The sequence below is a fragment of the Alosa pseudoharengus genome, unplaced genomic scaffold (assembly GCF_046254945.1).
Source record: "Alosa pseudoharengus isolate Yale_2024_CS ecotype anadromous, Long Island Sound unplaced genomic scaffold, YU_APseudo_1.1 YU_APseudo_1.1_scf_22, whole genome shotgun sequence".
Classification (NCBI taxonomy): Eukaryota; Metazoa; Chordata; class Actinopteri; order Clupeiformes; family Clupeidae; genus Alosa; species Alosa pseudoharengus.
The window spans coordinates 24687572-24831750 of NW_027468680.1; the positions used below are offsets into that span (position 1 = coordinate 24687572).

General features: G+C 41.6%; 6 protein-coding genes and 1 long non-coding RNA gene across 11 annotated transcripts; 4 read left to right on the forward strand and 3 right to left on the reverse strand.

Annotated features, from left to right (window-relative positions):
• Positions 1–7036: 7036 nt before the first annotated feature.
• Positions 7037–13923, forward strand: slc39a9 (solute carrier family 39 member 9). Its single transcript, XM_076299436.1, has 7 exons — positions 7037–7992; positions 8684–8792; positions 9293–9487; positions 9620–9688; positions 9879–9964; positions 10415–10549; positions 11048–13923. The coding sequence occupies exons 1-7, from the start codon at positions 7897–7899 to the stop codon at positions 11279–11281; spliced, it is 924 nt and encodes a 307-aa protein (XP_076155551.1). The 5' UTR covers positions 7037–7896; the 3' UTR covers positions 11282–13923.
• Positions 13924–14846: 923 nt separating this feature from the next.
• plekhd1 (pleckstrin homology domain containing, family D (with coiled-coil domains) member 1) lies at positions 14847–22452 on the forward strand. Its single transcript, XM_076299992.1, has 13 exons — positions 14847–15001; positions 15959–16052; positions 16304–16393; positions 16539–16615; positions 17008–17099; positions 17206–17258; positions 17675–17769; positions 18080–18173; positions 18644–18873; positions 19787–19919; positions 20366–20510; positions 21342–21485; positions 22313–22452. Exons 1-13 carry the CDS (start codon positions 14847–14849, stop codon positions 22450–22452), a joined length of 1542 nt encoding a protein of 513 aa, XP_076156107.1.
• Positions 22453–25302: 2850 nt separating this feature from the next.
• ccdc177 (coiled-coil domain containing 177) lies at positions 25303–27855 on the reverse strand. The gene is made up of 2 exons (XM_076299795.1): positions 27201–27855; positions 25303–27161 (listed from the first exon to the last, which is right to left on the reverse strand). The coding sequence occupies exons 1-2, from the start codon at positions 27853–27855 to the stop codon at positions 25303–25305; spliced, it is 2514 nt and encodes an 837-aa protein (XP_076155910.1).
• Positions 27856–35032: 7177 nt separating this feature from the next.
• smoc1 (SPARC related modular calcium binding 1) lies at positions 35033–89484 on the forward strand. 4 transcript variants are annotated; one of them, XM_076299437.1, is made up of 15 exons: positions 35033–35393; positions 48686–48851; positions 49002–49082; positions 51543–51655; positions 51743–51842; positions 53473–53523; positions 54210–54257; positions 57129–57218; positions 57541–57621; positions 65405–65597; positions 67289–67371; positions 69649–69754; positions 69972–70219; positions 70787–70859; positions 87621–89484. In XM_076299437.1, the coding sequence occupies exons 1-15, from the start codon at positions 35292–35294 to the stop codon at positions 87655–87657; spliced, it is 1572 nt and encodes a 523-aa protein (XP_076155552.1). In that variant the 5' UTR covers positions 35033–35291; the 3' UTR covers positions 87658–89484. The 4 variants fall into 4 exon arrangements, with proteins under 4 accessions (XP_076155552.1, XP_076155553.1, XP_076155554.1 ...); XM_076299438.1 differs by having other exon boundaries at positions 57162–57218; XM_076299439.1 differs by lacking the exon at positions 53473–53523.
• LOC143139391 (uncharacterized) lies at positions 77620–80108 on the reverse strand. Its single transcript, XR_012990394.1, has 5 exons — positions 79840–80108; positions 79225–79299; positions 78442–78569; positions 78005–78188; positions 77620–77716 (listed from the first exon to the last, which is right to left on the reverse strand). It is a non-coding gene; the product is annotated as an uncharacterized LOC143139391 (long non-coding RNA).
• An 8146-nt stretch (positions 89485–97630) lies between the features above and the next one.
• slc2a1c (solute carrier family 2 member 1c) lies at positions 97631–101608 on the forward strand. The gene is made up of 9 exons (XM_076299796.1): positions 97631–97747; positions 98439–98599; positions 98748–98988; positions 99121–99283; positions 99648–99832; positions 100248–100352; positions 100466–100567; positions 100705–100908; positions 101426–101608. Exons 1-9 carry the CDS (start codon positions 97631–97633, stop codon positions 101606–101608), a joined length of 1461 nt encoding a protein of 486 aa, XP_076155911.1.
• A 5267-nt stretch (positions 101609–106875) lies between these two features.
• tmem177 (transmembrane protein 177) lies at positions 106876–112317 on the reverse strand. Of its 2 annotated transcripts, none has more exons than XM_076299442.1 (2): positions 112231–112317; positions 106876–108272 (listed from the first exon to the last, which is right to left on the reverse strand). In XM_076299442.1, exon 2 carries the CDS (start codon positions 108238–108240, stop codon positions 107308–107310), a length of 933 nt encoding a protein of 310 aa, XP_076155557.1. In that variant the 5' UTR covers positions 108241–108272; positions 112231–112317; the 3' UTR covers positions 106876–107307. The 2 variants fall into 2 exon arrangements, with proteins under 2 accessions (XP_076155557.1, XP_076155558.1); XM_076299443.1 differs by lacking the exon at positions 112231–112317 and adding an exon at positions 109327–110129.
• Between the last annotated feature and the right edge of the window lie 31862 nt (positions 112318–144179).

Here is a 144179-nt window from a genome sequence, read left to right on the forward strand (position 1 = left end):
TGTGCATGGACGTTCTTTCCACTACCTGCGGAGAATGTATGTGTGGAGTATCATTGCGTGTACAGTATCTACCGTTCCTGCCACTAGTCTTCAATGGCATCTGTTGTAATTTTGGTTCTATTTGCCATGTTGATTCTTTGCATATTAATTTTGTGTCACAGAAAATAAATTATCTGCAAGCCAGTGTATTCAATTCCCAAAAACTCATTTGAAACAAACAGTGCCCCACAGTTCTGAATATTGAAGATCATTTTTCAATGTTCAATTTAAATGCTCAATCGTCTGCAGATGATGCATAGTTGTGTTGGACTGTTCTCTTTCACAAATGTGAAAATCAGAGTTGAACTGCAGTCCATTGGAGGTAGATGCTTCTTCTGTCACATGCAAACAGTGAATAATGACTAACATGGTATATGACCAATTATGACTAACCCTAGCCATTAACGCAGGGACTTGAGGACACCACCGGTCTCATGAACCAACTAAAATGCTTAGTACTTACCTGACTTTGACAGACAGATGATGAAGGAGGCAATTATCAATGTCATAAGACTGCATGTTAGGCCTCTGATAACCACTGTTGCACAAGAAACTTTCCTTTCTTTCTTAATCCACTGAAGCGTATAGATTTGATCATATCAAGTCTCTGAAGACTGAGGAAGGGAACAGCACAAGCTGAGATGAACCCGCTGTCTTAGGAAACTTTTCATTTTCAAAGATGGATCTTTGACAGTTCAGGACACCTAGATGTAACTTCCATTATTGTTTTTATTGATGGATCAATTTAATCACTGATACTTATCTTTAATATCCTTAGGAGAGGCCGTTTCAGCCCAAAAAAATGAGTTTGGGAAATTTGTTGTAGAAATGTTGCTATCCCTCTTCACAACAGTGTTGATTGGTGATCTTCCCAGAGGCTAAAGGTATTTTATTACGAAAATTTGTCCTCTTCTCCCAAACTCCAAAGTTGTCCTGCGAGTGGCATGGAAGAAGAAATGTTATCTGAACGTTTAATAAAAACTGAGCCTGATTTGTTGGGGTCTGTCCTTTAACTCTTACAGGAGGAATTTAGTCCATATAAATCATGAGAGGCAGGAGATGTATAAATCACTAGCAGGATATCCCAGTTGCATAATTTAGTGCTGGTGTTACCAGTTCACATGGCAGGTTTGTGTCTTTGACATTATTGTGTCTAACAATAGACTATAAGCACTAGTGAACAGAATCATTCCTAGTCCAGGTAATCCTATCAGGTAATCCTTGGGTGATACCAAGCCTCTGGCTTTATATTTGAGCATGGCATTGTGGTCTTAGATGCATTTTATAACATGGGTTAGAATCTTTGGCACTTATATAGAGATTGTAAAGTAGTGTTTTAGATCATTGCATTATCGGCTTTTATGACAGAAAAGATCAGTGGTTCTGAAAAGCTGGCCTGATACTGCAACTATGAAACAATTCTTATTTTCTCAGACCTTATACCCTTGACAAATCAAACTAAAGCCCTTCTGGTAAATGGCAATGCAATTCTTTGACAGTTTTAAACTGAAACCATTCTCTAAGTGCCTATGGTTGAGAGCTTCATTCATTCAGACTCTGTGACAACAGGTAAAAGAAGAAAGTCAATTTGAACAATTGCTCTACAAGCCTCATGGGTAAGGCACTAGACAATAGACCTCTGGTGTGGTGAAAAATGTTCCAGAGGTCAAAAAACACAAAATGTTTTTTTTTTTTTTTTTGAAATACCAACAAATAGTACTTTGGAGATGTAATGTATCAGTTCCAGACATCAGATCACAGGCTGTCCTTTTAAATTATATTGATGCCTGAAATAGAAACACCTCTATGCCTTGAATAGCATAGTATTATGTATTTAAAATACATATTTAGAATATTTTTTGAGTAATACTGCTCATCCCTGACCTCAACTTGACTCTTTACTGTTCCAGTTAACTGTCATTAACACCTTGCGATTTATAGCCTTCTCCTGCTTTGGGGACATCAGTTATGTTAATCTTTTGAGTACTAGGCAGCTCCTTAGAGGAGCTCGGGGCTGCTGACTGGTGGGACAATGTTTGAGAAGTCAGAGTATTTATAAAGCTTTGAAATAACATTTTTCTTCAGATATTGTATCTTTTTTATTGCATTAACTTATCCATGACTCTTTCAGTCCATTGATATGGACTTGTCTGATTTGGTTCAGTTCAATCAACATCTCATGCAAAATCGTGGGGACTTCTAAATATCCACCAGGTGGTGTAAGTGTACTTGGCACAATTATACAGCATAGACCTAAAGAGTTGGTTTCCATTGTGGTTGTCATCATGATTCAGGTCACATTCAACTGTTCAGGTCACAGTCAACTCTTCATTATTTAAGATGGTTAAGACTTTCCTTGTTCATGCTTGCCTCCATGTCTTACAATGTGTATCCCATTGTTTTTCAGACTGCACTATAGCCTAGGTTAGCATGTCAGAGATCACAGAGTATAGTTCTGAATGAACCCCATACTGTATAGGGTTATACTGGTTGCAATGATGCAGCTATTATTGCACTTGAGGTAACTGAAGTATCCAATTTTCCTTTTAAGACATGATAGGGTAGCATAGAAAACGCATTACATCGGTTTCATGTAATTGTGCACAATTGTCATAACTACAAGCTAAGAATTATAATCCGCTTATATTTAGCATTGGTATTTACAGTATTAGTGATCTAAACAAGGCATTATATGGTTTTGTAAGTGCATTCTGTCTGTCTGTTAAACTTGGTGCCTCATATTTAATTGATATTTTATTGTTTATTTATTGTACTTACAATACATTATGCCAGGATTGGGCAAATATGAAATCTGTCAAGGTTAAAATGGCGAATAATATGTAATCTTAAACTGCATTAAAAACAATCTGCTTCTTGGAAGATCCTGTGATGTGCAATATGTCTTCCAATAAGCGTATTTAATTGTTTGGTGTGCTATCCAAAATGTACTGCAAAATAACAAGCCCCTCTTTGAGCAAAATATATGCTTTTTAATTTCCATTACTTATGCATGGCAACACACCACACTGCATCACAACTCTAATTTCCCCTCAAGCAGAATATAGCAACCTACAAACAAGACCCTTGAATTGACTAGCACAGTAGCACTTACAGTTGGCACTGCAGTGCCATGCTCATCCAAACTAAAGCAATTACCACTTGACAGTTAGAGGTGGGTTTCACAGAGATATCCTTGAGGGTAAACTTTAATCCTGGTTCTTGGTTAATCCTGTCATGATCATTCAGGATATGCATATTACAAGTCATTTCAAGGCAGTCAAGGATCTATGTCCATACATATTTAGGGTGATGACTAACTTGTCTATACTTTATGTTGTATATTCTCTCTGAAAAAGCCTTTCTGTTCCACATATTTGCATTCATTAAACTTCCATAGCATTACTGTTCTTTTGCACCTCATCTTAAAATGGAAACTGGCATTATGTAATTTTGTGCAGTGTATTTGCACCCCATCTTCAAATGCAACATGACATAAGGTACACATTGAAGACATACATTGAAGGGGGCTTTACAGTGTAAGGGGATACAGGTAATTGTAGGTCTGTAGGCATGATTCCAAGTGAAATCTAGATATAGGGGTACCAAATGATTTTATTTGGCTGGAGAATCTGGGTAGTAAGATTTGAGGCAAGTGTGCTGACAGGGCTATTTCTAGGTTGTCATCTTCAATAGTCCCAGGCTGTCCTGTCACTGATCACAAACTTTCAGACATATATACCTTTATCTGTTGTTGTTGTTGTTGAATGTTCTTAAAACAGAAGTCATTCATAGGTTTGTGAATATGCCAAAATGGTTAAAATACTTTTCTGTTACACTCACATCAACATGGGTGTCTGTTGTTTCTGGGTATGGTGAATGGTTACATTTCAGAAATATCATTAATTAAAATAACATGATGATGATGATGATGATGGTGATTGTGATGGTAATGATGATGATCAAATGTGAATAGATAAAGTATTCAATGATTACTGATTCATTACAAATAAAAGAGTTCCAAAATATATGAACAATGTTCAGGACACCAGCTTGAGATTGCACAGTTGGGTGAATTGACAGAATTCCTAATTTAGCTGGTACAGAAGAGTGGGGAGAAAGATATGGGTCCTACTTCTGCTTCATCCTCCTTTTCTTCTCAGTTGTTTGCACAACCATATGGAGACCAGACCAGACAGGAGTAAAGTATTGGAGGAGGAAAATTTAATCCAACAGCATTTATTTTAAAGATGTTTTTTAAAGTAGGTTAGGTGAATGTTATCATGGACAATTAATATGGTTTAAAGGCTTTGGTGTGGCTACTCCGACAATGCAGTAGGTTCTATTAGCAAGTTTTATAGCTATTTTATGCACGCAAAATTACAATCTAAATCTCCCAAAAACATCCAAAAGAGCATTGGCTTGTGTTGACACATGGAGGAACATTGTTGGATTCATTCGGTCCTCTTAATGAGAAAAGGTTTCTATACAACATGCCCTCTGGATCCCATTCCACTTACTCTTCTGCAGTCTATCAGACCTTGCTGTCACCCATGTTATTAATGCAGAACTCAGATCAAGAGACTTTACTTTATTATTTCAAACAGGCCACACCTTTGCTAAGAAAACCTCGCTCAATCCAACTGTGTGACGAATTACAGTACCAGCCTTCTCCCTCATTCCCTTCTTGGCAAAAGTGCTGGAGAAAGTTGTGTTCAAGCATGATTAAAGATCTTGAAGCATGAAGAAGCAAGATCTAAAAAAACTAGACTCTAATCAGTCTGGTTTTAAGAGTGCTTTCTCTGAAACTGCTCTTATCTGTGACTAAAGTATTGACAGCTAAAGCCTCTGCTCTGTCATCAGTTTTGATTTTACCTGACTTGTCAGCAGCCTTTGACACAGTGAACCATGACATCCTCCTTTTTATTTTATCTGAGCTAGGAATTTCTGGAATAGCAGTTAATTGGTTTAAATCCTACATCATGAGAGTTCATTCAGTATGTCTTGTGGTATGGGTATCTAAATATCATTACCTCACTAGTGGTGTATCAGGGATACGTAATTGGGCCTCTTTTATTTTCCATTTAAACCATTCCTTGATGAGATCATTCATTCCCACAAATTGTCCTTTCAGTTAATGCAGATCATACTCAACAATTGGATTGGTTGGATTTCTGCATGCCTCTATGATATTTCAGTTTGGATCCAGGAATTCCCCAGCATATCAATATCCAGCTTGGATGATATTCGTTGACCCAAGCTAAAACGGCACATAACTTTGGTGTTATAATTGATGACCAAATTAATTTCTCAGAGCATGTGCCATGTGGCTTTATAAGGTCACATTAATTATTCATGCTCTATATTCGGAAGATCAGACCTTCTTTCACACAGTATATCCTAACATCTTACAGGCATGGTTATTTCCAAACTGGACTATAATTGCAAGGCAAAGTTAGTTACCTGTGACTGTGAGACCATTACAGATGATTCAAAATACAGCAGCACATTAGTCCTTTAATCAGTGAAAGAAGATACATGTATATCCTCTTTTAGTGTATACTCTTCATTGGCTTCCTAGAATTAAATTAAAATCCCTCACTCTGGCCTGCAAGACATACTGGATCTGTGCATTCTTAGCATATGATTCAGCTTTCATCCCCTTCTCGACCACTGCAGTGCTCTGATGAGCATGTGTTGTGCCGGCCTCCCATCAACAGAGATCACAATCAAGACACAAGACAGTTTTGGGATTTTCAAGAAGCATTTAAAAAACATATCTTTTTACCATTCATCTAACTCATTAGTTATATTGTAATTACTCCATTTGTAGTTACTCCAAGTGTTTATGGTTATTGAAGCCTTGCTATTATTGTTGTTATTGTTGTTGTTGTTATTGTTAAATGTATTTACTTTTGCTTTAATCAGGTACTTTTGATGCTAATATTTATTGTTATTCTATGTTAATCACTTTGGTCACAAGTGACTGCAAAGTGAACATAAATATACTCCAATTCTCCAAATGTCCTGAATGGAATGTTGGCCAGACAAGACATATCCTACAACAAAAAAATAGCAAAATAAAGATTGAATATGAAAGCAAAGGTGCAATTTGCAATTCGATTCCTGTACACTTTTTTGTCAAAGTCAACAAATTGCTCCTCATGTTTTTGGGGAGAGAAATCTTGCTGAATCAACACCGATGACCCTCATGTTGCAGGGACAAAAATATTGCTGACTCATCGACTATTCTCAATTTTGAGAATAGGCTTGGCATGTTTTTTTCCCCATACAACATGAAATGAATGCTTCTGTTAACCTAAATTGATTTTTGTTTTTAGACATTTAGTGAATGTTGGGCCTCTTCTGCCCTCTAGCTTGCATCAACCGTACTTGCTCCTTCTGTCAATGTTGACACATCCTGGATTCAAATACAGAGGTGTAGCCTACAAACATCCACAAACATACATTTCCACAGACCCATTTCTGAACTAAGCTATAGCCTGAATGTGTTACAGATAGTTCTGCCTTTAATGGCCATATTGGAATTAAAAAGGAATCAATTTGAACATTGGCTCATTTTACCCTATTCCTTTGAGCCATGTCATTCAGGCTACTGATTTTCAGCACATTCTACTTTTTGGTCACACTTAGCATTAAGACTTTAATATAAAGTAAATGAAGTAGGCCTAGGCTAGTGGTATTTGTCCAGGCTAAATTAAAAGAAAGCCGTAAAGATTATTGGCATACATAGGAATATACCTACATGAATGAGTATAGGCTAGTCCCAAATATCTGCTAATTGTGAACAGTCCATTTAATTATGTAGGTCTTCTTGAGAAGTAAGGATGGGTGCAGTTTTGCCTCTTTGCTGTGATTAAATCAGACAGGCCTACTTTATAAAGGACTTTGATACACTAGACCTTTATTTTGACAAAATACTTCTAAACTTCCCGTGAAACGGAAGTATCCCAGAGTTCATAACAAGTGCTCCGGTGTAAACTGCTACCAGACATTCTCTGCTACTTAGCCAGTTAACAAGATTCAGTACAACCAGAGCCCGTTTTCTGGTACAACTCTTTGCCTGCTCAGGCGCGCTATTTATTGTTTGTCGGCGGCGTTAACGTTACCTCTGAAATTATTTAAACACAATAAGGCTATCAGTGAAATTGCGTAATGGCTCATTACCAGTACATTTATGATCGCGTCTTCATCATAAGTGGCATCAGTAGCAAGTGCTAACTAGGCAGGCTAGCTAATGTTATCGGTCGTATTTCCCTACTGTCTATGGTATTTTCTGCCACTGTGGCAAGGGACCATTGAACGTGGCTAGGTAGGTAGGCGATGTTAGCAAACAACGAGTTAAAGAGGATGGGTTTCCGTGTTTGTGGACGGTATCATTTTTAAAAACGAATATACATATTTAGCACACATTTGGATATACACTGATTTCGAATGTTGTTTGCATAATTTATCCAAATCACGTTACAATATTGTTGACACGGTTTTCCTGATTGGAGTGCTAACGAGAGCAAGTTGTGATAACGTTAACGTTAGTTTGCACACGAAGCTAGGTTAACGATAGCTTCTAGCTAGCTAGCGCCCGGATCATAACAAACCTGAATGAACTTGCTAGTTTACGTTGATTGATATTGACTGCCCTGTTAATGTGATATATTCTTTGATCGCTACTTGTCAGGATCATTCCAGGGTCATATTGCTCTTTTAATTTGAATTTATCTTTACAGTTCACTTATAATTATCCTAGCTGGTAACAGGTAACGATTAACATTAGTATAACTTTAGCACTGCTGTTTGGATTAGCTTTGGTAACGTTAACGTTAAATTACTAAACGCAATATGGATGACTTCAGCTCAATCAGCCTGCTATCATTGGCAATGTTAGTGGGGTGTTATGTTGCCGGAACTATTCCTTTGGCTGTGAATTTTTCTGAGGTGAGTATCTTAATGTAAGGCAACGTTATCAGGTCTTGTCAGTAAACATTACTGTATGCAAGTGCCAATAAACTAACGTGAACATCCTGCATTTCGGATTTGAGAGCCAATTGGCTAACGTTAACATACAGGCTAACGTTACACAAGTGTACAATTGAATGCAAATTAACGTTTGTGAAATTCTACATTCTAGAGAAAAATACAAGTAACGTTAACAAGCAGCATGTCTGATTCGCCACTCTCAAATGAAGTGGTCAGTTTTTACCTGAACGGTTAAGGTGAACATTTCACCAAGAAGCTTTGTGGGTGATGGCAAATAGCACCCATTTGGTAGCGGACCACCTGATTCATGTCATGCCATTGGTGTTGGGCAGTTTAGTTGCTCATGCTCCAGGCTGTTAATCCAGCAAATGAAGAAGCACACTTGGGACCACTTTTGATAAACTGTTTTCAGTCTTAGCATAATTTACCAAGTCCTGCATAGTTGTAGTGGAAAGTAACTATGCAGGACGTGGTGATTAGTTGTGTTAAGATTGAAAGCAGTTTACCTAAAGTGGTCCCGTGTGTGCTTCTTCAAGAGCCAGTGATGTTGATTCTACATTGGTACAGTTTTGTGCACTGCCTAATAGATTTGGACCAAATATTAACATGGACTTTGTGAAGTAAATAGGCCTACTTATTTGTCCCTCAGGAAAAATTGAAGCTAGTGACAGTCCTGGGAGCAGGACTGTTATGTGGAACTGCACTTGCTGTCATCATCCCAGAGGGAGTCCACGCACTATACGAAGAAGTTCTGGAGGGTGAGTTTATAGACAAATCGTGCAGTTACACTATGGATAATGGCACACTTGAATTATGCAATCATATCCTTTTCCCATTATAAGAGTAACTAATACTAGCCACAAGCTTACAGTTGCGTTGCCTACATTGCTATTTAAATGTGAGGTATATGAGAGGTGAAGGATACATCTATACAGCTTGTGACTAGCACAATAATAAGGAGTTCTCCTTTTCTTCGCCTTAAAGGAAAACTCTGGTAATTTGATCTCTGTTTATCGAGGTCACTGAGTACAGTCTGTACGCAAAATGATAAGAAGCTAGATCAGCCAGGCAGCTACAGTGCTCTGGGGGCATGATTTAAAAAATGTCATATTGAAAAGTTCTTCTTAAAAAGGCATGTTTTTTTCTTTATTGTATTTTATTATAGTAGTTCCTGCTTAAAGGTGACTTGTCTTGAGGCCTCCTGATAATTGTAAACTAGTAATTAATAATTGGGATGACCTTCTCTTCCTGCTTCTAGCTGGGCATCATGGACATGCGGAACTAGAGTCAGGGGTGTCAGAGCCCAAGGTGGCAGCGGAACCAGTTGCAGGTACTCACAGTGAACATGGGCATGAACACCTTCATGCCTACATTGGAGTCTCCCTGGTCCTGGGCTTTGTCTTTATGCTGCTGGTGGACCAGATTGGTTCCTCGCACATGCATAGCAGTGATGGTAAGTTTGTTCAACACAACCTTTGAACTCTCAACCTTTGCCTTTAAAGTCAATTCTGAGGATAATGCCCTAGCTTCAGTGACCGGGCCTCTGATTGATCAGTTCATCTGAAAGTGCTTTTGTTGTTTCCAGATCCTGAATCTGCGAGAGTAGCTAGCTCAAAAATCACCACAACCCTGGGTCTTGTAGTCCATGCTGCAGGTAGGTTGAGAACTGGAGTTTTCTAGTTAACACAGTGCTTTGTGTTCCCCAGAAGCTTTTGCTTCTCAGTATAGCTGTAGTACAGACATCTGATATAAGATAAGAACACAATGGCATAATGAGTCCTTCAGCAAGACTGTACTACTTGCTTACTACTTTGTTTGTTTGTTTGTTTGTTTGTTGGATTCAGCTGATGGTGTAGCTCTGGGTGCTGCTGCCTCCACATCTCAGACCAGTGTTCAGCTCATTGTGTTTGTGGCCATCATGCTGCATAAGGTAGCCACATACATCTTGCTGTCAGTTTATTACATGCTGCACAAGGTAGCCACATACATCTTGCTGTCAGTTTATTACATGCTGCACAAGTTAGCCACATACATCTTGCTGTCAGATTATTACATGCTGCACACGGTAACCACATACATCTTACTGTCAGTTTATTGCATTTTGCACTTCCCTCATTTTTTCCCCTATATAGTGGTAAATAGCTGTGGGGAATGCACTATGAAAAGTTTTGTGTGATCAACTCCACGTGGTGGTCTGTGTACTCGAGTTTTGAGGAGTACCTTAACCAGTTTAGTATTTTGATGATGTATTCACATAACCAGCTGTGAGATTTGCAATAACATGATTTACTTTTACTTGTCACAGTTAGCTTCTTAATCATTTCTAGTCAGTTGGCATTAAGTTGTCGCTAAGTGGATTCCCTCCTGTTTCCTGTGACAGGCTCCGGCTGCGTTTGGCCTGGTCTCCTTCCTGATGCACGCAGGCCTAGAAAGGAATCGCATTCGCAAGCACCTGCTGGTGTTTGCCTTGGCAGCACCGGCCCTGGCCATGCTCACGTTTCTGGGCCTCAGCCAGGTACAGCTCTCTCCTCTTCCTCCTCCTCCTCCTCCTTTTCCCCCCTCATCTTCCTCATCATTACCCCCCTTTCCTCCTCGCACCAGTTGGACACTGCAGCACAGATCCCAGTGCCACAGACCAGACTGTGGAGGAGACTCTGAATGCAGGAGTGTGCCAGTACTTGATTGAACAATTTACCACAGTTTTATGAAAACTTTTAATGGTCAAGGCATTTACATTTCATTACACTTATTATTATACACGGGTCAGTCTTTATCTGTCCAAACAGCCTTGACTCAATTTTCAGTCCTGTAGAACTTGACTACCTGACAATTAAAGCTCCTGAAGTTAGTTATTTTTTAATCACATGGTGGACTGTTTGAATAAAAAGTGAAAAAGTTTTTGAATTGATATGGAACAACCATACACCAAATTATTTCCCTGCCTTTTATATAACTGTCTTTTCTGTTAGGCTGCTGGTTTAACAAAATCTCTTTTTTTATTTCTCCCATCCAGAGCAGTAAGGAGGCCTTGTCAGATGTTAATGCCACTGGTGTAGCCATGCTCTTCTCCGCTGGAACCTTCCTCTATGTGGCCACTGTGCACGTCCTGCCAGAGGTGGGTGGCACTGGCCACAGCCACGGGCCCAGTGCGGGCAACAACGGGAAGGGACTGAGTAAAGTGGAGGTCGGTGCCCTGGTGCTCGGATGCCTCATTCCCTTGGTGCTGTCCATTGGACATCAGCACTAGATGGGGCCGTCGGAAAAGCCAGGCAGCGGATGGAGGGACGGACAGATGGATTGGTGGATGGATGGATGGATGGATGGATGTAATGGTGTGGAGAAGAGGAGAAGAAAAAGACTGAGTTTTAGTGTTTCAGGCCATACACACTTCTCATGTTGCCATTTCTGGGCCCCATGGATGGCTAAGATGGTGTTCCTGGAATCAGGTCACTGTGCCGGAACCGAGTAAAGGTGACAGACAGCATGGGAAGGGCTGGAGGGAGAGGGACTGAGGGTCCAATCACGGTACTGACCCACCTGGGTACCCACCAGATACCACGATGTCGACCTTCCCTCCGAAGAGCTCCTCGTACATGACATGTGAACATGCTGTGTGGTGGAATGCTGACGTGTTCCATTTCATCTTTCTTTCTTAGGCCTTTTCCCCCCTGTGTAAACGGGGCTTTGTAGTTGGACTTTGTAAAGAATGTCATTGGGTATTTGGAAATGTTGCATCAGAGATAAGTCAACAAACTCGACAGTCAAGTGTTAAAAAGGAAGGGCAGTGAGCAATCAAGGAGCCAATGTGGGTCCAAGTGTCGCATCATGTTTGCATTACTGAACTATCTCACGTCTTGCTTTTAACATTTTAAGCTTTTTCTTTTGCCTTGCACCTTCATTTTAGTCACTCGATCAAACATTACAAAATAAACAAGTGCAGGGATCCCAAGGAATTTGGTTGATTTCACAGTAATAATGTCTAAACCTAGACAGATTATTGTCTTGGTGTGTGAATGGGCTTTTCACATGGTCTGACAGTCTTAAGCACTTCAAATGCTAACTGAAGGTGAACTACCCCACATTGTAGATGTATGTAGCAACCAGTCTGTTGAGAAATTACACAACAGACACCTAAGACCACATTTGGCACACAGAATAGTTACATATAAATTGGGAATTTCTCATGCATCTGTTGTAAGTACTGTCTCGAGCATGAAAGATTGGCCCAAAAACACACATTAATATTTAAATACAATTTGATTTAAACTTTTGATGCAAAACAAGACCAGTGTGCTAATGTAAGATGGGAGATTCAATGCAGAGATTATGCCTGGTGATGTTCTCCAAGCAAACTGTCATATCTATTGTCTGATAATACCCTCTCCGAAAGGCCTCTCCAGTTTCGTTGTAGATCACTTAGGCAGATATGGTTGTTCTCATTAAAGTTAAATTTGCTCACATTGAGTGGCTGACAAATTATGCGCTCAGCACCACCCGGCTGAAGTAGACTAGTAGATCAACCGACCTACTGTGTCTGTAATCTGTTCATAGACACTTCTCAACATGTTTTATATGTATTCAGAACCTCTACAAACAACACAAAAATCAGACTATATCCACAAGTGACTGCCATTACCCACAGACTTGCACCCTGTTTCCCAGAGCTTATTTCAGTTTTCCTCATCTGTCCTAAAGCTGCTGTAAGCTATGTTAGCTGTTCTTGCTAACATAGGCCAGACAGACCAGATCTCCCTACCATGTGCTGAGCACACTCAAAATAACAAGCAGGCAGGAATACCCATCCAGACAAGTTTTCCGGTTATTTAATACATTTTAATTGTTCTGATTATTGCTTTCTTTTTTTCTTTTCTCAGAGTATCCATTTTAATGATGGCCATCATGTGAAGATGGCTTGTATGTTGTTTAACAACTTTCAGGTGAACCATATAATATGTATTTGTCAAATGGAAGGTAGGCAAAGTTCTCCTTTGCTCACTGGTTGGGTTCTATGTGTCTGCAGACCTCTGAGTACAGCAAGGGCAAAGCAGTTGTATATATGTAATATCTTATACTGTACAAACAAGCGGTGTGTTTTATTCACGAGACCGGGTGCTCACCATTGGAGACCAGAACCACTCACACTCTTATTCTTAGATGGTGAGGAAGAGAAAAAAAAATGAAGTGCTATATCTTAAATTGTGTGTAACATTTTGTCAGTCACAGACATAACCAATGTGTTACGTTTTCTTTCTGAGGTGTGAATAGTGGTGTAATCCACTTCTAAACAAAACTCACTGTGTATCCACAAAGACACACCGACAAATTGGCCTTTCAGGTGAGGGTGTGCCTATTGAGTGTACTGAGGGTGTGCGTATTGGACACTGATGTTGTAAAGGATACCGAATGGGTTATTCCCACAACACTGCAACCATACAGTATGTTTTTGGAGTGGTGTCCTCTGGACAGCCTTGGCTATGTAGCCCCACCGCCTGGCTGTTGGAGGCAACAGCACAGCCTCCTCTGTAATGACTGTAGAGGGAGGGAATCACTCACCTGTATGTAGAATTGGGGTCAGGAAAAAGGTGATGGGATCAGAAATCAGCTGAGTGCTTTGTGTATACCATACCTGTAGATAATCTATATTTTCAAAAGTTTTTTTTTTTTTAAAGAAAAATAAGTGTGTTTTAAAGGGAATTGCCCTCATTTGGTGACTGAATGATGGTGGTGAGGAACAGGTTTGGCTTACTGTCAAGCCAACAGCGTTATGTGATCATTCCACAGGGAGTCTGCCTTATTTCTTTATCTTGATTGTGCAACTTCAGCTGAAAAAGTATGTGTTAATGATAATGAATAAAGTTTTTTAAGGTTCTGTAAGGAACATACTAGTCATTTTTTGTGTGTTTTTTTTAAATACCTCATTCTACCTCCTACTGTTTTTGTTTTTCCCATAAAGCATAGCATGCTTCTTCATCTTTCTGTTTTGAAAGAAAGTCGGCCTTAGCCACTGATTATGCAGTCGTTCATTATTATGACTGACACTGTGAAGAGAGATGACTGCGCTGTCTTCTGGTGTTTTGTCCTTTATCTTTGTGTGTTATTAAAGATAAATCCACCAGGCCCAGTTAAGTGGTCCCAAGAGTTCAATCCCAGATGTAAGCATACCATTGCCATTGCAGACCATCTGGAAAAAAAGACTGAACTCGTCTAGTGTAAGAAGTGTTTCACACGCCATCAGTGTGATAACCATGAAATATCGTCTGGACCACCACGTGTGCACTTACGTAGGAAGTGATGTCAGCACATTAAGCTGAATGTGGGATTAGTTCGAGAATGTGAGGACTGCTCTTTCACATGTGTGTCTGGACTTCAAGCCTGCAATATCAGAGCTTTTGAGTTTAAAGCGATCCCCACAGCTTGAAGTGCAGTAATCTCAGTGATGGCGTTTTACTGGCAGTGCGCATCACTGAGAGGTATTGACCTCTCAGATTTAGAAACTCTACAAAAGCCTCTATTACATCCTGACCCAGCTCATCTTTCTTTCTCTCTCTCTCTCTCTCTCCATATCCCTGCTTTATTTCCACCTACCCTTCCGCCAGCTGATGTAGTTATTGGCAGCCACATTATTCCACCTCACTGAGTTATTGGGGATTTTTCTGTTTGTGTTTTTGTACGTCCGCTTGTGTGTGTGTGTGTGTGTGTTTACATGTGAATGTGTGTGTGTGTGTACACCGATGTGTGCATTTCTATTTTTACTTCATTGATATTTTGCTCCATCACTCCACCCACCCCACCCCTGGCTCAGACTGGGGACCATGTTCTCCTCTTCCTCCAAAGCCTCACTTGCCTCCCCCTGGAGTTCCATGGAGCAGACCGACACGGACGTGCTGGACATCAGCACCAAGGTGCAGCTGTATGGGGTGTTGTGGAAGAGGCCGTTTGGACGTCCCTCTGCCAAGTGGTCTCGCAGGTATGTACGGGAGTCTCCATGTCATACGAATGGAGCATAGTTAGTAGTTAGTACAGATCTGACGTATGCATATCTTTGGGTCTGATAAGGTGTGTGTTTATTTTTGCTGAGTTCAACCATAACATTGAAGGCTCAAGGAAAGGAGCGTGCAATGCAGGGCTATGCAGGAGCGTGCAATGCAGGGTTTGACAATGTATATGGTGAATACTGATATTTGGCAGACAATCACCTTGTAAGCTGACCATGTTTACACTTTTTTATTAGTAAACAAACAATAGGTATTTTTGAATATAGTATTACTTTTGTCATGACAGGGCTTAAATATGTTTTTGATGGTGCAACATAAATTTGTGTTAACAGTTTAATGACAATAAAAAAAAATGGTAAATTTTGTATTGAGGTGTGTATGGCAGTTGTGGATTATCGTTTTATTGTTGCATATACTTTGCTATACAGCGAAATTCTTATGCCACAGTTGCAGTAGTGCAAGGATAAAAGGGGTAAATAAACACAGGGGGGAATTAGGGGGGGGGGGGGGCATAAATAAGGGGAGTTGAAGCCTTGAGTGAACTTCTGTTTTGACTGGTCCATTTCATGGTAAATCAAACTGTGGCTTAGATACGTATTGAGCTTACTGTTAACTGTCATCTGATCTTGCATCTTACAGTTAAAAGAACTATGATCTTTTTTTATATCAACTTATGATCAGTTTATTTTTTATTGTACAACCTTGTGTGCAGAATTTTACCACTTCTTCAAGAAAAAGAAAAGTCAATACTTTAAGAGAAAATCCATTCACTATACCATTTTGGCAAACAACACAATTACCTTGTACTGTATGAAAAGCAGAGTACACAATGCTCTACATGTGTAGCTATATAATAAGTTATGATAACAGAGCTGACTGTGCCAGTCTTTTCAGTTCAATATATGAGGATAAATGTAACATCTTCTCAGGTTTTTCATGATCAAGGACAGCTTCCTGCTGTACTATGCTGAAAATGAAAAAAGGAACTTTGAGACAAACAAATACTTCAACATCCATCCCAAAGTAAGAGCTTCTATATCTTCTGTCCTTCAACCCATCAGTTAAATGTCTGTCTGATTTAGAGTGCACAGTGGTAACGAGGAGCCCCATGCTGATGGTGTCAGTATATTTGACCCATATCCCATAATTAATCAAACCCAATTGCATTTGGACAAATGCACTCAGTGGGCCATTGTAGCTATCCCAGTAATTAATGAGTTCATTCATCTGGCTGTGACTCTGTCTCTCGTTCTGTCTCCTGGTGCTTCACCAAGGGAGTGATTCCGCTAGGAGGATGTGTAGTAACCGGAAGGGAAGACCAGGGAATGCCTTTTGCCTTGGTGATTAACCATGAGGATTTCACGGTGAGATGTTTGGGTTTTACTCTGAGCCTTTTTGTCCACTTTATTTTCATAAAGTTTAGCACAAAATGGTGTGAATAACTCTGGTTCAGTGTATTGCTTGTGAGTAGAATCTACAGTCCTGAGACGGTGGTGTTTTTTTCCACAGGGTAACATCGTCCTGGCGGCAGAGTCTGAGGCTGAGCAGAACCAATGGCTGGAGATGCTGCAGGAGTCTGGCAAAGTGTAAGTGGCTCAGCAACCATTCACCTCTAAGAGCACTACCAGTACTTACAGAAATAGCACCATCTATATTATTATGTGCAGATACTGGCAAGCCATCTTATTACATGCAGATACTGCCAAAATAACTTAATGGCTCACTTAAAATACCATTACACAACAAAGACATTTAGACGACAGAACTGACCTGACCATAGTGTTGTTTATGAATTCACACACACCGCGGCTGTCAAATGTGTGCCAGTCACTTTGACACAATAATGTCTGACTTCTTTATGCTTTGTTGAAGGATTCTGTTTTGTACCCTTTGTGTGTTGCTTTTGAATGGGTAACTCAACGTTCTTTCTTTGGTTCCATTATTTCACAAAGTATTGCTCTTTTCTCCTCCCCTGCAGTACCTGGAAGAATGCCCAGCTGGGTGAAGCCATGATTGAGAGTCTGGAGGCCCAAGGGCTCCAGCTGGCCAAGGAGAAACAAGAGTACTTGGGTAAGAAGGGGTACAGGTGGGGTGAACAGGGGCAGACACGTCGATAGAGATGTGTAGTAGTTGTGCAGAATAATAACCATTTTTGTATATTGGATGTCTCACTCAGATAAACTAATGGAGGAGACAGAAGAACTTAGCCTGCAAAGGGAGCAGAAGGAGGTGAGTCATGCCTTGGCATCATGTGGGCAGCAGTGTGTACTCAGCTCACAGCAAACACACAGAGATATAAACATGCATTAGCAGCATACTGAAAGACCCACTGGATTAGAGGATCTCTTAAATGCCTAGATATATGTAAACACACAGACATTTGTCCATTTACTACAATTTGTCCTGTTGCTCCACAGTGTCTTATGGGTATAATGATATTGTATGTTTGCATGTTAATGCTATTTTGAAAGACTTTGACTTATTTTATTTGATAAGATTATTTATTTATATCCATGACAGTGAATGTTTCAGTGTTTGTGTATATGAGGACTTCAGACAGTAATGGATGTATGTATATGCACTTATTAATGGATGGATGTATATGCACTTATATTTATCTTTTTCTGTGTTTCTGTTTGTCACAGGAGCTTGAGCGACTAAACCAGGTTCTAGAAGAGGAGAAGCAGAAGTTTGAAGAGGTTGTGCTAGAACTGAGAGCCGAGCAAGAACAGATCAAATTGTAAGATTGCAGAACTTAAACTTAGTGAAGTACACACTATTACGCAAAGATTTGTATGGTGTTTACTAATCAGTATAACAGACATTATTATTATTATTATTAATTATGTATGATGTGACCATGTAATGTATTTTGTAACTTTGTATTAAAAACCTGGGAATGAAAACAGTTTTCCGGGACAGTCTCTGACTGTCCCCTGTGTCACCAACATATATGCATCATGTCCATAATTATCAGTAAGCCCACAACCTCATAAAGTAGGTTTTACCTTTGCTTGATGTTGGCACCTTATTTTGCCATGTGTTGGCAGGGACTTGGATGGAACAGCTCAGTCCCTGAAGGGAGTAGAGAGTGAGAAGGAAGAACTCCATAGTCTGAGCACTCTCCTGCAACAGTCCCTTGAGGTAGAGTAACAGGGGAACCATATCGTCTGGGTCTGTGGGTTCAGGTTGTGTTGTGTTGTGTTGTGTTGTGTTGTGATGTGTTGTGTTGTGTTGTGTTGTGTTGTGCTGTGCTGTGCTGTGCTGTGCTGTGCAGTGTTGTGTTGTGTTGTATTGTGTTGTGTTGTGCAGTGTTGTGTGTTGTGAAGGAATGCACACCCAAACAGAGGTGCTGACTAAGGTCTACTCTAATGAGGGTGGCTACTCATTTTTTATTTATAACACTACACAGCAAACAACTGGGGGTTATGACGAGGAGCATAAAGCCCTGTCAAGTCAAGTCAAGTTTATTATATAGCACATTTATACACAGGGTTCATTCAATGTGCTTTACTTTAACAAAAGCAAAGATTAATAGTGAATGAAATCATAAAAGGGCAATAGTTAAAGAATAGTTTAAAAGGTACTGTGAAATAATCCTGTGTGTCCCTCAGGAACTGTCCCTGGAGAAACAGCGCACTCTGGAGCTCCTGCAGAAGCAAGAGGCTGGAGAGGAGGAGAAAGGGGGGAGGCCAGAAGATGAGGCCCAGAACGCCTCACCAGAGCCTGTGGGGGTGGACACGGGAGGGCTCCCCGAACACACAAGCCAGCTCCAGGCCAACCTGTGCCTGATCGAGGAGCAGATGAAAAGCCTGCAGAAAGAGAAGGAGCAAGCAGAGGACAGGTGATTGGCTCTGAGGGAACAGAAAGAACATATTCTAACCTTGTGAGAAGTTATTGATCTGTTTTTAAGTTTGTAGTCAGATTAAATCATTGTGCTTTAAGTTTGTAGTCAGATTAGATCATTGTGCTTAATATCGGCACACTGTACTTTGTACTGAAAATGCATTTGTGTATTACAATCTTGTGCATGTTATATTGTATAATGGACACAGATGCTGCAGAGATATTCTATAGATCTATGCGAGTCACATGATGATGTGTTGGCATGCAGGGATGTACTGTAGCGTGTCCTGGGGCTGACTAAGTGCTAATGGAGTTTAGCAATGGGGAGTACTAAAGTGGAAATGGACATTGATTCTAAAGCATGCCTACTCATCGACTAGACACCAGCGAGCATTGAGAAGCACTGGTTGAATTGATGGGGTTATATGACTGACCTCTGGGAGCGATTTGGGCCCAGGCATATTACAGGGCAGCTTATCAAATAAACTCTTTGTCTAGGTCCCTATATAGCATCAGTTCAACCCCAGACAATGGATAAACCAGCTCTTACTGAAATAGCACTGTATTATAAAGAGTAATGCATTTATATTTTGAAAATCCTGTTTGAGCAGTTACATTTTTCCATGATGAAGTTAAAAAAAAAAAACATCTATTGTTGAAGTCTTTCCCATTTTGTGTTTGATAATTAATCTCTGTTGACATTACCTTGCTTTAAGACTTATCAGTTAAATATCTTCAACACTAAACAGCTGGCATCTTACAATCATTATGCCATGTGATACCGTTGGAATATATTGAACAAACTGAAAAAGGCTGTGGAATCAGCCACTTTATACGAAGGCTATAATAATCTTTTCCTCTTCGTGCATGTTGTTTGTGTGCGTATAACTGATATCTGCTGCCCCCTGCAGACTAAAGGAGAACGAGCAACGTGCCTCAGTGCTGCAGGAGGAACGCGAGTACTACTCGACTCAGGCGCGGACACTGCAGCAGTCTTTGGCGCAGCTCACTGCAGACAAGCAGCAGACAGAGGCCGAGCTGAAGGTGAAACTCTACAACATTTAACTGTACAACTATACTGTACTGCACACTGAACAACCTAAACCTGTTAAACAAACGCTGCACAAACCACAAGGACCAAAATAACAGCCACAAACATCAGACTCATTTAGCCTACGGGAGGTTTGATCCATTTTGCTTGTAGGTCCATTTTTGGTAATGTTAGTTCAGTGAAGTACAACAGTTCTTATGATGAGGTATTCTGCTTTTGCCTACAGCAGATTTTACCAGTCCTACTAATAGACTTCAGCAAGGAATTAAATAGCAAAAAGAAGATCCATGATTTAGCATGGGACTCATTTTCCTTTTGCCCTTGAGTTGATCCCTAATGAAGTCAATGTAAGCAGTCGAGTAGATGTGGAACTAACTACCAGTGCACTACCTCCCTCACTATTCCTCCCTCTGTTTGCCTCTGTTTTGGTGGAGCTCAGGTGGAGATCGAGTCTCGCATGGAGCTGGAGCGCAGGCTGAAGCTGGCCGAGGAGGCGCTGCAGAGGCTGGAGCAGGGCCTGGGCTCCCTGGAGGCCACGCACGAGCGCAACGAGAGGATGCGAGGAGATGTCAGCCATCTGAAGAGTGAGTAAAGCCCAACCAGGAACCGCCACGCTCCAGTGCACTCTTTTATGCTCACACACACGCACAAACACACATATGCACACACACACACACACACACACACACACACATATGCACACATATGCACACACACACACACACGCACACACACACACACACACATATGCACACAAACACACACACAAACACACATATGCACACACACACACACACATATGCACACATATGCACACACACACACACACACAAACACACATATGCACACACACACACACATATGCACACACACACACGCACAAACACACATATGCACACACACACACACATATGCACACATATGCACACACACACACATGCACACACACACACACACATATGCACAGACACACACACACACACACACATGCACACAGACACACACACACACATGGACATGCACGCACACGCATCCTCCTATACATACACTTAACAAAGGCATCCCACTGCTCTTGTTTCTAATTCGAGGTTATGGCTGATGCTGAGTGTCCCTGAGGCATTAATAATTATATAGTAGATGCTGGGCTATTTTAAGAACTTAATGTGTTGCAGTAGCCATGCAGTTATATTGAGCTATGGGGGGACAGGATGTGGCTGAAGGTCCAGTTTTATGTGCGATCATCAGAGTGTCTATAGTTTGTCCATTAATATTTGTATATATGACTAGGATGTTATGTGCATTTAAGACATATAAATTGAATCCAGTGTTATAAATGAATGTACCCTATGCTTTATATTACACTAGGTTATATTGTTACTGTAAGTAAAAAGTGTGTGTTGGTCATTTACTTTCAGAGTTTTTTGAGGAGTGCATCTGTGCAGCAGAAATAGAGGCCAAGCTGCCGTCCATCATGAAGAACGCAGTGTATCTCCACAGAGCTGCTGCTCGCCGCATCAAGAGCTGTCGTGTGCAGAGGAGAGCCTCCAGACAACACTGGCGTGAGTCAACATCTGATTCATTAGGAAACACACACACATACACACACACACAAACACAAACACACGCAAACACACTCACACACATACAAAAATTCTCTCTCACACACGCACACACATACACCCACACACACATACACCCACACACACTCACACACATACACAAATTCACACACACACACACTCAGATATTTGCATACACACATGCACAGGCTCACCCTACACGCAAATTCTTACAAACTGCACTGGCATGAAAACACACCCGAAGGCCTATCCAGATGCACTCATGCATTCACATGGTCACAAACATACATTCATTAACAGTAAACAATCTCATAGTCACTAAAATACAGAAATGAAAAAATAACAATTTATCACCTTTTGTTTGGCATTTACATGTCTGTAAATATGTGTTTTTGTATGTGTATAAAGGCCAGACTCTTCATGGGTGACTGCTTTGCACAGATATTAGGCTTTACACTCCTTGGCAATGGCCATACTTAATGTGTGTCAAATGTGCAGCTGTGGCCTCCAGGCTTGTCAGATGGCAAGTATCACAACCATATTTACCACAGTTGTTTTATATAGGCTCTTTCAGCTTGTAGTAAAACCATTGCACTGAAAGCTGCATCCTCAGCGATACGATTATCAAAAGTCGTGGATTAAAAATTTATTTGAAAATCTCCAAGGGAATCTTTCACATAAGTAGACTTTTTCCAGGAATCCCGCTACATCAGATTAGATTAATGTGTACTCCTAGATTGGTTTATTAATCTTGTGAAAAAATATTGATACATTTCCTTTCCGTCTTTCCTATGTGTGGTCTGTAGTGAAGCACTCCCAGTCATTTGTCCATTCATCAGACCAGAGCCCAAGTATGGAGGACCTGCGAGAGACTGCCCGCCGTCTTACCTCCGACAGCTGCTTCAGACAGAAGGTCTACCAGATCATAGCTCGCCAAGACTCTTAAATCTGATGACTCACTCATAGGAGGAGACAGAAAGAGAGGGAGAGAGAGAGAGACAGAGAGAGAGAGAGAGAGGCAGGGAGATAAACAGTGGCTTATCTCCACTGATACTTGACTTTGGTGATGACTGGTGTGGTTTGATTTGAGTGGTATGGCTAGACTCCCTCTATCCATCAGATCCAAGAATGTAAGGAATATATTCAATAGAATGTGATAGCTAACAACTGAACTATGGATCTGGATTAAGATATAGTGGCTATAATGCACAGTGAATTCCACAATGACGGGGAGATATATTCATTTTTGACCCCATGAAATATTTGTATTAATTGTTTACCTTTTAAAATTAAAACAAATAATCTTGAAAGCACCTAATGCTCAAAACAATTAGACTGTCAAATAACAGTCTCTGAAATAATTCTCATTTATTTTTCTAGAACCCTGCTTGATTCAGAATGTGGATTGAAGTCATGGAGACATCAAAAATGTACAAAAATATCTAGCTTTATAACAAAAATCCTATTTGGAGACCTATGATTTAATTGTTTTGAGTGACTTCTCCTTATAGACACCAGACAGACACAACATTACCTCATGAAAGACAAGTCTCTTTATTTTGTTCGGCATTGTATATTAATATACTGTTCAGCATGTTCTACAAAATTGCATTTAAGTGTCGGTGCTGACTGAAATGGCAGCTTACCCTGCATATTCTTGGTTGTGAACTTTCCCTGTTCTCTAATATGTTGCTAAGGGACTGGTAGATGGTCAATTTTATGGCGAAATCAGTATGGATTTTACAGTATTCTCCTGTTGAAAACTCTTAGTGTTAAATATTAAACTGAAGGTATGACGGTGTGGTGATTTCTATTGTCATTGTACTGATTAACTTTTTCTCTAAGTGTTATTAAAGCTTTAGTCTAAACCACTCTGTACTTGATTACTGAAAAACAAGAGCGTTGTTCAGTGAGAATATTAATCAGGGAGGACTTTCTGGGATCAGTGGATGGTCATCTGTGCCACCTGTTGTCTTGTATCTGCAGGGGAGAGAGAGAGAGAGAGAGAATGGATGATTCAGTCATAAGGGGCTCACAGTTTATGTGCAATCATCAGAGCATGAGCTAGCCCAGCCAACTAGACGAAAACAGTGCTCTTGACACTTGAATTGATTCCTGGCTGTAATTCAGGACAGTTTGCACAAACACTAACCTTGCTTTACCTGTCCTGTCTGATAGAAAGTGTTGTGTAATAATCCCCACGCACAACCAGCCGCCAGCATTACTGGGCTTAAGCAAAAATAATTCGGCTGGGCTCAAATGTGTGTTTAGTCTGTTGGATATTTTTATTTCAACTCACTCTCTCTCTCTCTGTCTCTCTCTCCCTCTCTCTCTGTGTGTGTGTGTGTGTGTGTGTGTGTGTGTGTGTGTGTGTGTGTCCTGGTCTAATCACTGGCCATAAAAAACCTGAGCACAGATGGATGCATGAGTTGGCACGGTGCATGCTAAACCAACCCTGGGTCGTGGTCTAATGTCCAGGAATGTGCAGATAGCACCGCCATGTCTCCCTCATCAGGAATCGGTCTAGGTTACGCCGCCATATAGTGTGTGCCTCAGCAAGCAGGCGTGCAGGATGAGATGGCAGTTTCTTGTTGCCGTGAAAACGAACCCCACCATTACTGTTACAGTGCGAGGTCCACAGAAACCCCCGACTGTGTTCCCCCCCCCTTCCTCTGGCAGCCTCCACATTCCCTGGCTCACACACAGCACCATCCTCGTCCCTTATTACCATGGCAACTGTGACATGAGAAAGCACAACCCTGTCACACATACACACCAACACACCCACAGACTGTTTTTTTCCTTCCCTCTTTTTCCATTTAATCTGGAGATTTGAGGATTTGCATCCATCCTGTCTTTCGATAAATGCCAGTTGGCTATCACAGTGAGAGTGCTGAGGGGTTTATATATGGGTGAGGTGGGGGGTTGTGATGTTAGACAGTATCAGCTGCTCATCTGTTTGATGTACTTACATGGAGTAAAGAAAAAAAGCTTCTGGTCTTGTATATAAAGTTGTAGCCAGAAACGTTTGTGTTTGTCATTCATTCACAATGTGCGTACATGCATCTCTATTTTCAGTGGTGGAAAAAGACAGTGGTAAAAGCAGATCTAAAATGATAACTACCATGGGTACATACCCAGCTGAAGCAGGGGGCTGTCTGTGATGTGTTGCTGTTGAGACATCCAGCACTCTGAACCGCATGGGCAATGCTATCTCAGCAGCTCCATAGTGCTGATAGGACTCCTTGCGATGTCACTTTCAAAGGCTGCCTTGTCAGCTGTTTACAACATCACTGTTACATAGGCTCTCAGTCTGAACCCTTGTTTTGTTTTGTTTTGTTTTTTTACTTTAAGATCCCCCCCCCCCCCTGCCTTTACTGACACAGGAACACAAGCTTTAATCAAAAGCCAGTTCGGTTGTCATGGTGTCTGGTTTCCAAGTCAACAATCCTCTTTTTTATTTTCAGCACGTCTCCAAGTTGAGCAGTGGCTTTATGCCGAGCTTTAAAGGAAAAAGAAAAAAAATAGTCCTTTTCCCAAACAAATCCAGTGACGAACAAATGAGTCAGTCCTCTAAACAGCAACCAGCCAAATCCATCAAAAATAGGGGAATACATTTGTCTTTTTACAAGATGAAGATATCCCACTGGTGGAAAATAAATACATGAATTGTGATCATTTAGGACATGTCCAGCAAAGGTTTGGCGATGATGAGGCTTGCATGAAGGCTTGAGCTACAATAAGACCACTTCCAGCAACAGAGCAGTGGAAAGTCAATGTTTGACTGCAGGGTTGTTCACTTTTCACATTTTTCATCCAGACTGGCTTTGAATTGGGCCTCCAGGGCCATTTTGTCAAATGTGCGCATATTGGTTTCCTCCCGCACTTTGTCCCGCACGTGAAACGAGGCTCGTGCCACTGATCGAGCGCTTTCCAGGATGGCACGCTTCTCTTTAAAGATCTGCTCGCTCTTCTCCAGCTTCCTCTCGATGGACTGCAGGAGTTCCAGGCGCCTCTGCCGCTCCTCCTCCTCCACCCGCTGGCGGTTTAGTCTCTGGAGCTTCTCTTTTTCCTGGCGGGTCTGGACGGCGCGCTGAGCCTTCTCCTTCACCCGCTCCTCCGCCACCAGGGCCGCCTGCTGCGCCCGCTTCTCCGTCTCGCGCACGCGCGCCTGCAGCTGCTGTTTCTGCTGCCGCTCCTTCCGCTCGGCGGCCCTCCGCGCCTTCTGGATCTGCTGCTCCTCGCGCTTCGCCTTCTCCTTCAGCTCCCTCTCGCGCCTCTCCACCATCTGCTCGTAGTTCTCCAGCGAGCGGCTCAGCTTCTCCTCAGCCTGCCGGCGGGCCTCCTCGCGCTCCTCCTCCTCGCGCCGGGCGATCTCCTGGATGAGGGCGGCATGCCGCCGCCGTTCGGCGCGGTTCAGGCCCCGCCGCTCTTCCTGCACCTGGTGCTCGCGCTCCTGCCTCTTGAGCTCAGCGATGGTCAGCTTCTCCTTGAGCAGGAGCTGCTCCTGCTCCAAAATGGCGGCACGCTCCTCCTCCAGAGCGCGCAGGTTCTGCTCCTGCAGCGCCTTCTTCTGCTTCTCCTCGCGCGCCGCCTGCTGTAGCCGCTGGAGCCGGGTGCGCTCCTGCTGCTCAGCCTGCTCGCGCCAGCGCTCCTCGCTCTCCTCCGCCAGCCGAAGCTTGGCGGCGGCCGCGTCGCGCTCCTGCTGGCTGAGGCGCCGCTGGCGCGTTGACACCTGGGACTGCCACGCCCGCTGGCACTGCAGCATGGCACGCTGCTTCTCCCGCTCCTCGCGCTCGCGTCTCAACTCATCCAGGCGCCGCTCGCTGTCCCACTGCAGGTGAGCCACGTACCGCGTCTGGCTCATGATGTCCTCCTCCTGGTACCTGGCGAGCATCAGCGCGGCGATCTTGCGGTCGCGCTCGGGCACCGCTTTCAAGCCCCTGCGCTTCACCTCCTTGACGATGCGCTCCACCTTCTGGGTGGTCTGGGGAGAGTGGCTCAGGTCTCCTAGGCTCAAGCTGCGGCCCATCAGGGAGTTGAAGGTGGCTAGCGTACGTGCTCGAGGGCTGGAGGACTTGCCCCAGTGATCCCGTGGGCTGTCCCAGCTGTATGAGGACGAGGCTCCTGACTCTGACGAGCCGCACGTGGTTGTGGTGGTAGTGGTGGTAGTGGTAGAGTTGCACACTGCCTCTCGTCTTCTCTGCAAGGATTCCAGGGAGTGGCTTCTACCAGGTCCTTTAGATCGAGATAGGTGGTGTCCATTGTGCTGGGTGAAGGGACCACCACACGTGCCATTAGCGGCTGGGCTTTGTGCTGCAGACTTTGAGACAACGGGCGCCAGAGATGATGTTCTAGGCAAGGAGGTAGGTTTGGGAGTTGACCTTGGAAAAGTGTTTGAAGACTTGGGTGTGCTACCAGAGGTCTTTTTGGAGACCACGCCTGTAGATGACTGCTGTGTTTTTCCACCAGACACAGCACTTGCTTTTACAGTGGGCTCAGCTTTAGAGATGGGCTTGTTTGGCTTAGCAGGGTTTAGGCCTTTCGAGGCAGACATGGTGATCTTTGGGCTAAGTTTTGTGGACTGATCGGAGCATGTTGTAAAAGATTTACTGGACGAGCTTGAACTGGAGGGGATTGTTTTATCCAACTGACCTGAGCCTAACAGAGGTGTTTTGGATGTCAGTCCTGAACTGACTGGGGTGTTCATGGATGGCATTCCAGAATTCACAATGGAATTTTGGGGGGTTGTGTTGGAGCTTAAAGAGTTGCTTTTAGCAGACTGAGTGCCGTTGACTGTGCTCTCAGGCTTCTTGTCCGCTGTGCTGCTGCTGCTGTTTAGAGTTGCCTGCAAGATGCGTCTCTTCTCCTCCCTGATGATTCGCTCTCGTTCCTCCCTGCACTGCCGAAGTTTTGCGTGCCGCTCCTTCTCGTAGACCTCAAACATCCCAGTGGCCACACGCATGGAGCGTCCCGGTGCCTCGCGGGCAAAGTCGGACAGCGGTCGAGCCAGAAGCTCCACGGGCTTGACCCCGCACCGCGCACACGCCTCCAGCGAGTGAGGGCTTGTCAGCACGTAACGGCTCCCCTCCGCCACCGGTGAGTCAAAGTTAAAGAGGTCGAGGTGTAGCTTCGTCTCCGGCTCTGCGCTCGGCTGCTGGTTCTCCTCTGGACCAGTTTCTGGCTCCGGCAGGGACGGAGTGGCTGGGCCTGAGTCGCTCTTCGATGGTCCTGGGACCGCCGAGCCATTCTCTTCTGGAATTCTGGGAACATCAGCCTCGGCAGAGGGGGTCGCAATGTGTGGGTCACTGGTCTTACAGGGATCTTCTGGTTCCAGAGGATCAACCATGGTTTCCTGAGTGGAAATCGCAGTGGACAGAACATAAGAGAGGGATTAAGAGTAGCCTATGATGCACTGGGACACGTGGATGAGGAAAGAACAGACTGATGTGTAATGGCCGGTCCAGATCTTATTAATGATAAAATCTATCCACATCTTGAGCATAGGCCTGCATGTAGGCTATATTTTACGCTTTCTGATTATGCATGTCCTTTCTCCCTCTGTGCAATTACATAAGCAGGAGCTGGAAAAACAACCAATAGAAAATTATGTTTTACGGTCAGTTACTACGACGGACACATTTTTTGCCATTTATGTCATTTAAGTTCAGTCTAATTCATCACACATCATTCGGAGGCAATCCACATAGCACCTGTGGTCCAACCTATGTGTGCGTGCTTGCTTTACATAGGCTACATAGCATCCAACCCATCTTGTTTATACAAGCTTTTCGCTAGGCCAGTTCAGTCATATGGAAGATTTGATTAATCCACAACCAAATCAGCAATCTTACATTCTGTTTTACAATCGACACTCGTATTTTCTTAGTGTTGTTTACATTAATCATATTTACTCCTAGCATATCAATTACCTAAAATAAACGAATAAATAGGCCCTTGACGAAACAGCTGATACCATATTTCCTCACCTATAGCCTATAAGAAAGCGCTCACAGAACCCTTTCAAGTGTAGCCCTTTGCTACTTTCATGGTGACACGTAAGCTGCTCCTCTGAAAACAACCTCCAAATGGTTCTGTCTAAATCACAAACAACCAACTGACCTTCCAAATCGCCGAATATTTTCAGAATCGATGCTTTGTTCGAAGTAAGTAGGTATATTGCCTTCTGTTCCCCGCATAATATCAGGTTACAGAGGGAAAGCTTCTGTAGACAATTCGTACAAATCGGGCATAATTGCCCGACGCGACGCAGCACAGACGGTCCACTTCTCCTGCGGTTTGTCAAAACAGCCCTTGGTCGCTTATAAACTGCTGGCTCGATAGGCTACTGCATTTGGCCTTAATCGGTGTGACTGCGGTCTTTCATTTAATTTTCCTCCAGCAAGGGGAATGCTGTCGCTTCAGTCTCCACCTGCTGTTGGACGCTAGCATCCCTGATTCTCAAGCATCCAAGCCCCGCCTCCATGTGATGTGACAGTAGCTACAGTAGACTATGCTAAAAATATCAGTCACTTTCCCCTTTGTCCGGCCTTTTACACATATTTACGCCACGAATATAACTTATATCTGCCCTCAGATTCACACGCATAACGTCACACTGTAAAGAGAAACATTCCATAGCCCGTGCCATGAGAACAATAAGGGGCTGACATCAGGTTTGGATAGACTGTTGAATGTTGATTACCCTTATGACTCATTTTATCCTCTCAGAAATGTCTTTGTTAGTTAGATTGTTTTGTTATTGTCATATGTATTCACCTTTTCAATTAATTCAGTTAGTTATATTGAAAAAAATAAACAAATTATTTAGGCTATTGGTAGCCTAAATGTCAGTTTCGGTCCCTTTACAGGAACCGTAGGACCATGAACCTTCGCGGTGTTGGCTCCTGTGTGAGGGACATTAATGAGCAGGAAATAATCGAATACATTGCATTCATTTATTTTAAAAGATTTAATTGCGACAGCGGTAGTCTCAATGGCGGTGAGGTGAATTGGCCTTTGATTGCCTACATTTTCTCAGAACTGGTAATGAATTGAAGAAACCACTAGGATGTGCTAAATGCATAGTTTTTAGCTGTGGATGGTACAATTTCCTCACACTTTTTCATGCAGCCTAAGCCCAGTAGCCATAGCCTAAACCCACTTGATTCATCTTGGATGCCTGATATGCTTTGTCTTGAGAAAGTTTCTAGCACTCATTTGTGTTGTTCCCTTATAGGGAACATTGATACTTTGTGCATTAGGCCATAGTTCTGTAGGCCATATGGCTGTATCTGGCTAGGCCTATTACTGCATTTGCAAAGTTCTTGGTTGTTGTTCTTGAGCTATATTTCTATAAATATTATTATTACATCTGTTTGATTGACTGCTTGAACTGCATGTATGTATACTTCCTTAAGCATCATGTATTGTTATCCGAGCTCCAATGTCATTTTCCCTTGCACAACTAGCATTTTGAGTGTTTCCCCTCAGAGCTGCCTAAAACGTAAGACAGTAGGCTAAGGGTAAAACCAGGACATTTCCATCTTTACAAAAGGCACTTATAAAATTATTCCAGTAATGATGAAGAAGTATAAATATTTTTATAAACTAAGTATTTTTTCCAGAACACACAGAGCTGTTTATACAAAGGAAAACTTTCTCCACTTGGGATACCCTTGAGATTTGCTCAGAGTGCACGACGTAGGCCGTCTGAACATCTTACAGCCAATTATTTACAGTCTCTCCAGATATATTTTTCACTCATGTGAAATATAACCCAGCAGTAGCTGATTGTAAGCCACCAAAAAAAGAAGTCAATTGTTATTTTTCTTTGCAATGTGTATTTTGCAATGTTTAACTTTGTTCATAGAATATGGGAAATGGCATAATTATTATCAAGGTTACTTAGATTCTGTAGCTATTTTTGAGAACACTAAATTTAACCATTGTTGTCTGTATGGAGCCATCTCAGCTCATTGCTCATGTAGTGAGAGACGTTCAGAAGCGCACATGACAAATGGGATACCACCTCAAGTGGCACCCTAAAGGATCATGAGCAGGATGAGTGGGCAGAGCAGGATTAGATAACTCAACTACACAAGAATTTGCTGGGATGACCCACTAAACTCTTGACCTGCCCAAGGAACAGTCTGAGTTTAATTGGTCCCGCCCGTGGACCATATCAACAGAGCAATGGGTAAAAAGTGACAACAGGGAACGTGCTGGCTTGCTGGTAAAAAAAAAAAAAGAAAGAACGGGGGCATGGGATTTTGAAACAGGGGGCTGGGTGGCTCACTGCACAGTTCACTGGTGCATGGGTATGTTTCCCCAAAGCTGGACTAGGGGGTCATGGAGAGGTGAACGACATGGTGTTGTCTCTCAAAACCAGCAGCTTGACTATGGACTGCATTTGCAATGGCAAAAATGTCTTTTTCATTTGAATAGTACTCTGTTGAAGAGATCAAACAAGCACTACTCAAATCCAATTTAAAGTAGCAGGTGACTTGTTACTGCACTCAAGTGCTGCCATGATCGGTGTGTCTGTCTTCCATTTTCTACGCATACAACCTCATTTTCACAATATTTCACACTATACACTATATTTTCCCCTTTATTTAATGTTATTTCACTGGACATTAATTCTATGATGGAAATGTGGATCTACTTCAATAGTTTACCCTAAAGATTTTTGACTTGTATTGTCGCAACATTTGTTGGTCAAAATACTATTTTTTTCAGTCTCCAGACTAAAAACAAAATAACTGATTTGCACACGTGCAAGTCCCATGATATGGCCTATCAAAAATATGACTGGTTTTCCATAAACATTCCTATTATTCCTCCTACAATGTTTCCATTACCTCTGGTCTGCCATATACTTCCCTTGCCTTGGACAAAAAACACTTGCTGATGGAGACTGTGTGGAGGCGTCATCCTGGATCTATAATTGTATCTAGGGGACAATGTTCTCTACCTCTATTGTTTTTTAGTTGCTCCATTTAAACCTAACCGTTTATTTCTAAAAAAGCTGCCAGATTTACAAATGTGGGACTTCCAGGAAGGTCAGTGCAGTCGAGATAGGAACCTCTCATTGCCCCCAGTTCACATCTCTAGCAGTGGTTTGACAGTAAAAAAACGGGACATATTTTCTTGACAGTTTCAACAACTCTGCTCCCCTCACCCTTACTCTCTCAGCTCTCTATGTGTGATGATGGCACTCCAGTTCCATGCCACTGTGTGGAGGCATCCACCTCCCTCATAGCAGGGGAAAGGTCTCAGAGAGCAAGCTGTTAATTCAATCAGGAGGGGTAGTATGCTCAATTAGGCATCCATAAGGGCCCGGGATGGGTCCCAGGACCCTGAAGAGGACAGGCAACCCAGCCTCGGGAAGAGCATTAATTGTGGATGACAGTGTGTAAACAGTAGGGTGAATAGGCGTCGCAGGTGCGGGACACCCCAGGCCTGGCTCAATAGCCCTTTTCACACCCCGTTCTCCCTGACTCTCTGTCTCCCATTCTCTCTCTCTCTTTCCTTTTCTGTCACTTTCATGTCCGTGCATACTCACTTTGTATGAGGGGTGCTATAGCTAGAGGCACTGTTGTGGATTTCTATGGCTGTGTGGCTGCCACTTGTGTGCCTGTTTTTGTCAGTGTATGTGCATGTGCGTCCACATATATGTAGAGAGAAATAGAACAGAGAGCGTGGGGAGGGAGAGAGGAAGATCAAGTGTTTTTTTCTTTTTTAAAGTTTGTCTGAACAGCTGATATACTTCTGTCTGAAATGTCCTGTTTTGGAAGAAACTATTTAAAGAGCTTTACAGAACCAGCTGCACTTCCTGTCTATTTGTCTTTATTTCACACATTTACACTAAAAACATAAATTTGCGCGCGCGCGCACACACACACACACACACACACACACACAGGCTGTGTGTGTGTGTATGTGTGTTTGTGAGCATGTGCATGTTAGAGACAAAAGGAGGCTCAGCCCAGCCTCTGTTTCTGCTGGCCAGATCATTTGGCCCGCCATGCTGTTGTGTGGCTCCCCAGATTCAGGAGCTAGTGAAAATTGCAGCCAGTACATGTAAAAGATGTGGAATTTATCAAATGAAATCCAGATGAGGGACTTTAAAGGCAGAGGGCTTTCCATCTGACCTCACATTTTTCCGTTTGAAGTCCTTTTTCTGTCCGTCTCTCCCTCCTTCTTTCCACCTTCTCCTTGCACTGGTGTGCTCTTTTCCCAACAGGTCTGGTGTGGTTGGCCAGAGGGGCAAAGGATTGACATGGTTGACATAATTCATTCTGAGGAGAGTTCATTTATTTTTAAGGTATTCAAAGTTCAGATGAAAAATGCACCTTAAAACTCTGTTAAAGCCTTCTCACAATGTGTACATTATTATACCACATACATGTATATACTCTACAAAATATCAAAACTAAGTCACATACATGACAAAATAATTAAAACACTTTTCAAGCTGAGCAGTTTTCATAAGCTTCTTCTCAAGGTCAATTCCTCCATTTGCAAAAGTGATACAAAAAGGGAGAGTCTTTCTAATTGACAGATTTGTAATCATTTAGTGGCACAGAGTGCCTCCAGCTTTTCTTTGGTTTGGCCCAAATGACCAGGCTGCCTGCTGGCCCCAGCGGGCTGCTTCTGTCTACAGACACCTGCTAATTTTCCATCTGATGTGTTTGGTATAGGTTGGCAAAGGACGTCTATTGAGGATCTGTGGAACACCGCTTTGGTAATTGGTCGGCACAATCCTTTTCAGTTTGTTCATCTAGTCCATTTTGCTGTCCCTTCCTTGACAAGCAGGCGTTTCAAGCTTGGCCAAATGACGGCAGCCCTCTGTGTAGGCTACGTTTTGCCTACAACAGTTTTCACACCCCAGAAAGCGCTCTCTCTCTTTGTTGTGGGGGGTGGGACCGTAGCTGGAAAGAAGGGGGAGAAAATGGATACAAGACATTAAGTGATCTCGTTAACATTCCATTAGACTCTCCTGTCCCCCCCCCCCACTCCCCCCTCCCCGGCCCTTGTGGCCTTCTCCCCAGCACAGGGCCCACTACAGCTGGACCAGCTGGCTAGCAGTGGGTGAAGTGCTGGTGAGGGTTTCCGCTCCATGCAGATGCCATGTCAGTTTTCAAAGTCTGTCATCACCAGTGAGTTAACATTTGAGACCATTGTTGCATAGTCCAATACTCACATACAGTGCATATTCAAAAAACTCTCAGAGGAGGACATACTAAGATGCTGCAATATAAAGATTTCTCTTACTGCATAAAATGTTTTTTTTTTTAGATGTCCTTATCCCTTTTGTTAGTTCCTTTCTGTTGAGTGCTCTTTCTTTGTCCCCTTCTCTTTGACCCTCCCAACCCTCACGTCCCTCTTGAACCCCCCCCCCCCCACATCCCCCTTTTAGAAAAAAAGCTCCACTGTTGAAACGCAGGCACACACAGAAATCATTAATGCTGACCCTAATTGTGCCAATTCAAAGCTCTCAATAGCTCTAATTACAAGCCTCCACACTAGGGTACTCAAAAAGCCGCTGAACTGTCATAGCCAACAATTAAATAATATCCAAAGGGACAAAGGCAATGGTGTGGGGGGGTTATGGGGACGGTGTAGGGATGGTCACAAACTCAGCAAGACTGAGCACCTCATCTCAGATTTAATTTTTCTTAAATACCAGTACCCCGAGCAAGAAATGGTAAAATGTTGGCAGTGGGATAGAGGTTGAGATTAATATAGACATTGCCTAAGACTTAATGTTATCCCAATGTCACATTTTCCACAAGAAACCATTGCGCAGTTCACTGACATTAAGACAAAGTTATCACATATCGTATTAATGTGTGTTTACTACACACACAGATGAAGGGTAAACATAATTTTGGGTCATTGTCAGTTCTTGGTATTGTACTGACAGATATGACACAGTTGTGCTGATACTTTCTTCAAAGTGTATGTGGAGTTAAGCATCATAAATAGTTTATTGAGAGGTATACAGAAAGGCTTGTAATACAAGAAAAACACAATGTGACTTTAACTTAAATTTTAGGATGCCCTGCATGAGGAACTAAAGTGATATATGATCACCTGGAAGGCCTAATTCTGACTTGTTCATTTTTATTCAAAACGAAACAACCGTTTTATAATCTAACATCAATCTAACATCAATCTAAAATCAATCAATCTTACTCAATGTTGATAGATAGGCTAATTATGTTATTAGGTCTTTGTTACATTTTCTACACATTTGATAGTTTATGCAGTTGTGTTGCTAATTAATTTGTTCTTCCTAATACATGTCAATCCTAAATGTGTTAGTGATGGTGGGCTCTTTATCCACTCCTCTGCTGTTGTGGTTGCGTAGGTAGGTATTTAATAGACCAGTTTTGACGTTTTCCCCCTAGTGCGCCTGCTATTGGCCACTCCTGCTGTCAGACGCCTTGGGTTCACCCACCTCCACCGCTTTAAAATGTGTTCAAATGGAAGCTGAGCTATTCAACCTGTGGCTGTCTTCGGGCTCTGTGCGACGCACTAGTGGATAAAAAATTGTCACTATGTTCACCGTGAATTGACAGTCAAGCCTCCATTTGGCATTATGCGAATATATGTAGCCTAATTGAAATTCATGTAATTAAGGAGAAACTGGAGTGCTACGGAACTTTGTCATTACGAAATATTGGAATCAGAAATAATTAACTACTTCTTTTGAGGAGAGGCGATCAAACTGACCACACCTTATAACCACCGTTGAGTGTTAATTTTGAAGACAACATGTTTTCAAAAAACATTATCATTTTACTTACATATACTTTTACGTTGCTACTGATGTACCATCCGCCTCGGATCTCCGCTCAGAAGTCGACTGGTCCCAGGGTAAGTTTTGCACTTCTCCCTCTCTCTCTCTCTCTCTCTCTCTCTCTGGTATCCTATGCACCTCACGAGACTTAACGCATTTGTTTCCGATAACATCATCCAAAAAGTTAGTGCACTCGCTCTTTATCGTCGAGACGCTTAAAGTATATGCCATTTCACGTGTGACTCCAATGTTTATACTCGTGGTCATTGTATTTTGACACTGCTTTCATCAACGCCGGCAACATCGTCAGTGAAGCTGTCAGTAACGCAAGGTAGGCTATTAGTTGTTTGACTGCCAGGTGCATAGGTTGCACTTTTGACTTTAGTTTACAGGAGGAAAGCAACAGGGCAGATTTAACGTGTTGATTCATTGAAACATTGATACCTATTTCCTTGGCTAGTTTTGTCAGACCTCATTTGAAAAGTTCTGGATAACGTTACATCAAGGTTCTCTGGTGTTCTCCAAATGTAGTAGCCTCACTTCAACAGTAGCCTGTCTGAACAAATATTTTTCACTTTGATGCTTTTCATATCTTCTGTCATAAAGGCAGATGGCTTTTAAAAGGCTTTCAACTTTCTTTTCAGCCTCTCAAAACTGAACTAGACCTGACGTCTATGGATGAATATAGCCGGGTGTCTTGGGAAAATTAGATGAGCTTTCTTATTGTCCTTCAAGAGAGCCTGTCAGGGACGCTCCTATTGCCTTTTTTCCCCCCATAGCGCTCTTTGCTGTCCCACCCCCTCCCCATCTACCCCCTATGTTGAAATAAAAAGGAGAACCATTGCTTTACCAGAGCAGTTTGATAAGTTTTCAACAAAGACAACTTTGTCTTGTCTGTGTGCCCCCCTTCGGAATCGGTCTGAATGCAGGCTGAGTTGAATTTGTTGTCCCCGGGATAAGTGAGTCTGAAACTGTGGCTTTTGTTCCCTCGACCAAACGTCACGGAGTCCCTGCAGGGCAGCCCTCACTAGAAGAACTGAGTGTGTGTGTTTGAGAGTCTGTGTGTGTGTGTGTCAGTGTCTGTGGTGTCGATGATGAGCTTTCTCTTCATCTAGTTGCTTTCTTTCACTTGTCTTCCGTTCATTCTTGTCTTGATTTTATTAAATTGCCATTTTCCACTTGCAGAAAAAAAAAGTCTTGAGTAGGCTACCTGACAGAAAATTGGCCACAGCTATGATTTGGCTAAACATCTCTTTCAGTAAATGTCCATGTTGCTGGGAGAGGGGGGAATACAGTATGTGACTAAGGGAGAGAGAGTAAGAGAGTGGGAAAGAGAGGAAGAGAGAGAGAAAGAGAAAGAAAGAGAGAGAGAGAACTGAAACCACAGAACAACTGTCATATTTGTGGTCTTGAGGGGGTGGATGATTCAGTATAAGATGAATCACTGATGCTCACACACATTAAACCTATTACGAGTGACCACACTATGTGAGTATGTGAAAAAGCTGTTAGGCCGGCCACTCCACACTATAGTCTGAGCTGTTGTGAATGTACGGATATCTGTTTGACAAATCTGGTCAGTTAGTACTCCCAGTAATTTTTATAAAAATGTATGCCTACGTGTTGATAGGTATGTATAAGAGAGAAGGAACAAGTGTGTGTGTGTGTGTGTGTTGTTGAGAGAGAGAGAGAGAGTAAGAGATATATGTGTGACATCAGTTTTGGGTGTCCAACTTCCTGGTATGAAGACCCTCATTATCTCTTTACTTAAGGTCAGATAAATTTTCTATTCGCCTGTTTGCCAGAAAACGAATGGACAGAGTCTTTAGTAAATATGACCATATACAAATGCCAGTAGCCGCTGCAGAGTATGAAAGCTGCTTGCTGGCTACTGCTGAACCTTTTGAAATGAAATATAATGCAACAATATCCCACAGGGTTGCACCTGCTATCACTGTTTAAGATAGGATCAGAGTTACAGTTATTAAATTCCAGTAACAAGAAGGGAAATAGTAGAAGACGTGCCCCCTCTGGAATTTACTGGAGAAATATCCAGGAAAATCACAACCCTGATGAAGTGTTGCTAATTTGAAAAAGAAGACTATTATGAAATCACATTTCAGACATATGTCAAAATATCTAGGAAAATCACAACCCTCTGATGAAGTGCCGCTAATTTAAAAAAAGACCACTATGAAATCAAATCTCAGATAAATAAACGAAAAAGGCTTAATTTATCTTACATCAAACCTTAATATGCATATGATGTCATCATTTGTAATGGCAGGCTTGACAGTTAAAGAAAAAACGTTTGGGAGCATTAATAAGCAAGTGAGCTAGACAGTGGTCATAGCATTCACTTAGTGTTAGTACAACCTTTGCTCTTGTTTCTGAGCTGACTGCATGTGAACTAGACTTTCACATTTATTGACTTATTTTCACAACCACACAAACATAACCCTTGTGTTTGCACAATATCGCAGTGCCAAAAAAGAGACAACAATGAATGTGACCCATCTTATGGCTACTGTATATAAAATCTAACATAGAACTAAAGTTTGTTATCTGAACATACTCCTTTTATCTGAATGAAATCCTGAATGAAGTTTTGTGCTTAATACAAATAATAAACATTTATTATGAACATTTTGCAATGTACCAGAGAAAGAGTCTTAGTTTGCAGGAGACACTCCAATTCATCAGTCTCTGGGCCTCAGATAGTCAACATGGCTGTGTATGTATCAGTATGACAACTGTAATAGGGACTACAAAAGCACAGCATGTCCTTCTCCTAGTCAAAAATGTGACGGGATCCTGCTTCTCTCTGGACATAAATCCTGGATGTGCGATTTCCTAACCTTGTTATACCCAGAATGAGTCATCTGCTGTGTGGTAGCTATCCAGCTGTAAAATGAATAATACTAAGCTACTTTGCGCGGCCAAGATAAAGACATCTGAAAAATCCATTACACTCCTCCTCATGTCGCATGTCTACAGAGATGTATCAAGATATGTTTATGACACTTCCATATTCCAACATTAAAAGTCTGTGCTGAATTGATGCATCTGTTGATGAGTCTACAACATTAAAAATGCATCTTCTGCACGACATGGTTTCAGTAGCTTTGTTGTTGTTCCATGTTAACAAACAGTAATCCAGTTTATATACACAGTGGGTAGAGAAGGCATTGTGAAATCAGTTGAATGAGATGTTTGAGATGGCTGAAAGTAGGAATAATTGCTATTCGTCAATAAGGACTATAAGGTGTGGGAACATACGCTATTAAGAAGTGACGTGAGAATCTGAGGCCCTGGGAGCTGTAAAGTAATGCTAGTGTTTTAGACACTATTCTCATTAGTGTTTTGTTACATGGCTATTTGGAGGAAAGGGGAAAAACCATCAGATGAAATTTAGGGAATGCTTTAATATTTCCTGTCCTTTGAAGTTGTGCTTTGCTGGCGTGTGAAAGCTTTTAACATGACAAAGCATTGGGTAATCCATGTGTGGGGACTCATTTAAAGACTGAATAGAGGGCTGCACATTTCCTTATTTAATTATTTATTGTTCCAGAGTCCAGACATTACCCAAACGTTGTGGGTTATGTGTGCAGTGTGCCTCTATGTAACAAATAAACAATAATAGCCTAATAGCTAATGCAAATAAAATTACTTCACCATTATACATTGTTTATTAAATATTTGTAACATTATATAGCTTTATGGGCCTGTTAGGTACCTTTTGTAATGTGAAGTTATTAATTAATTTCCATTCAATCATTTTGCAATTACACACACTCTCTGTTTGTAGTGGCATGATGACGTATAGAGGTGGAAAGTTACTGTTGAACCTCTAAACCTCTCCTACTTGATCCCATTCATTAAATGTGTCTCTGTAGCGTGTGTGTGTGATGCTAGCGTTTGCGTTAGCGGTCGTGCAGAGGGGAGCTCCAGCACAGATGGGCAGAGAGAGGAGAGGAGTGCTGAGGGGGCTGGAACGTGCACCAGAACCCTGTGGTCTGGAGATGAGATCAGATGTGCAGCTTATGGCAGAGCTGGGTCCGGAGTATCACAGCAACCTCATAAAGCCATGTAAAACAGCAAACATGAGGACGCATGCCAAGCCTGCCATCTTACAGCCGCACATCTGAGCATCTCCCCTCTCGCTCTTTTATTAGCCTAGGCCTAGATCACACCCTACAGTACGTGCAGGTGTGAGAGATCTGTGTGTGTGTGTGTGTGTGTGTGTGTGTGTGTGTGTGTGTGTGTGTGTGTGTGTGTGTGTGTGTGTGTGTGTGTGTGTGTGTGTGAGTGTGTGTGTGTGTGTAAATGCGTATAAGAGTGATATTTTTCTCTCTTTCTCTTTCTCTCTCTCTCTGTGCGTATAACAGTGATCTCTCTCTCTCCCTCTCTTTGTGTGTGTGTGTGAGTGTGCGTATAAGACTGATCTTTCTCTCTCTCTCTCTCTCTCTCTCTGTCTCTCTGTGTGTGTGTGCATATAACAGTGATCTCTCCCTCTCTCTGTGTGTGGGGGTGTGTGAGTGTGAGTGTGTGCGTACAGTATAAGAGTGATCTCTCTCTCTCTCTCTGTGTTTGTGTGTGTGTGTGTGCGTATGAGTGACCCCCCCTCTCTCGCTCTCTCTCTCTCTCTCTGTATGTGTGTGTATGTGTGTGTGTGTGTGTGTTTACTCAGATGTGCTGTACAAGAGTGGTGTTCTTCATATGAGAATTGACTGCTATGTGTACTATCATGTTTGCATGTGTGTCTCTCTGTGCATTTGCATTAGATGAGAGTAGTGCTCGGAGCGTGCACTCTCGTGTGTGTCAGAGCGAGCGTTCCTCCAGTATCCAGACTTAATTGCAACATGGTGGTGAGAGCCGCGGCCCTGAGAGAGGCAGAGCGAAAAGAGCTCTGCATGTGTGGGCTGGGGAGAGCCTTGAGCGGGGCGCACTGGAAGACAGCTGGGATTTGGATAAGGGAGAGTTGTTTTACCCAGGGAATGTGTGCTGGGTCAGAACGAAAGCATTTGGGTGGAGAGAGATAGCACTGTGTATCAGCATCCAGTGATATCGCACATTCTGACAGAATAACATAGACTAGCAGACTACTAGGGTTTTCATTAAAATGTGATAAAAGAAGTACACCCATCTCATGTTAAGACATACTGACAATGTTTTTTGAGTTTGTGAGTACATGCACGCAGGCTTTTCTGAACAAGCTTTTAAAATTAGCACACAGTAACAATAAACTGAAGGCAAGGTGTCCACATTTAACCAACATTAACCCCTCAAATCTGACACTTGTACTCGTCTTCAAGGTGCAGCATTGCGGGAAGGAAATTGGTAGTTTGAGGTTCACTGCCTTAAGTGTTTCCAGAGTTTTAAATGAACCATTACCCTGAACTCTACCATGTGAGTCCTGGTCCTTCCGCTCTCACAAAAGAGTTTATCCATCAATGTTTGTATACTTGGGGGAATTCGATATTTATACAGGGAGTAGTAGGCTTTACCACTATACCACTATAGAGGCTTAGTATCAAACACACACACGCGCACACACACACACACACACAGACATACACACGTTACGTTACACACACACACACATGCATTTATTAGCATGCAAACATCACATAAACACACATACACATACAACTGTCTATACACACTCCCATGCCTAAGTACTCTCTTGTACATAGACAGAATATTCAGAGCGTGTAGGACATATGAATCCACATTCCACAGGCTGAGTTCATGTGGCCACAGCAATGCCCAATCAAAGTGGCTGCCATTATGATGTGATGGTTGCGCAGTCGAAACAGATGTATTTCATGGTGCATTTTGGCTTCTTTTAATCAGTGTAACTAAGTGCAGTTGAGAGCATTGGTATGGGGCCGCTGTCATTTGCAAGAACTATCTGCACAGTCTTATAGTCCTGTGCTGCAGATCCATATGACAGGCAAAGAGTCCCAATATTAGGCCTTTAGAGGACTACTTTCGTTCTGGTTTGGCTTACTTAAAAGCAATTTTTCAGCTATTTCTTTATTTCTCTCTTTTCTCTCTCTCTCTCTTTGAATGACTGATATTTTAGTGTCAGTATGAAACATATATATTTGAAGTAGAATGCTTGCACTGTTGTAGTTTACATTAAATATGACAAGCTCTACATTGACTTGTATTTCTCCGAATGGCAGTAGTTTATATTGATTCCAATGCTATCTAACTGGCCTTGTTGCTGGGAGGATGGGAAAATGGGTTTTGTGATAGTATGGGCAAGCAAAGATGACTGTTCCCTGGCCAGGATGGAGAATTAAAGACAAACCAGGAATGCCGATAATAAGATCTCCATTCTCAACGGAAGCGGTAGGAAGTTTTTTCTTCATTAATCCAGGAAAAGATTATGGAAACTTTGAAAGGGATTCTTTTCTCTCTCACCCTGTGATCTAACATTCTACAACTCACTTCATGTAACTATGCTTCATTTCACTACAGGTCACGTCTGTTCTTGTTGAGCCAGTGGCCCGCTTTTTTGATGTTAGTGAAGTACCATCTCAGCATCACTTTGTGCCTTTTCGCACCTTCTGTGTGAAACTTTTTGCATGGCCTGCGTTCTGATTTTAGAGGGACGCTTAGCATATAGATGCTAATTTTCAAAATGAACCCAATTATGTTGTTTAACCATTGGTAAAGAAGGGCGCTCAGCTCATTCAGGCATTTCTTTTTATGTTCTCTCGCTTTTTATAACAGACTTCAGTAAAGAGTGTTAATTGAAACAGTGGGAGGGCCAGTATTTACTTTATAGATTTCCTTAAACCTGAATGTTTATCGATGAACCAAAGTAATTAAACAGGCCTGTTAAAAACTACGTACTGTATACAATTAGAGTTGGCACCGAGAGACTGTTTCTGAAGTGTCCATAAGGGGAAAACGTGTTTCGTCTTGGCTCTCCTCTGCGCCGTTTAATTGTTTTCCTCTTTTTCCTTGTGGTAAAATCATGCCATGCCTGATTAGGGTGGACATTTTCCTTCCCGCTCATGAGGATTGCCAGTGACCTCTTTCATCTCGAGGTTGAACCGAAAAAAGCTGTTTGTGTTGTTGTTATTGTTTGTTTCCTGTCGTGGACATAGATAATAACTCCCTCACACGTTAGCACATTGCTGGCACCTGCTTTCCGCATGGTGAGGTTTTTGTTATGAACAGAGCGCTCTCTCCCCCTTTGGACGCTACCAGCCAGGCTTAAAAGAATGTTCCTGTATGTATATGAACCAGTGTGGATCACAGAAGCTACATTTAAGACAACACTTGGCTATGATAGAGAAGGTAGGATTAACTGAATTGTGCCTCCTTGTGAATGTTAACTGAATAGTTGATTAAGTTACATTACTTTGAGTGTACTGCACAGTGTATGATATCTTTGTGTAAGGTCATGGAAACATTTTTCCTTGAGTTGTTCTCTCTGACCTTTCCTTGTTTTATGCTTGCCCATACTTAACTGCCCCCCATTTACCATCAATATTAAGCTGGAACTCACATTTGGCAAAATCACCTATGCAGGCATATTAAAGTTGATACTAAAACCTTAATGGATGACTATATCATGGATGACCATTCTATAAAGGATTTCACATACTGTGAATTTTAACCGTAACCTTTTTTGAGGAAAGCTATCCAAATAAATTAACCTGGCTCAATGTGTTTAAAATCAATTCAAAAGCTCATTTCTACTGCTTTCAAACACCTATTACTCAGTCAAAGCCTGTGATGTGGTTTTGGACGCTTGCAGAAAGATTCATGTTTTTATTTATTTATTTATTTATTTGTTTGTTTTTAAAAAACCCTTTTGGGCAACATTTTAAGACAGACATAAGACATAAAACCAATTAGTTTTAAAGTGTTAGTCTCATATGAGTCATTGTTGAACTAAAGTGGGCCAAAATGTTAACCAAACTCCCTCCCAGTGATTATTGAAAAATAGCTGTTACTATGGTAATTGTTTTACAATTGGGTTGAATAACACACAGGTAATGAGTATTAATCAGCAGGAGGGTATCTGGCTACATGCTATAGCGTGGTTCCTTCCTGCTATTACCTTTTTGAAAAATATGCAGTTTTATTGAATATATGGTTAAATTCATTTATATATATATATATATATATATATATATATATATATATATATATATATATATATATATTTTTTTTTTTTTTTTTTATTATTATTTTTTTTTAATTATTATTTTTTTTATTTTGCATTTGAGCTACTCTTTTCATATTCTGACTGAGTTCTCCTGCAATCTTCAACAGTGTGCTAACAGAGAGGGAGCTCCTGCAATATTTCTCAGACCTTCTCGATCCCTGTTTAATGAGCGAGATGAGCAGAGCGAAAACAGGATTTGATGGTTCTATGATAAAAACCAGTACCACATGTGGCGGCCTAAGACATTTTGGGATTTCCCCGTGGTTGTTCTGGAGCTCGCTCAAACTGAATATCAATCTACACTATCTCCAGGCAATAGCGCTCTGCAGTCTCAAATGCAGCCTATGAAAAAAATCAAATAAAACTATCTTCAACCTGCACAAAGTTAACATTCTTTGGCTTTCATGTGTCAGTGGTCGGGCTCATCAGGTCAGGCGTTGTGGGTTTTTCCGTTCCGTTTTCCATGTAGGTGGCTGTTTTGGGCAATGCTGATTCCAAATGTTTGGTCTCTAGGGTATCTTATAACATCTTGTCACTGTTGATTAGTGGAGAGTTTCCCTGAGGCTATCCACTTTTTGCTACATGCAGCCTTGAGAAAATGGCACTGAAAATACATCATGCTTTCACACCATGTAATCTGCACTTAATTAGTCTAAAGGTTCATACAACTATGATGCCACACACACACACACACACACAGATCTCTCACACCTGCACCTAGGGTGTGATCCAGGCCTGGGCTAATAAAAGAGCCAGAGGGAAGACGCTCAGATGTGCAGCTGTAAGATGGCAGGCTTGGCATGCGTCCTCATGTTTGCTGTTTTACATGGCTTTATGAGGTTGCTGTGATACTCTTCAATCTTCACCTCGTGGTTCAAAAAGACAGAAGCAGACAGTGTTGTTGGTCTTGAGGAGCCTTTGGAGCACTTTAAATCACCTTTTAAAAAAGCTTGCTTTGGATTCTGTTTTTATTGCCCTGTTTAGACCATTTTTCTTTCGCCAAAGCCATTTGGCCGTTTGCTCCAAACTACCTTCTCACTTCTCAGGTTGCTTGTGTTTTTTCCTCAGCCAAAAAAAGGATGATATAAAAATGAAGAACTTTTGTCTGCACCATTTTCACCTTGCCTGTTTTGTTGGATTTGTATTCAGTAGACACTTTTACCTGTTAATTCCAGTCCATCGGACTCCCTTGTGTCATCAAGTATGTACTGAACAAAACGCTTATTAACACAGGCAATTCATGACTAGAAATTTAGCACATTGTACATAATATATCAATTTAACACATAGTATCAAATAGTATATGTAATGTAATGGGTATGATTTACATAATTATAGTGCTCAATCTGTGAAATTCTAGTAAGTATTAAGTGAATTATTCACTATTATTTTACCATCAGAAATGCTGAAACCCAACATGTTGGATTTTTGGAGAAAGGAGTCTCTCTAGAGAGAGGAAAAATACCCTGGACAGCTTTTAAAATGCGAATCAGATTTATATCGAATGGAACTGATCTCCTGCAAGGAACCTCATGGCCAGCTTCATCATTCACACAGGGAGTAAATCAGCATCAACAAGGAGGACTGGGTGCTTTGTTGGACAAATGTTGGAGTTGCATATCTTTCAAAATCATTTGTGCGTTCACTTGATTTTTATTGTTAGATCTGTGCCAAAGCCTTCAATCAATGGCCATTACTCATTATTGAGCTGAATTACTAGCAATGTTTGGCCTGCTCCACAAGAATTTACTGTGTGAAGAGAGGTTGACAAAAAAGATACACATTTGTTTTTTTTTTGGGCTACAATTGTAACTGGCAGCATGGTGTTATGTGTTTGGTGCGGATGTCATCACCGGGAGACATCCGAGTGTCAATGAACCAACATACAGTAGGCTCTTTTGACTGTGGTGAAAAGCCGTAATTGCATCCATATAGCATGGTGATTTCAGAGCCTGTGAAGAGGATTATTTTGAATTTGAGGGAAAATACAGCTGCCAAGGCATTTTGTCATCAGATAGTTGAAGAGGAATTTAATTCAAATTATACACAAAGTGTAATGCCGTTATTATGTTACATTCATACAACACCACAGATTATACTTTGCACAGCCCTATAACCAAAGCGGAAACCCAAGTAATTTTAAGCCAACCAACATGATGTGTTTTCCTCTGAGATTTTGGTCTGAAGATGTATGTAGGATATATGCTTCCAGTGTTCTTTCCATAGTGTCATCCATCTGACATGCAGAAAGGTGAATGCTGAGTGTCCTTGTGTCATCTGTGTTGTGTATTGCTTGGTGCATGCCTGCTGACACTCCTGGGATTCACCATAGGAAACTGCAGTGCTGCTCCGTATATCATGCTTCATACGTAGCTAAGCGAAGAAAAAGCAGCTTTAAAGGAACACGGCAACTTTTTGGGAAATTAGCTTATTTGCAATGTAGCCTACCCCAGAGTTAAATAAGAGGATACATACCCTTCTCTTCTCTGTGTGTGCAATAACCCAGTCTGACACTGTTCACCTAGCTTAGCATACTTCACTGGAAGTGGGTTAGACCAGTTAGCCTATAGCTAAAGAGAATTATTCTAGAGCATTGTTCCTCAAACTTTTTCAGACCAAGGACCACTTAACAAATAAAAAAACCTCATCACAGACCACCTAGCTAAAAACAAACGAGTAGATCTACTTCAACAGTATATTATTCAATAGGCCTACTTAATGAACAACATTGCTTATTGTCTTTGCTCCTTGCTTACTGTGTCAGATGAGTCATATGACTTAAACTGGTATAGCTTACATAGGCAGTGTTGCAGAACTGTTTGGATTTACATATAAGTTGGTTCATTATTGCAAACAACTCATCTATATTATATTTTTTATCACGTCTGCTGCTTGCGAACCACTTGGGGTAGCTTGCGGACCACCAGTGGTCCCCGGACCACACTTTGAGAAACACTGTTCTAGAGCTAGGCTTACTAAGTTAGCGTGTTCCTTTCAGGATTTGGTGCTATTCTGCTGTAGAGGGAAGAGGCAAATTTCCCTGATTTGTCAGTTTTCATTAATTGATTTAAAGTCAGCCTTTGCCTTTGGTGCGTCTCCTCAGGAGGTCCCCTTTCTCTCTTTTTGGCAGCTGTCTTGCTGAGGGTTAGCGCTCTCTCAGGCCATATGAATCGGCCATTGTTCACGTGTTGATTAAATAACTGAAGGTAGCAACACCCAGTGTGTTCTTGGGCAGTGCATTGAGGTCTGTAATGCTGACACATGATGTGATTTCCTGGGTCATTCAGCAGCACTCCGGAGCATTAGTGACATCATAGCTCTGGCACATAGCTGCACCACAAGGTGTCCGGCTGGGAGAATTAATTGCTGTGCCTTTTGCTTTCAGACCTCTTATTCACTAAGTAACTCTGTTGTACTCTTCAGTGTGTCTGTGTGTGTGTTTGTGTGTGTGTGTGTGTGTGTGTGCGGAGGGGGGGGGGGGGGCAGCTTGCCTAAAGAATGGTCAGGTCTGTGCTGCTGATAGGAGTTGGCTCTGGGAGGATGGAAATTGTGCCCCGTGCTTCTGGCTGACGCCTCGTCTCTTTCCAGGCCTCCTTCCCTCTGTAGAGTAACAGTTGCAAATGTATAGTACCTACCTGCTCTCCCTCTCCCCTGTCTCACAGAGGGGCCTTTTGCCCTGCTAACTACTGGATAGGCATTCTGGCAAAATTGCTCTAGTTCAGTTTCCCTGCCAGCCCGATGTGTTTGTGGAAACCAAAACAGTGTTTTATGTAGTTCTCTCTCCTTTATCTATTTTTCTCTTTCTCACTACACAATGTTTTTACTATCTCTGCCTCTCTCTTGTCTCTTGTGACATGTTGAATGTTTGGCCTCAGCTTAGGTTCGTGCCTTGCTTAAATCCTGGAGACTTATGTGCAATATAGTTGTGAAGCCAGTGATTGGGGGGTTAGAATGTGGCTGATTTGGGAGAGAGAGAGGGAGAGCTCAAAACAATTTAAAATCATTATGGCTGTCAGAGGGAAGCCACTCCAGGGAGATAAAGTCCAGCTATAACTTTGAGCTGAGGACAAGAACGGCCTATTGTGCATTTGCTTTGTCTGACAGTTGTTTTGAGGCCTAGCAGGCTGTCCAGTCTTTGTATCCTGCTGCTTCTGGTCTCTAGTGGTCTCCAACACAAGGACTGAGTTTTTCCTCATTCTTTGAGCGAGGCAGTGAACATTTGTTTCTAATCCCAAAGGAGTGATAGAATCTGAGCTGACTTGACTATTGTTCTCCTCTGTCCTCTGGGCACAGGCACACGCTCCTCATCTCTCTCTCTTGGCTCTGTTGAGGTGACAAATTAAACATCACATTAAACACCATACTGAAGGCCTGCGCTGAATTCTTCTACACAAAGTGTTGACAGTGCAGCATGTGGCTGCCTTTTGAAGATCTACCAGGCAGGCTACAGCAGGCACGTAACTGAAGCGTTCCGTTCCGCTCGTGGGGCGTACGCTGCAACAATCAGCTTCCACTATAATCAATGGAATAGGCTACACAAGACATGATAGTGGTGTGCACATTCGAAAAAATTAGTCCACTCCTCTAAAACTGATTTTACATCCCACAAACGGAGCGCTTCAATTTTGCACCTGGTGTAGCCCGGCTGTAAGCCTTTTCATTTGTAGTATATGGACTGAGGTATTTACGTCAGTGAAATGAAGTGCTCATAGAGTTAATACCACTGTTTTGAAGCATTTTCAATTACATTTATTTAATTTATTTATATAGCGTCAATAAAAATGGAAACTGTTCTTTCCAGAGCCAGAAGCCCTCTAGAGTAAGCTTTAAGGTTGTAGTTGGTAAGCTCATCAGGTTACTGTGATAAGCAGAACACTATAAATTATGGCATCTGTTTATAATACTGACAAATAGACTGGCACACAAAATGTAAATGCTGTCAAATCAATGTATCATAAACAGAGTAGAAATCATTCATAACAGCCTCTTGCAATAAATCTGAACTTCAGTGAATTAATGTATTTGAATTCCTGGTTGAAGGACTTGACAGCATCAGAGTAATTTGTTACTCAGTGAATAATGACTGTAATTGTTTTATTACCGTTGCAGTTTTTTGCATCCTAAAATCGCTCATGTCATGTCATGATGTGCAAGTTGTGCTTTGTCTTCATGCAGTGGCTAATCGGCGACAGGGAAAGCCATTGTGGCATCATCTGCTCTCGGAGTCATGGCAAGCCGGTGTGCGGCTCAGATGGGCGAAGCTATGAAACCAGCTGTGAGCTACAACGGGCAAAATGCAAGGACCGCACACTAACACTCGCGCACCGTGGCCGCTGCAAAGGTGAGGGGACTCCAGATCCCACTACTGCATTCTATGTACCACATGACAGGGAATATTAACAAATGCAAAAAGATTATAATAGCAATCTTATAAAAGCAAAATCAAAATGTTTTGTCTTTGTTTTCATTTTCTTTTTGATGTTCTGCACAGGCACAAAGAAGAGAATAATCCCACCCCCTCTGCTTCCTGTGCCAACACTAGCCTCTGAGGGCAAGGAGCTGGAGCTGAAAGGTATGGCATCCTAACACACACATAAGAATAAACTCTCCTGCAGTGTTTCAGAAAGGGAACTTGGCAATCAATCAGAATGTGTTCACTCAATTTGACAGAAAACCAGTATTTCTGTTCCATAAATCAAGGTCTGTGTGAGTGTGCATTAGTTATGTCGGTAAATTAAACTCTGATGCAAGCCTGACAGTTGGCAGGTTTAATTAAAGTAATCCTAATGATAAACTGGCAGCATTTAGCCTGAAAGATTAAGTGCTGAATCTTAGCAAAAATAACAAAGACAATCTGTGATTCCCTTAGGGGATCCCTGGGCGTGATCCCATTCTGGAATTAAGGTCCAATGTTTCCAATTGAAAACCTTTTTTGCAAGTGTGCATAGTGTAATTTGTTTTACCACAGTCAATTATTTTCAGAATCACTTTTATAAATGTTATTTCTTTATATCCATATTCCGTTTATTCCTGATATTTTACCTTAGTTTAAAATGCTATTAAATGAGGTTTAGATATATATTTGGAAGTTTGCTTCTGAGCCGTAGCCATATAGGCTTTGAAACAAAAATGTCCATTTTCACTCTGTCCTTGTCCTTACACACGTCATTAGAAATCTCAATGAGTCAGAATATTACAGAGGACTACTAAGGGCAGAGAGTCTGAGTATTACAGAGGGCTACTAAGGCCATAGAGTCCGAATATTACAGAGGGCTACTAAGGCCATAGAGTCCGAATATTACAGAGGGCTACTAAGGCCATAGAGTCCGAATTTTACAGAGGGCTACTAAGGCCATAGAGTCCGAATATTACAGAGGGCTACTAAGGCCATAGAGTCCGAATATTACAGAGGGCTACTAAGGCCATAGAGTCCGAATATTACAGAGGGCTACTAAGGCCATAGAGTCCAAATATTACAGAGGGCTACTAAGGCCATAGAGTCCGAATTTTACAGAGGGCTACTAAGGCCATAGAGTCCGAATATTACAGAGGGCTACTAAGGCCAGAGAGAAGATGTCTCATGTTCCGCCCACCGCTACGCATCTAAGCATTTACAGACGATGATTACACACTTGCACAGGCTTTGGATGCCAGCCATGCAACCTGAAAGATTAACTGGCCTCAAGTCAAGGTTGAAGGCTTCTTCCATGTGTCCTCTTCTCCCTCACTTACTTGGGACATTCATTGTGGTCTTATATTTGTATTTTAGTGGAGACCCACTCTCCCCCAGAACATTTGTGAATCACATACTATTTGTAACAAACCCTTATAGCAATACAATTAAATTGTATGTCAAACATCTTACAGCAACTTAACACATAATAATTGGTATTTACCCCTTGGCATCAGTTTTCAACATACAGGGTTGAGGGTTCCATGAAAGTCTGTCAAACTGGCAAAGTCTTCCAAACTGGCTCTGGAAAATGTCACATTCCTGCACGGAACACTAGAGATACATAGTGCAATGCCAGGCATTCCGTGCACAGTGTCAGTGGCATAGAGGCCATTCTCCCTATTATAAGTCAGAGCACCATCAGAATGAGATTGAGCTATACTTTATAGTAAACAAATGACATAATGTTTCTTTAACACATCCAGTGTCGTTTTAACGATGTAGGGAAATGTTAACAAACTTTTGGTTACTGTTAATTAGATGAGGAAATGTCTTTAGCTATAGTTTAGATAGCTATAAAACAGACATACGCATCTGAGACATCAACAAGTTATGAACAATCAGGGGCAGGCTCTTTGAAGATGTTATGCTCAGTGGGAAAATGCTGATGTGCCCCGCAAGTTCTTGACAACCCCATCACACTTAAAAATGGAATAAAAACATAGAAATGTACAAGAGAGTATATTATAAGCCTTCTTTCTCAGTAGCTGCCAGGCCCGGTGTACAGACAGGAGATTGAATAGGAGAGAGAGAATGAAAGAGAGAGGGAGACTGTTGTGTTAGGCCAGGTGCGCAGAATGCATAACAAATCAACATCAGAGTTCAAAGTGAGCTCTAATGGTCCACAGGTGGCTGAAGTGTAGAGAGGGAGTGAGTTAGTGAACCCCTCGATGGCGCTTCACATAGTTCAGGTGCTGTCGGTCTTTCTCTCTCTCTCTCTCTCTCTCTCTCTCTATCTCTCTCTCTCTCTGTATGTGTGCGGTACAATTGTGAGTTAACAATTAGTAGTTTATAGATGTTAATAGACAAGACAAATATGTGTCACCTTTTATGGGGCAACAATCACCTGAATGACTAGTGATGGATACATGAACAACATGCATTGCACAAAGGTCACTCAAAAGGCTATAGGATATCAAACAACACATCACTGAGGTTTTGTACATGAGCAACATATTATTCAATACCTTTCTTATTTTATTTTCACTCACATGCATGTGTTTGTTTGTACTGCAATGTTTTGTATCAGATTTAGTGTGATTATGTGTTTATGTGATAGCATTTGTTTTCCAACTGCAGACTCTAGCCAGTCAAAGTGTCGTATGGAACGATTGCAGGCCTTGGAGCAAGCCAAAAGACCCCAGGAGTCCATTTTTATTCCCGAGTGCAATGAGGATGGTACTTTTGCCCAGGTGTGACAACTGTTTATTCAACAGTAGTAGTGATTTGGATCGTCCAGATGGCTGTCTTTATGTAAACGGTCTCTCTCCATCCTGCAGGTTCAGTGCCACACACTCACGGGCTACTGCTGGTGCGTCACCTCTGATGGCAAGCCAGTCAGTGGATCCTCCGTCCACAACCGCACACCTGTCTGCTCAGGTACTGTGTGGCACATTTGACCTGTCCTCAGGGGCATGCTTGGGGTCTTCTCTTCTCTACAGGTGTATTGTGTGGCTCTTTAATGTCAGTCATGTTGTGCACGTAAGAGTAGCCTAAAGGGCGCAATATGCTCCCGTGTCTGTGGCGCGCACACACGGCGTGTGACGAGAATTGCATTATCAACGTGCATTGTTGGGGGTTTCGCGTGCTTCCCAACAATTTGGACCGCGCATCAATGACGCACGTCTTCGACGCACGCAAATGTGCACAGAGGAGCACCGTTTGCTTAAGTCTCTGGGCTCTTATCTGTATAACACGCTATACGCTATGCAATGCGCTAATACTGTTCCACACAAACTAATGCTAATTTAATCACTAGGCAAAAACATCTTGCTAATTTAACGCCACGCAGCACTACGCTACATGCAAACACTGGTGGGTTAGCACACTGACAAGGAAGTTCACAACACATGAATTCCTTTAATGTCACACCAATTCCATGAAACTCACAAAGTCTCATTTAATGTTATTTTCTATCTTGTTCCTCTGGATGTAAAAAAACCCCGCTACAAATGACTCAACCGATTTCATCTTCGCTGCACTCTCTCTGATATGTCAGTAATTGGTATCAGGGCCTGTTATCCTCTGTTATCCTGTGGTTTTGGCAGCATGGTAGCCTTAGTAGTGCACATTGCAGATTCAAATTAGTTCCCTCTGTCTGTGTCGGTCTCTCTGCTTTATCAATAATAATAATTAGGAAAAAATAGATAAACAACATTAATGATGATAATAATAATAATAATAATAATAATAAAACAGGTGATAGGAGATAGACAGAGTGAACCAGGGCCTACTGAAATGGATGGATGGGAACACTTTGTGATAATAGCTATAATTTCCTTACTGAAGATAATGCGCTGGGTGCTTGCCAGATTTGGACAGCAGTGTGATTATAGCACATGGTCCTATTTTCATGGTCTCTCTTTCTCTCTCTCTGTCTCTCTCTCTCTCTCTTTCGTTGTGTGGTTACATGCCTTCCAGCTTTGACCTGGCCCTTCCCTCGCCTACCCTCCTGTCCCTCTCATGGGGTTTGCCTTCTGAACACATTGAGTCGATCAACCGCAATTTTACAAAGATTCTCAGAAACATACCTTCGCTGATTCAGACAGAAATTGCTGCCTATCAGGACTGCTGTAAACTCAGTAATGAGTTGATGTGGAGCATGAGGGCTAAGAGCTTTAAGATGCCATAGCTTCTGCCTGCTCCCTCTTTGTCCAGCATTAGGTCCAATACTTTCATCTTAGTTTCTTGCAAAGGTATGTTTCATTCCCAATGTCCCCATTAGTCGGATATATTGAGGCCAAATAGACCCTGTGATTACACAAGACCAGCAACCTAATCATTGCATAGTATCTACACAAATACCTTAGCTGATACAGATCAAGGCATCTGGTGGTAGCAGACATCTGTGTCTTGTTTTAAACTTGGTCTATTGGTTTCAAACTGCTGAGATAGGAACATCTCAGCTCTCAAGTACATTTTCATTTCCTTCCACTTGCTCTCATGAATGAAATCGCCCTGTTTTTTTCCCCCCCTTGACACAAATGAATCATCTCACATACATTTGCAGGAAACTTCCGTGAATTTATGGGAACTCATGCTGTGGCAAGTGGATTTTCAGGTAGTACATTTCATTCCAGTTGCCTTGGCTTCAAATCTCCTCTACTCCCTCATCCTCTCCCTCCTCATTGTGTCTAATTGCATCTTAGCCTCTCAGAGTTTATGCATGCCAACTTGAGTATATGCACGTCCATGGGTCATATTAACATCTGGGGTGAGCTGTGTGAACATGCCGCTGGGGATGTCCAGTCTCTTCTTCTGGGATTTCATGTGATGGACTAGACTAGAGGATGGCAGTGGATAGGTCAGGATGATTAACAACCAGGACTGACAGGCTCTAATGCAAACCTTGTGCCGCAAGATTTTTTTTCATTCATGAAAGTTTTGCCTTCCTCTTTCATTTTGTAAGACTGGACAAGTGGACCTATTGGATGGAAGTTTATTATTTATTTTGAGTTCTTTTTTTAAAACTTTTTTATTATGTGTTTTTAGTTTAAAGTTGGACAACTTGGGATCAATAATTACCATACTGAAAAAGTGGAAGACTATAATCATGGATGTGTGTGATCAAAAGGCAATAGCAAAGAAGGATGTCCCACGAAATATAAATGTCCCTGCAAGTGATCGATATATAGTGGCACCAAACAAGGGATATGCATGTGGATGCCTACCACAATGAATAAAGGGAGAGTGGTTATGGTGCTTTTTCTCGATGTGGCATATCAGAATCTCTGTTTTATTTTAAAGGGACAGTCACTGATAAGCCTCCAGGACCACCAAGCTCTGGAAGAAAAGGTGAGTTGAGATCCACAACTCTCTGTGTGTGTGTGTGTGTGTGTGTGTGTGTGTGTGTGTGTGTGTGTGTGTGTGTGTATGTTTTTGTGTGTGTGTGTGTTTGTGTGTGGGTGTGTGTGTGTGGGTGTGGGTGGGTGTGTGTGTGTGCGTGTATGTGTGTGTGGGTGTGTGTGTGTGTGGGTGTGTGTGTGTGTGTGTGTGTGTGTGTGTGTATGTGCCCCAATCACTTTTTTCTCACTTCAGATGGCAAAGATGTGTTAAGTATACTTCCAGTATTTCCAATTCCAGAGGTGTCTAGCCTATGGAACACAGGATATAATGTAACAACATTCCAGTCGTTTCTTGTAAATTCAGCCACACTTTGTTAATAATAAAACGAGAGCGCTACTTAAGTTTAGGCCAGTAGGACATAAGGTAGCGTAAGTAGCGTAAGTAGGTGCTAGCCTTTGTGGGACCATAAACAATGAAAATGTATTCCAGTCGTTGCTTTTTTTATTCAGTGTTAAAGGAAAAGGCTCACTTCAAAGGCTCAGTGCTGCTCGGTGTGTCTACTTGAGCATTGAGACAGCCAGAAGACCCAAGCCTCCCTACCAAGCAGGCAGCCCCTACTAATCTCAGTGAAATTTCAAACCTTAAATATACATTAAATTGGTAGCAGTTGGGGAGTTGTTAAGGGTTTTTTTTTCCACTCTGGAAAGTGCTGCTGTCATTAACAGGCCTCATGGGCAATATGGCAACGTGTGAGTCTGAAGGGGATGCATTCTTCTTCTTTCTTCTTTCTCTCTCTTTCTGTCTCTCTCTGTCTCCATCTCTCTCTCTTTCTCTGTCTCCCTCTCTATCTCCATATCTTTCTTTCTCTCTCTCACTCTCTCTCTCTCTCTATCTCTCTGTCTCTGTGTGTGTCATATACCCAGGATATAGGAAAAAATAATCCTCAGTCGTGACTGTTATTTTCTACTGGCCATCACTGATGACCACTAGCTCTGTGTGTTCATGGTTGTTTTATCCCTTACATTTGCAGTACTACATCAATAAGTCATATTTCATTATTTCGTTATTATTAGTTATTATATATATATTCCGATTGAATGACCCTATGCTTTGCCCACTTAATGCAGATCTTTTTGAGCGCTTTTCATTGTATTACCTGTGTCTAGAGGATACTAAAAACAACATTGCTTACATTTCTACAGGATGTCATTTTTAAAGCTACATTGTGTAACAAATTGCGGTGAAATTGTAGATGACAACCAATTGAATATTACTTTCTAGCCCCTCCAATTCCAAGCACGATTTACAGTTTTTCTCGATCGCTTTAATGCTGGCGTCCACTCTGACATCACGTTGTCAAAACAGTTAAAGGAGAAATGTTTACATGGATCTTGATTGCTAGACGTCACCGAGTACTGTCGATAGGGAAAAACACAACCAAAATCGGTGCTACCAAACTGGAGTAGCTGCAGCTAATGGTCAGTGCTCCCAGTGAGCTACAATGATAGGTCTGGGGGCATCATCTAAACGTGCCTTTTTGCTAGACTCAAAATGTCATTAAAAGGTCTGTGCAACATGAACAGGGTCCTTTTGTGACAAAATGATGTGTTTTCATTAGTTTTGAAGAAAATTATACATTAAGATAGTGTAAAGGTGGAGATGAAAGAAAAAATAGGCGTTTGCTGATAATCAACCCAAAAAATTGCGCAATGTAGCTTTAACAGTGAATTATTAAATGACTATTTCATCACTGTCAAGCACAAAGTAGTTTAGAAAACCCAGGTGTAACTCCTTGAAGAAGACTCCACATCACTACTAAAAACCTGTAGCAACTAGGACTCTTTGCCCTCTCTCTGTCCTTATGCCCTCCCTGATAACCTCACTATCTAAGTCTCTCCTCATAATCATGTTGCACCTAATGGTGGTACCAGCCAAGGTGCTCCTTTCAATTTGGCCTGGCATGTTGCTAGATGCCAGACTGAGAAGGCTCAGGGAGACAGGTAAGTGGGACTCCATGGACCACCATACACCACTAAGTTAATCCCTCAATACTCAAACTCATTGAAGGCCCTTTAAGGTACAGACCAACTCTACCTCATAGTATAGTTACAAATATTGTGTTGTACAATGAAGCCTTAAGGTCACTGACATGATTGTATGCTGTATACAGTGTCAGAAGCACAACCAATAGGCCTTCTTTTATTTTTAGTTATTTAAAGTTTCAGAAGCAGTGTGGTCCAAGCCCTCAAAACCTCCTAATGCTTAATTCAGACATAATTAGTTTCCCACTCGTTCGAGTTGAGTTTGATGTTAAGTAGTTTGGAATTATAGAGCTAATTTCACTTTTACAGTACTGCTCAAACATTCTTCTAATGTGCTACACTATTGCCTGTAGACTCTCCTGTAGGGCAGGGCAGAGCTGTGGTCAATGGCATGACCATCCACAGGTCATAGCTCCTCACACTCTTCAGATAGGCACGTTATTCCAGCTCCTCACACTCCTCAGATAGGCACGTCATTCCAGGTCCTCACACTCCTCCATACATATATATATATATATATATATATATATATATTTCCAATCTATAATAATGTATCATCATCAAATTTGAATTTTTGAATGGACTTTACATCCCTAGATTTTGAGGTGGATCACTTTACATGTCTATGAATGGTGGTATGAATGATGATGTATGGGTATGATGAAGTTGTGTTGTACATAAAATATAAAATCTCTCTCTCTCTCTATCTATCTATCTATCTATCTATCTATCTATCTATCTATCTATCTATCTATCTGTGCTCTTGGCCGGGCCATGTGCAAATCCCAACCATTCAACAGTTCTGGAGAGTAGATTGTATTAACCTAAATAATTGTAGTCTCTTTCCGTTTCTTTCTCACACTCAACCCAGATGACGGCTCCAAACCTACGCCCACCATGGAGACTCACGTGCTGCCTGAAGGAGACGGTAAGCCCAGCTTAGTCCAACCGCAGTGAAGCCCAAGTCAAATGCAGTGATGGGAATGAAGTTTCTTCTGGTAATAGTATTGATGTTAATTAATACTACCTCTGCATTGTAGCTTGAAAATTATTCCTCATTTTTATAAGTGGCCTTGGATAAATGAATAAATGTAATGTAATGTAATGGTTACACAAACGTCACCATTGACCTCACTGTACTGCTTTAAGATGCATCCTCCTGATCTCTTAGATCCTTGGTGTCCAGGCCATGAAAGCTTGCTCATTGTTTTCAGACCATTTGTTGTTAATGGTGTTTCTCCTTCCCACAGAAATCACCGCTCCCACTCTGTGGATCAAGCAGCTGGTGTATAAGGAGAGCAAACAGAACAGCTCCAACAGCAAGAGGCCAGGTAGGAGAGAGATCATTTGGACATTTTGCTGCCCGTTTCCAAAATAGTACTGACTGGACGTGTTGAGATTGTGACTTGAGAGGTATAAACAGTTGTATTTTCTCCGCTGGCATAGCTGGTTGCACTGCAGTGAGTGTAGCACATGGGTGAATCTATGGCACAGGCCAATATGACAGGCCACTGCTGCCAACTTTTCCCCTATAGACACATTTTGTCAGCATGGCTGTAATCTCATCCATGGCAGAGCACTCAAGCACATAGCCGATTGTGCAACATTTCTGTTCCAGTTTTCAGCTGAGTATAAAAAAAACAGTCTTAAGGATAAGGATAGGAAACCTTACACCATTGGCATCAGGGCTGTTCTTTTATACTTTACCCCCTCCTGGTTCTCTCTCTCTCTCTCTCTCTCTCTCTCACACACACACACACACGCACACACACAATCACACACACACGCATACACACACACACACACACACACACACACACACACACACACACACAGGTCCTGTCTTTTGGCAGTAATTTGTTTAGCTTTCGATGTCTCCTTTACAATTTTCGCTAAATGAGTGTGGCACCCCCTGGGCATGGCCAGCACACTCAGTGGAGCTCTGTTGGTTTCACGCTTGAGCACACAATGAAGAGTGGAGTCCAGTACTTGCCCTGCCTGTGCTGTGAATGTGTGTGTGTGTGCCTGTGCTGTAAGTGTGTGTGTGTGTGTGTGTGTGTGTGTGTGTGTGTGTGTGTGTGTGTGTGTGTGTGTGTGTGTGTGCGTGTGTGTGTGTGTGTGCGTGTGTGTGCGTGTGTGTGCGTGTGTACGTGTGCACCCGTGCACTCACATTTGGGTCTATGCATTTGTATGTTTTGTGCTGAAAAAGTTCTGTATGTGTAATAGGTTCAGGACAGCTTGTAGTTCAGCTCACAAATCACAACGTTTTTACAAGATGTCTACATGATGTTGTGTAAACTTGGAGTTTACCCCTCAAGCAGCTGCCAGTGCAAGAAATCAGACTATCCAAATAAACTGACATCACTTAAGTTAAGTGCTGGCGAGTGGTTGAAAACACAGCTGATGTGTTAATGGTGTAATAATGATGTAAATACAAGCACTTGTTTTGCTTAACCTTACATGTGGTTTTTAAGAAGATATATAGATAGATTCCCAAGGAAATTTGGTGAAAGGTAGAGAAAAGTGGGTGTGGTCAATTTTCTAGCTAGCAACAGTATTAGCCAGCCAACTACAACAGATGACCAAACCACAGATGACCAAACCCTATCTAATGTTAACCTTGTTACAATGGAATATGATACTTTGCAGTGGCAAGGACAATATGAATATTCTATTGACTGTAAACTGCAAAATGAATTGTTTGTTGTCCTATAGCTCCATGACACTGGTATGCTCTGAGAAAATGGGCTTGATTATTTTCTTTGTTGTGAGTTATAAGAGATCTGGCCACATTGAGAGGGCCCACAGTAATCAAACGTGCAATACATCTACGAAACCCTGTTGAAACTTCCATTTGAGGTAGCAGATATCAGTGTCTACTTTACATGCATCACATTGTGTCAGAGTTTAAAACATGTTTATTTCTCCAAATTACATTTTCATCCTTTAGACATCTCGCAGGTGTGGTAGTGTATTATTACAGTAAAATGGTGCAGACATTATGCCAACCAATGATGCCAACGGCGTAAGCACAGGACATCTGTGCAAATAACTTCCAATGGAGGGACCAGAGTCAGGAGTCCGGAGACATTGTAAACCAAAGAAAGTGATGGATAGCTCAGCCTAACACCAGCCAGTTGTGGCTTTTAAGGACTGAGCTTCTGATTGTTCCAGACACTTAACATGTTATTTTAGGAACACAGAAGGGGGGTGTGATTTGATTGGATGTTGAATTCAAATATCAACAACCTTTTGTCAGAACAGAGAACTACCCCTTTAAAGCAGCATTATGCAGCTTATAAGTGCATTATACTTTGGAAACTTTGAAAAAAAAAAAAAAGAAACATCATCAAGATGTAGGGTCTGGGGACTCACCGTTCGCAGTACTCAGTCCGAGGAGCGGGATAATCGGTTGTCTTTCAGATTTCCTCTGTACGCAATAGGACAGCGCTACAACTCATAAGTCCCAAGCGTTTTCCCACCAGCGGAGCTAGTTGGCTAGTTCAAACTTTTGCCAACTTAAAAAAAAGCTTAACTCGTGTAACGCTATTCGCCAACAGCAACATCCATCTTCTTTGTTTTCAAGTAGCAGGGAATTCACGCCGAACCGTTGCAACTCTGCCATCAATCATTATGTTAAGACCGCCTACCGACTCTATACACGAGGTGATTGGCCTTATCGAAGTTTAATTTTTTTTAGTTTTCCAGCCAACGGAGAGTCGCTAGACTACCCTGGCAGCAAATTACAGCAATTACATTTGCTGCCACTAGGGTGCGTCTAGATTTCTAGGCTACCATTTTGTTTTCTTATTGTTCAAATGTTCATTGAATCAGGACTGCTTTTCTGTATACAATGTCATTCTCTTTCTCTCCGCTCAACACAAACATATAATATTACAGTTTTTCTCAGTCGCTTTGGTGCATTTCTCAGATCAGAATCTAAATTCTCAAAACTACCTGTTCAATCTTCACATCATTGTGTCACTTGTGCACAATCAGAATAGCAGTTTCTCATTTCTTTGAACAAGTTGCAAATGCTTTGGAACATCCATGCAAATGATTATGTACCATTATCTGCTGTTTCCTTCATTATCAATTGCTTATGTAATGTTGATCAAAATGTATTATAATGGGTCTCTGTTGGTCTCACCCCCCACAACATTTAGGCATTAGTTCATAGCATAAGTCTTTACATGCAAAATGGTTGAACAAGTTGTCATAATATGTCAAGCAAGATGATATTCGTTGTGATGTGGATGAGAATTTGTGGCCCAACACGTCAGGAGGTGTAGGAAGACTGCACTGTAATTCTGCATGTACAATTTTCCCCTAAGGAAATTGTCCTATGTTCACATTGTTTTTTCTTTTTTTTCTTTGTGCAGTACTGTCTTTTCCTTTCTGTATCGCAATGACATGGCCTGTCAACAAATGACAGTACAAACAGTAAAAGCATACAGTTTTTCTCAGTCACTTTGGTGCTTTTTTCAGATCAGAATGAAAATTCTCATAACTATTAGTTCAACCTCCACAACATTTAGTCATTTGTGCACATCATAGTAGCAATTTCTCCTTCCTCTGAACAAATTGCAAATGCTTTTGGACATGTATCAGTTGCTTTCATACAATTCTCTGCTGTTTTTTAACATGATCATTTGCTTATGTCATGTCAGTCAAAATGAACTATACTTATGGATACTGAATAGTCGTTCCCAATAAAACTAATAGTCTTCATTTCATTGCTTGAGTCATTACATACAAAATTGGTGAACTAGTTATCAAATTCTGTCACACTGCTGTTGAATTACAGTAAAAATGTACGTATTCAGTGTCTTGTACTCACTTACTCCCCTAACGACAGCAATGTGTAACTTTACTGTAGTTTTCAAATGGCTGTACAAGTACTCTGTCTTGAGCATGTTCAGGTAGCGTCACCGAGTTCTGACCTTTTTTTTGCATTGGAAAACACTGAGAGAACTGTCATAATGAAAACATGACAAAGCCACATAAACGATGGTGTCAAGACTTCTCATTTTGATGACACTGACAGTTTCATTGACATGAATATGTGCTTTTGAGAAATGGACTATCCATTTTTAGCAAGTTTTGCAGGTCATCCACTAGGTTTTGCAGTTTGCACTAATTGTTTTGAGAAATGCACTAACTGCTGTGCAAATGTTAATAGTGATGTGAGAATAGCACCAAAGCGACTGAGAAAAACTGTAAATGTGAATCTTGTCCAGTCTCTTGCAATCAAACTCCCAGTAATCTATGGTGTTTCGCTATTTGTACGAATTGTTTTGAGAAATGCACTTACTGTTTTGCAAATGTCGGGGATGATTTGAGAAATGTACCAAAGCGACTGAGAAAAACTGTAAAAGCATAATGACATGTGGAGACCCATTTCAATTTATACTGCTCTCTAGTGGCTAAGTATTAAATCAGTTCACTTAAACAGTTGATGCTTCTGAAATGGGAGATAGCTATATTGCTATTCAGACAATAGAGGTTATTCCCATGTTAAGTGTAGAGTGTATATAGAACAGTGTGTCAAATCATTAATAACCACATCTGCCATGTTTGATCTCTATTGCTGGAAGTTGGTTTGGTGGAAATTACAAGGATACAAGGATACAAGGAAGTTTGTTGTCACATGCATATAGTTACTGGATGTAAGAAATGCAGTGAAATGATGTCTGGTGTCAGCCTATTTGTGCATTTATGGGGGGGGGGGGGTAAAAAGTGCAGTAGAAGAGGGGTTTAGTAGATTAAGTGGCAAGGGCTGCATAAGAAAGGTGGGGGAGTATTGGGATTGGGGGGGGGGGGGGCACCAACAAGGAGCACCCAAGAGCAACAGGGGCAAGGAAAAACTCCCTTACTAAGGAAGAAACCTTGGGCAGATCCACGGCTCAAGGGGCTAACCCAACTGCCAGGGGTCTTGGTGTGTGTGTTGGGGGGATGACAAGGGAGATGGGATAGTGTGCTGTGTATGTGGGGAGAGGGCAGTGTGCAATATGTGTGTTGGAGAAGCTTCCTCATGAGACAATGTGCTGTGTATGGGGGGGGGGGGGGGTCAGTGTGCTGTAAGTATGTTGGGGATGTGTGTTGGAGAAGCTTCCTGATGAAATAATGTGCTGTGTATGTAGGGGAGAGGGGGGGGGGGGCAGTGTACTGCAAGTATGGTGAAGAGACTTACTATTGCAAGCAGAGTACTGTATGTATGATGTATGCGAGTGATGACAGTGCAGATTAGATTCAAATTAGTGTTGAATGACACAAGAACACAACATCCCCGCCAGTTGCGATTCCACAGAGTGTTGCTTCAGCCTCCTTCTGGATCCGAATTATTCATCCAGGCCTGATCATTTTGCATGAGATCCAAAATAGCCTTTTTGTGCCTTTAGCAGATAAGCTAGACCTTCCACACACATTGTAGTAATTTCTCTAGTGTTTAGGAGCCCTGCTTACTTGTGTGTGCTGTTGACAAACACTTAAGTCTATTTTAAGTATTTGAGTTTGCATCATGTATCCTTATGAGGCCATGTGTAAAACCACACACATGTAAAAAAAAAAAAAAAAAACTACAAATGCACAGACACCCTCAGCTCCTCCTATTTCAGTCTCCTTGTCAGAGTTGAAAGCACTAGGGCCGCGTTAAAGTGATTAGCCCACAGCTGACAACGATAGAGGTTGGCTGAAAGAAAGGAGAGAGAGAAAGGAGGAGGAGGAGAGAGAGAGAGAGAGAGAGAGGCAAGATAAGAAGAGAGACAGAGAAAGCCAGATAGAGGGAGATAGGAGGACAATACTGGAGACGGTCCGTGGAGAAGGAACACTGTTTACAGGACTCTCCACCACTTCCAGACTTCAGCGCTGTTTTGTTTGGCCGACTCCTGTGAAGATGAGGACCAGGAGGCCAGTCCAGGAGGGAATGACAGAGAGAGAGAGAGAGAGAGAGAGAGAGAGAGCCATCCTATCAGAGAGCATGAACACATCAATCAGAGGCGCTTATGAAAACAGCTCGCATATAGCAAGTACAGAAGAGTGATTAATGAAGCTGAGTCTCGCCTCTGCTCTCCTCCTTCACAATGCTCTCACACTCATCAGCCCCTGAGCTGCTATTTGTTTATCTGTGCCTTGCGTTTCTCATCAGTCAGACTCAGTCAGCTGATAGGCACCAGAAATGTGAAAGCAACCAAACAAATAAATAGTTAAAGCAAAAAAAATAGCTTAACTGATATATACATAGAGAGACAGAGAGAGAGAGAGAGAGAGAGAGAGGGGGAAGATAAAGGAGGGGAAGATAAAGTTTTATAAGTCTCTCATTAAAAAAATAAAAGTTGCAATGATTGAATTTCAAGCATCCATCCTTTTTTTCCATTTATAAGCGTGAGGGGAAAAAAGCAATTTTCTGTTGGGAATCGCAGCTGCCTGGCGCCAGTATACCCTCTGTATAATAAACAGTGCTAAATAATTTGGAAGCAAAGAAACCTTGGCGGGAGTGATGGGAGCCTTTGCGAGACTTCGAACACTTGAGCGTGAGCTCTGAGAATGAGAGGCGGGGGGAGGTGTGCAGACATGCTGGCTCTCTGGTGGCAGGTTAACCCCCGCACACACCCACACACACACACAAACACACACCTTGTTCCCCATGGTTCCCTTTTGCCCTGCCAGGTCCCACTTAAAATGCCCAAGGCCATAAGCAGGCATGCCAGCGCTGTCAGGACCAGGACCAGAGCTGCTGTAGAGAGGACACAAGTGTAAAACAGAAGTATTCCGTTACAGGGGGAGAGAGAGAGAGGGAGAGAGAAAGAGAGGAGAGAAAGAGAGAAAGAGAGCTCCATCTACCATGGAACTCTTTACTCTTTCTGCACACAGCCCCCCTGCACACACTTCAAAAGCCTCCCTCTAAAAACATCCCATTCTGACAGACTCAACACTAAAGTCGGTGCGTAACATGACCAGGTAGATCATTATTTGTGTAAACATCCTTGATTTAATACAGGGTTGCTGTTGCGTGTTGCCAGAGTGTGTAAGCGTGCACACATGCAATGTAATATACATGTTGTGCACGTCCGTTTGTGTGTTTGGAGATACGTGTGCATCAGTCATGTCAGAGCCACAGATCTCAGGCCAGTTTTAGAGAATAGCTTACCTCCCTGGGGATCAATAAATTATCTATCTATCTATCTATTTATCTATCTATCTAGCAGCAGCATAGGGTTGATTGACTGACGCTTTAAAAAATGGTTTGCTCTGCTCGTCCAGGACTGGGCCACAGAGGCCCGCGTCTGACTGTTTGTGTGAGCGTGCTCGTGTGGAGGTGTTGTCTTTTCCTAATGTTCTGTAAACACACTTGATTTAAAATGACGTGAATCAGGGGTGGTAAAAGCCCTCCTTAGCGGGCCTACAACTGGATTAACTTGAACGTTCAGTCCTGTTGAACTTGGCCAGGCCACTGAAGGGTGAGCAATGTACTAAATGGACCTGAGTATAAATACTGACTTGTGGATTGAGACATTAAAAACCTTTAAAAGGCATATCTCTTGAGAAGGCTCTTGCTTTTTATGATGCTGAGCTGAGGGAGTGTGTACTTTGAAGCACTGTGTCCATCTCAGCGACCAGGGAAAAAGGTCAGAGAGACATCATCACATAGCGTCCTTTGGCATCGCTAAGCAAAGCTGCCCTTTCAAGAGGGTGTCTTTTACAGTTATCTACAATTACACACCCCAAAATGTGCTCTGAGTGGGCTTTCTGTCTGCTTTGTGTGTGTGTGTGTGTGTGTGTGTGTGTGTGTGTGTGTGTGTGTGTGTGTGTGTGTGTGTGTGTGCGTGTGTGTGTGTGTGCGTGTGTGTGTGTGTGTGTGTGTCTGTCTGTCTGTGTATGTCTGTAACTGTGTCTTTGTCTGTGTGTGTCTGTGTCTTTGTCTCTGTGTGTGTCTGTGTGTCTGTCTGTGTCTGTATGTGTGTGTGTGTGTGTGTCTGTGTACATATGTGTCTGTCTTTGTGTCTTTGTCTTTGTCTGTGTGTGTCTTTGTCTCTGTGTGTGTCTGTGTATGTGTGTCTTGTCTGTGTGTCTGTTACCTGTACTCAATATTGAGTGTGTTTCTCATGATTTTAGAGAAGGTTCCTTCTTGTGACCAGGAGCGGCAGAGCGCTCTGGACGAATCCCGCCAGAATCCGCGCGAGGCCATCTTCATCCCAGACTGTGGGCCTCAGGGACTCTACAAGCCTGTCCAGTGCCACCAGTCCACTGGCTACTGCTGGTGCGTGCTGGTGGACACTGGGCGACCCATCCCTGGAACATCCACTCGGTAAGGACTTCTTTTCCAATAATGACCAGCGGACAATACATTATCCCGTTTATAATACGGCTACTTGCCAAAACGCGAAAAGAAACTTCATACAAGGTGATTTTTTATTTAATTTTGTTACCGTTTACATAGCATACCATAAACATTTAGAACTCTTTCTTTCTTTTTTGTTAAACATCATGCACTAAAGACTGAAGACCACATAGCAAATATAGTGCCCATTGATACTAGAGTTTCATGGACTTTTGTATTCCAGCTGTATTCCTTACCAGTGTTGTCCACTGTGGTTCTTTCCTTTGAATTCAGGGATCACTTTTTGGTTCGGAGACTTTGGTTTCAATTCCATCATTTGTAACCTTAAAAAAAGTTTTGCTGTGTTCATCTTGTAGAAAAATCTAATTCAGCAGCCTCTCCACAGAATGTGATCTATGACTGCTCTTATTTCTAACAAACACAGCTCTGGCAGTCAAAACCGGAGTTCATCATAACATTCAGTAGAACTTCAGGCGGACGTTTGAACAGCTTTGTCATCAAGTGCCCTGCATTATCTTACAGTGAGGCAGTGGAGAGTAGGCACTGATCCATTGTTGCGATCAGAGTCTGTTTCCTGTAAAACTGAGTTATTTGTCAGAGTCAGTATGATTTATCCCATTTGGGATTTCTGTGTACATTATGTTAATAGGTTTTTGTCTTGTATAAGCAGATAGCCCGCTCCATTCCCAAAGCATGGCAGTGGGTCCATCGTCCCTCCTTTGTGGATGCGCTATGTGTGTATGTCTGTGAGTGTTGGAGATGTTGCCTGAGAATGTGCAGTCATGCCACAAAAAAACTTTCTTTGGAACATAAAGAGCTGTCAGGTCTGAGCAGAGTAAGAAAGAAAGAAAGAGAGAGAGAAAGAGAGAAATAGAGAAAGAAAGAGAGAAAGAAAGAATAAGAGCTCTGTCAGTTGACAATGGAAAGAATGGAATAGGATATGCATTCCTTCTGCCACATTTCTATTCTCTCACTACCTCATGAGCACAGAGGATTGCCACTGCCATTGGAACACACTGGGATTAGTCACACAGTTTCTCTGTCTCCGTTTTTCAACGGTGCTGTTGCCTGGCTCCGAGAAATGAGCTCACGAGCCAGCATCAACAAGGGCTGCCAACCAAGCAAGACAAACAAGACATTTTCCTTAATATGACCCTCTTCTTTCTAAAAAGGAGGCCATACACAAGGATTCATCTCATGAGTGTGCATTCCTGCTCGGAAACACTTGGCAAATAGTTTTGCTTTGTGAGTTCTGGTATGACAACAGGCCCTATTAGTCTTGTCTACAGGGGATTTTTAAAAGTCATAGAGTGCTGCAGTTCTTTATCTCTCTTTGCACATAATATGGGATCTAAAGCCAATGTCCATAGCTACACTGTAGGCTGATGTCTTATGTCATCTTATCTCTCTCTTAGATGGACAGACACATTCATCTGGTCTACTGCCCCCCCCCATGCTCCTCTTTTGTAGTCAGCTATTGAACACTCTCTTCTTTTCTCATGTGCTAATTGTATATACTTAAACTAGCACGTTGTGTTTCTCTCTCCTGGATTGTAACTACTCTGCAGTTGTGCCTGTGTTGTCTCATTGTCTTGTACTCCCACTCCCTGTACCCACTATACACATGCACCCTATGTGCCTCCTTCTCTCACCCGCAGGTACCAGACTCCAGAGTGCGACAATGATGCACGTTCACGAGTGTCGGAGATTGAAGACCCATTCAGGGACAGAGATCTGACAGGTAAGAGAGACAGTCATGACAAGAGTGTTCACCCAACAAGAATGTTCGCCCATAGAGAGAGACCCTAATTAAACATGGCAAGGTTCTAAGATTGATACTCTTTAAACAGATTGAGATGTGTGTCCAGGCAACAGTGTCCAGGCAACAGAGACAGTCAGTGACTGTGTTTACATACACTTCAGTATCCTGGTTATAATCGGAATTTTGAAGTTTTTTATCTCGGTTTTTATCTGCACATATACACATCATATCCATATTTCAGAAGCCTGGATAAGCTCTTATCCCGCTTTTGAGAATCAGATTACACTAGCTAGAGTACTCCGAAAGAAACCGGGATACTGTTCCATGTATACACCTTATCACGGTTTCTCAGGCAAATGTGTGTGACTGTGCTAATAGAACTTTATTGTTGGTACCTGGGACACAAGTATTCATCATGCATACAGGGATATTAATAACCAGGTTTCTCTGTGTAAACACCTTTTCCTGAATATGATCAAAATCAGGATAAGCCTCATAACCGGGATGCTGAAGTGCATGTTAAGGTAAACATAGTCGTTGTGTAGAACTGTAGAACTCATGTGCAGTGCCACAGCAGACAGCAGAACCCTTCAGTGGTCTCTCAGATCACATGGCAGGCACAGCCCTTGCTAGTAGTTCTCCCCCAGTCTCACTACTGCCCCTTTCCCCTCCTCCGCTCCCCTCTCCTCCCCTCTCCTCCCCTCCCCTCTCCTCTCTCCTCTCCTCTCCTCCCCTCTCTTCTCTTCTCTCCTCTACTCCTCAAAGTACCAGTGTAAACTCTTATTTAACTCCCCATCTGGAGAGTTAACAGAGTCCAACATGGCTTCTGACTGCGCTGCAGATGTGTGGTATATTTTACAGCCGGTGGGAGTGTTGAAGGGGGTGTGCATGACTGGGGGGGTGTTGGTGGCCGTAGGGGGTTGACGGGTTATTTTTACGTACTGTAGCGGGATGCTCTGATCCACACAACAAAGTACGCGGCCGGCTCAGTCTAAGGGACATCGACACAAATCATCACAGGAATGTTTCACAGGACGCGCCATTTGGCTTAATTTCCCAAGTGTTCCCACTCTTGGCCATAAAATGCTTTCACCAATGCTGCTGAGATGATTACTTTAATGTCCTTGTGGCATTTTTGCATTACAGTGGTCTCTTTTTGAGAATGTGCCTGTGTGTGTGTGTGTGTGTGTGTGTGTGTGTGTGTGTGTGTGTGTGTGTGTGTGTGTGTGTGTGTGTGTGTGTGTGTGTGTGCGTGTGTGTGCATGTGTGCTTGCGCATGTGTGTGTGTGTGAGTGTGCGAGTGTCTGTGTGTGTGTGTGTGTGTGAGAGAGTGTGTGAGTGTTTCCTACTGCCCAGTGTGTGCCCAAAGCAAAAGGTCCAGCCCCGCATGCTCTAATTTAACACTTGGATTAAGGCGCACTGAGGCGGCACGTCACTTTGCTTGTCGTATCTGCAGAGATTCTAATTGGATTCACCTGGTGGGCTTTAGAGTCTCACCTCCCACACAACTCACTGCTAGCAGGAAATAACACATAAAAACAACTGAAAGAATACCAAAGGTGAGGAACTTAAACTTTGACAAAAAAACAGTGAAACAAATGAAAACAGTAACAAGGGAGTTTTACGCAAGACGAAACGGCTATACAGTAACTGAGGAGAAAGGTAAAATGAGAAGATTAGTTTATTATGTTTCTGGTGTTTGAAGTTTCTCTTTAAGAGACACAATTAAGGTGAAAACATTTGAGCTGCTTGAACATGCTGTTAAAGCTGTGCATCTGGGCAATTAAAGTCTGCTAACCAAGGTGTTCGGAATCGTGTCGTAAATTCTTAACAGGGCTGCGCTCCCCAGCTAAGGCCCGCTTGTCACCTCACACTTCTGAGTTTTCTCAGACCTGCTTTCGTCTTTTTTCAGAACAATACACCAGCACACACACACACTCACATCGATGCACACGCAGTACACACACACGAGCGTAGGATCAGTGACTCCCCTCAGTTGTACCCTGTAGGATTAGTTATGAACCGTGTCTATTTAGGGAGCAGTCAGATCGTGGGGGAAAAGGGAAAAGTGAGCTTCTTGTTTTTTGAGGATCGCTAAACAGAATTTGATTGCACCAGTCCCAGGCACTGTTCTGCTATGACGAGGTATTAGCAGAGGGTTGAAGGAGTTCTGCATGAGAGATGACTCTTTTCTCACAAATCTGTTTAAAATGGTCCACACAACCACACTGATGGGTCTTTTTTTACTTAAAACAGGTTGCCCTGATGGGAAGAAGGTGGAGTTTATAACCAGTCTATTGGATGCACTGACCACAGACATGGTGCAGGCCATAAACTCACCAACCCCCTCCGGTGGTGGGAGGTTAGTAGTGATGCAATAAATCAATAAATATTTCTGTGAGCCCAAAATAAAGCCAATCCCAGATGCACAGGGAGGCGTTTTCCTGACCTCTCTGAGTATCTATCAACTTGACACTCCTCCCCCCACACCAATGGCTCCTGCATGACCCAGGGTCTAGCCTGTTTGGATCTCAGTGCACACATGAATCCTCACTGCCCCGAGCGTTTTGTCCGTGCAGGTTTGTGGAACCGGACCCCAGTCACACGCTGGAGGAGAGGGTGGTGCACTGGTACTTTGCTCAGTTGGACAACAATGGCAGCCACGACATCAACAAGAAGGAGATGAAGCCGTTCAAACGCTATGTCAAGAAGAAAGCCAAGCCCAAGAGATGTGCCCGCAAGTTCACCGACTATTGTGACCTGAACAAAGACAAGGCCATCTCATTGCTGGAGCTACGAGGCTGCCTCGGTGTCAACAAGGAGGGAGGTGAGCCAGGCCTAGTCTGGAAAAGATAATGTCAGGCCTCTCAAAAGTAGCATGACATAAGACGTGTCATTGAGAATTGTATCATGTAAGCTAAGGAAGTATTGCAGTTGATAAATCAAGTGTGTGTTTTTTTTTTTTAAAAGACATTTTGAGTTCTTCCACTCTGTGGAACTTTACTCTGTTTAAGTGCTCCTGACCAAAAAAAAAAAAAAAGTATGCACCAAACTCACACGCAGCCAGTCAAAACACACTGGACTCTGCCAATTAATGCTTCATAATGAAAGCTGGTGGACGACAGATGGAAAACTCTGTCTCCTGAGCCTGTCTGGGCTCTAAGAAAGAAAACAGAGCGCAGTCAAAGTCAGCACACACACACTACCATCCCAGCAGGGATCATTAGCCGCAGCCTTTCTCCGCTGGAAGAAGTACATCTAGACACACAAAATATTGATGAAAACTGGCTCATTATTGTCTCTGGTCTATCTATCTCTCTCTGTCTCCCCTTCTCTCTCTCGGTCTCTCCTCTCTCTCTCTCTTTCTCTGTATTTTTGTGTATGCACTTTACAGGTAGCTCTGTGAGCAGTAGCAGCAGCACCAGCAGCAGCACCAGCAGCAGCAGCAGCAGCAACCAAGGGACAAGGCAAGGGACACATTTGTTCAGTAAGATCTACTAAAGCGCTTCACTAACCTGCAGCATAGCTTGCTGTTTTGTAGCTAAACATAATCCACTAACAGAAGAATAATTATCTTTAAGTAATTTGTGCTTTTTCATCCAAGAATGAAACATATTAATGTCACATTAATTTTGCACTGGTAAGTATTAATTAGAATTGAATATTGGATATATTTTAATTTCACATCACACATACAGAATCTATTCACATTATGGCTTTAGAAAACCATGGAATTTAGAGAAGAAAAATAATATTGTTGTAGTCTGTGGCATACAGTATATTCCATTGTGACTTTGGAGGGAATTACAGGAAACTATTCAAAATGGCCATCATCTGCTAGCTCTTGGCAACTGTTTGGATGATGTAAATGGGTTTTGCCCTTAGATGACCAGTTGGGCCTGGCAGTTTGGTGTGACAGCCACCTGCTTCTTTGCAGCAGGATACTGTAAATATCTGCTGCAAATGCATTTTACTTCCAACTGTATTGGCCTTTCTCTCTTTCTTTCTCTCTCTCTCTGTCTTTTTTGTGTCCCTCTGCTAAGGAAATGAAGCCTGTAGTAAAGGCTCATTTGCGGTGAAGATGATTTATTTTGTGCAGTGTGCTGCAGCCTCACTTGTTTCTTGTCAGAGAAATGAGTGAGTGAATGAATTAATTTGTTACTTTATATAGTGCAAATCTGGCATAATGGTTTGTCTGACTTAGTTGGAAATGATGCTTTTATACCCTGTAGTTTTAATTAATCTATTTATAGAGAATAGATATACAGTATATATTTTTTTAAATGCCTACTGTCTGGTGTAGGTAATGTTATATAATTAGCATGTTACTGCCCAAATAATTAGCATGTTACTGCCCAAATAATTAGCATGTTACTGCCATGCAAATCTCTTGTCTGCAATCTGTCATTACCACAAGACAACTTCCTCATCTCCTCCCTGCTTAGTGGTAATCAGATTCAGTGGTGACCTCCTTAAAAGAAATGCAATGTTAAGTTGTACTATGTCACAATGCCATGCTGGGAAATGTTTTCAGACTGGCCGCAGTCACAGCAGGTTTCTGCCGTAGTGATGGAGTCCGACAGCTCATTTGTCTGTCTCTGGTCAGAGTGTCTGTGGTCAACACTCCACTTGAAGAGCAACAGGATTTTTCATAATAATCAGCCACAGCCGTAGGCCCAGAATTTGTCTTCATAACTAGGCTACGAGGGAGAGACACGGCTACATCTGGTGCTGACATGGCCTGCTGCTCCCCTTGTCGTGCTCACTTTGTAATCTTCAGTGGAATTCCTGTAAAGGAGGATTCATTCATCCATTCCCCCGAGCTGACAGAGCTCCGCTTCTCCCCCCTTTATTGGGATTCTGTGAGAACGGAGCTGTTATTAGGACTCTGAAGAGGGAAAGTGTCTAATAACTCACACCAACCACCCCTATAAAGTACTTGTGTTATGTATTCAAATCAAATGAATAAACATTCCTCTGCTCGCAGAGTTACGCACATCGGTGGAAAATTGCACACTATTGTGACTCCAGGGAAAGTCTTGATGTGAAGTAACATACAGATTGCTTGTTCATTGCAAGGTGATTATCAGTTGTGACAGGCAGCTATTTCTCTCTCTCTCCCCCGTCTCTCCCTCTCCCCCAGTCTCTCTCTTTCTCTCTCCCTCTCTCTCTTTCTCTCTCCTTCTCTCTCTTTCTCTCTCCCTGTCTCCCTCTTTTTCTGTCTTTGTTTGGTCCCAAAGGATCCCCCCATTATTAGTCCCACTGGTGTTGTTTGCTCTGGCCCTCGCTCCTCAGTGGAGCCTCTGAGTTCTGAGGTCATGTGTTTACCCTGGCACGGGCTGTCTAGGCCCTGAAGCGCAGTGGCTAGGAGTGGGCATAACGTCAGGCCTATCGGGCCGTGGGCATGCCTGCCAGGATAAACAGCAAGGGTCGTTTGGAGAGGTGAGGGGGCTGCTCCTGCCCAGTTTTTGTTTTAAGACCCCCACAGTCCTCACCTGCACCCCCCCCCCCACACACACACACACACACAGCCTACCTCCACCTAGTTAGTTCTGACACACACACTAGCCAGAAGCCCATCACGGAAAATTACGGCTTCCCGTAGGATGCGGTGATATATCAAAGCCAACAAAACTGTAAGTCTGGTGAACATGTGATGCCAAAAGCATGTCAAAGCCAATAGACGTTATCTTTTTCTGATAAATGCAGTGGTTGTGTTTGATTATGCAGGTATTCTATAAGACCTGTTGCAAGTTAAAGCAGCATGAATCAGCCTCCTGGGTCTGGATTCATTTAGCAGTACGTGAAATTTATGAAGTTCTCATTTCAAGTTCTCCCAACTGTTGTATGTTAAATCAAACTGTCCAAATTTGCCGGGGATGTGAGTATCATAGACATGATCTCATGTTTGTCGCTTTGTGAGTTTGTTTTGGAGACTGGCAACTGTGAAGGGAATGCTGTTTATTTGTGAGTGTGTGTTTCTCTTTCTCTCTCCCTCTCTCCCTCTGTGTGTGTGTGTGTGTGAATATGTGTGCGTGTGTGCATCTTTGTACAGTATACGTCTCTCTGTATAAGTGTATGTGCATGCGTGTTTGTGAGTGTGTGTGTGTGTGGGTTTGTAGATGGCATCCAAACTCTCCCAAACTGGAATGGAAATGTCCTGAAATAGTGTATTTACATCCAAGTTAATAACGTCCTTTCCCGTGGGTGTCAGTTCAGCCCCTGGTGTCACCCTTCTCGTCCTTGTGTCCAAGCCTAGGGAGGCCTCAAGGTGCAGTTGTGCTTTTGATTCCGTGTACCATGGGAACCTGTCCTAGTTGTATCAGGGTGTATTTACATAGATGCATGTGTTGGAACATTTACACAGTACATCTCTTCATTTCTCAACTACATCATCAAAATGGCTGTCAGGAAAAATTAGCTTACACCAGTCAACTTCTTCAGGAACCACTCAAATGTAGTGTGCTTAATGGAAATTTGAAAAAGAAAAAAGAGCTCTTAGAGCAGGTTGTCTCTCCTCTCTACTTGTGTCTGTCTGAGTGTAAGATTTAAGAGCCATCATCAACACCACTCATCAGCTTTAGGTCACTGCCTCTTGGTTGTTGAGAGCCAGCTACTCCAGACACCTCCTGCCGTATAAAAATGAATGCCACCTTCACACATGCGGCCTAGACAAGTTCTTTTTTTTTGCATGTGAATATAATTTAACCCTCCTTATGGGCAGTTGTCCCCTCCATTCTCTGTATCTAAAGCTGATGATACATGGGGCAACTTGTTGAGCAATGTTGCTGGGCAGTGTTCCTCATTATTGTGGTTCTGGCATGTTGCCATTGACATTGGGCAACGATTTCTTTTCTGGAGAACTTTAATCATCAGTAGGCAAATCATCATGATCACCCAATCAGAATAAATGGAACTTGTGGTAATATGTGGTCACCCAGCAACATTGCTCAAAACATTCTCCCATATATCATTGCCTTAAGTGTTATTTAGTGTGTATCACATGACAGCCATAATGATATTGGTGATATTGATACTGGAAGGGCCTTGCCTTGTCAAATCTACATTAGTACACATTAGAGAGGTAGCACATCGCTAAAAACCAATTTGTGGTTTTACTCTCATATCTACTTGACAGGAAAAAAAGCTTCAAAATGTAAGCTTGAATGTGTCCTTAAGTTCTTTGTTATACTTATCAGACTTTTGCTGTCAATTCCACACAGCCCCTCTTCTTGAGTCCGCATGCAACCGTCTGTTTAATGAAAGCTTCAAGAGTCACTACAGAGTTGAAGTTTGGCTCAGGTTGAGTGGATCTAGTTTCGTATTTTTCATCAGATGTGGGATTGGGGGTGTCCGGAGTTCCTTTGTGCCCATAACGGCACTGATACCACCACTTTATCTCGGTGAAACGAAGGGAGGGCACAGCTCACCGCTTTGCTGGAGCCCGGTAATTACCAAAGCAATTCAAGCACATGCTTCTATGGTGGGTTGGGCGGGGGCGGGGGGGGGCGGGGGGGGGGGGGGGGGGCATGAGGCAGAGTCAGAGATAAAGAAGAGTATAGCAGGAGGGAGCCATGGTAGCCTGGGCTTTGATACAGGGATAACATGATGACTGTTTTATTGATGATATTTTCATAGACCTCTGAAAATCAGCTGCCTTTACTGCTTACCCACTCGTCCAGTGGGATTATTTGATGACCGGGTTTGACCAAAGGTTGACACGCTTTGATGATAAGAGGAAAAAGGCGGCGTGGGAACAGTATGACATAAGCCCAGGGGCGATTCTAGACCTAGAGCTTTGCTGGGGCACAGGCCCCCAACTCCCAATTAAAAAAAAAATTAAATGTGCGCGCAATATGAAATAAATGGCTAGCCTCCATACTCTGAATAGTTTTACGTCTAGCCCCCATCATGTCCTTATCCGTTTCTTGCCTGTCTCTCTCCTCCTCCTCCTCCTCCCCCTGCCTGGTACTGGACTGCCCAGCCTGTGCTCTTTCTCCCCTCTCTTCTCCTTCTCTTCGACCTTCTTCTCCTCCAGCACTCTCTCCCTCAATTGTTGTAGCAGCCACTATCCAGCAACATCCAAACACATAGGCATAAGTAGCCTATACTCACTGCATGAATTTAATAGGCTTTCCTGCTAACACAAGGGAAGCTTATTTTTAGTCAAAATTGAGATATACTTCCCTCCCAGGTAAGGGTCCTACAGTCATCCTGGAAATACTGCAGTTCTTTGTAGCTTAAATAGCCTACTAAAGCCTTCATACTGACTTTTGGTGATAATTTGCAAATGTAGCCTATATAATCTACACAGAATCAAGAGTCTGATTCTGTGTAGATTATTATAGGCTCCATTGGCAAATGCAGCAAACTTATTTAAGTTTGTCATTAAACCATTGATCAAATCACAGCACTGGCTATTAGCAGCATATATGTTAATGTTACCGTTAATGTGGACAATTATCATACCTCCCTCGTCCTCCTCATCTCTCCTCACTGTTCCTCTCCCTCTGTTCAGGAAGATTTTGCTGATGTCCGTCTCTGAATAGTTTATCAGAAGGCTATGTTTAGTTTTACAGTAGGACAGCTTCACGAACAGTATAGGCTACTTTTACAGGACTCTCTCTACAGTATACGTATAAATTAGGGCTGTCAAAATAACTGATTAATTTCGATTAATTAATTTGAGAAAAAATAACTGATTAAAAAAAAATAACGCAGATTAATCGATTCCGTATGACCTTTGACCCCGAGCCGTTGTAGTCAGTAACCATTAGACTGTAAAATGAAGGAGAGAGAAGAAAATGTGCTGACTAGATCATTGATGGGAACATTTACTTTTAAACAACGGCCTGATGGTGTTGATAAAAACAAAATGTTTATTAAAATAAAGTCCTCTGCAATGTCTGCAGCAAGGAATTTGCATATCACCGGAGTTCATCAACTCTAAAGTCGCACATCAATGCAAAGACATAGTGTTGACATTGAGGGAAATGTTAATTTATTTTCATTGTGTCCCCATGGTTATATCTGTGGCCTGAAATACCTTGTATGTGAAAAACAACTTCTTCCCGAAGCACTTTTGAATTTATTTCCTCAGCATATAGGTCATATCATAGATTATTATGGCCATTATTAAAATAATAATAAAAGAGTTTTTGAACTTTAATCACTAATGCTGATTATTCAATGATTTATTTGAATTTAAAAATTTAAAATACTTTCACAGCAAAAATTATATATGCGATTAATTTAGATTAATTAATCATACACAGCAAATTTGAAATCGGAATTTTAACACTGATAGATTTAAATCTAACACTATATGGGTGTATATATGGGGACCACCACAAAAGTGTTAAATTAACACTTCTGTAAGTGTTAGAAGTTACAACACTAACAAGGTGTTACCATTTTACACTGAGAGAGTTAGACAGAAACACCAGGTTGGAGTATTTTTAACACCAGAGGATTGTTAATTCCTTCTTGAAAACAACTCCAAAAGTGTTGCTATTTAACTTAAGCCCAGTGTTAAACTGACACTAGTATAGTGATGATTGCATGTATATTATTACTTTATTGCCAAATAATGCTTCTTGTTTTAATCTCTAGAAGAGTAAAGGAGGTGTTGTATACAGTAGGTTTTAGAATTGCTGTTAAACTGAATAAAAAAAACAACATTCAGATGCACTTAATGTAAAAATGTACTACATTTATTTATTAAACAGCAAAACATTCTTCAGTTCATTACAAAATGCAAGAGTCAGGCACTATATAAAACGACAAATCACAGCTGTATGATATCTAAAGTTCAAACGGTTTGTAATGCTGCAAATCATCTTTTTTAACAATATAAAAATGATGAAATGAAGTTCTTTAAACCTCAAAAGCGTAAAGATGCTCGACATAAACAGTCTCCATATCCATCAGAATAAACGGTCTCCATATCTATCAGAATAAAATGTATGTTGTGTTTTTGTAGAATTATTGGCACCAGTTATTGCCATGCAGTGTCCCATAAACGTAACACCTATACATCATTCATCAACTTTGCTCGCAATGTCTTTACTTTTGGGCTCTCTTTGGTGGTCTGCAGGAATGTAAAAAAGTTGCGAAGAGATTTGTTGCAACTCAAACTGAAAACAAAATAAACCTTGAAAAGCTTGTCGAATGCTGCCAGAGAGGTGTTTCCTTGGCATGGAATGGGCTTCTTATCCATGCCTATGTAGAAGTTGTTGATGGCTCGCTTGGAGGTTCCCGAAGCTAGCAGATATGGCTGCCGATGTTCATCTTCATTCAAGTGCTCATCAAGACTCTGGCATGACTGGAGGAAACATAAGAGAAAGGATTATAATCGAGTCCTCATCTTTCTACCAGATGACAGGTGACAGGATGTGCATCAGCAGGAGTAAAGTGGATATATCACTGTCCCAGCCTGGGTTAGGATGGGGTTTGGAGGAGAGTGATAAAATAACTATTTAATTATTCAGATTGAACAGTCATGCATAAAAAAGGTATTTTGACAACTTAACTTCAAATTAATATCCAGAAATACCGGTCATTTCCTAAAATGGCAACTAAAATGTTAAACTCCATTACTCCATACAATTACCTTGTAAGTTGTCTACAGACAAGTCCATTTGTCCCTGGCAGACTGCAATAGGTGTTACAGCAATGGTGTTGGTAGCTTGTAGTGCAGGTCTTTCTTTTATCAGCTTGGGTTTGTATGAGGGCCATCTTTCCAGATGTCTTGCAGATGTTTCAGATCCAACGAGAAGGCTGAAGTCTTGAAGAACCTGAAACATTAAAGAACACACAGTACAACTTAGAATGGGGCGAAAAGCAGAACACTGTTGAAATTGACAACCTTGTCAGCAATTACACACACACACATCCGTTAGGCTAGATTAAATCTCAGGGATAGGCGACTCTAGCAAAGAGGGAAAATGCAACACATTCATGTACATTTGCAAAAATAAACAAAAGCTCCACAATTTCTTCTGTGCCTTTGCAAGGCAACTGTATAAAACCCCAAACCAAGCAAAATACCTTTATCAGAATCATGGATGACTAAGCACATGTCCTTGGTAACCAGCTCTGGAAACACATCAGCATCCACTTCCGTTCCTCAGTCACTGTCAAGGGTTTGTCTTCATTTATGGAGAACTTTGCCCAGACTACAAGATAAATAAATAAATATATTAGTATTATCCAAAATATACTGTGGTAGAGCACATACTACATAGAAATCAGCATTGACATTTCTCTGCCCAACTCCAATATTGTTTGCCTAGAAGCATTTAACAACAAACACTATCAATTTAAAAAAGTAAATGTTAGTACACATATAAATACCATACGATGCAAATCATTTTGTGATTCAATGGAACACTAATGTGAAAATGTTAATTTCCTTTGAATAGATCCCAAACATAAAAATGAATGGACGTCGTTGTCGTTCTTTCCGCGTGGATGGATGGATTCTGCATAAAGTTACATTTATGAACAAACAGACGGCGAAATTGGGAAATGAAAAACGGCTGTCTTTTCCCCCTTTTAAAGAGCTGTGCAGACACTCGCTCACATTCTGTTTTTGTAGAGACAGTCGTGAAACGTAGCCTACTATGCTGCACATCTAGGACAGTAACGTTAGATAATTTCAGCTAACATCACCCCCTTCAGTCAACCATTTCACTTTAAATCATGTTGTCACCTCGTAGTCGTACGATAACGTTTGCCTACCTGAGGCTTACTCGCTAGTAGGCTAGCATGGTACTATCAGAGAATGTCTAATAAACAAACGGGCTCTGGTAACGTTACTATCAAACTTACCCCATGATGAACATTATCCAAGCATGGCTCACATATCCTGACAATCATCGCATCCACTTCTAGGTAATGTTACATCTGTTGATGGAAAAGGCAAACAATTTCAAATTCTTCATTTTAGGTAACTTTGTTCGCTAGCTAAATTATCTATCTTAGCTACTAGCAACTATGTCGGTAACGTTGACGTTAGCTGACTGACCACGTGAATGTCATTTCAATGAATGCATGTAACTGGTTAGCTAACGTTACCTAGTTTAGCACACCATAACGTTACAGCTAATAACGTTAGCAGCCTGTTAGCTTAACCAACAAGGATGGTGATGTAGATGTATTAGATTAAACGTAGGTAGACATCGCAAAATCAAATAAATAAATAAAACATGGACAACACATTACACCACACTAAGTCAAACACACATAATGTAATTTAGTGTTATCAGCTAAAAGTTTGGACAATGTCTCACTCAATGCTAAGGTAGCTATACAGTACGTTGACAATGGGCGGGAAAGCAACTTCTAAGTCTACAGTTTCATAACGAAGGTCTGAGAGTGCAACACAACGGCTAATATACATATTTGATCAACGAATGCCAAAAATAGATTAAATTAATAACTTACCACACAGAATTGTCCACAGCTTGAAGAGAAGTCTGCTATCCTGCAGGGGGGTTTGAGAAATGGCGGACTGCGCTGGAAGTTTGAGCAATTTGCAAAATATCCCGGATGGAACTTGTTACACCCAATTGGTGTTTATTAATCGGAACGCCGCAAATTAACACTGGCTTTTGTATCATATCTACACCAAAAGTGTTGAGAGTTTAACATCTATCACTGCAACAGTGTTTATTTGTCATTACACCAGAAATATAACACCCGTGAATTTGCTGTGTAGAGTATGTAATTAATTCGATTATTTTTTTTAATCGATTGACAGCCCTAGTATAAGTCATTATTAATTGTCCGCATGTGTGCATGCAGCCTGCGCATGGTGTGAGGGAGAGAGCACAAGCCGGTAAACCGTTGCTAATTTTAGGCTACAATGACGCATTGAAAAACAGATGCTAATTATGTGGGCAACATTCTCTAACATCGATCAACTTGTCATATTTTCTGTCAAACAAGTTGTGAATTTGTTGTAACATTAAAACAGGGGACGACTTAGGGCCCGTCCCATTTCTCCCCCCTTAAAACTTCCACTTGGTTTTGATTGCCCTCAACAGCCCCCTCGACAAGGGAAGTGGAGGTGAAGATCTTTCCCTATGAATTGGGACACCACTATATGCAAATTAGCGTAGCGAACGTGCTCACCTACGTCACGCGCAGCGCCGACGTGTCTGCCGGTAGTAGCCTGCTACTATTTTCATTCAGGAACATGCCCGTTCCAGCGGTCAATGTTGTGTGGGCTGTGCTGGTTTATCTACGTCTGGTTAATCAACAAAGATATTGTGTTCATGTGAACGCCAGAACACACACCTTAAATATTGACGAAACTACCCAGATCAGATATATTAACGTTATTTGATGGGCAGACTCTCTCAAAGCACTCAGCAGATATCATGACATCGTCAGATAGCTTCGTGAGATATTTTCTAACATTTGTGTTCAAAACTCAACAGTCCATCAGATGTGCATCAAACTAACATATTCCAACATATTTCGAAATTTTAATATGCTTATTTGCGAAAATATATGAAAAATGTGGCCGGCTCGCTGAGCTCGCACGGTATCCTGGGTAATTTCATCTCCCACTTCGTTTTAAGCCTGCATCGGTCCTGGCTATATTTTGAGGGTTGATTTTAAGGGGAAAATAGCACTTCCTCTTGCTCCCTAAAGTAATGGGACACCCTAGCCCTACACGTGCACGCGCAAAAACGAGGGTTAGGGCAAAAATCTAGGGGTAGGGGAGGTATTGGGACGGGCCCTTACTCTGCGCTCACTGTACAACGAAACACTCGATTTTCATTGGTTGTTGCGTTCAATCTTACCCAGCTAGAGAGGTGCTATTTCCTGATAGGCTATTATGGCCCCTTTCTTTTTTTCCTTGTTTGTTTTTTATTGGCTGGTAAGTGACAGGCTCGAGTCATGACTAAAGCAGGCACGGAGATGCGCTCATGAATGCCGTTTCCAGCGAGAGCAGCGCTAGAATTTTACTGGGGCACTGGAGACTTTTACGAAGGCACGTGCCCCAGTGAATAAGGTCTAGTGACGCCCCTGCTCTGACTAAATTGAATGTTCTCTCCAGAAACACTTTGTTGTAGCCTATTAGCTTATGGACCTTGCCCAAAACTTCAGACAGCAGGCTTTACCCTTACAAACTGTCATAGTGTAACTAACCCATAAGAAAAGCATATGTAGATGAATGGCTAACATAACTTAACTGTAGCCTACATCTGACTCATCTTCAGGGAATAGCAACGTTAGGCTACTCTCCCGCACAACTTTATTTTCATAGCCTACATTTATTTGATTAACAGGCTAGCCTTCATGGCGATGAAGCACATTGAAGAGGCTTTCTGTTCATTGTATCACATTTTATTTTCAGTTGACAAAAGTTATGGGGGTAAAATTAGTGATTGCAAAATCCCCAGTTCAGAAAATCATGCATAGTTCATTCCCATATGTGTCCTGCCCTACTGTATGTTGCACGTCACGCTTCATTTTGTTATTTGGTCCTGCTTCCTGGCTCCTCAATATGCCTTGTATGTAAACACTCGCAGTACGAAGTACCAGGCTGGCAATGTTTCACCTCGTTTTTAGACACACAATGCGGCATAAAGACGTCTGCTCTTCCCGCGAATTTTGCGCAATCTCAGTGTAAAAACGACTATAGTGAAATACTGAGGACTTGTCTTGACTTAGGCCCTGTTTACACGACAACGCTTGCAGGTGAAAACGACAAAATATTTTATGAGATGTGCCTTTCATTTAGACGGCGACGGCATTTTGGGGGCTTAAAAACGCAAAAAAGTGGAAATCTTAAAAACATTCCACCGTCGCGTTCCCGACTAAGGGTAAAAATGCAAAAGTCTGCTCCGATCTGCTCACGGTGGCTCTGATCTCGTCGCGTACACGTTTACTTCACAGGCATACGCCAGTACAGGAAAATAACAACAAACATGTCAGATTTCCCGCCGTCGGACTTTCAAGTAGCCCTAGCAGCTCTAATAAACATCCAAGAGTCTTTTCAACAGTTGTACTGACTTGGTGGTGTTGTGTGGCAGTGCTTCACACCATAGATATTAAAAAGCTAGATACCGCATTGAGATCCAGAACGTACGTAAATAGCGACGCCATCTTGGTGGGGGCAACAATCACTGGAGGCCAATGGAGGAACATGTGACTCTGACTGTAAATCAGAGAGGTGTCTCTGATTGCCAGCAAGTGTTGCCCATAGACAGTAAAGGTGTTGCCCCCAGCAATATGGCGGCCGCGTTTACGATGCTACCTAATAGAACTCGACGGACAATGCGGTATCTAGCTTTCTAATATATATGCTTCACACTACCACCTAGCCGCCTGGCGTGCATACTACATCGAATTTCACACACTTTTGCGTCACCGTATGCACACTCGTCTAAACGCGGGAAAAAAAGTGAGAACGCAACGTAAATTTTGTGTTTTCTCCTCAGAACGTTTCCGTCTAAACATAGCCTTAATCTAGTGTCTTTACCATGTGAGTGATGAGGAGAAGAATGTTATGTCTACCGAAGAGTTTGAACCACATTATATGCTGACTAAGCCTCGCCTCTTTGGGAGTGAACTTAAGCAGACCCACGGACTGGTTTACTTTCCTCCTACAGCAACAATACAGACATGTGCAGACATGTGCAGACACACACACACACACACACTGCACCCACACATACACACACTTACACACACACACTTACACACAAACACACATTTACAACCCCCCCCCCCCACCCACCCACACACAGAGAATGTGGTCTGTTGGGCTGTGGACCCCCTAGTGTCCCCTTTAGCCCCTTCCCCCATGGGGTTAGCTTCACAAGAGCTCTCACGCTTCCCTTCACAGCGGCCATCTGCAAGCAATCTGGGTTCTCTGCCCATCTCCCAGCCTCCTGTCTCAGTCCAGCAACCCTCCCTGTGATTAATGGCCCCAAAAGGAGTCGCATACCGCATCAAGGAGACAGTCCTTCCACTAGTGATAGTCAGCCACTGGGTTCCATCACTGCTCTTGCTTATTTGGGTGGCGGACAAGTGACTAGCACTCTTCTGGTCCCTTCTATGACGTAGAAATGAAATGGAATTCTATCCACAGGAGGTGGGTGGCAGAAGACTCCATATACAGTGTTTTTAACTTCTGAATACTACAACTGTTTACTGCAATCTTTAAACTTCTAAATACTTGAACTGAATATTATAGCATGTCTAGGCTAGAGTAGGTTACAGTATGTAAGGGATAACGGCCGCAGAGGTTTCCCGATATGCAAAATTAATGGACGAGGTATAGACAAAGAACTCCTCAACGCAAAGCACTGTTTTCAAGTTATGTATGCTGAAGCATGCATAGTACTTAGTCAGATTGTACATCTGGTACTCTCTTCTCTTAGACCCCGTTTACACGAGCATGTGTATTTTTATAAACGAAGACATTTCCCTACGTTTGAGCCTTTCATTTAGACGCAAACGGAGAATTCGCCCCGTAACACCCCGTACCGGTTATCCAAAAAAACTCCGGCCAAAGTGATTTTTTTGGAAAACTTCGTTTATGCGTTTGGTTGTAAACTGTGGTAAACGGAGTTTTGGGCAGCCAACGTCACAGTATGCGACAGAAGTACACCAAATGTGCGACCAATGTTTACATTTACATGTTCTCACGTGCGACTTCACATGGGGCTGAGGTGATCATGGATGCGCTCAGAATAGCCATCGCGTTTATGTTGGTGCAGACCCTTTTTGTCTGTTTGCATTTGTAAATTCAGCTCCTCTTTTATGTAGAGGAGCACAGAAGAATTCTGATTGGTTAATGTGAGCTTGAGCTTATCGTTAGACTGCCACTGTGGTTTGGCGTGCTCATGACAGCATGTATGTACACGGGTTCGTGTAAATACATAAAAAAAAAAAAACGGTCTCGTGTAAATGCAGTTTTATTTGCAAACGTAGATGGCCAGATATTTGTTTAGGAAAATACCCTGTTTCGTGTAAACGTAGTCTTATGCTGCTTTCAGGCCTAGGTGTAAGTATGTATGTTCTGCGGATGTCAAGCGGTTGGGCCGTATATCTGAACAACATAACCGGCCATTTGGAATTCAGAACTTAGCCAGCAGTTATAGGCCTACTACTCCCCTCCTAGTATTTCTGACAGACATTATGTAAACGAGCTTGTGTCTGAACAAAGCGAAGAACATGCAGAGATTCTGTTCATGTTCGTGTTCAACCACGTTCAACCTGTTCAACCACACGGAGATTCTGTTAATGTGCGTCGGTGTTCATACATATGACCGCATAATGTTAGCATGTTAGCATCATATCTGAATCTCCCGAAGGGTCGGCCCTCCGTTTGACAAAGATCCGCATATACTGCAGAGGACGTGTCTGAAAGCAGCTTTAGATAGGGTCTGCCACCTACATGCAGCAGTCTCTGTATGGCATGCTTCACATGCTATCAGCTTCTCTATAGCAGTCTCTGTATGCTTCACATGCTATCAGCTTCTCTCTAGCAGTCTCTCTATGATTCACATGCTATCAGCTTCTCGGTAACACTTTCTATGAAGGTTGTATTTATAATGCCCTATGAATGCATTCATAATGTTTTATAAGGTGTCTATAAAGCATTGTAATGCTCATTATTACCATCTATATGTATTCACAAGTCGTCATAACCAACTTCATGATGCATTATGACAGCTAATTATGAATGATTATAATTTTAATCTGAATAATGAATTATAAATATGTCAAGATCTGCCTACTCACTTGTCAGTTTTATGATGCATCATAACTACTTTGCTTTGCTAAATGCGAATAGTGATGCATACAGAGTTTTGACTTCTACTGTAGTCCTATATATCTATAGCTATATAAGTATATGTAATAAAGTTATAATAATTTATACATCTCCCTATAGCACACAATTATAAACAGCTATGCAATATCATAAGTGTTATTTGTCAGCTCTAAGTAAAGTGACAATAATATGACCCTATTATTAACAGATATAAGTTTACTGAGTAATTAAAGGGTGCAATGAACTAAGTACCGAGTCTAGCATCTTTACCCCATATGCACAATATTATAAATTACTATGTTAATGTCATAGGTGTTATTTGTCAGCTTTAGGTAAAGTAGAGCAAATGAGGTGTTGTTATAAATAGATATAAGGTTATTATAAACAAATATGAGGCACAATGAAATGAGAGCCTGGACAGTAACGACAAAAGGAATGCATTTAGTTCACTTTATTTTCATTTAAACCAACACACATAATCAGACTGATTATCAATGCTCTGAGCACATTACACAAACACAATGAGACAGGCCAAAAAAAGTGGCACGGCATGGTCCTATATTTTGTGATGGTGGTTATTATTGGAATAAAACTCACAATGCCACTGAAATCTATCTTGGGTCATTATGAAAGATCGTTCGAATCAAAATAGACCTTTGGTTTAAATGAAAATAAAGTGAACTAAATGCATTCCTTTTGTCTTTACTGTCCAGGCTCTCATTTCATTGTAGGATAATAGGGTCATATTCAGACAGACTCTGTCAAGATGTATAAATTTGCAGATGACACAACATTGGTAGGGCTTATCTCTGAGGACGATGACGTGGCTTACAGAGATCGAGGTCCTCACACTAGTGGAATGGTGCTCCCACCACAATTTAGAATTAAATGTTTTAAAAACCAAAGAAATGGTAGTGGATTTTCACCGCAAGGGGCTAGTGTCCTAGCCCTTGACCATCAATGGGGTAGAGGTGGAACGGGTGGGCAGCTTTAGGTTCTTAGGGACCATAGTCTCATCCTCTATGAAATGGGGAGACAACCTGAGCTGTATCATTAGCAAAGCCCACCAGACGCTCTTTTTTCTCCGGCAGCTGAGAAAATTTGGGGTGGCCTGCAAGGGGATGCTGCAATTCTATCGCGCCACTATTGAGAGTATTCTCTCCTTCTCTATTACTGTCTGGTATGGAAATGCCACTGTTCAGAACAGGCTACAGCTAGACAGAATAGTTCACACGACCGAGAAGATCATGCAAACTCACCCCCTTAGCAGAAATTTACAAGGCCCACATGCAATGCAAGGGCATAAAAATCCTGCTGGATGCAACTCATCCTGCCAACCACCTCCTTAAGATCCTCCCATCAGGTAGAAGGCTGAGGGCTATTAACACAAAGACCTCCCGCTTTTTAAATAGCACATACTGTAGTGTAATCAGATTTTTAAATAACTCTCCATCCTTGCACCAATACCTTATGGAAGCAGTTTTTAGCAATATGTTTTAAATTGTATTCATGCTATATGCTACAGTACCATACAGTATATTTATTTTATTTATTGTCATCATCACCCTGTGACATTTGCACTTTTGGAAGTGAACTTAAATCCTGAATTTTGGGTAAACTTCCACTAAAATGTCTGCCACTAAACTGCCACTTTTGACTCTTGCCTATGTAGGGACGAGCCATGGATGAATGTACTATGTCTGATGTCTATGTCTATGTCTTTAGCTTCTTATCTCTGTTTGGTGTCGTCTTGTCTGTTGTACTGTAGAGCACACTGCAGCAAATTCCTAACAACTTCTGTTGTATGGCAATTAAAGTATCGAATCTTGAATCTTGTCACTTTACTTAGAGCTGACAAATAACACTTATGATATTGCATAGCTGTTTATAATTGTGTGCTTTAGGGAGATAAATAAAGTATAAGTATAAATTATTATAACTTTATTACATATACTTATAGCTATAGATATATAGGACTACAGTAGAAGTCAAAACTCTGTATGCATCACTATACGCATTTAGCAAAGCAAAGTAGTTAAGATGCATCATAAAACTGACAAGTGAGTAGGCAGATCTTGACATATTTATAATTCATTATTCAGATTAAAATTATAATCATTCATAATTAGCTGTCATAATGCATCATGAAGTTAGTTATGACGACTTGTGAATACAAATAGATGGTAATAATGAGCATTACAATGCTTTATAGACACCTTATAAAACATTATGAATGCATTCATAGGGCGTTATAAATACAACCTTCATAGAAAGTGTTACCAGCTTCTCTGTAGCAGTCTCTGTATGCTTCACAGTGTGCAGTGGGGGAGTGTTGAGCTTAAGATATATCTTGTCTCATGATGGTTTTGTTTTAGTGCAGGTTTCAGGTTTCCAGGTTTTGATCTCTTTGGTTATCGTTTACCTTTAGGACGTCTGGTGTGAAGAGGGAAGGTTCCAGAAGCTGAAGCAAGTGCAGAGGGCACAGAGGAAACATATCTGGATGCTCTCTGACGGAAGAAATGAGAGAGTGAAAGTAGAAAAAAATGAAGAGGTTCCTGTACAATATGAGATAAAAAAGAAGAAATTGTGGAGCCAAAATATTTGCACTTTCTCTTCCCAGTTTTTAGACATTTGTCATCATTGTTAAACTATGACATAAACCATGACATAAACTGTTGTTATTCTAAGGATCTATGTTAGGAAATGTGCACAGTTTGTTACTGTTTTGTAATTGACTACCTGTTTCAGTCCTGATTTCAGCCAGGATTCTTTACGACGGCACCATAATTAGCTATTTCATGATAATGTCAAACTAATCTATTTTATCTGGTAGATACACTATCATACTCTACTAGTACGGATGTAGGTGGGTTTTTAAACAGAGCTTTGCCATTTTGAGCGATCAGATGTTGTGCATCTTGAGAGGATCAATGTTGTCAGTTGTAAGTGTGCGCATTGATATATTCACATTGGGAAATGTGGTGTTGACATCGATATGTTCACAAAAGTAGTCACATTAAGAACTGAAACCACTTTTATTATTTATCATCAAACACTCAATTATAAAAGATAAAACAGATGCACAGAACATTAGTGTATACAATATACATACATCTAACTGGACAGCTAAATCTGTCTTTAGAGATTATGTCAGTTCCAAGCCAAACTATTTTCATGACAGGTGGTAGTCACATTGTAGGTGCTTTTCAGTATTAAAACCAATATCTGTCCTTATAGACTTTAAAAAGCTTTCACTGCAAGTACTAGTTCAATAGTGCTACTTTGCTTTATGTTGTTCTGTGTTGAGGACATGAAACACATTTGTGTGAACTTATTTTTCACTGGAATATTTTGGCATTAGTGGCATGTGTCTGTCTAGGTTAATTGATTTTTAGTTGGAAAAGGACAGAAAGAACGAAGAGCAGAATGCTTATATAGCAGGCAAAGTCCCATAGCAACGCGTCTTTTTACTGTGTGAAAAGCTTAACTGCAGAGCAATGGTAAAGATCTGGATTGTTGGGTAACTGTCTTATACAACTGACCATGTGTTTATCATTCCGGGGTGCATTTCCCAAAACCATAGTTGCTAACCTGTTAGCAACTTAGTTGGTTGGCAATGGGAAATTGCATTGCAACTAACTTAGTTAGCAACTATGGTTTTGGGAAACGTGCCCCCCTGTCATCAAACTCCATTAACAACTGGTAGCATAAATACTAAAACACATACAGTCCATCAGGAAGGAAGCACATCATTTGCAAATGCAAAAAGAGTTAAATGCAAAACATAACATGTACTCCCTCACATGTATGTCAAAATTAGAGAAAATGAGGAATATAATTGATTGTGTTTATTTTATGTTTCGTATGTATGTATGGACAGGCTGTGGCAACAGCTCACGGAAGAAACTGAAAGAAGACAGATCTGTAAATATGTAATATACTGTATGGCAGGAGAGGTAGCTCCATCCCAGGAGGGCTGGGTACCTCAGCACTTAACACATGAAAATGGCTTTAAAATGGTCTCACCTAGTTTACCCGGCAACCATTAAAGCCTGAACATGAACCTACGATAGAGCCTCCTATCCTCCAGAAATGGAATTACCTCACACTGCAGTATTCACTGAAGGTGTGACCTTATTTCTTTGTCAAGTTTGGAGTTTGACAACCTCTAAAGGCGATTTTACATTTAAATAGATTTTTTTTTTTTTTTTTTTGAAAATCTGTCAATAAACCATTAGCACCACCAGTAAACGTGTAAAATCAAGACACTGAGAATACATATGCTAAAAAGATTTTGTCTCCTGTATTCTTTTTATTCTCTTCATTCAAAGGCTTATTGACCTTTTGTGTCAAGAGCATCTTAATCAAAATTATCATTATTCAGTGCGTAATGTTCTGATCGCTGATGTAATGATCTCATCAGAGTTTTAACGACCGTTGTAAAACAGTGAAGCGAGTGATGAATGATATTAAACAGTTTTTAGCCCATGCTCATGTATGCTGATGGGCCTAACCAGCCTCATCCAAACAAGATGAATAATGGTACTCAACAGGTACTGTTCTCAAAACTATTGGCATACTTATACTGTATTTGTTTGGGTTTTGTGGAAGTGATCAGATGCATCCATGATCCACATTCTCTGACTTGGCAAGCTGTGGTTATAGGTGGATTCCAAACATGCACCATTTTTACAAGAGGAAATTAAATAAAATTCGGTCACGGTTTTGTTTTACATGGTTTTGTTTTGTCATGCTTAAAGTTATGTTTTCAGAGTTAGTTTTTGTTTGGCGTTCTCATATGAATTTGAATGCTATATGGCTATGCGAAGGAGAGATGAACACATCTGTTTTTCATGAACAGTCAATGCTGATCAGTTTTAGTTTGGAGGAGCCGAAAGTTGGATGGCCATTTATGATCTATGTCAATCACCCCACTCATGTGTTACTCTGCACGGTCCCTCGTCATGGGACATTAGCCTCTATGTTGCCACACTAGTACAAGGAAGAACAAACAACTTCGCCACACTATTCCAAGGAAGAATAGGGTGGTGGTAGTGTAGTGGTTAAGGAGCTGGGCTAGCATAAAGTAGCCAGAAAAGCTGTGGGTTCAATTCCCGGCTTCCACTGTTGTGCCTTTGAGCAAGGTTCTTAACCCCAAGTTTCACTGGGGACAATGTAACAATGCCCTTGTAATATAATTGACGTATGTAAGTCGCTTTGGATAAAGCATCTGCTAAATGAATAAAGAACAAACAACATTGCCAAGGAAGAACAAACACAATGCCACACTAATTCATGGAGGAACAAACCAGTATTTTGATGGTGAGTCCCAACGTCTGGTACAAGAATTTTTATGTTTCATCTGTCAAGTTCTGAGGAGCCAGTAATTTTCCGTAAGCTTGCCTACCCTTGACTTCATCCTGCCACGCACCTGACATACATCTTACATGCCGTGCATTCCAGCAATGTGCCAAACTTATGCTGTCTCTTGCTCATGTTGTTAAACTACCTTGGCAACAAACTCCAGTAGAACAAGCAATATTGACTCCATCCCAAGGCAGCCGTGTGAGTGAGTGACTGACTGTAGATAGATATAAGCCAGTAGTGTTTGCCTTGTTCTATAGCCTACTAGATACTTTCTTATGAGGAGACAGAGCACTCCTCATCCTCCTCTCTACACATATCCCGCTCTTTGCTGTATGCCTCCCCATTCACTTGAATAGAAAATAGCTGCCCGATAACTGCCCAAAGTGCGTTGCAAGATGGCTGCTGACTTACCTAAAAGGACTTTGCTTGTACCTCCGAAATGTCCTCTTGATAATGAGTGCCCTCTCCTCCACTGGCACATCAAATGATCTACAATTGAGTTGAGTAGCTCAGCAGAGTAAGTCATGGAATTTACTAAGCTTATAATCAATTATAAATCCACTATAAATCCAATACTCTAAGTGCCAGAAAGTTTGTTAGGAAACAAAACCATGTGGAAAGTGAAGCAGAGGGAATGTGTACAGCCAACCTGTTTAGCAACTTTTGCATGTTCAAAGATCATCCCATTTGTTATGATGGTCTGTTTCACAGCACAGTCTGTCATGACATACCTTCATACCCCAGTGCCATATGGCAAGCAGTCCATGACAGAAGAATAAACAGGATTTTGTTCTGATTCCAGTGGAAGTGAGCAACATTATAAAAGATCCTCAGGTTAGCTCTCTTTGACCAGAACTACCAGAACTTTTACATAAACAGATGAAGATCATCTGGGACACTCTCACGGTTGGCGCATTACAGGCGCAAGATGTAGCTTTTACTGTGGCCACAGTGGTTCTCACAGAGACCATGGCGTAAGTGGCGTGGTTTGATTGGGACTCTGGGAGTTTCCGTGGAGATGAGTGGTGCCGCCACATGTATTTGGGCTTTCAGGATGCTGAGCAAGAACACAGACGGCCTAGTGGGAAAACAAGTTTGCGTTAGAGGACGACGATGGAGCTGGCGGCTAGAAGATGCTGTTGGTTTGGATCTTAAGGTGGGTGGTGTGGGTGGATGCAGGGGTGGCGGTTGATGCGGGTGATGGTGGGGCAGTGTGCGGAGGGATAAGGCAGAGAGATGAAATAAGAGCTGGGAAGCAGCTGCACTACATCTGTCTTGTTCTGACACATGTGGCATTTGACTTCCAGTGTGAAGTTCAAAAGAGTTTTATAATGACGCAGCTGCTTAAGGATGTGTGTGTGTGTGTGTGTGTGTGTGTGTGTGTGTGTGTGTGTGTGTGTGTGTGTGTGTGTGTGTGTGTGTGTGTGTGTGTGTGTGTGTGTGTGCGCGTGTGCGCGTGTGTGCGCGTGCATGTGCATGCGTGCATGTGTGTGTTTGTGTGTATGTGTGTCTTAGAAAGATGAAATGTGTTTGTGGCTGTTTGTGTGTGTGTGTGTGTACGTACACATATGTGTGTTTGTGTGAGTGAATGTGTTCAGGTGGGAGGATAATCAACTCACCCATGTTAACACTTCATAAACTTCATAAACTTTATTTGAATGATGGCCATGATGTATGACCATCAACTAAATTTAAGTTCATTATAAAGATTTTTAATCCTTATTTCCTCCACTAAGACATGGGGTTGGTGGAGTAGATTATAGTTACAATCATTAAAAGGTGTATTTGGTTCTGGGGAACTGGTTTAAGGGCTTTAGGGGGTTTGTGCTTGCATGTGCACTGTTGAACATTTGTGTCTGATGCCCTCCCTATCTGCCTCAGCACCTGCTGGTTAGCTCAGGCTGCAGGGTCAAAGGTCAAGTCCTTAGGGTCAGAGTGCAGCCATGTCCACATACTGATTAAGAACTCAGCTGCCTTAATAGACGCAGGTGTCTGTTTCTCTCTAAGGAAAGGAGACATATTCTAATTTAGTGGTTGTGTGAATTAGTTTTATGTTGTTTTCAATAACTGGTTCCATGTGTTTTCTGAAGGAAAAAAATGAATAGATTGTACTCAGCTAATGTGTTTTTTTGTTGCCAAATCAACAAAAGACACAGATATTAAATCAACATAATGAAGTCAGGAAAAGTTATTTCATCACTATACTGGCCTAAGAGACTGATTCCAATAGATCTGCATTCAATTATATTTTGGATTACAATTGATTGTATTTTGATTGAGCTTGAACTACTGGTTTAGAGTTCATAGTTCCTGCTAATGCAAGCAGCCAGCGGGAATATCCAGGAAAATATTGTTTTCTTCCACTAAAATCTCCTTGCTTCTTTCAGTAGCAAAAAGGGGGTGAGCTTTTGCCAGGAGTTGCTGTCCCAATAACTTCATTTTGAACAGTCAGAGAACACTTAGAAAGTCTAAAGTATCTTTAAAGCAAATCTAAAACCACTCACTGTTTACTTGTTTCAATTCAAGTTTAGCATGCATTTAGTCATTCAGAGTGTTATGTAATGGATGAAGTTTTTCTGCAAAAGTGCCTACTCATAGGAGTGTTGTTGCTTGCACTGTGTGACGCTAGGCCCCCTAATGGTAGCAAGTGCATAATGCAGTCAAAAAAAGAAGCCTGTGAAAAGACCCTTGGAGTGTGTGTGTATGAGGCTATCATTTTGTTTCTGTCTGAGTTTAAGGTTACAATATAACTGATATCAATGTGCCTGATGGACAGTTACATGAGCATACCACAGGAAGTAAAAATACTCTTCCTCTTTCAGCCAAAGCATGTCTTATGTCATTTATATACTGTACATGAGTAACTACATGATGTTAACTGGTGAGGGGCAGCCTAATCCAGAGGGCATGAATAGAGCATTTGGATTTATAGATTTATTTGATTGTGCTGATTTGTTTGCCCACTTATGTGGTCATTCCATGGAAATGTCTCCTCACCCAGTTTCATATCCAGGCTTTCCTCCCTTTTGCATTTCGGTGGATTTGTGCTGCTGGCTGTTTATGATTTGGTTAAGATCTTTCTATCTTACTCCACTCCCTTTCTCTTCCTGTTTCTTTCCACATTTAGCGTGTGTGTGTGTGTGTGTTAAGGTTGCCAATCGTCCCGAATTGTCTGGGACATCCCGTATTTTGGGTGATTTGTCCCGTCAGGCACAGCTCCAGTCCCGAATTTCAATCACAGCCTTGTTGGCCTTGTCAATAGCCAATAGTAGGCTACTGTAAACACACTTGAAACAAAGTGTCCACCACCATGCGCATCTCACACTTGTGCATAGAGCACCAAGGGGCAGAGGGGGCACCACAATTTAGCCAGAGTAGCTTTACTGCAAACTGCTTTATACTTTTTAGAGAATGTTTACAATGTCAAACTGCACCAACAGCATCTTGCATAAGGATGATACGTTTTGGGTCCTCTCTTAGTCTCCATTATGCAGCAGATCTACAGTAACTTGAACAATGCTACTCGTTTTAATTGGGAACACGTCTGAGCGCGACAAGAGGGAGAGAGAGTGGCAGGTTCCAGCTGGCTTGTCATTGTTGATAATTGATATCTCCTTTATAATATAAGACACTTTTAAAAGGAAATCATGAGGACAACAAAAGCTAGAGGAGATTGCGGAGTTATCCGGTTTCCACTATACTGACCATTTATGAAATGTGAGAGACCACTTTGACATAGGCTACACGCACTGTGATTTGGAATGTGATAGAATATGAAAAGTGGTCTTTGCCTTTGTGTAATTGAATTGATTAGTCTTGAAGTCTTCAATAATTTGTTTCCCTTAAACTAAGCATTTACATGAAACACATTCCACACCTGGCTACCAGGTTCATAATACTGTAATTTACTTTTAATTGCAAACAGAAAATATCTAGCTAGCATCATGTCATTACATGCTTCTATTTCCAACCGACTTAATAGTATACTTATCATTGTTAATATTGTGCTGGTGGCACAAACAATGTTAGAGTTTGTGGACTATATGAATAGAGCTGGCAAAATATTATGAATAGGCCTACCGTGCAGATAATGCTTTTAAAGTGACAGAGCACCATTTATAAATGAGTCAAACAGAATCAAATGGGTCGTATTTCTTAATAAATTTATATTTTAAAACAAATTAGCCTACGTATAATAATATTAAAGTGTTGTTTTCCTTGTTCTTTTTTTTTAGGGGGGGGGGTGCAGCAGCAGCACTGAAAGTGTCCCTCATTTTGGGTTCAGGAAGTTGGCAACCCTAGTGTGTGTGTGTGTGTGTGTGTGTGTACGTGTGAGTGTACGTGTGAGTGTGTGTGTGTGTGTGTGAGTGTGTGTGTGTGTGTGTGTGTGTGTAGATGTGTGTCTGTGTGTGGGTCTAGATATGTGTATGTACGTGTGAGTGTGTATGTGTGTGTGTGTGTGTGTGTGTGTGTGTGCGGGTGTTCGTGAGTGTGTGTGTGTGTGTGTGTGTGTGTGATTGTGATTGTGCGTGTTTGTGTGTTTGTGTTTGTGGGTGTGTGTTTGTCTGTGTGTATTCGTACGTGTGTGTCACTGTGCTTGTGTGTGTGTGTGTGTGTGTGTGTGTGTGTGTGTGTGTGTGTGTGTGTGTGTGTGTGTGGTCGTGTGGGTCTAGATGTGTGTGTGTGTGTGTGTGTGTGGTCGTGTGGGTCTAGATATGTGCGTGTGTGTGTGTGTGAGAGAAAGTGAGAGAAAGAGAGAGAGCGAGTATACATGCTACTTTGGTTGCGTGTCGGCTTAAGAGACCGTCATGATGCCCTCTGGATACTGATTTGTTTGAATATAACCAGAGCTCTCCCGTAAATGTGAGTCACCTACTAATACTCAGAATTAGCCTTCTTTTATGTTTTAGTGTGATTTTTATTTCATCACTTTGTGGAGCTCAGTGAGCTCACAGCACAGGAGTTGGATGTCATCAAAGTGAGCAACTCATTTATCTCTGATGCAAAGCATCTGTTCTGGGTCTGATTAAACTGAATGTGTGTGTAGGCCCTATACAGTTATGCCAAAAACGAGAAAAGAAAAATAGCAAAACTAGACATCAGGTCAGTACTTACCCCACCTTCATAATCAAAATATTGCGTTTCCAGAGTCGTCTGGTTGTAAATGTTATCCTTCTTGTTTAGTGTTGTTTAATTAGCATCACCTCATTACCATATGGTCAAAAACCCCATGTTGAGTAATGGCACTTTCAAAACTGGGCCAAACCATGTCCAGAGAGAGGCTGCCAAAAGTAATGGTCATCCAAGAGAATGTAATGAGTGCTGCAGTGCTCTGATATGGGCTGTGTGTTTATCCACTTAAAAACTCTTTACCCTCTGTGCTGTCTGCATAGACAGATACTCTTTGTCATGAATATACTGACTGTTTATGAAAATATAGACATTAAAAAGTTATAAAGTTGTAAGGTTGTAACCCAAGGAATGTATGGTTGGGCATGAAGCTCAGTAAGTAGATATATGTAGGAAGTGCTATACTAAGAAGTCAGACATTGGGATTTGTTTCATTATGCTGACAGCACAGCCAATTAATTTACAGTGGCTGTGAATTGTGTCGCCTGTATGTTAGGGGTAGCGTATAAAGAGTCTCGAGAGTCACGCGTCCCCCTTGTAAGCACATATTACAAATAATTTACATTTTTGTCATGCTGTCAGTTCCTGTCAGAACGTACTACGCCTGCTTCAGGGACCAGTAGTATTGCTAAATCACAAGCTTAAAAGGTGGGTACAATGTAGATTTACATATTACAAAATAATGAAATAAAATAAAATAAAAAAAATAAAAAACTGCGGATTTTTCCATTAGTAAACAGTTTGGCACAGGATGGATTTCCCATGGTGCACCTAGAAGTCATGGAGCCTCCTGACCACCAGTAGTTCATTGCTGCCACGGAGCCTCCTGACCACCAGTAGTTCATTGCTGCCATACTTTCAGACTGGCCTTAAATTCACCAAGGCCGTGTGACTTCATCAGTTCTCCCACAGGGTCCTAGAGCTGTCTCAGTGGACAGGGGAAGTCATGTGGTGGTGGTGGCGGGTACGATGGGAGTGTCTGTCAGAGGACGCTCTGAAGAGTGGACAGGTGTTGGACTCCGGGCAGCAAAATCCGAATTCATGGATGATGTTCAGACACACATATGGGTGAGAAAGAGCATATGAAGACTCTCTTTTTTGGATTTCACAGCCCACTTCCAAAACGAATTCAAGAAAAATCGAATCACCACAAGCAACTTATAACATCGAACTGCACAGGTAAGAAAGTGTGAGGTTTATTGAAGGAGAATCAATGAAAACCATATGCTATCGTGTCAGTTGACTCAGTTTTATTGTGTCAACACAACATACAAATGAAATACATACAAATATCAATTCACTATAATATTTACTCGATTTGCAATGGAATTTATTTGAACCAACATGTCATGAAAGCATTTTATAGTGAGATGAACAGTCAGTGACTAAGCACAGTATCTCTGAGATTCCACTGATAAGCAAGTAAATCAGAAGTAGAAGAAAGCAGAACAACCATTTGAATCTTCTACAATCAGTGATGTTTTTCCCCCTCAAGGTGGGATTTCAATTAAATCAAACCCATGGCTGTGATGCAGGTTAGTGCTTCTTTTTTATACCGTGACTGCATACACAAGTGCATTATAATCATTCAACAAGCTGTAAGGAGTCTTTGATGATAGATGTCACAGAATTATAGAAGTATGTACAGTACGCGTGTAAACTGAATACTGGGTAATTTTTTTCTGTTTGTTTGTAACAACTAACAGCTTCATTAACAGTGTAGATACATAATTCACACTGACAATCAATAACCTCCTTATTCAGCAATCATCTGATACTAACATCTAGTCACAATGCATTGACTGGAGAATAGAAATACTCCGTAACAACATGACTGGCGATAATGTAACTTAGTACAGGTACTTTTGGGGCCCTCAGCCAAGATGCCTTTCATTCAATGTCTTCCCCATGAACCAATAACACCGGTAAGTCACACGGACTATGTACATGTGCACCCAGAGCCAGCTGACCGCTACGCTCCTGACCTCCATCGTGGCAGCGATCTTTGGCTCCCTGCAAATTGGATATCACACAGGGAATGTCAACGCTCCAGCCAGGGTGAGTGGGAGACGGAGAGAGGGTTCTTCAGGGTGGGTGGGGAAGCACAGGTTGGCACGGCCCCATCATAGGCATGTAAACATCTCACAGTCTCCACAACCCTGCCCCCACCCCTACACTGCCCCCCCCCCCCCCTCTTAAAAATATAGAATAAACTTTGCGATCCTGTGCCAGTCCCCCCCCCCCCCCCCCCCCCCCCCCCCCCCCATTTTTTTTGGCCTCTGTCCAGTTCACATTTTTTGGGCTCCTTTATGTTTTCACATAGGTACACATGACTGATTGGAACAAGTTGATTTATGGTTGATGTGTGTGTGGGCTGCTCCAGAGTGGGTAGTTAGCAGTGTTTAGCTTTTCATCATTAAAACATTTTGGAAACCATCTGTAAGCCATTTTTAATCACATACAGCTTTTGGCGTGTTGGAGAACAGGTATAAAATGCTACTGCTTATATCACACTTGCTGTAGTTAACAAGACTATTGCAGGGAAACTCAAATTGACCTATTCTTTTTTGCTAACTGGGCATGCAGTCAAAGGCAGGTCTTAAAATGTTTTTGTTCATACCACATTTGCAATAGCTTACAAGGTTGTTGAGAGAAATTCAAAGACTGAGGTACTCCATTTTGTTCCTTGGGCATGGAGTCAAAAAAAGTTGTGGTGCAAGAGTCCCATATTTTTTATATCCTAATGCAGATCATTGAGGAGTTCTTCAATGTGACATGGAGGTCTCGACACAATCAGTCCATGCCCGACGACAGTCTCACCTTTCTGTGGTCACTCTCTGTCAGCATCAAAGACTTTGGAGCCCTCCTGGGGTCACTTGGGGTCAAATGTCTTGCAGACTATTATGGAAGGTGAGGACAAGCACAATTAACAAGTTGTAGTTTATTGAGTTTGCTCTCTGTACTTACCGGTACATTTTACAGTGTTTATTATGGTTGCTCTTGGTAACATGTCTCTCTCTTCCAATCAATGACACTCATCTCCACCTTTCTGAATCAGACGGAATTCCATCCTGATCGTGAACATCTTGTCCATCATAAGTGCCTGTTTGATGGTCTCCAGCAAGAGCCTGCAGTCCTTTGAGGTCCTTATCATGGGCCGGCTGATCTTTGGTCTATTCTGTGGCCTTGCCATGAGCCTAAACCCCCTCTATATCCAGGGGGTCTCGCCCACCAACCTACGTGGTGCCTTTGCCACCCTGAACCAGGTCTCCTTTGCTTCGGGCATTCTGCTGGGCATGGTGAGACCACATATTGTTTCTGTCTGTTTCATTTCTGCTGTAAGCCCTTAAACATTGAACTCATTATCTAGGGCCTGGGTTGCATCAGTGCGAGGTCTAATGTGCCTGTTGTTTGTGTGTTGGATGCTGTAGGTGGTCGGCTTGGAGACCGTTCTGGGCACAGAGGATAACTGGGCCATGATGCTGTCTTTGTCCCTCATCCCTGCGGTGTTGCAATATTTGACCCTACCTTTCTGTCCAGAGAGTCCTCGCTACCTGCTTATCAACCAGGGCAAGGAGGAGCAGGCAGAAAAAGGTGGGTATGTGATTCTGTATATATGTCTCTAGAAATTTTACCAGTAGTTATCTAACTCTACAGCCAAATGAATAGTGCTTATACTTCATTATAACTTACTTGTATTGCGATGAAATGTTAGAAGATTAAAATGTGTGACCTTTGGTTCAAAATCTGATTGAGTTACATGGCTAAAGATGGCAAATTTCTTAAGAGCACTTTGTCTAATGCAGGAAACACCTTTTTAAATGATTTACTGGAAGTAGAGTATTTTACACAAAATAATTGACCTACGGTAATTAAAACAGCTTTTACTGTAGCATTACTGATAGGCTATGGAAAAGAATTGAATAATAAAGAATATATATATATTTTTTTTTTTTAGCCTTGCAGAGACTCCGGGGCAATCCTAACATAGTCTTGCAGGAACTAGAGGAGATGAAAGAGGAGGCGACCAACAGTGAATCGGGTGTCACCATCAGAGAGTTCCTCACGAAGAGGCGTTACAGGCAGCCAATCAGACTTGTTCTGATTATCAATTTGGGCAGCCAGTTGTCTGGTTTCAATGCAGTGAGTTCATCTTCTGTCATACTAGGGGCTGAGAGCTCTTTACATTCCCTTTCTCCCTCAGATTTCTCCTTTAGATTTATAAAATGAATGGTACTAGTATTTTTTCTAGACTAGACTAATGCTGGTTCTGTAGATTAACTTTCCTATAATGCATGAAAAAGAAAACATTTTGGATGTGGTGCATTTCTCCTGCAGACTTGAATGCTAATGCCTCCTCGTATCATGAATATTTCCACAGAGCATCAAAAAGCCATTTGAATTATTCAGATTCAGATTTTCAAAGCTCTTTTTTCCCCTCCCACTTCTATGGGGGGTATGAATTCTAGGTCAGTGTGTCGTAGCTCTCCCCCAGGTTTGGTATCACAGCAGGAAACCTGGGTAGCATTACTCATGTGTTTTTCTTTTTTTCTTTCAGATTATAAATTATTCAACAAAAATATTTGTCAAGTCAAAATTTGATGAGGCGAAATATCTGACGCTGGGGGTTGGGGCCGTCAATGTGGCATTCACCATAGTCGCTGTGAGTTTTGGCAAGCCTTCCTCTATGGCAGTATTATGTGCAAAGCAGTGTGTAACTCAAGACAAATAATACAAGCCTGAACTCATTGAAACACTTCTTTGCTTTACTCCAAGTTTTTCTTGGTGGAAAGAGCTGGCCGCAGGCGCTTGCTTCTGACCGGCTTCCTGTCTTTGGCACTATGCAACATGATGATGACCATTACAGATTCCATCCTGGTAGGATAGATCCTTATCTCTCTGAAGGCCTCGAGAGTAATACTGATTTTTGTAATAATAATAAGTGTGACAGTATATTTCACATTTTATGGAATGTCCCCACTTATATTATTATTTCGATGTCTCCCCTTCATCAGCATATTGTGCCAGATGTGCGGAGCCTGCATGTCTTCGTGGTGTTTTTCCTCATCTCTTCGTATGAGGTCGGGCCGGGGCCCATTTCCTGGTTCATTGCTGCAGAACTCTTTGACCAGTCTGCCCGGCCCATGGCCATGGCCTTCACTAGCATGCTCAACTGGGGAGGGAAGTTTCTGCTGGCACTGCTCTTCCCTCCACTACTCGTAAGTTTTAATATCTAACGTCCTGAGATAAAACTTGTAGATACATGGAGCATGTAAAGCTTTACATTTTTGTCATTTCATTTGATGTCCAGAAATTGTATAAAGATAATCCTATAATTGTGTCATGATATGCATTGTTACAGCAGCAAAATTCTGATTCGGTACTTTGCTTAAAGGTGCTCTAAGGGATGTTACGCGGTTTCTAAAACATCTATAAGAGGAAGCTAAAATATTTTTTGTCACATACAGCAAACATCTCCTCACAATCCGCTATCTGTCTGTCTCCTGAATACACTGTTAAAAATGTGGTCTCTGTAGACAGCCCAGGCTCCAAAAACGGCAAGAAAAACAGCCTGGACCATGAAACTTTTACAGCCATTCACCGCCGTTGCACGGGAGGGATGGGCGAGCTAGCTCTCTATTTTGTTTGAAAGTCAAAAGAAGTGACGCTACCCAACATCGCTTAGAGTACCTTTAATGTGTGGAAAGTGATCATTCTTTTTGTTTTACTACACAGAAACTCTGTGGACCTTATGTATATCTGCTCTTTATGGCAATGGCCATTGTATCATTCTTCTACACCCTGTTCCGTCTGCCCGAGACCCGTGGGCGTACGTTTGATGACATTGCAGCAGAGTTCCGTGGGTCAGAGGGCATCCTGCTCCGAAACAAGACCAACTTCAACACATTCAGCACCTGAGTGGCCCAGATGCACCAACAACATGCAGCACGAGCTGCCTCAGACACAGCTGTGAGCTTCTGTCCTCAGCAGGTCTCTTTCTGTGTGCTGTGCTCTACAAGTCTTTGATGGCTAGGACTTGGACAATGCTCTCCTGTTGAGTGAGTGTAATCTGAACATGGGTGATCATTTTTTTCTACATATTTTACTGTTACAGTTAACATTCTTCAGTCTCGCTTGCAGGATGTACTTCTCTGAGGGTTGGATTGTAGTACTGAGAAGAGAATTTACCTCTCCAAGTTATTATTGGCCTGTGAATTCTGGCACACCTCTGACCTGTGTACATTTGAAACACTCATGTGAATGATATGAGGTTGCTGAGTGCGAAGACCAGACATCTTTGCCTTTGCTTGAATGACTTGATTGAGGCTCATGAAGGGAAAGACCACATGATGCCTCTGGAGAAGAGATACCTTAACAGGTATTTGATTGTTTTAATGTATAGTATATTGTATGTTTATTTATGTAAATGTATACAGCAAACAAAAAGGTACATTTAGATAAATTAAATCAATCGTCCATGTACTGGAGGCCTATAACTCCATGTAAAAAGTCACACAACAGGATGAAAAAAATAATGAACTCACAAACACCAAACAAGGTGGGTCATTTGTACTCCACTGTGTGTTGTCTATAACAAGGTCAACTAATTAGTGGAATTGAAGAGGGGGATTTCTTGTTAGCAGAGAACATCCATTAAAAGTAGGCAAGTATAAACACACATTCAAACTGTGGAAAAATTACACAGACGGAGACAAGCCGTCGAAATTTTTACTGCACAATTAAACCGAGCCATAAAACATATCAGCTTTTCTTTACAGTCTCTCATAGGTCTATAATGAGAACCTGTTGTATCTGTCAGTTACCTTTCGTGAGGAGAGGGCCACGTACTTATGAGAAATGTGTGCTTGTTAGGCCTAATTATACTTCCAACTTGAGCAGAATGTCACAGCACTGTTTTAATATGCTTGATGCAACCTGCCAGTTAAAGAATAGAAGTCAAAAATAGCACAATAATGGTTCCTGACATGTTGAATCACTCAATTGTTTCCATTTATACAAACAAATTTGGCTTTTATCAGAATATGTAAGGTCAAAAATAGCTCCAATATCCCTGCTTTCATCATAGGTGTCTGATATTGTCTAAAGTGTCTTTTCCACTACATGAAACCTGTCATGGCAATTACAGGTAAGAAATTCAGATGTGTCAAACAGTGCCATCTAGCTTATGTGCATCTGAGGCCAGTTTTTGTTTAGCATCTTGCCTGAAAAACTGAGAGTTGAGTTACAAATTATGCAGGAAATCAAAGATCCAAACACTGAACTTGCTTTTAATGACTAGTATAACAGAGTAGCTAGTATCAAGCATTTGTTGCAAACTTGAAGCAATCTCTGAATAAATGACACACCACATTGTTTTTATCTAATGGAAGGAATCAAGAGTGCTTGAGACAACTGGTTGGTCTTGTGTGTGATATATTTTATATAAATGTCGATGAAACAAATAATAAATCCCTTCATCTCATTGTCATTGTTTTAACTGAAATAAATGCATGCATATGTGTGCCTGTGTTTGGTGTGGAACAACATCACATTCTAGAGCTTTAACCACAACAGTCTCCAGGTCCTCTCATCACGGAGTCTCGCACTGTTCATTGTAACTGGGGCGAGACGTGTTCATCTAGCAAAATCTGTGTCTAATTAATATCAACAACAGAGCATGTTACAACACTTACTCAAAATGAGCAACAAAAAAAAATACACTATAATCACCTACTTCCGACCAAAAAGCTCTCTGTATTTCACTGGGTGGTCAGTCAGACAATCAGGGTAACAATTTCTCTGGTGTTATATATATATGGTTATTTTCCCTCCAAATATTTTGTATTTTATATGCAGCTAAACAAATCAGTTGGGCCAGCAGAAAAAGCTCTGTATTGTGCTTGGAAGTTAGATCTGCATATGCTGGAGATAGATGGCTCATTCCTCAAACAATGAACCACAGAGAAGATTAATGTGATTGATACTGATGTCATTTCCTGGTAGATTGTGATGAGGGAAAAGGAGTTTAAATAAGCTGGTGCTGCACTCTGGTCCTGCATTGCTGACCTACGTTCATATGCATCTATGGCAGCAGAGGTGATAAGCAATGTTGTGCTCTTTGTATTGCTGACCTACATTCATATGCATGTGAAAGCGTTTTAACTGCTAGCTTGTCAAGTCAAGTGTCTGTGTGTGGTGGGGGGACCACCATGCCATTGCACTGAAACTTGTAGCTTGTATGTGATATGAGCTACTAAGTGGAGCACATCAAGTGGTTCAGTGTGTCAAAGGCTCCCAACAAATCCAACAAGTTATAAGAACTGTTGCAGCACAAGCCACATACTGCACTGGGGAAAGTAACAAAATCTAGTGAAGCATTTACCACGTGTGTGAGTGCAGGCAGGAGTGTGGGTGAGATGGCTTGTAAAACGACAGAGGGAAGGTGGCCCAAAGGACAAGTGGGACAGCTGGAATGCAGTGGTTTGGAGATGTCTTCATTAAGGGAGGGGTGGGGGGGTGGGTTTGTTCTATTCTGTGTCTGTGGCACAGTCAGGGCCGGAGTGGGGCCACTTTTCAGCCCGGGAGTTTCAGGCCCAAGACCGGCCCACGTTTTCCATAGTGGTGGAAATTGGATAAATGAAGCAACATTTCAGCTCTTAATATCCTGTACTTTTTATTAGTACCATGGTTCAACAAATGTGTAAAGATTATACAATAATTCACTTCAACTGAGAAGTTAACAAAAAATATTCCACTATTCCACAAGTTAAAGGAATCATATGTAAGATTTTGGCCAAAACTGGTACTGCAATCACTTTCAAATTACTGTAGAGCGGTGTATCCCCTCCTCCTCCCCCGACTCGAGGTTGCCAACCCGGATGCCAAAACACTACTGACTTTGTGATTAGTAGATAGGTAGAGGGTGGTGCATCAGGCCAAAACACAACATGACATGACAAAACACAACATCAACATCAGTTGAGGGCTGCAACTTCACTTTTTAAATGGCAATATCCTGGCCGGACTACAGTTGTCAGTGATATAAGTATTTGAAATTAACATGATTTCTTAATGTCTAGTGACATATCAGGGCCATTTTATGATTAATTGAAATACATTTCTTACATATGGTTCCTTTAACAAAAACAGAAAGAAAGACAGAAACAAAGAAATGTAGCCTATCCCACGCTTCCACAAAGAGGCATATTGAACTAATGTTTAGGCTACATGTTTTTTGCATGGGTAGGCTATATTGTTGTTTGGTGATTTAGCCTACTCCTTTACTACACCCTCTTCTAAGCAAAAAAAGGCATATGTTCATCATGTAGCATTCATATTTTGCTCTTTCACTAATTTCGGGCTCATCATTTTCAGTGGTTGACTGGTTGATCTGCTGCTCAGAGGCTACAATTTTTACCGCATAGGCCTACACAGAACAAACTTCAGTTTTGTTATTTATATTTACATACTGCAAAGTCTATGAATCGGATTCAAAAGGCTAATATTTTAAGAAATGTAATATGTTGCTTGCAAATAGCTTGACAACGCTACAGACGTCCAATATTAGCCCAATAACTGCTAATAATCATTGCCTATAGGCTATCCCTCTTTACCAGTTGCCACTTTTGTCTTTTGTCTGTAGGCCTAATAGAAGCTTGGCACATTTAGCAGCATCTACCTGGCCGTTTCAGTCCCTCCTGGCCTCTTTCTACCATCCATCCTTCCTGACGCTTATGGCTACTGTAGGGCCGGCCCGGCTATCCGTATCTAAAAAAAAATTTTTGGAAAAGACAGGCTATATGGACCCAACCAACTCTTTTTGGGAGGGGAGAACTCCCTCACACGGTAGGCTACAACCCATGCAGAGGCAACGGTGCCATGCACAGAATGCCGAACGTGTAGCCTACTTTAAGAGAAGTTAGACTAACGTGACAAAATGTCAATATTTTTTCCTCGACCGGCCCAAAAGTGAAGCGGCCCACCGGGAATTCTCCCGATTACCCACCCCGGGCCTGGGCACAGTTGTTCTTAGAATACCATTTTGGCAGCAGTGGTACTAGATGATGACCTTGGCCTTTCATTACAGATCTTTTTTTTTTTTTTTAAGTATATTTTTTGGGGCTTTTTGCCTTTATTCCAATAGGACAGTGAAGATAGACAGGAAGTGAGTGGGAGAGAGAGAGATGGGGCGGGACATGACCGCAGGTCAGATTTGAACCTGGGTCCCCGTGGGCACTTGGACCCGTACCTGGTACGGGCGCTGTAGCCTGTTGCCCCCCCCCCCCTTCATTGCAGATCTTACCAGACTATTTAAAAAAAAATGTCTACTGTACATTGATAGCAATAAATTTATGGTTAAAATGGATAATAATTGAACTTCAAGACTGCTTTTAGTTAGCCACGTAACCCTTCTTGGTTTAAACAAAGACACCCTCCCCTCCCCCAATGGAATGCTAATGTGCTGGTTAAGGACTATCAGGTACACAAGACAAAGGATGCTACCTTGAGATAATGTATCCATGTGTCATGAAATGTAAATGTATTCATGTTCGGTATCATTGTGATAGTCTCAGTACAAGGATTGTAATGATTTGATTGTGAGAATGTTTGGAACATTCTATAAGTGATATTTCTGATATATAAGATATCTCTCCTCATGCTATTCAGATAGGTGTGAAGTGGGTGTGAGTAGGTGTGTCTGATGCCAACTGGAGAACCAATCATGTGGGCTTGTTCTTGGCGCCATTTTGTTCTTTGTTTAAAGCATTTAAAAGTAACTAAATTGCAATGTTTGTCAGATTTAGATTTCTAGACTTGGACTAAGGATGTAGCTGAGGAGAGGAGGAGTTGGCTACAGGCCAACCTAGGCCTTTCAGGCCTGGGCTAGGCCTACATAGACCATAGACCTTTTTTGTACCCTCTCAGCTTGTAACAGAATAAACCTGATTCCTGAGTTTTCCTGAAGTTCGCCAGTCTAGGATTAATATTAAGTAATTATTCACCACAATTACTTTCAACATCCACATTCCACATAGAAAATAGACAATAGTTAACTTGTGGATGAACAGTGTGGCAACTAAGCAGGTGACAGATGCTAGCAACTAGAGTTTAGCCACCTTATTAGCATGTCTCATAAGATGTCAGGTAGTGAGGTCCTCTCGCTATAAGTTACCAGTCTTTTCAGCTGAATTCGGTCCTTCTTTTATTAGGCATTTAGTCATTTCTCAAAAGGGGTTTGTTGAAGTATACAAATTTGCTGAATTTGTATACTTCTTTCTGTCTCTCAATAAGTTGATGAGTATACTTAACAACTCAGAACACAAGAACAACTGTGACACACAAGGGAGCCATCTCATGCCTTATCAGTATTGCTATAAAATACATACCCCCAAAAAGGGCAGCTCTTTCAAATCTTTTCCAATACCAATGATGGCTGAATCCTGCAAATTGCTGTAGATACGTTTAGTCAAGGACTTTTCCATGTTCAAATATAACACTTCATGTTCTACAGTACACATAACTCTCATATATGCAGAAAATCACCAGCATAACACAGTAATGCTAATAATTTTGATAATAAGTTACACACTTCATGGTTGAAATGGTGGGTTTCTCCTCTACATTTTGTGTTCTTTTAAAAGGTTGGCAACTCCTTCCCTTCGAGCAGTGTATGGAGCGTGTTTCAAACTGAACATGTTAGATGGGAAAAGATTGCCACTTGGTGCATACATCTCTTCCCCCCTCTCGCCCATGAGCATCCGTAGAGTCTTATTACGGGAGATGATCTTGTCATAGAACTCCACTCCTCCTTTGGTGTACTCAGGAGAGAGGCTTGCTGCGCGGCGATCTGACCTGTAGTCCATCCACTGGCTAACTTCATCAGTTGCCAGCAAGTAGAACGCAGCACCCAAACCAACCACAACTAAATTGACCAGCCCCCTGGCCAGAATGGGACCAGCGTATAGCCCAAAGATATGTTTAAGCACCACGCTGTTGACACAAATCCCGACCAGGCAAGCTGGAGCCACCGCAGCATGCAACACTGGCCCAGCCGAATCCAACCGGAGCACTTCCCGTGCTATGGCAAACTTCTGTGCCTCGGAGGAAAACACAAGAGACTCTTTCAGGCTGCTGCCAATATCACTGTCCCACTCGACCTCTCTACCATTTATAAGTATGGTGCGATTGGTGATGCCAGCTGGGTCGTCTGGAGTACTGTTGAAATTGGCTGGTATGCCCACTTGGGCACCAGAAGGTAGCCAGGGAATGCCAGCACCAATTGGGTGAAAGCCAAAGGACGCAAAGGCACTGAAGTTTTCGGATGAGCCGACAGCACAATCATTTAACACCGTTTGAAATGTGTTCTCCAGTTTCTCAGACAGACTGGCAGGTTCTCCTTTGCTCCAGGCCTGATACAGCTTCCTATATGTCCCATTTGGAAAAACATGATAGAAAATATTGGCTGTGAAAACTCCCCCACAGCTAACGAGTAACACTGGCGTTCGGTACTTCTGCAGAAATGCAGAGATTTTCAGAAATGAGAAACTCATTTGGCACTCCTTTTCTCAGAATGGTGATTTTCCTGTTGAGAAACACAACATGGTTTTAGTACAATTAATAGCCTTTATCACCCGGAGAGAAGAAATACTCTTTTCTGATTGGCTGGTGGGGTGGCTATTAATTCTGAATAACAGGACACCGTTCCATATCAATGCTTATGAATGGTAACTATAACAACCATAGTAGGACTACGGTTGCAGGCTTCGCAACAATGGAATCAACTGTAAACAAGCTAACTGTCCATGCTATCGGAAGTTGTACAACAAGCTGAACTTGAGCTTCTTATTAAACGAAACCACGTGTTTCCTTTGCTTTACAGTGGCAACCGGGTGATAAGCAGGATAATGGCCTTCGAGGTGTGTCCTGTTATACGAAATTAATGGACTCGGGCGGAGGACTTTGCCCCTCGCCCTCGTCCATTAATTCCGTATAACAGGACACCTCGGCGGCCGTTATCCCTTACATAATTTTCATGTGCAGGCAATTTTCAACAGCTTATCTGTACAAACAACAACAATGTGAACTAATATTTATTTGGTAGTATTATCTTCAAACCTTACAGTGCACATTGTGATAAACATACTGATTAAAGTGTAACTATGGGAGTAAATGCAACCTAGGGTCTATTTACGGTAGTTAAAAATTACGTTAATTGGTGGCGTTTTGAGCAAGACTGTTTATTTGCATTATCACTGAATGGGCTTACAGTGATGCTAACAGGGCAAGGTGCCACATCACTATTTTTATACCACTAACAATGCTCAAAATATAATCACACCTCTGTGGTAGTGTGGTGAGGGTTTCTACAGACAAACCAAAGTATTGTAAGCTTTGAAAGTATACAGAGAAGTTATAACAAGACCTGTATCTGTAGAAAGAAAATTCCATGGCTTCCTGGTCCGGTATCGTCAAATCAGTGGGCGCGTTCAATCTTGTAGCGCTGCACAGATCTGGCTGAATCTATCAATACAAACATGACTTTTAGCCAGATCTGCACAGAGCCGATTCAATCAAACGCATCCGCTGATTTGACGATACCAGACCAGGGGCCTCATGTACAAAGCTTGCGTACGTACAAAAATGCTGCGTACGCCACTTCTCACGCTCACGTCCGGATGTACGAAGACTGACTTGAACGTGAGAATGTGCGGTCCTCCACGCAAACTTCATGTCTGGCGTACGCACATTTCCAATGTGTATCGTCAGTTGGCGACACTTAGAGGCAATGCAGCGCAACAACATTAGTTGATCGCGAGTCTAGGCCTTTATTTGCACAGTATATTGTGAAACGTGGATTATTAAAAATGATTCGAATGACTTCGAAAGTAGGCCTATGTTTCTATATAAATGGACATGCAACATGCTCAAATTCTACTAAGTTATGCAACAACCTATCTGTGATGAAAACTGTAGACTTATTAGAGGATACGAATTAAAAGGGAATGTGAAACCTATAGCCTACACATATAGATAGAATAGATAGGCTGACTAATAAGCGCGGATATAAGCTATTTCCCTTAGTGTGATTGACTGCATAGGATACTTTGACTTTCCTCGAGTAAGCATTCGCATTATTGTTGTCACACATATAGGGATATGATCCAGAAATCGTAATGTTGTGGCGATGTGGCCTGGATCAACTTTGTTTATTCCACCTCGAGTGCGCGATGCGTGGTAGCCTACTTGGACACGATTGATGTAATGTTTTTTTTAATTAATGCAGTTGTGTTGTAATGGTTCAAATACATCAAACCCAGTTATGCGAACCCTGTCACCTACTTGCAGACTGACCAATAATTCTACCACGGTCTCTGACCCTATAGCTAGCCACTGCTACGCTCTGCCACTACTGATTTTTTTTTGTTATTAATTACAGATGATAAAGACGTACGATTACTGACATTTTGTCGGATAAACACTTCTAGCTCGCATTCGCTGGAGATATTTTTTTTATTTTTTTATTAATTTGATGATTTCAATTATTAAACTTTGGAGCAGGTTCGAGTATGAATGGATCCACAAATGAGTTTTCATTGTTATTAATATTGCGGGATAGGCCATTTTGTCTTCGCGGAGGTCTGCGCTCTCGAGTGGCCTTCTAGTTAGCATATTAAAATGAGTGTGATTGAGGGAGGAGAGAGGGTGGAGTGTAATGCTCGTGCATGTACGCTTAATTTCACGTTAATTGGGATGTACAAAGAAAGGCTGCGTGGAATGCTGCGTACGCACAGTTTCATAAATCAGGATTTTTTTGTGCGTACGCTACTTTTCAGGTTTGCACGTACGCAATGTTTTAGTATGAAATCCACGCAAGTCTTTGTACATGAGGCCCCAGGACCTTATTCATGTGCTTACTAGGGGAGTAATGAACAGTGTGTGGAAAATCTCACTCTCACTCTAATATCGTGTCCACACTAGCTCAGATTTGTTTGTATCCGACACACTTTTGTTACCATCCACATTAGATCGTCCTATTAGATTTGCATATCAATGGAGTAATGTGGACGGACGCACATGGTATCTACATTTACATTAATTAATTTAACAGACACTGTTATCTAAAGTGACTTACATATGTCCCCGGAGCAACATGGGGTTAAGTGCCTTGCTCAAGGGCACATTGGTGAAAGCCGGAAATTGAACCCACAACTTTTCAGGGTACTGCACACTAGCCCATGTCCTTAACCACTATAGGCCTACTCACCGCCAGCATATATCTATGCATCGTATCTACTGTGAAACTGATACAGTGTTTGTGGACGCGGATTGGATTTTTTCTGAAAATCCAAGTCTTTTAATTATTACTTTTTAAACATTTTTAAACTATTGCCCCTTTATGCTTGTATGTACTATTACCTTGTGTGTTTTATGTTTTCTTTTTTATTCTACTTTTTAAACTATTCTTTGACTATTGCCCTTCTATGCTTTTGTTTATGTAAAGCACATTGAATGACCTCTGTGTATGAAATGCGCTATATTAATACACTTGACTTGAAGGTGGCCAATCAGCTTAAAAACTCACTTAATTATTCATGTGGGTACCAGGTAAACATGAGGGGCACTAGATATCTGCTGAAATGGGCCATCTTATTCTCATTGTATTGTAACCATGGGCTTCTGAAATAGCATCTGAGTATGCGTTTGACAGACCTGCATACCTTCTATACTAACATCAGAGACCAAGGTAAAATATGGAATATATAAAAATGTCATCTTTAAGGGAACATGGCAAGCTAAAACAAGCAGGTAGCCTAATCATTTTCACTTTATCGCACCCTAGTGGACAAATAACATAGCAAGGAGGTTTTGTAAAATGCACTAAGCTATTATTATCATTTACCAGGAAAGCCAACCAGTTTGCATGCGCATACCAGATGCAACAATTTCTCATGTGCATTCCATGACTATGCAAATGGAAAGCTGTCATATTTAGTCAATGTGATGTTATCTTGAGTTCGAGCCAAATTGAAGCCTGGCATAAAAAGTAAGCTGTACATTAGGACTGTCTGTTCTCGGGCTTGTCAGGGACATGAGTATGATTTACCCATCACCCCAAACGTATACATGTAAGCGAATTGTGTGTAGACTAAAACGGGGTCTTCACTACCCCCGCAGTGAATTGAGTGTCAAATAGCCTATTTACCAAACGCATGTCATGTTGACTGGTCCTGAAGGTCGAATGCCACTGAAGAGATGTGACGACAACGCGGTAACATACAAACTGCGCTGACAGCCCTAACCCTAAGCTTAATAACGCATTAGGCTACCATTAAGTGGATAAATGTGCATTCTCGGCTGTCGTAGTTAACTTAAATGTAACGTTAACACTCATTTTTAGCTATTGATACCATTAGTCAGCTTGCAATTTGCTACATGTTGCCACCAAGTTGTAGTCATGGTAAACTAAGAGGATTGCAAATGTAAGCCGTAGGGCTATATACAGTTCAAAACACATAGGCCTACTTGCAAAAAGTACCCACTTGATGTAAAGATCCTTTGACTCCCCAATATATTTTGAAGGATACGATTGAACTTAAGGTACATAACCACATGAGTTTACTTCCGGCTATGTGAAAACAGCGACAGTACAGTAGCCTACAATACCATCAACTCCAGCGTGAAGTCAGCAATAGCAACGTCTTGAGCATTTTGTCAAATTAAAAGCTACGTATTCAGAACTACCGAAATGAGCTGGATCAATTAGGCTACTGGCGAATGTAAAATAAGTGTGCTTTTCACACAACAGTGATGGAGTTATTATTTTAACTTGATCATCTAAGCACGTCCACATTGACACAAGTCTTGGCTGTTAAATAAAGTACACAAATATTGGTCTGTAAGTTCGTTGATGGGGATGGAGTTCGCTAAATGTTTTAGAAAGGAAACTGATAAGTCATACAAGTGTAGGCTATTATTCCTACAAAACAACTAGATACAATGTAGACCATGTGGTGACACTGTTTCAGTGAGTAGGCCTAAGATTCATTTTGGAATCTAAAAAGACACATTTCGCGGACACGTGAGTGTGCTACGATCAAAGAAAAACGTGAGCAATTTGAATATGCTTCATATGAAGGCTGAAAGTAAAATTTGGATGCTAAGCCTGTATTCTTTAGGCAATTAATCCCACTGAACCCTTAGTTTTATGCTTACAGTACAGGCCAAAAGTTTGGACACACCTTCTCATTCAATGCGTTTTCTTTATTTTCATGACTATTTACATTGTAGATTCTCACTAAAGGCATCAAAACTATGAATGAACATAATGGAATTATGTTCTTAACAAAAAAGTGTGAAATAATTGAAAACATGTCTTGTATTTTAGATTCCTCAAAGTAGCCACCCTTTGCTTTTTTGATAGCGCTGCAAACCCTTGGTGTTCTTGGGGACCAATAAAGTATCTATCTTCTCTCAATGAGCTTCATGAGGTAGGCCTACTGTAGTCACCTGAAATTTTCACTTCTCAGGTGTGCCTTGTCAGGGTTAATTAGTGATTTTTTTTCCCTTATTAAAGGGACACCAGGCAAGCCTGATGCTTTTTCTCTACGAAACTCCCACTTGCTCGGTCTGAAGCTCTTTTCCTTTTCTTTGCATCTTCCGTCAAGGGTTTTCGCTGCTTCTTCGCTGGCTCTGCCATTAAACACACGTTTGCAACAATCGCTAGCGTTTCGTTAGCCTGCCTCTGTGCTGTGGATGCAGGATGTAAACTGATCCTGCTTCGGTCGGCGGGTATGATACACTGAACTTGCAAGCGGGATATTCTTCCTACAGGCAGTAGGGGCGGGCGAGAGAGTCTTCATTCGCCCAGTAATGAGTCATTTAACCTATACCGACTCACGAAGATGAGTAATTAATACGAAAACGTTGCCTGGTGTCCCTTTAATGGGGTTGGGACCATCAGTTGTGTTGTGCAGAAGTCAGGTTGATACACAGCCGACAGCCCTATTAGACAACGGTTAGAATACATATTATGGCAAGAACCAATCAGCTAAGTAAAGAGAAACGAGTGGCCATCATTACTTCATCATTAAATGAAGGTCAGTCAGTCTGGAAAATTGTGAAAACTTTGAATGTGTCCCCAAGTGCAATTGCAAAAACCATCAAGCACTACAACGAAACTGGCTCACATGAGGACCGCCCCAGGAAAGGAAGACCAAGAGTCACCTCTGCAGCTGAGGATAAGTTTATCCGAGTCACCAGTCTCAGAAATTGCAAGTTAACAGCAGCTCAGATTAGAGACCAGATGAATGCCTCAGAGTTCTAGCAGCAGACACATCTCTAGAACAACTGTTAAGAGGAGACTGCACGAATCAGGCCTTCATGGTCAAGTAGCTGCTAGGAAACCACTGCTAAGGAGAGGCAACAAGCAGAAAAGATTTGTTTGGGCCAAGAAGCAAAGGAATGGACATTAGACCAGTGGAAATGCTTTTGTCTGATGAGTCCAAATTTGAGATCTTTGGTTCCAACCGCGGTGTCTTTGTGCGACGCAGAAAAGGTGAACGGATGGATTCTACATGCCTGGTTCCCACCGTAAAGCATGGAGGAAGAGGTGTGATGGTGTGGGGGTGATTTGCTGGTGACACTGTTGGGGATTTATTCAAAATTGAAGGCATTCCGAATCAGCATGGCTACTACAGCATCCTGCATTGACATGCCATGCCAATCCGGTTTGCGTTTAGTTGGACCATCATTTATTTTTCAACAGGACAATAACCCCAAACACACCTCCAGGCTGTGTAAGGGCTATTTGACCAAGAAGGAGAGTGATGGAGTGCTGCGCCAGATGACCTGGCCTCGACAGTCACTGGACCTGAACCCAATCGAGATGGTTTGGGGTGAGCTGGACCGCCGAGTGAAGGCAAAAGGGCCAACAAGTGATAAGCATCTCGGGGAACTCCTTCAAGACAGTTGGAAAACCATTTCAGGTGACGACTACCTCTTGAAGCTCATCAAGAGAATGCCAAGAGTGTGCAAAGCAGTAATCAGAGCAAAGGGTGGCTGCTTTGAAGAAACTAGAATATAAGACATGTTCAGTTATTTCACACTTTTTTGTTAAGTACATAATTCCACATGTGTTCATTAATAGTTTTGATGAATCCACAATGTAAATAGTCATGAAAATAAAGGAAACACATTGAATGAGAAGGTGTGTCCAAACTCTTGGCCTGTACTATATGTGTATTGACATTGCCAAGCTTGTTTGTTGATGCACTATCGGTGTTGCATTTTAAAATAAATGTTCTATGCCGTTGATCTAGTTCTTTGGGATTTAAGTTTTCTGTTTAAGGCGACAATTCGGCTTGTATTTATTTCTCCCTCTTTTAAACTGTAGCGAGCGTGGAACAATTTTAGCGGGATGATTTTAATAGCCTGGCTAACGTCAGACCTCATCTCATTGAATAAAATCGCGCGCAAGGCAGCATGGGAAAACCCAGGCTAGATTTTTAAGTGAAGCGGGGAGCGAAATTGAGCGGAGCGACCTGACGCGAATTTAAGCGGCAGAGTAACAGCCTTTCTTTTACTGTCTATGGAAAGAGCCATCTACGTGAGGTGTGTTGAATTGCTCGGACAGCTGCTTGATGACTAGTGCCGTGGCAGCACTTTTCCCCCTCTAGTTCCATATAGTAATAGGCTATTTTCCTTGTGCAGGTGTCTCTGATTGGAAATCAAATAGTTGTCTCTGATTGCCGGCCAGTGTTGCCCGTAGACAGTACGGTGTTTGCCCCCAGCAATATGGCGGCTGCGTTCACATATGCCACCTAATTCTTTCACACAAGCTTAATGTCACAGACCACTTGGAGGTGCAAACAATATCATAATTTTGGTTGAGTTGACCATCAGTTAACTTCGAAACAGGCACTTTACTTTGGATAGACAATAGGAGTGATTAACATCAAAAAATGTAAACACATTTACACATTTAAAACACATTTACACAATTTAAACACATTTAAAAAAAAAAAACGGTCTCGTGTACATGCAGTTTTATTTGCAAACGTAGATGGCCAGATATTCGTTTAGGAAAATACCCTGCTTCGTGTAAACGTAGTCTTAGATTTTTGCTACCCCAGAGCTTGCGATATGGCTGAAAATTGTATCACAATATAAGTGTTTAATATCAGTCAATATTGATAATTATTGATTTTTTTTAACCTATTTCAGATATGGACAAGAACAAAAAAAAGTTACATTTTAACACTTTTATTTTAAACTTAACCTTCCTCTGATTTTAATCACCTTAGTTATCAATCAAAGCAAACAGGGGGAAAGAAATGGCAACACAATCATGAAAAACACTCAAATAAATGAATGTGTACATAAGTCTGAATGAAAAGCATCACTGGTTGAAGCCTGGAAATACTGCCTGCTACTTGAAAACAAAGAAGATTGATGTTGCTGTTGGCGAACAGCGTGACACAGGCTTTTTTTAAGTTGACAAAAGTTTGAACTAGCCAACTAGCTCCACTGGTGGGAAAACGCATGGGACTCATGAGTTGTAGCGTGGTCCTATTGCGTGCAGAGGGAATTTGAACCGATTATCCCGCCCCTCGGACTGAGCACTGTGGTGGATTTCTATGACTTAAAGGATGCATGTATGTTTTTTTATAAACTTTGATATTACTGCAATTATTATGAGACTTCAAGGCCTGTACACATCTTAAGCAGACCAGGCCAGGTGTCAAAGAGTGGGGTGAATGAGTGCACAGTGACACTGGGCCTAGACGGTCAAGAGCGAGAGGATGAGGTAATGGAAACTGGAAAAACCAGAATTAGACAGTTTTGCATATAATTTTTATGCATGATATGACAAGGGGTCCCACCAATATCCGTAACCTTGGTGGATGATGATAGACCAACAGGTGTCTTTCGAGGGAGGCGAGAAGGCCCAACTTCAAGGTTAAGGAGTATAAAAAGATAAGCCGCAGCCATTTTGATTTCAGATCTCATCGGGGGCCGCCATCTGATGACATCTCACCTCACCCTATTGCTTGACACCTGGTCTGAACATCGTTTAGACTGGATTATCATTGCAATACGGTGTATAAAGATTCAGCAGTCTTCAGAGATCTCCTTTCTGTTCTGTCTCCTTCGGACGCCTTGTCCCAGAGTGCTAATTAGTAATATTCAAGTGATAAATTGCTAGTGGATTCGAAAGTGGACTAGTTTTTTCCACGACAGCACTACCAACGGTGAGTTCCCAGACTCTACATTTTAAAGCACAATCCCGGCACAAAAATCAACCTAGGGGTTAATAACATGTGTACCGAGTTCGTCCGTTCTCTGAGATATGTTTTCATGCTAATCGAACGTGACCAGTTTTACCACAAACCGCTAATTAGCGTTTAATGCTAGTCTTCGAGGCACACGCAAAGTCAAAAGAAACAGCTATTTCTATACCATTAACAAGACTCAAAATGTCACCACACTTCCACGGTAACATAATGAGGGGCCCTACATGTAAATCGAAGCATTGAGAACTTTGTAAGTGTACAGACAGTTTATTAAAAAGGTACAGTAGTTTAGAAACAGTACCGGTCACGTATACAGGCTGGCGGCATCTTGGGAAAAGTCACGTGATAATTCAGCTCACGTTGCACGACGTAGTACTGGAGCAACGCAAGCTGAACTGTCACGTGACTGTTTTCCCAAGATGGCCCTGTATTGGTGACTTTGTCGCCAGACTCTCGTTGTAGAGCTCATCCATATCGAGATCCGCTTACATCTGAAGGGCAGCTACAGCTGTGGTCAATTACCAGAAGCTGATTTCTTGTTTTTCCTTGAAGTTGAAACACTGGATGTTGAACAAGTTGCCCAGTTTCGGAGAAGTCAAACTATTTCTCAAGGTATTGCTCTGTGGTATCATAAGTTGTTGAATTCTCTCCGAAGCCTGTCAACCCTAAGGAGGAGACAGACGATTCTTCGTTCTCAAGTTCTTATTCCATCTACATCTTTAAAGGCACTCTAAGCGATGCTGGGTAACGTCACTTCTGTTGACTTTCAAACAAAACAGAGAGCTAGCTCGCTATTTCCTCCCTCTCCCTCCCATGCTGCTCCCATGCAATTGAATCTATCTAAAGCCCTCCTTATCACTGACTAAATATGTATAAGAAATGACAAATATTATAAGAATAACAAATAATCATATAGGCTACAGCTGTCGCCTACTTTGCCCCTTCCTGTTTGGTGTTGGAGAGAGGTCACTTGGTTTTTATAGTTCACGTCACTATTTGCATGAGCCACGACTAGAAAGACTTGCGATAATATCAAACATGTTTGATATTGGCCTAACGGCAAAACTAGAAAAGGACTGACTTTGACTGACTTAAAACCGCTAAGATTGGCACCTTACACTTAACGATCTAGTTGACGGGAGCGCGCCGCGATTCCAGTACAACTCCCATGATATCTGTCCGACTTTGTAAATGTAGTCGCTGACTGTGAAAACAGACCAAAATCGTACAATGTAAGGCCGCCATTAAACGCGGATCTCGTCTGTGATTTGCTGGAACAGTTTGTTATGTTTTTATGGGCTAGGTTTGCCCTGGTTGTTTTTGTTGCCGTTTTTGGAGCCTGAGCTGTCCACAGAGATTGCGTTTTTTTACAGTGTATTCAGGACACAGACAGCTAGTGGATGGTTAGGTGATGTTTGCAGTAAGTGACATAAAATGTTTTAGCCTAAAAAATGTGTGGCATCGCCTAGAGCACCTTTAACTTCAAACCTAGAGAAGACTGGCATACCTCCCCAACCATGTGCTTATGTCTTCAATTTTGACTTAAAGGAGAAGTTCGGTGTGATATTGGCCTTAAAGGTAAACTATGCAGTATTGGCAATTTCCTTACTGTTTTCTCGGTTTTTGCTTCTTTTTCGCTGGCTCTCGCATGACGAATCTCTGAGAAACTCCATCGCTACCTTTTTCTAGCCGGTGCCTGGCGTGTATATGTATTTGAATGCAGTAAAGCAATTTGTTACACTCGTTATACTTCCTGACATTGAGGCCGTCGGCCCACAGTTGCAAGGGTGGTTTTTCCGCTCACAGGCACTAGGTGGAAGCGAGACGGCCACCATTCAACCCGAAAAAAGTCATATAACCATTCCAATAACTCTGAAGCTGTTAAATGAAGATAAATTAAGCTAAAAAAAACATGCACATTAAGCTAAAAATCCTGCATAGTGTGCCTTTTAGTGTGTGGAAACATGATACCAAGTGTGAACTTTTACTCCTAGCTTATCTCAGCTTCGCACTCCGATAGCTGGCACTAGTTAGCCGATGCTACCAACAGGTTTCCGATGGGGGTGCCTCGGGCATAACAATTTCTCTCGAGACAATGTCGGCGTACCTAGATGATCCATACGACATTGGAGTACAAATCGTGAGGGGCTCTCTTCGCAGGACGAGGGTTTTTAGAGACTGCCAGAATCCGCTGACATACCCGGACGATATTCTCTATGAAAGATCTAGATTCTCAGCCGAGGGAATTCGTTATCTTTGTCAGCTGATCGAGGCAGACGTCTAATGTCACCCGTCGTAGCAATGCCCTTACGATAGAGCAGATAATGTGCCTTTCATTGAGATATTTTGCCAGTAGACAATTCATGTATTCCATCGGTGATGCTGAACATCTGAGCAAGAATACTGTATGTTGTATGATTCACAAAGAGGTAATTGTTCTATCTAAACTGTTGGATGCATTTGTTGTTTTGTCCCTGGCCATTTAACCACTCTGCAAATTAAGGAAAGGTTTAAATATAATTTAATGCAATGCATTGCAATCGCGGGTAATTATTAATATCAAAATAGGTCTATTCTAGGCTACCTCCATAAAGACAATTGTGAGACTTATGACTAACAATTTCCCTAGGTTTCCCAAGAGTAATAGGAGCCATTGACTGCACACAAATCCCAATCAGTGCACCCCTGGGAGAGCATGAGGGCGATTATATCAATCGCAAATCTTTTTACAGCATCAACGTGCAGGTATTAGGTGTATTTGATATATGTGATTGGAATAGGCCGTCATGTCCTACCTCAAGTTCACCTTCTCTTCACCTATTGGACCCACATAAGCCAAAGTGTTGGTTTGCATTTTTTGACAATTTTGAACAATTATGTTTATATATATTTCACATTCCTTCGCCATTATGTTTTTCTTTTTTTTTTGTTATCCACATGGGCTGGTCCTGTTGATCATTTTCAGGCGAAACAGTTTGCTTCAACTTTAGTCATGTTCCTAACTTTTGCACGAATGTTACCAAAATGACCAAATAGCTTTAAATTCTTAGATGACGTGATCTCCAGTTCATGGTGACAAGCTTGGACGCAAGGTGGCCAGGCTCAGTCCACGACTCCCGCATTTTTAGGGAGTCCGCGCTATCTGCAAGATTTGAAGAAGGTAAGGCAATCAGCATCCTAGAATTGTTTTTGGACACAAATTTACACGTGACATTTGCTCTCCATTTCATCTAAGGGCTTTTTGATGGCCTGCTGCTGGGTGGATACCCATGCCTCAAACATCTCCTAACACCATATGTTGACCCACGAACAAGGCTGCAAAAACGTTTCAATTCTGCCCACAGCATCACAAGGGCTAGAATTGAAATGACCTTTGGCATTTTGAAGGCAGATTTTGCATGTCTGAAAGGCCTTCGTGAGAGGGCCTGTGTAGCTGCATGTGTGGTGCTACACAATATAGCCACAATCGGAAAAGAAATAGTGCCAAATGACATTCCTTTACCCCCAGACATTGTTGACCCCATGACCCTTGACCATCCCACAGGGTGTGCAGTGAGTGAGGCAATCACCAACCAATTTTTCACTCATTAAAATAAAAAAAAACACAACCAATAAACACATTCAAGATCATTTATTCAAGTTCTTGCTTTCCTAAAAACTACAGAAAGAAAACCAATTAATGATTGTACACACATTGATGGACTGGTAAAATGTAGATCTACCAGTAATACCTTCTTGTCATGTTCTAGCTTCTCAATTTTGAGCTTTAGTTTCTTAATTTCCAGTTGGTTTTTTTCACAGTCAAGTTGAGGCATTCTCTTGTACAGGCTGCGCACATTGTCCGTCCCAGCCTACAGAACCCCCCAAAAAGAAAATGTATTATGCATAAAACATTTGAGCATGAGGAACCAAAGACAAAGAAAGTCCTTTGAGTCCATGATGGCCGAGAGGAGGTTGGCTCAGGAGGGGACAGAAGCTGTTGCAACTCTTCCTGCAAAATAATATGAGCAGAGACGGTTGATAACCTATCATTGATATGTCACTCAATTCACAGACGTAAAACTGGAAAGTAATAGTCATCCTCCTAGATTATTGACTGTACAGTATAGCAGTGATAAAATGTTTCAACCTGGATGTGAGTGTCTGAATTGGCAGTCAGTGTGTCCTCACTCTCGTCGTCCTACTGAAAAATAATTTACATTTGTCAGGCTGCACCTACATAATTCAGTTACTCCAATTTGATTCCTTTTTACAATTACCTGGGCCTGAGGATCCCTGGATATGCTGGGCTGTGGTGGCTGGAGGATCTTCACATTATCCCCCTCAACTGTACACATAACACCATATGACACTGAACACAAAAATCACCATTTTAACATAAACCTTGAATGTCATATTACCCTGCACATAAAGGCTGCACATTTCCACAGCACCAGGATCCGACCGAATGTCTCCCTCCATAATTGGCCTTCCACTATTATTTTGCAATGGGCAACACTCTGGTGCCTTTTCTCCTCCAGTAGGACTGGGAGTAAACAACGACTAATCGGGCGATTATTTTATTGACTAGTCGACTAATTGGACGATTAATCTAACGGTTATTTTTCTGTTGCTCGGTTAATAAAAACCATAATGTATCTCATAAGTACAAAAAAAATAAAATAATATACTTTATTAAACAGTTTTGCACAGCAAAAAATCTTCTGCTTAACACAAAATAAAATAAATTGAATTTTACTGAAAGGCCAGCCTGTTTACCGTACCAGTACAACTCCCTTGTTCAAAAAAATCTAAATGTGTAGTGCAAAAAAAAAAACACTGTGCAGTGCGCAGCAGACATTCCTGAGAGTGTTATATACAATATAAAATTCCTGTTTTCAGTTTTACAGTCCCAACCAGTGGTGTAGTCTATAGTTAGCTGTAGTGGGTATACTGTGATCAACCCGAAATGTTTATACGTATCCTTGCCTATTTTAAGTGGGTATATTGAAATGGTGATGCTCTTTAAGTGGGTACACTTTGGCTTTCCTTGCCCAACGTGATTGTTGAACGATGCTGGCCAAAAATTAATATAGGCTAAATTTTCTGTGTCATGTCATACCTCTCATCTCGTTGCTATGCTGTCTCACCAGAAGATGCAGCAGCTGGCGAGACGTCACTGCGTTAAAGAAGCCCTATGCAGGTCTGGTTATTCCTTCGCTGTTTCTGGGTTTTCGCCGGATTTGGGCTCGCATTTTTCACGACATAGCTCCCCCTGCAGCTTCGGTAGCAAGTGACTGCTACGCTAAACCCCCACTAGCTAGCAAGCTAGCCATCAAGAAACCAAGCTAAACACAGGGCTCACAATAAAACGGTTGAGCAAACACATTGTTCAAGAGACTATCAAACCACATTACAAAAACGAAGTTCATCCAAGGGTAGGCTACTTACAATTTCAACAGCAACAAAGCCAAGTCGGCGTCCGTTTTGCAGTCTTCTTAGAAACTACAATCTGACTACATTTTCGAGGCGCGATTGGATACTTCCTCTGAGTTACATCCGGATTTACCCGGTCCGGGTTCAGAAAGTTGCATATTCGTTTTTTCCGCGGAGAAGCGATAGAGGGAGACGAAGCACCCACCAAACAACCCAGAAAGTGTTGTAGAACCATCAGAACAACTCTCAACCTGCATAATTAAGGCATTTTTGCTCAAATCGTTGCATAGGGCTTCTTTAACTGAGCTGTTAGATATATAGAACATCTACTTCCGTGTAGTAGGCTACAATGTGATCTGATTGATTCTACATACCGGTAGGCCAGTCATTACTTTTATAATTGTGGGGAAACGTAGTGCATTCTGAAGCCCTGTTTCTTTTCTCCTAAGCTGTTGTACACCAAGGGATAGGTGCACTTTTATCCCTTGAGATACTTTCTCCGGCAATAATAAACTTGTATTTATAACGAAAGGCAATTGAAAATGTAGCGAAGTAAAGAGTAGATTACTGGCTCAAAAATGTACTTGAGTAAAAGTAGAAGTAGGCTACCGTTTTGAAAAAGGAATCTGGAAAGTTGCCGTTCCACGAAAAGAAAACTTTTTTACTCATGTGCGTTACTTGTAGCATGTTACTACCTACCCCTGGGTATACTGCATAGTCCTGCGTATCACATATAATAGACTACACCACTGGTCCCAACATTCATTCATTCATGAGCACTGCGCACCAGCTTATGTGCAGCCCTGGCCTGGACATTGCTTGGCTCCATTAGGTGACATTGGCGAACTAATGTACTGAATCATGATACTATAAGCTGGCTAATGTTAGTTTAATGTTATATTTGACTCGTAAATGATCACAGCATGACTAACGTTAAGTCATGACTCATGAGTTAGCTAACATTAGACAGATAACGCAAGGATTAAAGTTCTCCGTCATAGGACGGATTTCCGTCAATTTGATTTTAGAAATGTCATATTTGAGATCGATGCAGATCCGATGAGAAAACAAATAGGAGGGGGGGGGACTGTCACCTTTGCTTTTCCTTTTTTAAGGCAACTACACATATTAGGTAAATGTTTAAAGACCTAATGTTCTTGAGAACTTTATGTGTCTCAATCCGTGACCGCTCAAGAAGATACGTCCTATACGGCCTACGTCAGCCATGAGTTTCGCTTTGTATGTTGTAGCTACACACTTGTCTCGGGCGTTTGCTTAAAAAAAAGAACACGTATGGAGGACTATAACGGTCTAAAAGTTGGATTATAGTGACACAATCGAGACAGCTGATGAGGTTGGCCAATCCGTTTAACTTTTTTGGATATGATATTGTGAGCTCTATGTGCGAATTCGGAGGCTGTGTTCTTTCCGTGCATCAATGTAGACACTTACTATCGCGAACTCTTGTCAGGGGAGGTCATTCATTTTGGGTGTCACCTATGACTTGAACAGATAGCCTGCTATGCCACCCGATGTAGGCTACTATTATTGTTACAGTTTTTAATCAATGCAACTAACATTATGTGTAAAGCGACGCAATATAAACCGTAGCCTATGCAATTTATTATCCCGTCTGTTATGACATACAACAATGTTTTTCACAATTTGCGACGGAAGGTTTTGACTGAGCGTGTCGAGTAAGGGGGTCAGTCGTGTTTGTGACGCACAGACAGCCTTGTAGCCTATTTTGCTTAGGCCTCACTTTTAACGACAATAGGTTGTGAGTGTATGTTGACAAAAAATAACCATACAATTAAAATAGTCAACTTAAAACTTTGCTATAAAATATTATTAATTTATAGCACAAAACCATAACCAGTGGGCCTACCAGAACCTCGCATATTAGCGTCATGATTTGTGTGCGTCTATTTGGCAAGGCCACTAGCTGTCATGGATGCGTTGTTGCTAAAGGAAGGCAGGTGTCAAAAGTTAAAAAATAAATGCAGATGGGCAGCTGTTGGAAACGGGGGAGAACTAACAAGCCATGGTGTAAAGAAATTAAAGTGCCAGGAGTTTGCTTTTGCGCGGTTCGCTGCAAGAAAATTGTTTATGGATGCAATAGGAAAACGTTTTAGCACGCCACCAATCAGAAGACCGCCATAAGGTTAACGTTCGTGCACTTCAGGACATCTTACCTGGTGCAACTAGCCACCACGACAGAGGTAGGCTACGTTTATCTATGGCTGACCGTTTTTACGTTTAGAAAGTAGGCTACGCATGTTCTTTCATAGCGCAACACGACCTGTCCTTAACCATATCGCAACCTCTTGTCAACCTTATACAATCTGTTGCTGAAGACAAAAGCGCCGTCTCCAGATTGTCGTTACAAATGCGCAGACCTCCTGCATGAGCACACACAGTATTGCTGCTCATTGGAAAACTGAGTTGTCTGTAAAACTCAAAATTACCATGTTATCATTAAATGCGGATGAGGCAACACATGGAAATATGAACAATATCTAGAATGTTCTGATTTGTTACTTTGATGAGGAAATGGGAAGTCTTGCAAACTTGATTTTATAGATTTTACTTGGTGTTGAATTGCATATTAACAAGAAAAAAATCTCCCCTTTAAACACTTTTGGCCTGAAGTAATTAAATAAGAGTGTGTTAAAGCCTTTCTACAATATTGCTGCAGTAGAAAAGAACAGCAATGGCTAATCAGCAATGGTCAGGGATGGTACTAAAATATATTTTTGTTCATCAGGAAAACTCAATCTCAATCAAGAACACTCTCAATTCGCCTTATTCACATGGCGGCCATTGGCGGCTAAAACGAGGCTACAGGGTACACAAACCATAGGATTGTTATGTTCTATGCATTCACCTGTAGGTGGCATTAATTATATAGTAAGTGTACCCTGTAGCCTCGTTTTGGTTTAAACAATGGCCGCTGTGTGAATAAGGCGAATACTCCCTTTACTTTGCTGTTTGCATCTTTTTGTACATTAAAAACCAATAGGTCGCGACCGCAAAAGGGGTGTTATCTCTATAGGTAGATATGAACAACGTATGACTTATCGCCTGAAAAAAGTTCAGTCAAACGATTTTTTTTCACTTTAATCCCTGATAACGTTAAAAGCTACTGCAATCTGCTTGCTACCGTTAGCTAGATCTAGCAGCTGGGGGTGCCTCCGTTTCAGATGTCCCCACATTGCTGGTGTGGTATGCCAACTCCATTTGGCAAAGAGCGCAAATAAAGACACCTTTACGTTTGGGACTAAATTTGAAGTATTCCCATACCTTCGATGATTTAGGGCGAGCTGTTTTTGCAGGGCTTTGTTGGAAATTCTGTGAAGGTTGCTGTTTCGTCCTCGATTCTGCGATTCTGTTTTGGTCTCCCACATGTGTGTGGCGAGCTGCGTCGACGCAAAAATATGACGTTGATGTAATTTTGAAGTCGACGCGTCGCTACAGGCCTATCCTCCAGTAGTGTTCAAAGACACCTTTTTCTTGTTAGCTGTAAAATAGAGGCCCAAGTGGAGGCTATTAAGCATACAACATATTTTCATAAAAGATATTAATGCAAGCTATAACTATATAAACTTTCTGAATAATGTTTTTTTGTTTCATTTTCACCTGGTGCCAGGTGCGTTTGGCACTGCTGTTGCATCTGAAATGTTCAGGATTAGGCATACACTAAATCAGTCAATGGGGGCTACTTGAACATTCAATTATCCTTAAATAGCAAAAATAAGATTGCTCTACCGCACACTGTTGACATTTACTCGATTTTATTCAGTGCAAACAACGCATTTCGCATACAGCGTCCTCAGGTTCGCTCAGCGTACATCTATATGCCCACTTCTGAATTGTGTTGCATCTGTAGGCCTTTTTATGAACGCAAAATAGGCAATTTAATTATTTCAACACATTTCAGACATTCCGCAAGCTATTAATCCTCCGTAACACATATTTGAGGAACATGTGGAAATAAAACTTTACTTACGCATTTACCCGATCTGTAATACGTTGCCAACAGCCTTGCCTTGCTTTGTTTGCTGCCAACGTATTTGATTTTTGTCGTATAGTGGGTTTTAATACCTCGTAACTTGTCATAATAATTGTTCATTCCTCATCTGTAAAATAAAGTGATCACACCATCAACCCGCCTCTTTTATATGAACGCGCACAAACTCTAATTAGGTTAACCCCGGTTCAACAAATCAACTTCTTAATCAGCATCATAGTACCGATTAACACCAATTAAGATAACCAGGTTTTGTCAACCCCGGTTTAACAACCCTGGGTTACATCTGGGTAGGTTAAACTCTCTTCGTACTGTAGTACAGGCCCCAGGACTGCAGATGGTGTCCTTTATGTCCAGGAAGTCTGCCAAGTGTTCACAGCCATTCTCCTGGTAGCTTAGGTCACCAGGTCTTGTAATGGACCAATAGACACTTTGTTGGATGGTAGTCTCTCCTTGTCAATCACATCTTGTGGAATGGTGATGATCTGTTCACGGACCAGGGCACTTTTCAGGTTCTTCACCAGATGTGGTACATCTGGCATAAAGTACAGCCTCCCGTGTGACTGGACAGGATGTGGCACCCATATTTGATTGTAGTCTATCCCAAAGGATTTCCACATCGCCCTGTTGGGGCTCCCCATGTCTGTCGTGACATTAGAGATGAGAAGCCAGCTGCTGCTTCCCCTATGGCAATGCCCCATCTGTGGAATTACCACTGTAGTGGTATCCTACAATTTGTCTCCAGCATGTGGTAATTCCTGCCAGCATGGCACGCGCAGGCATGAGTTGCACGGCCCTGTCCCCATGTGCAGCTCCACACTTGTGATGGCCATCACGCTCCATGTGGTTCATGCCACCAGTCCTGTCTTCAGCCTTAACATCTCAAACACCTCCTGTAAGACTCCTGGCTCCAGCTTGAGGCACCCACCTTTGGATTGTTCTGATGTCTGGTAATGGTATTTGCAGGTCTTGCAATGTTTTGTGGCATGTTGTGCCTGCAGTGAATCGGATTTGTATTGCTTTTTTATCATTTAATTCCCCCATCGTATTCCACCTTTGTACTTTTGTCCAATCGCTCGAATTTGGTCTTTTGTGAACATTGCTGTAATTTTTTTTTCAATGAAACTGTCCCTCTGCCTTAATGCTGAATAGTTATTTTTCTGCTGTGCAAGAGCCCTCTCTGCTGTCTACATTTGCACAAGCAGTAAAGCAACCTAATGTTGGATATATACAATTATGCTTTTAGACGTATTCTATAACGGCTTAGAAACTAATCACATGCCAGCAAAAGGCAATTCAACTGAGTTTATTGCAAAAAGTTTTTTTTCTGGCTAAACATAAACAAACAAATGAAAGAGCGGCCATACTTAGGGGCACTCAATTGTTAATCTAGGCTCTGTTGTTATTTCTGTTTGGGTTCAAAAATGACGGTCTCTGTCGAAAATGACATGTTTACTCTGGCTTCCTCTGATGTCACACCCCATTCAGTGGATTGCAGTGACATTGTGGTGACATTGACGTCCTTGATGTCCTTATGTATTTACATATTATGCAATATAAAGCAAATGTGAATTCAAATAAGCCAAAGAAGGAATGCAGAACTCACGTCTACAAAAACACAGTGGTGTGAAATCAGACTCCAGTAATGGTGTGTCCACTGCTATTTTCTTACACCAATCACTGTGCCAAAGTCAAAGTGTGCTTTATTGTCAATTTCTCCACATGTAACATACCTGACATACAGAGGAATTGAAATGACATTTCTCTCCAACCCATGGTGAAAGAAGGTAAGGTGCATAAGAGATAAAGAAATTACTAAAAGACTAGAATTATATTATCTACAGTGAATAAAATAAGGTGCAAATATATACCTATATCAGTGGCGATTGCTGCTCTTTGGAACAGGGGAAGCTCTGATAAAAAATGGTAAATTATTAAATTAATATTATTAAGGTGCTATATTGTTCTTTGAGGGCAAAAAGTATCCCAAACAGTAGGCTATAGAGTTGGCATGGCAGACATGGCATGTAGCCTACACACGCTACCTAATTTAGCCTAAATACACAACTGGAACAAAAGCAAGTCACAAACTCTGTAACTCCACATTACGGTTTTATTTACAGTATGCTATTTAAGACAAATAGAAACCGACTGTATTGCTCCCAAATTATGAGAATTTGAGCTGTAACTTGCTTTTTTCTCTCGGCTTCACCTGCCAACATTAACGTTAACGCATCCCTGCCTTGAACTTGAACCACTTCCTGTCAGATCGCGACATATGCTGTCAATCAAAAAGAGTCCAGCCTCTATAACGGTTCCTCCAATCATCATACAGAAGCTCGGCGTCCGGGCCATCCCACTGTCCCATTCACTCCCAGAGACGCCGGGCTTCCCTGGAAATGACGATTTTGTGGCGCTTGTCCAATAAACGTGTAGCTTTTCTGCACTGAGATCAGCCCACTCTGTAGTGCCATTGAAAGCCAGTGAAGCCGAGCGTCTATGGGTTTTTTGCATGGTTTTTTGATAGATCGTGTTGTTACAGCAATGTATTATGGGTGCGAAATCACGATAAATGACCGGCAAAACCTTATTGCTGAACAAACTAGCCATGAAGTTGAACATTTTTTCAGTATGTTCTAGTTGGAATAGTAGGCTAGAAGCTAATGTAATAGTGTTATTTGATGCGATTTTCCGTGATATTTTAGAGGAGGCTGAGCTTCCCCTGTAGTCTTAGAGCAATCGCCTCTGACCTATATACAGGGCTTTGAACCGGTTCAAGGAACGAAAACGAAAAACGGGAACTTTTTGTATTTTACAGGGAACAGAAACGAAACCGGAAACGTTATTATTTTTTATGTTCTGGAACACGAACACTTATTTAAAAATAATGGTAACCGGTTAATACCGGTTTTATTTCGTTCCTCAAAGTTTTCGTTGCCTAATTAACTAAAAAAAAAAAGTAATTATTTTCCTGCGCATGTTACCATGATGGCTGAGGTTTACTTCCTGTGTGACATCACATCAGACATTCGCTGACTGAATGGAGAGAGAGCGATGGATTACAAAGTCTCCACTCCACATCTTAAATAAGAGGTGAATTACGATCCATCGTTAATTAAAACGCTCATTCCAAACACAATATCAATAGCTATATTTGTCGACTCCACGTTAATGATGGACTAGCGAACATTAGGCCCAGGCGCACCTGCAGGTGTAGCCTACGTCCGTACGCACTGTGCTTACCATCAAGCTACTCAACAACAGAACATTTCCCTTGTGTGTGTGTATTCACACCAAATTGGCCTACCATACCTTCCCAAATATGCACAGTATCCCTTTAGCTGCATGCCATTGGGCTATTTACCATTTATTACGTAAAGTTAGTGAACACGTTATCAAAATTAACGTGCACGCATTATGCGTACCATAGCATTAATTCCTGCAGGCGCCCCTGATTAGGCCTACTGGATGGCCTTTCCCCCGACAGTTGCAATTTGTTGTTGCCCGAGTGACATAACCATGTGTCTTAATAATGTCGTTACGTTTGTGTGGAAATTTTCTCTTTTAACAATAAACTACACATTTGAAATAATTGTAGGCCTATTTAATTATTATTAATAATAATAATATAATTATTATTATGTAATAATGGTTGTAATATTATTACATTTGGTTTAAGCTGGATGAGAAAGATGTGACATAATTCTATAGCATTAAACAGCTGACAGGAACGAAATTAACCGTTCCGGGAACAGTATTTTTTTGTTCTAACCGGTTCGGGAACGTCAATTTATTGGTGGAACTCATAACCGGAAACGTTATAATTCCGTTTCTGTTCGGAACGAACCGATTGGAAAAAAAAATCGGTTCAAAGCCCTGCCTATATACAAAAAAAATTGTATTAAAACTTCCTAGTTGTCATAGTGGAGGTACAGTCTAAACAGCAAAGCAAAATGCTTTTACAGATTTGGCTGATTGCTCACACGTTTTTTTTTTTTTTTTACTAAGTCTAGCAACAAAATAATACACACATGCACCATTTGAATTGTTCTTTCAAATTAACAACAACACACTGATGCACTTTATACAAAGCACTGCACTCTTCAGAGGTTTCCACTAAATATGCAAGATTACAGTAGATCCACTCATATTGCAAGGATCAAGATAATAGAAAGACTTACATGTAAAACATAGCAAAATTACAATCAAAGCTATTGTAAGGGATGTAAGATATAGGGTGGATGTTTAAGGACAGTGCCTTTGATTGGGGCAGGCCACATACCTTCATCCACATCACCAGCTTGGATGGACCCAGTTAAACTCCTCTTCCATTTCAGAAGAGGTAGGTGGCATCAGTTTGTGGTCTTATACTGTACCATACCTGTTTTCCCCAGGTTTCTCTCATATTTCAAGGTCATCTCCCAGCGCCCTCCCGTTGTGTTACTTCTGCCGGAAAACTCCCAGAATTTGCATGACCAAACTTCATTTTAAAATCACGGATCCATTCATTTTTTCTGTTAATCTGACATTTCCCAGGTTGCCAGATTGTGTATGAAATACACCCTACAAATACACAATCATGTACTTTCAATTTCAACCCTTTTGTCATAAAACCTGGAAACCCAAAACCCAAATAAGGAAACGAGTGCACTGCACACTGGCAGCCACTGAGTCTTGCAAGTCACAAGCAAGCAGGGTAGTTGAATAGCCTATGTCAGAACTGGCTATTGTCATATTGTTAGAAGAAATATAGTGATTAACATATCACATAAACTGTGATAACCCTACCCTCTCCCATTTTCTGATAGTTAAATGTTGGGAGGTATGTTTTATACTTTTCAACACCAAACCTCTCTCTGTCACAGCCAGGTATGCAAATTCGACCCAAATGCAGACACCGTCTGAAGTATAGAACCAATGTAGAGGTTCAATGCAAACATACTGGCAGGATCCAACGCACAAGAAACAGGAACAAAAACAAAAAAAACACATTGAAACTCAGTGAAAAAACACTTCAAACAAAACAAACATAGCTCTTGGCTCAAAAAACAGGCTTGAACTTAAACACAGACTTGACCTTAGACAGAGATTTGACTTGAACTTCACAAGAAAATGCAAGACACTACACTGAGGCTATGTTTACACGTGCCTGGCTAATGGACATTTCACCCTCTCCGTTTTCAAAAATAACATTGTGCATACCTGTCAGTTTTCGGAAACATTTTTGTTTACACTAACCCGTGTATATATGCTGTCAAGCGCATGCCAAACCTGTAGGTGGCAATGTAACAGGAATCTCAAGCTACGTTAGCCAATCAGAATCCCGAAAATAGCAACAACAGCAACAAATCACTTTCTTTTTCGAACTGTATTTGCTAACCAGATTTAAGCACAATTTAGTACAACCTGGAAAATCATTGTGTGTTGGTCAATGTTGAGTGGTGGGCCGCCACAAATAAGTCATCTGTCACCATAGCCAAATGAAAATGTAAACTTAGGTTGCACTTTAAGCGCAAGTGCAAGTTCTGGCGCATACTGTGACGTTGGCTGCCTAAACCTCCGTTTTTGTCAGTTTACATGCAAACGTGCAACCGAAGTTTTCCAAAATCTCCACTCTGGTTGGAGTTTTTAGAAAGAATCATTTTCAGAGGGGAATTCTCCGTTTGCATGTAAACGAAGGGTACAAACAAAGGGGAAATGTCTGTTTTGTTTTAAATAACCATCTACAGTTAAGAACAAAATTATTCATACCCCTGGCAAATATTGATGTATTGTTGATTTTCTCTTGCACAATATGTTTGTTCTGTCTGAAAATGACACTGCCACATGCCAAAAGGTTGTAAGACAATGTGGTAGAAACATGGAATCAAAAAAATAATAATTTTCTATTTTTTTTTTAGCATTTATGAAAAATGGCAAGTCCTAAATTAGATGTAATCTGACCGCCCTCAAGAGAACGTGGCCGCAGGTAAAAACGAAATATAAAAACATCATCCAAATTGGTAAGATATATATGGGTGCATCATCTTAGACATCACTTATCCAATATTATATTCTTGAATTGCCATATTGCAACAAGGTACATTCATTCCAAAGCCAATAGGAAGAAAGCAAAGGGGAAGAAGACCGGTTTAGGGCCAGCGGTGTCCCCCCTCACCCCTGTGGAGGAGTTGGCCATGACCACAAATCGAGGGCGTCCAATGATGGAGGGGATTCCTAAACCTCCCAGGAGGAGCAAAATGAGCTAGTGCAATGTATTTGTCCTAATAGGCCTATGCCTAAATCACTTATGTCTAATTTGTGTAGCCTAAGTGGCACTTGCATGTTCGAAAATGACCAATTTATGAACTTCTCAGTTGAAGGGGGAGTGCTGTTACTGGTGGAGCCAGCCCCCCCCCCCCCCAACCACCACCACAAATGATCCTGCTCCTACTGCTGTAAGTCGTTATTTAATAGTCAGTGTTATATGGCCTATTAGCCTATTTCAGCTCCCAGCCAATATTACCGTGCATATAAATAATAGGAGGATGAAGACACATTATCAGCAGTTACGGAGGAACCACCCATGTCTGAAGAGGTATGTTTTGCCATGATCAAATTATTTATGGAACCTAACATTCAGTGCTCACATAAATGCCAACTGGAAATGTACCTCTAACAGACCGTGGCTGCGGTGGAGGATCCGGCGCCGAGTAGGCCTAATGAATACAAAAATGTAAGAAATAACCATAGTTGGTCAACCATAATTGGTCTAAACATGCATAACTAGCTTGAATGCTGAACATGACTGGGATGTATTTCAGATGTCTGTAAAGGAACTTTATATGGTCCATCTCCAAAGGCAAATTGCGAAGGCAGATTTGGAGATGGAATACCTGAAACTAAAGATCGAGGTAAAGAAATGGGCAGTGCAGAGACTTGAGCATACCGTAGTTTCTTCATGTTTTCTGTCAGTGCATGAGAACATTGGATCAGAATATTTGCTCTATAATGAAGTGTTTTCTCTTTTCAGGCCATGAAACACGCAATGGGCAAATAACAGTGTCAAACAATCTTACGTGCATTTTTTAAATTTTTTTAATTGAAGCGATTGTGACAGATTTCATCACGCATTCTTTGACCATCTCGATGATGGCGCTCTCGCAAAAACTCATTAGGAAAAGATCATGTCGTGTCGTGGCCCTCTCACGGTGAATAGCCCGAATTATGTGCTTCAATGTCAATTGGAACTTCCTCAAAAGGAAATGCCATTGTGTGTCAGCGGCCTGGCTGAACGTGCACTTAAATACCCGAACATAACCTGGTAGGAGGTAGGTTTTGTTCAGGTTAAGTTCAGAGCCTATCATTTTTGAGCTTTCTGGAACTGAAATCCCAGGTTTACCATTTACTCTGGGTTTACATACCCAGTTAAGTTCAGAGCCTATATTACCATTAGTTACTTACATAGCCTTATCATATTTGAGCGTTCTGGAACTGAAATCCCAGGTTTACCGCTAACTCTGGGTTAACATACCCAGTTAAGTCAGTAAACCTGCTTTCTGGTATACCCCCCTGGGGCCCGTTGCACAAATTTAAGAACATTCGGGATAAGTTACTGAGCTGCGCTCAATGAATCCAAAACAAGAGCATACAGGCTTAATTGGTTGCACAACGAGCAAGCCAGGATGAGCAGACACGGATTCATCAAGCCAGGTGAAATCTATCCTGGATAAGTGCGCGCTCATGGCTCCCTAAAATAGACCCCGCAGATTCACTGATTCACCATGGAGGCACACAAGGAGGTAATGCATATAATTCAGAAGATAGGCAACACCGCCACAGTGATTAAACAAAGAGAAAACGCATGGCAAAGTATTGCCGACCGCCTGAATGCGAATCACGGCAGCCGAAGTAGGACGTGAACAGCCCTGTGTGAGCACAGGTGTTTCTAATTAAGTGTCAGATTCGGCCACAGTTACTTCAACCAGAGGCCTCGTTAAAGTTTTTAGGAACACCTGTGGTTTGCCTGCCAACAGGAAAGTGAACAGCCCTGCTTCAGCTGCTGTGATAAAGGCCTATTACACACTAAATGCTGAAACATCGCAATTGCAATCCAAATAGTTAATTCACATCTCCAAAAACATTTTCAAAAATCAATTGAATTATTAATCAAAATGGACTGCAGATATGAGTGAAATTGTGTAAATATAACTCCACCAGATTGTTAGTCTTTGATAAATAGATGAGCCAATAATAAGGCCGATTGTTCACTGACTCCATTGAATTTCCTTGTGGGATAAATAAAGAAAGTGTCTCTTTTCTTATGTTTGCTCTACGTGTGTGTGTGTGTGATGTAGACTAAACATGACTGGGCCAAAACGGACATGGCAGCAAGTCAAAATCAAATATAACAACATCCTGCAGAATGACAAGGGCCCTGACTAATACTTAATAATGCACAAGCATATATTGTACCCAAAAGGTGCCTGCTCACACATTGTCTGTACTGTTTTAGCAGTGAAAAAGAAAACCCACCGACAAGGCAGGCATTGGTGGGTCACCAAAAGCTGACCTCACCCCAGCAGAGGACTTAGCCTTGGAGCTAAGGCAGGCCTGTGTTAGAGGGCATCCCTGGGGGGGCAGAGACAGGCATATGTCCCTCCCAAGATGCATATTGAATCCATTTGGACTGTCTGACTTTGGTCTGGCTATTGCCTTGCAGTTTCTGGCAGCACTGTCTTGCTGTTAGAGCCACCAGCACAAGCACCAGACGATGCTGATCCAGTAAGTACTCCATCAAAGGCATACTGTAGGACTGGCATGTCTTGGCTACTAGCTTCAATATGAATCCGATTAAATGTGATAGGGTGAAGGCACCAGTGCAGCAGCAACAGCACATGACTGCAATGATGATAATGAGGAGACCATCTCTGTGGATTCCAGAAGGCATGAGGTATCATGTCAAGCCTGTGAAAGTACTATTCAGTCTACAATGGTGAGAAGTCATCATTTGGAGCCCACTCAAAATCAAAAAATCTAATTTCTGTAACAGGACCCAGATGCTGCTGTACAGGGGGAAAGCCAGCCTGGCAACATAGTTAGTATTAATGGGGGGACACTCCATCGTGCAAAATTCCCGCTGTGCTAATTGTCATGTGTTCACAGAAATCACAAGCTGTCAGACAGTTGTATGGCAACAATCTCCGGTGCCAAATAGAACTGGCAGATATAGATATCAAGTACAAGAAGAAAAAGATAGAAAACCTCACACTGGAGTCTGAAATAAAAAAGAGGACCATTAGAAAACTGGACCTTGAAATAAAAAAAACTTGAGCGGGAGGTGAGTTATGCCTTCAATGCACACTTTATGCTAACTGTAACACAAATGTATTAATCATTATTGTCCTGTCCTCCCCCGAACTCCAAGAAGATGACACACCCTAAATAAAAAAATTAAAAAGTCAATCCTTGTGAAGTGAGCCAGTTAATTTGCAGCGTGTAGGGCATGACATATGAGCTCCCATTGTGAACACACTGGACCAGTGGCATCTTTGGTCTCTTTTTTGTTGTTGTTTTTTTGCTAACGACAAAATAGAAATGTAACGGGCTATACAGGTGGTCATGCAGGTGCCCCCCCACCCCCCACCCCCACCCCTCCCAGCGCCTATATGAAGGCCCAGAATGGTGGGTTCCTTTCTGCTCTGACAATGGTGTGTCCATTCTTACAAGATGTAGTGGATGAGGAAGCACTTGTGCTCAGGAGAGCCTTCAGGCTGGAGAGGGTGTTCAGAGACTGGTTGGACCTACTGGCCTTCCCTGATGACCATCTATATGAAAGGTACAGGTTTTCTGCAGATGGCATCAGGTATTTGTGCAGACTGCTAGGTCCCAGGATTAAACACCGCACAGCACGGAGCCATGTATTGAGTGTGGAGCAAATGGTCTGTGTAGCCTTACGCTTCTTTGCAAGTGGAGGCCTCCTTTCTCAGTGGGGGATGCAGAACAGCTTAACAAGGAGTGTGTCTGTCAGTCAGAGCATTGTCAGATGTGTTCATCTCCTTCCCTGGCCACAGAAGACTCTGTGACATCAAAGAAGAGTTCTATAGGATTGCAGGTAAGAGAATCTACAAATTACTGGACAACTGTTAACACTCATAGTAGGATACTCATTACTTTGTGTTACAGGTTCCCCCAATGTCATTGGTGCATTGGACTGCACTCACATCAGGATAAAATCCCCCTCAGGTGCCCATGAGGTGGATTATGTGAATAGGAAATCCTTCCACAGCATCAATGTTCAGGTGAGCAATCAATTGTCCATTGATAAACACTGTTCATTGCCTGTGATCGAATAGAATAGAAACTGTAATTGCCACACAACAATATGGTATTTCTGTGGCTTAGTCTGGTGGGGGAATCAAAAGCAGAAGGGGATAAAATAACATGAATAAATGAGTCAAGTAGCAAATCCCCTTGTATGTGCATTGATGGGTTTAATGGTCCTCATCTAATGATTTCCGATGGTCTGCAATGCTGACTGTCTGATCAGCAATGTTGTGGGAAAATGTCCTGGCTCAGTCCATGACTCCGGAGTCTTTCGGACCTCTGACATCTATCAGCGCCTATCACAAAGTGAGCCACACAACCCCTATTAACTTATTGAATGCTAAGCTGTTTTCGGAAGCTTTGTCCTAGAGTGCCAGCAATCTAGACCATTGTTGATGATTTTTTGTACAGCCACAGCATATTCTGTGTTATAGCTATGAACACATACAATGGCTCGTTTGAAAGGTGAGACTTTAAGCTCTTAGTGGGTGCAAACCGTGTATTTCTACACGCCTCTGTTCCTGAGAAATCCCAAGCTAAACAGTGGCTAGTTTTCATCAAAATCCCTGTTTTTTTTCTAGAAATGGAGATATTGCGTCTTTTATGAGTCACTATCACCGACATATTTGGCACTCTGGCAAGGGCGTGCCCTCTTGCAAGCGTGACTCGGCCTACCACCCACTCCGCTAGGCCCGGCTCGTGGTGGAGATGGAACTCCCTCCTCAGCACGGTGTTCAGTCACTCCTTGTAATATTTTTGACCTGTCGGAGTTATCTTGTCTTAGTAGAAAGGTGGACTCATCCAGCTTTGTCTGGCGAAAACGCACCTGCTGCAATATCTTTTTCTCAGACTTTTTAATTTTGCCCTTCAGCACCTGAGAAGTGTTGCCTGCAAAGTTTCTGGGAAGAGATCTAACGAGACCTGCCACCTAGTGATAAACCCACGGGAATGACCTGATTTTGACCTGGCGTGCATGTCACTGATAGGCTAATTAGTGACTGATTCGAAACAAAGCGGCAACCATCAAAAGCAGAGATGTAATGTCCAGATCTTGCGTTTTCATGAGTTTTCGATCGTCATATATTTAATTTCCATTCATCACAGAGTTCCCAAAATCACATATAAGGTGTGTTAGAGTGTCTAGTTTCGTAATTTTAAAAAAGCTAAAAACGTAATATTATGTTTTTGGCACTCAATGAGTTAATAACCACTTTTTACCTCATGGCTGTGTGGAGAATATCACACTGTTTATGAGGTTGTAATGATGAGATGTTGTGTTGACAGGTGAATTCTCTGGGGCCTGTACTATGAAGCGGGGTTTCTGGCTTATCTGGGTAACTTCGAGAGTAACTTGATCACGTGTGGCGTAACTTCCCGATTAACCCGTACTACGAAAGGTGGATAGGTTTTAACCGAGGTATGCTGCCATGGCAATTTACGCTGCATCTCAAACCTGCTCCGATCAGGTTATGTTCTTGGTTAACCCGAGGTTTCCGTTAACCACACCCTTTAAGTACCACCCCTCCACTAACAATTTCTCCCGAGACATGTCGGCGTACCTGGATGATCCATACGACATTGGAGCGCAAATCGTGAGGGACTCTCTTCGCAGGGCGAGGGGTTTTAGAGACCGCCAGAAAATATATATAGCCTACCCGGACGATATTCTCTATGAAGATATAGATTGTCAGCCGAGGGAATTCGTTATCTTTGTCAGATGATCTAGGAAGACGTCTCATAGTAATGCCCGTGCATGGGGCAGGTTGGCACACGTGCACAACACCACTTTAATCATATACAACTCAAAACAAGGGATAATTTGTTGACATTGAATGTATACATTTTGTAGCTGAGATCCCAAGCTTTCAGTTAATCACAATTTGACAATTTCAACGCATTGTAAGACGGAGAAATATAGCCGAGAGTGAAAAGTGTTCCAACCAGCCCCAGTCTCCCCCTACGTGGACATTCATGTATTCAATCGGTGATGCAAGAATACTGTATGTCCTAAAATAAATCGGACATAGGCCTACACAACCCAGTCTCACGTCTGAACGTGTCACTGTCACGTTAATTAATCTATTGGGACGTGTTGTGTAACACGTTTCCTTGTTAAAAAACGTGTTGAGCAGGACGTAATTATCGTGTTACTATCACGTTGTATTTCGCTTTCAACGAGCCAACAGAACCACGTCATCTGTCAAAAAAGCCTGACCTCACAAAATGGCGAGAATGTTATTTGATGCTTTTGATGTGCAGTTTCACACTCTTAAGCCTGCTTTGAGTTGTGGGTTAGAAGGAGCCACCTTCTAGCTAGCAGTTTTAGAAGGCTGAACCCCAGAATCCAGAAACAAGAACCGAGCAGGGACGGAGAAAAAAGAAGAATCCAAATGGGAAATGAGGTGAGCCTTGCTACTGCCGCTAGCATGATAATTTTGCTAGCAATTGAGCAAAACATTTTAAAGTTGATTTAACATGAAATAGTAGCCTATGCATGGGCAATACTGTGAATTCAGAGTAGGCTTGCACAACTTATAATTTAGCTAACGTGCATGATGTAATGTTACATTAATCTGTAAAACAGCTGTTGTCTGTGTAAATTAACATTGTAGCCTAATATTGTTAGTGTGAGCTACAGCTAACAGCTGGGAGGTAGCCTATCAGCCAGGCATGTATAATCGATAATCATGATGAACGTGAATAGATTTTGTTGCGAAAACGCGCATTGTTTTAGGCCACATATCAGGTATAAAACAATTGTATTCTGATACAGCAGTTCTCCAGATGTTAGATATTCACTTATATTATAATATAATATTGTATTTCTTTAACCTGATTAAGAGAGGGGTTTAATTCAATAGAGAATTGCAATGTGTGTAGCCCATAATGTTAGATATTAGATTAGGCTAGATTTAGATTAGATTCAAATTTATTGTAATTTAAAAGAGTAGTACAGGTACAGAGCCAATGAAATGCAGTTGACATCCAACTAGAAGTGCAGTTAGATAAATAGGCAAGTTTTCCAGATGACATGTGTACAGTGACAGAAATAGCCTATACAGTGAATATGGAATGTGTGTCTAGACTATAACAAAACAAATTGATAATAATACATAATAATGATAATAATAGCAGTAATTACAGTAGGCCACTCGCATTGTTGTTGGTGACGTGTCTGTTTCCTATTGTTCCATGCCACTCTCCTACTGTCTCAATATCTTAGCAATATCTTAGTTCAATTCAATGTCTTATAATGGTAAAAGATGTGGACAAATACATGATATGATATACAAATAAATAGTTGTTCACGACATGTTATGGTTAAATTATCGGAATGAGTGCGATGGTGATGCAATCCTGCTTTTCAATTAGTTGAGATGGTGTTTGACATTAAATTATAAGCAGGTCAGTTTCACATAATAAGCTTTTTGTTTCTTTGGGTCTGGGTAATTCATGTGACAAAAAATTCTGTTATAGGCTTCTACCGTTTTTCTGAAAAACAAAGCAGTACAACAACATTTCTATCTCCAAAATAATGCATTGTACGCATGTGTGTACTACGTAGTGCATGCAGCTTTTAATGTCCAAAGTAGCCTATACTGATTTCCCTGCATAAAAACTACAAATACTCCTTCAAAACTACAGTGTTGACACTTGAAGTTGTGGAGTTATATTTTAGTAGCCTATTCTATAATATAATAAATACCCACATCAGTTTTACCCTTGTCTCACCTGTATACAACATATGTCTATGAATTGCAGTAGTGATCAAATGAAAAAGGAAAGAAAGGTGTCCTGATGTGTTGTTTAGGGATGATCCTGCAATGTTTTCTCGACATATCTTTATGTCTTTTTTTCTCCCCTCTACTTATGTTTTCACAGATCCTTGCTCCTGATATCCTGATGTATGGGTTGCACTTCATTATATGACTCCAACAGAACACTCACAGAAAGGAGAGTGGTGTCAAACTACAAGACAGCCAGCATGTAAGCAAGGCCTTGTTTGTCCTTGTTTGGCTACTCATTTGTCTACTTCCTGAAGAGGCTGAAGCATGATGGCCTTGACACCTTAGTCCTTGCTTCCATTAACAGCTGTGTTATGGAGTGCATCCTCACATCATGGTCTACTGCAGCGGTGGATACAAAGGACAATTGGCAGGTATTTTACGTCACTTTTGCATTACTTTTACTGTGATTTTGCTAGATATGGTTGTCGCTGTGCTAAATATAGGCCCATATTGTAGATGGAGAAACGCATTGTACAGCGGATACATCTTGGGCTATAGCCTCTAGATGTCAATTAATATACATTAAGACATGCCCCACCTTCCTACTGACTTTGGTGCATCATAAGGCGTACAGAGGCCCATATTGTAGATCGAGAAACGCCTTGTACAGCGGATACATCTTGGGCTATACTATTAAGGGACAGCTGAATTGACCACCTAAACCACATATTTTCTGAAAGCCTATAGCCTCTAGATGTCAATTAATATACATTAAGACATGCCCCACCTTCCTACTGACTTTGGTGCATCATAAGGCGTACATAGGCCCATATTGTAGATCGAGAAACGCCTTGTACAGCGGATACATCTTGGGCTATACTATTAAGGGACAGCTGAATTGACCACCTAAACCATATATTTTCTGAAAGCCTATAGCCTCTAGATGTCAATTAATATACATTAAGACATTCCCCACCTTCTTACTGACTTTGGTGCATCATAAGGCGTACATAAGACTATATTGTAGATCGAGAAACCGACTGTACAACTGATACATCTTGGGCTATACTATTAAGGGACAGCTGAATTGACCACCTAAACCATATATTTTCTGAAAGCCTATAGCCTCTAGATGTCAATTAATATACATTAAGACATTCCCCACCTTCTTACTGACTTTGGTGCATCATAAGGCGTACATAAGCCTATATTGTAGATCGAGAAACCGACTGTACAACTGATACATCTTGGGCTATACTATTAAGGGACAGCTGAATTGACCACCTAAACCATATATTTTCTGAAAGCCTATAGCCTCTAGATGTCAATTAATATACATTAAGACATGCCCCACCTTCCTACTGACTTTGGTGCATCATAAGGCGTACATAGGCCCATATTGTAGATCGAGAAACGCATTGTACAGCTGATACATCTTAGGCTATATCATTAAGGGACAGCTGAATTGACCACCTAAACCATATATTTTCTTAGAGCCTATAGCCTCTAGATGTCAATTAATATACATTAAGACATGTCCCACCTTTCTACTGACTTTGACAATATACAAAATAGTGCCATGTATACATTTATGTCCTCCAAAGTTTGCAGGAAGGTGGGCCATGTGCTAGTCTATGTTAACTCACATGTACAATTGACAGGCTTTAAGAAAATATATGCTTTGCATGGCTGAAACTGCTTTGCCTTTGTGTTGGAGCTCAAAATGTTCTAAACATATCTTAAATTTCTTTCTGTTACTTATGTTTTCACAGATCCTCGCTCCTGATATCCTGATGTATGCATTCCATTTCATTATATGACTCCAACAGGACACCTACACAAAGGAACTGTTAAAGCAGTGTCCTTCTACAAACAACAAGACAGCGAGCATGTAAACAAGGCCTTGTTTGTCCACTTCCTGAAGGGGCTGAAGCATGCTGGCCTTGACACCTCAGTCCTTGCTTCCATTTACAGCTGTGTTGTGGAGCGCATTCTCACATCCTATGGTCTGCAGCGGGTGGTGTCATCGCTTTATTTATCATCGTTTGTGTAAATCTTACACATCTTACACAAAAGTCTAAAATAATCTAAACTTCATTCACTCTCCATGTATAGATCAAGATAGACTTGCAGAACAGGCTGCAGGGCAACAGTCTGATAGCCTGCATGAAAGCATAAATGGTCCGCACTTGTTAAAGAGTGCAATTATCAAAGGGCCCTTGAATTGTGTTTTTTTAAACCAAGGAGTATGACTGTAGTGATGCTGTCAGCTCTGCCATAAGCAGTGACTGTGATTACGTTTGCACATTTTGAAAATGTTGTTTTTCTTTCTTTTGCATTCTTTTCCACTTCATTGTTGTATAGTTTGTATAATGTTTGTTAAAGTTGCACACATTAATTCACTGTTCTTATTTGTAAAAATGTGTATAGTGTGGTATAGTTTGTATGGTGGAGTCTTTATTGTATCGCACAAACAAGAACACCCCACCCCACCATACCACTTTGACTAACCAATTTTCTGCGGGAAACCCTGGATGCTTTCTAAAGGTATTTTGTGAAACATAGGGGTTGCTATGGTAGTGGTTGCTAAGCTATTGCTAGGGTAACTGAGAAGGTTGTTATGGTGTTGCTACGGGATATATGGTGGTTGCTATGCAGGTTTATAGGGTAATCATGTTGGTTGCTAGGTTGGTGATAGAGTAACTGAGAAGGTTGCTAGGGTGTTGCTAGAGTAGATATGGTGGTGGCTATACTAAATTAAGTGATTGCTATGCTGGTTGCTAGGGTAATTGAGATGGTTGCGAGGCTAGTCATGTTGGTTGACTATCAAAGTGGTTGCTAGGTTGGCATTGTACAGGTGGTTGCTAGGTTGTTGATAGGGTAACCAAGAAGGTTGCTAGGGTGTTGCTAGGGTAGATATGGTGGTTGCTATTCCAAATAAAGTGGTTGCTATGCTGGTTGCAAGGTTAATCATGTTGGTTGCAATGGTGGTTGCTCGGTTGACATTGTGGTGGTAGTTGTGAGGTTGTTGGTAGGGTAATTAATATGGTTGCTAGGTTGTTGCTATGGTTCTTATGTTGGTTGCTAGGTTGTTGTTAGGGTAACTTAGAAGAATTTTGTTCAGCTAATACATTTTGGCCTACACTATTAAGGGACAGCTGAATTTACCATCTAAACAATATATTTTCTTAAAGCCTATAGTCTGTAGATGTCAATTAATATGAATTAAGACATGTCCAACATTCCTACTTACGTGCATCATATAGGCTTAAGCAATACTGCTATTTTTGCTCTTAGACTATAAAAATCCATAATCACTTTAAAAACGCTAACTGATTACAATAGTTTTTGAAAGTCAATTTCTTTAAATCATGATTGAAATTGTAACCATATTCTTTATTGAGTTATGTTAATTGACTATAAAACTATTGTATTGTCATCCTTCTTTGGGACTTGAGTACTTCAATATCCCCTTCATGTATCAATGTACATTAAAGCATCTTTGATAGTAAAGGACTCTCCATGTAAATAATTACTTGAATTGTCTTTCACTTGTACTGGTTCTATATGTTTGGACCACTGATTGACTGCACTCTGGTTTTCATCAGCAAGGTCAAGGCTTAAATTAACCTCAGATAAGTCTGTTTTCATCCCATGCATTATATGTGCTAATGTTGTGAAGTAATTGGTGTGACCCTACAAAGGCCTGTCTGACCTAT

Coding starts and splice junctions, on each gene's coding strand:
- slc39a9 (XM_076299436.1), top strand. CDS start 7,897: ATGGATGACTTCAGCTCAATCAGCCTGCTATCATTGGCAATGTTAGTG. Junction 9,488..9,619: donor GCACATGCATAGCAGTGATG/GTAAGTTTGTTC, acceptor TGTTGTTTCCAG/ATCCTGAATCTGCGAGAGTA. Junction 9,965..10,414: donor TGGCCATCATGCTGCATAAG/GTAGCCACATAC, acceptor TTCCTGTGACAG/GCTCCGGCTGCGTTTGGCCT.
- plekhd1 (XM_076299992.1), top strand. CDS start 14,847: ATGTTCTCCTCTTCCTCCAAAGCCTCACTTGCCTCCCCCTGGAGTTCC. Junction 16,616..17,007: donor CTGCAGGAGTCTGGCAAAGT/GTAAGTGGCTCA, acceptor CCTCCCCTGCAG/TACCTGGAAGAATGCCCAGC. Junction 17,100..17,205: donor GGAGAAACAAGAGTACTTGG/GTAAGAAGGGGT, acceptor TGTCTCACTCAG/ATAAACTAATGGAGGAGACA.
- ccdc177 (XM_076299795.1), bottom strand. CDS start 27,855: ATGGTTGATCCTCTGGAACCAGAAGATCCCTGTAAGACCAGTGACCCA. Junction 27,162..27,200: donor ATCCATGAACACCCCAGTCA/GTTCAGGACTGA, acceptor TGTTAGGCTCAG/GTCAGTTGGATAAAACAATC.
- smoc1 (XM_076299437.1), top strand. CDS start 35,292: ATGTTTTCAAAAAACATTATCATTTTACTTACATATACTTTTACGTTG. Junction 48,852..49,001: donor GCACCGTGGCCGCTGCAAAG/GTGAGGGGACTC, acceptor TGTTCTGCACAG/GCACAAAGAAGAGAATAATC. Junction 53,524..54,209: donor TGTGGCAAGTGGATTTTCAG/GTAGTACATTTC, acceptor TTTATTTTAAAG/GGACAGTCACTGATAAGCCT.
- slc2a1c (XM_076299796.1), top strand. CDS start 97,631: ATGTACATGTGCACCCAGAGCCAGCTGACCGCTACGCTCCTGACCTCC. Junction 98,989..99,120: donor CGGGCATTCTGCTGGGCATG/GTGAGACCACAT, acceptor TGGATGCTGTAG/GTGGTCGGCTTGGAGACCGT. Junction 100,353..100,465: donor TGGCATTCACCATAGTCGCT/GTGAGTTTTGGC, acceptor CTTTACTCCAAG/TTTTTCTTGGTGGAAAGAGC.
- tmem177 (XM_076299442.1), bottom strand. CDS start 108,240: ATGAGTTTCTCATTTCTGAAAATCTCTGCATTTCTGCAGAAGTACCGA.